The sequence below is a fragment of the Polypterus senegalus genome, chromosome 6 (genome assembly GCF_016835505.1).
Source record: "Polypterus senegalus isolate Bchr_013 chromosome 6, ASM1683550v1, whole genome shotgun sequence".
NCBI classification, from domain to species: domain Eukaryota; kingdom Metazoa; phylum Chordata; class Cladistia; order Polypteriformes; family Polypteridae; genus Polypterus; species Polypterus senegalus.
Window position 1 is genome coordinate 191,302,612 of NC_053159.1, and position 117,953 is coordinate 191,420,564.

Below are 117,953 nucleotides of genomic sequence, written 5' to 3' on the forward strand. Positions count from 1 at the left end.
CTCTAAGCACTGTAGTGACCACATGGGGGTACCACGGAGCACGTTATTGGAATAAAATAAAAGATATTTATTTCTGCAAAGCACCTCGTCACAATCACCTCCCCAAACAGAAGCCACAATTACACAAAATCAAACAGTTCTTCTTCCTTTCATCTTCTGCTGAGTGTTGCCCGCTGCCACCCAACTCAGACTCCTTGATGTGACGCAGCAGACTCCCCTTTAAACCGGACCTGGGGATGCTTCTGGTGGGATGTCTTTGGGTCTTTAAGGAAAACGCTTCTGGGCCATAAAGAAAGTAGGGAGGTCCTCTTCCAACAGTGTCCTCTGTCAGTTCCCGGGGACCCCAACAGGATTGCACTTCTGGACACCAACTCCCAAGCTCTTCTGCAGGTGTCTCGACTGGGTTGCTATATGAGGACCACTGGCACCTGGAATATGGGGGACGGGACAACTCTCAATTCTTGGCTTCTATTAATCTGTCGGCTATATCATACTAGCTGGGTGTCCTGCCGGCCAACTTGTCTGACAATTTGCTGTGGCCTCCTATCTGGGTAATAAATCTTCTTCCTTCCCAGCCGGAATGCCTGCTCTCTTCCTATTATATATATGAATGCACGCTAAAGACAGAGCAGCTGCTGCCTTGCTGCGTGATCTGCATGTCGCGCTGCGTGATGATCATTTAAAAGCCTCTACTGCAGCTGTCCTTTTCTCTCACTTCCTTGTCTCGTGGGACATTAAAGTGTCTCCAAGAAATTGTTTGTAAGTGGGGAATGACATGCAAGTAGTCTCGCGTGACTTTCAAAGTGTCTCTCTGAGATGATCACTTCTCGACCCAAACTTTTTTTATATAATAGATATACACTCACCTAAAGGATTATTAGGAACACCTGTTCAATTTCTCATGAATGCAATTATCTAATCAACCAATCACATGGCAGTTGCTTCAATGCATTTAGGGGTGTGGTCCTGGTCAAGACAATCTCCTGAACTCCAAACTGAATGTCACAATGGCAAAGAAAGGTGATTTAAGCAATTCTGAGCGTGGCATGGTTGTTGGTGCCAGATGGGCCGGTCGGAGTATTTCACAATCTGCTCAGTTACTGGGATTTTCACGCACAACCATTTCTAGGGTTTACAAAGAATGGTGTGAAAAGGGAAAAACATCCAGTATGCGGCAGTCCTGTGGGCGAAAATGCCTTGTTGATGCTAGAGGTCAGAGGAGAATGGGCCGACTGATTCAAGCTGATAGAAGAGCAACTTTGACTGAAATAACCACTCGTTACAACCGAGGTACGCAGCAAAGCATTTGTGAAGCCACAACACGCACAACCTTGAGGCGGATGGGCTACAACAGCAGAAGACCCCACCGGGTACCACTCATCTCCACTACAAATAGGAAAAAGAGGCTACAATTTGCACGAGCTCACCAAAATTGGACAGTTGAAGACTGTCTGCCTGGTCTGATGAGTCTCGATTTCTGTTGAGACGTTCAAATGGTAGTCAGAATTTGGTGTAAACAGAATGAGAACATGGATCCATCATGCCTTGTTACCACTGTGCAGGCTGGTGGTGGTGGTGTAATGGTGTGGGGGATGTTTTCTTGGCACACTTTAGGCCCCTTAGTGCCAATTGGGCATCGTTTAAATGCCACGGGCTACCTGAGCATTGTTTCTGACCATGTCCATCCTCTGATGGCTACTTCCAGCAGGATAATGCACCATGTCACAAAGCTCAAATCATTTCAAATTGGTTTCTTGAACATGACAATGAGTTCACTGTACTAAAATGGCCCCCACAGTCACCAGATCTCAACCCAATAGAGCATCTTTGGGATGTGGTGGAACGGGAGCTTCGTGCCCTGGATGTGCATCTCACAAATCTCCATCAACTGCAAGATGCTATCCTATCAATATGGGCCAACATTTGTAAAGAATGCTTTCAGCACCTTGTTGAATCAATGCCACGTAGAATTAAGGCAGTTCTGAAGGCGAAAGGGGGTCAAACACCGGATTAGTATGGTGTTCCTTTAGGTGAGTGTATATATATATATATATATATATATATATATATATATATATATATATATACTAGGGGGCTCATCTCTGCCGCTCGCATTGTGAAGGGGTGGTGGAGGGGGGTGCCAAATGCACACTTTGGAGATGCGGACGGATCAGCTGCTGTCTTTCTGCTCCTGCTGCTGAGCTCCATGTTCTGCTTGTCATGCTACGTGTCGATCATTTCAAAGCCTGTACAGCAGCTGTCCTTTGGTCTCACTGCTTTGTCTTGCGGGATGTTAAAGTGTCTCTTGAGGGACGTCCAAGCATAGATTACAGTAATCCCTCCTCGATCGCGGGGGTTGCGTTCCAGATCCCCCCACGATAGATGAAAATCCGCGAAGTAGAAACCATATGTTTGTATGGTTATTTTTATATATTTTAAGCCCTTATAAACTCGCCCACACTGTTAACATTATTAGAGCCCTCTAGACATGAAATAACACCCTTTAGTCAAAAGTTTAAACTGTGCTCCATGACAAGAGAGAGATTACAGTTCTTTCTCACAATTAAAAGAATGCAAACGTATGTTCTCTTCAAACGAGCACCATCAGGAGCTGAGAATGTCAGAGAGATAGAGAGAGCGTAACAGAAAAACAAAAAATCAAAAAATCAATACGTGCTGTTGGGCTTTTAAGTATGAGCACCGCGATAAAGCAGCCGCAAAGAAGGGAGCAATTTGAAGGTTGTCTTTCAGCATTTTTTAAGAGTAGCCTCCGTATCTTCTAGGCAAGCAGCCCCTCTGCTCACACCCCCTCCGTCAGGCACAGAGAATGTCAGAGAAAAGACCGAGAAAAGCAAACAATCCACTCAGGGGAAGCACATCGTATATCATTGAGGAGTTTTAGTTAATATGTAATACGTGCTCTGATTGGGTAGCTTCTAAGCCATCCGCCAATAGCGTCCCTTGTATGAAATCAACTAGGCAAACAAACTGAGGAAGCATGTACTTTAAATTAAAAGACCCATTGTCCGCAGAAATCCGCGAACCAGCGAAAAATCTGTGATGTATATTTAGATATGCTTACATTTAAAATGGATGGATGGAGTGAAGCCGCGAAAGTCGAAGCGCGATATAGCGAGGGATTACTGTATTAATACAAGATTATTATTGTTCTCTCGTGCATCCTTTTTTGACTTCCTTTCTTTCCAACGGTTCCGTGTCTCTTTTAGACATGCTGCTTTCTGCTTCGCTTTGTAGTTCACACCTTCTAAAACATATAACATTTTTAAGAGATGAGAGCACATGAAGTGTGTCTGTCAAAAGCATTCCAGCAACTGCGAGGTTAGATGTCCGTGAACTTCTTTTAAATTGGTTGCAAGAAGTGCGTGACATGCAAAAGTATACAGTATACTGTATATATCATACACTCTTCAGTCAGTTGAAACAAGTGCACACAGCCAATTAAGCAACCAGGGTGATGTCCTGGAATGATGCCTGGCACCTTATTAGTACCTCAGACCTGGTGTGAACAGAGGAAACGAAACGCCTTACCTACTTCTTACAGCAGATCATCCAAGCTAACTGCAAACATTAAGCAGGGCGTGAACAAAGGCCTGAAGCAATTCTGTGTGGAATGCCACTTCCTCCAAACTATGAGTACAGCACCTCCACGTGTTAAGGAGAACAGTCATCTAGGCTGAGTGAGTTTGGTGGTATATTTCTCAGCCGGAAGACTGTTTTGGCTGATGGGCAGAGGGAGATCCTCCTGGACCCAGATGTTCCCCCAGTATGTTGGGCGTCAGCATTCCTCTGGTATGGCCCCCATTTGGACAAGATAACAACCAAAAAAAAAAAAGAGAAAATAACTCAAAATATACAGTGTGACAGATAAGGAGCGCTGTTGTCCCCTTGAACCTTCAGACCAGACTCCAGATAAAAGTCCAATAATAATTTTTATTCGGACCAAAATGTGCACAAAGCACCCTCCACTCCACTTACTCATACAATAAACAATAATAAATCAATAATCAATACAATCCTCCACTCCCAGACGCGTTGTCCCTCTGCCACTCGACTCAGCTCAACCCTGGGATCTCCCACAGTCCTTTCTATAGTCCTTGACCCGGAACTGTTTCTGATCCCTCAGGTCAGGTGAAAACTCCTTTTCTTCATCCCGGAAGTACGTCATTTCCTCTGTTGCTGTGAGTAAGACGTACTTCCGGGTTATAGGGCAAATAGCAGTCCCTGGGCCTCACTGCAGCAACCCCTGACGGCCCCCATGGTATCCAGCAGGGCTGTGCATTAGAACTCCAATGTCCATGATGCCCTGCTGGAATTCTCCATGTTGCACAGAGGGCTCCATCTGGCGGCCTGGGGGTATTGGCCGGGATGAATGGCCGGCCATATTCAACAACAGCCATGTGAAAAAGTAAGTGTGACCCTGTGGAAATTCCTAACTTCTTCAACATATTTGGACAGGTAAATAGCAGACCTTCATGCAAACAATGCCTACAGATTAGGGTGATAGACTTAAACAAAACACAAGGAAAATGTGCCTTTTCATCATTTATTCAACACTAATATCAATAGATGTGATGGTCTACTGGGGAAAAAGTGAATCCACCCTTGCCCTCAGAAGTTGGCATTACCTCCTTTAGCAGCAATGACTTCCAATGGTGTTTGCGGTTTTGCAACTGCCCACCAGTCTCTGATACTGATTCAATGACATTTTTGACCAGTCTTCCTTGAAAACTCCTTCACTTGCAAGATGTTTGTGTGTTTTCTTGCATGTCCTGCCAGTTTCAGGATTTCAATGGGTTTAAATCTGGACTTTAACTAGGCCAGTCCATGACCCTCCATTTTGTTCTCTTTGAGCCTTTTGAGGGGATTTGGTGATGCTAAACTTACTCTACTAGTGTGTGGGTGTGTGTGCTTGCATTCACCCTGTGATGAGCTTGCTGGGACTGGCGTGACCCTGAGTGAACGGATGGATGGAATAATTAAACATGTATAAAAAAGATTTTTCAAAGTTCCGTAAAAGTTTTGAAGAATCAGCATTCTTAACTTACTGCTAGTTTTACATGTATTACAGATGCTTATTGTGTGGCAATTAGTTACGTGGAGACTGAAAATGGAAGGACAGGAATTGAGAGTTGGTACTTTTGACAGACACAGGACTTCTCCCAGTATGTGGATTGTAACACCCGGGGAAACAGGACTATCGACCTACTGTATGCCAACGTTAAAGACGCATACAGCGCCACCCCGCTGCCTGCGCTTGGGAAAGCAGATCATAACCTGGTTCTGCTTCAGCCTCAATACAAACCAAGAGTGAAGACGCTACCTACAACCACACGCTCATTCAGGAAGTGGTCCCCTGAGGCAGAGCAGGCTCTGAGAGACTGGAACTACCGACTGGGATATCCTGAGGGGTCACATAGTGAGAACATTGAGGAGGTTGTTGACTGCACTACTGATTACATCAACTTCTGTATGGACATTGTAGTTCAAGTAAGAACAGTACGCTGCTATGCTAACAGCAAGCCATGGATTACAAGTGACATCAAGGGCCTTTTGAACCAGAAGAAAAGGGCTTTTAAAGGTGGTGATAAGCATGAGCTCAAGTGCGTGCAGAAGGAACTCCGAGTCCAGCTCAGGGCGGCGAAAGAGCAGTACAAGAGAAACCTGGAGCAGAAGTTGCAGAACAACAGTATGAAGGAAGTGTGGGATGGGATGAAGATTATCACTGGCTGCAGCTCGAAGCGGGGTACCATCATTGAGAGAGACGTGGAGAGAGCAAACCAAATGAACAACTTCTTTAACAGGTTTGACCACCATGACTCACTCTCACCTCGGGGTACTGCACCCTCCACCCATCCTTCTGCTGATACCAGCATAGCAGAGACATCCCCACCTACAATTACAGCAGCCCAGGTAAGCAGAGAGCTGAGGAGACTTTGTGCCATGAAAGCAGCGGGTCCAGATGGAGTATCGCCATGAACTGGGGAGTCCTCTACATCGCATCTTCAACCTGAGCCTGGAACAGGGGAGAGTCCTGAGGCTTTGGAAAACATCTTGTATCACCCCAGTCCTAAATATCTGTTCTCAACGCCTGATTAAACACATGAGGTGAATGTCTGAACCCTTGTGGCATTCTGGTGTAGGTATACTGCCTCCCTTTGTACGTAAAGGCAAACAGAGGCTGACAAGCCTCCACCAATGGAATACTAAAAAGGCTGAACACAAATCAATGACAGTGAAGTATTCTGCTTCTTCAGGTACATTAATCAAGAGTGTATGTGGTTTGAGGACCTCGGCAGGCCAATCCTCAGTTATGGCATTCACGGCCCTTAAATCATGAACAAGCCTCCATTTTGATTTATCTGCTTTTAGGACTGGTAAGAGGGGGGTGTTACAAACACTCCTTGTCTCTTTTAACACAGTAGTCCAGCAGTTGTTCCCTGAATGCCTTCCTCTGCTTCTGGCTTGAGTGGGTACTGCAGCCTCCAAGGTGGGCAGTGTCCAGGCTTGACTTTCTGACTTAACTAATTCTACATCAGTGTCACGGCGCGCCATAGCTCGGCTGGGACTGCACGTTCCATTTCCTGCTTAAGTTCAGCTTGTGTGGTGTCAAGTTTCAATGCCTGTCTACAGGCAGTCAGCACCATGACTTTGCGAATCCCCTTTTAGGCAAGCTGGGCGTGAGATTTTTAAGTAATCATTTTCTCTGGAACGCTGGAGTAAAGGATTTGCCATCTCCTCCCAGTCTACCTCTTCTGCTCTTTTTACCATGGGACTCAAATCTTTACTTTCAAAACCTTCTGCTACAAGTAGTGTCACATGTGGAACTGCGTCGGGAACCCAAAACCATTTGTATGGGAACTGATTGTGTTCTACTCGTGTTTGCCAATTATAAAATATCGGGAGTAGAGCGAGATGGGCATGGAGCCGGCCTCGGAGAGCCATTTTTTTTTAGTATCATAAATCATAGTGCAGTGATACCCTAGCCTGAGTTTTCTGGCCTGCGGCAGTCGGGATGACACAAATTGTCCCCACTTTTCCCATAACTGGTTTATTGATCGAGTGAATGAGTCTGAAGCTGAAGGGATGTCACCAAGCACAACAGTAACAGTGGCTACAGACATTTGAACAGTCATCTGGGGTGGAAAGCAACCTTGCGTCTAAATGCACTCCAGCCGGGGGAACAAAATCGTGAGGTTCATTTTGCACAGTGCATCCCTTCCCAAAAGATTTATTGGCAATTGATCTGAGACAAGTATCGGAATTTTTGCTACTTTGCCCTGCAAGCAAAGCTGTACTGGAGTCATTAGCAGAATAAGATGATCTTGTCCCGAGAATCCTACCGTCTTAACATGTTTTCCAGACAAGGGAAGATGTGTCGTGTCTTTCCTTTGGACACAGGTGTACGTGGCTCTGGTGTCTATCATTGCTGAAATGGATTTACCTTCTACTTCTACATTAGTAATTGGTTCACCATCAGCAACCCCAGATAGAATTGGGTACTGTTCTTTCCAAGTAGGATCTCTGGGCCTCCCTAAAAGTCTTGAACGAACCCCATCCAAGGATTGGTGAGTTCTGACAAAGCCTGTTGGTGACCCCCATTAAACTGGCTTTGAGCTTGGGATCCATTATAATTCATCTAGTTCTGGAGCTGGGGAGCATTGTAATTTGTCTGGTTTTGAGCCGGGGCACATTAAACTGGAAATTTGGAATGTTCTGGGCTGGCTGACAGCTGTCTTGTTGCCATGATATAACTTGGCAGTTGCTTTTGATATGACCTGGTTGGCCACATCCCCAGCACATTCCGGGGGTCCCACTAGTGTTCTAATATTTCCACCCCTGAGAGCTTGCTGTCGTCCTCTTCCACCAACTACTGTTAGGTCCATAAATATTTGGACAGAGACAACGTTTTTATGATTTTGGTTCTGTACATCACCACAATGAATTTTAAATGAAACAACTCAGATGCAGTTGAAGTGCAGACTTTCAGCTTTAATTCAGTGGGTTGAACAAAACGAATGCATAAAAATGTGAGGCAACTAAAGTATTTATGAACACAATCCCTTCGTTTCAGGGGTTCAAAAGTAATTGGACAATTGACTCAAAGGCTATTTCATGGGCAGGTGTGTTCAAGTCCCAATTAAGCAGATAAAAGGCCTGGAGTTGATCTGAGGTGCGGTGCTTGCATGTGGAAGATTTTGCTGTGAACAGACAACATGCGGTCAAAGGAGCTCTCCATGCAGGTGACAGAAGCCATCCTTAAGCTGCGAAAACAGAAAAAACCATCTGAGAAATTACTACAATATTACGAGTGGCAAAATCTCCAGTTTGGTACATCCTGAGAAAGAAAGCAAGCACTGGTGAACTCAGCAAAGCCAAAAGACCAGGACGTCTACGGAAGACAAGAGTGGTGGATAATCGCAGAATCATTTCCATGGTGAAGAGAAACCCCAAGTGAACAACACTCTCCAGGGCTTGGTCGGCGTATCGATATCCACGTCTACCATAAAGAGAAGACTGCATGAAAGTAAATCCAGAGGGTGCACTGCAAGGTGCCAGCCACTCATAAGCCTCAAGAATAGAAAGGCTAGATTGGACTTTGCTAAAGAACATCTAAAAAAGCCAGCAGAGTTCTGGAAAACATTCTTTGGACAGATGAAACCAAGATCAACCTCTACCAGAATGATGGCAAGAAAAAGTATGGAGAAGGCGTGGAACAGCTCATTATCCAAAGCATAGCACATCATCTGTAAAGCACGGTGGAGTCAGGCAGTGTGATGGCTGCCAGTGGCACTGGGACACTCGTGTTTATTGATGAGGTGACACAGGACAGAAGCAGCCGAATGAATTCTGAGGTGTTCAGAGACATCCCGTCTGCTCAAATCCAGCTAAATGACATCAAATTGATTAGGTGGCGTTTCATGATACAGAAGGACAATGACCTAAAACATACAGCCAAAGCAACCCAGGAGTTTATTAAAGCAAAGAAGTGGAAACTTCTTGAATGGCCAAGTCAGTCACCTGATCTTAACCCCATCGAGCAGGCATTTCACTTGTTGAAGACTAAACTTCGGACAGAAAGGCCCACAAACAAACAGCAACTGAAAGTAAAGGCCTGGCAGAGCATTAAAAAGGAGGAAGCCCAGCATCTGGTGATGTCCAGGAGTTCAAGACTTCAGGCTGGCATTGCCAGCAAAGGGTTTTCAACCAAGTATTAGAAATGAACATTTAATTTCCATTTTTTTAATTTGTCCAATTACTTTTGAGCCTCTGACCAAAATTAGAAAAGAGGTTGTCTCTGTCCAAATATTTATGGACCTAACTGTAGCTGCTGGTATGGAGGGGGATACATATACATGGGGGCTGGCCTGCCAGTGGCTGGACATAGGCAGGCTGCTGGGACACCTGTACAGGAGCTGGCATCACTACAGGTTGTCCTGCTTGTGGCTGAACAGGGGGAGTCAGCAGGACCTGATTCCAGGGTGTAGATCACTGCCTGGACCTTCTTTTTATTTTTCTGTGTCAGTTCCCCCAACTGAAGCTGAGCTAGCTTTCTCAACACCTCCCTTTCCTGCTTACTCAGCCTTTTTTCTTCCCTATAGGACACATGATCACAGAACTCTCTATATCTCTATATCCTATATCCTATAGCCTATCTCTCACCGGTCTAGGCAAAGGCCTCGAGCACTGCCCTTTGGAACGGTACAGTCGTTAACGGATCCTTCTCGTCTCCAACCTCCTTTTTCTCAATTGTCTGTCCACAAAATGATTTTCCAAGTTACCAATGGGGTCCCCCTTCAATATTTTTGGGTCTATTGTTGTTGGGTACTCTTCCCGTAGGACCCTGCAGAATGCCACCCTATGAGGGTTAAAAAGATTTGCATCATACACAGCGGCATCCAGCACATCTGGTATATTGGCTCACTCGAGCAAATTTGACATTGTACTGCGGCCCCCTGATCTTGCTTGCAATGCTTTGATGTCTCCCACAGCCAGCGATTTCCCTGTCGTTCTTTCCTCAAATGCTCTGATCCATTTGGCCCCTCCTTCATATATGCTGGGAAGTGCCGCCACCAGGCTCTCCAAATCCTGTGTCATCCATGGCGTATACTGCGCTCTGTCTCCCTTAATCAACACAGGGTATTGCCCTCCTCCTAGTCTAGCAGGCAGTTTCAGTGTTTTTCTGTTTCTCAATCTGTTTGTGTATTCTTCCTGTCTGGCACTAAGCACTTGATCTAACCTTTCCAGGCTCAAATCAATAACTTGCCTTTGTAGGCCCCTTACTTCATCATTTGGCTCTTTTTCTCTTGGGGTTTCCCTCAGTGACGGGGTCCCCCTTGAGGCCTGTTCTCTTCCCATGCTCCCCTCCTATTTCGCCCATTTTCATTCCTTACAGTTTTATCTGACATGCCCTCATGCCAATCCTCATCGTCTTCAGATTCATCTCCTAATTTATTATGCATTTGTTTCCAATTTCCACGATTTTTACTTTCAGCCTTATCCCTTATAGCTGTCATATCACTTCATGATCTTTCAATGGAGCACCCTCTGCTAGTTGGAGTGTGTGTGTCAGTTCCTGATTCTCGGGGTGTGGAAAAACTGACTTCTCGTGTCTTATGTCCACTCTTGCTAGTTTTTTCTAGTCTCTCCTTCTGTTTGTCCCATTCTTCTGAAAATCCCAATCCTGGATTCTCACGTTCCTTCCTTATGGTCCTATAATAAGTCTGTCCACAGTCTCTCAGTCATTCCCCTGTGTTCTGATATTCTCGTAAGACTTTCCTATAACCTGCGCTCTTTATATTCTTGGCTTGCCGCTTCTCTTGAGAAGCAGCATTTGTTTCCTCCCACCACATAAGACTTTCATTTATGTTACTACTTTGTGCCTGGCGCTGTTCCTGAGCCGACCTGTGCTCTCGCTCTTCCAGCTCATCTTGTGCTTGCTCCTCCCTTTCTTCCCCTTCTGATTCTTCCTCCTCATCTCGTACATCTTTCTGTCCTTTAAACTCAACTTTTCCTTCTATCAGCGGGAATTCATATGACGCATTCAACGGCGGTGTGCATGGGGTCCACTGGTCCCTTCTCTCTGCCTCTCCATTGCTAAAGCACTGACTCATCTTTTCTAACGTTGTGCTTCTCTTCATTGCTTCGCCCACAAACATCTGCATTATGTTCAGTTCTGCCTTTCTTTTGCCTCCCATATTCTCACTAACATCTTTTGTCTTAAAATTCTTTATGTGCTTTATCATTTCCTCGCACAGACCCAGATTAAATGAGCCTTTTTTGGGCCAGCAGGTCTTAAGACCTTTTGTTCTCTTATGCTTGAGAGAATTTTTCAATGAGTTCCTTGTGGAGGGGACCTTTACACCCCAATATGTCTATGGGCAACTGTCGTCCATCCATTTCAACTCCCTGCAGTCTTGGGCTTCCCACCGCCAATCTTAAATTGGGATCTCTATTTAAATTAAATTTAAATTGCACTGGACTTTTCTCACCGTAACCGCTGGCAGCATGTATCGCCCTACAGCGTTTTTTGGACACCAATTTACACTTCTCGCTATTATACTGAGTTCAACGCCAGGATCTATCAGCACCTCTCCTGTTACTCCTTGCCCTCTTTCAAAGTCACAATTTATTCCCTCCTGCAAATATGGCTCAAAGTGTCCCTCAAAAAGAATCACAATAAAGTGAAGTCTGTTTGATTCTCATCTGCAGCGAGATGTTCTTGCAGGTCTTTGAGGTGATCTGTGGTTGTCTGTCACCATTCTCACAATCCTGCCTCTTCATATGTCGCTCCTGTATTTTTCTTGGCCTGCCAGACCTGCTGTGTTGGTTTAACAGTAACTGTGCCTGTGGCCTTCCATTTCCTGATTCCATTCCTTACACTTGAAACTGACAGTTTAAACCTCTGAGATGGCTTTTTGTAGCCTTCCTCTAAACCAGGAGACTTAACAATCTTTGTTTTCAGATCTTTGGAGAGTTGCTTTGAGGATCTCATGCTGTCTGTCACTCTTCAGAGGAGAGTCAAAGGGAAGGAAGCACAACTTGTGATTGACCACCTTAAATACCTTTGACCACTCGTGATTGGACACTCCTGTCTGTGAAGTTCAAGGCTTGACGAGCTCATCATAACAAGTAATCAGCACTGAGCAGTGACAGCCATTCAAATCAGCACAATGACAAGGGGACCCACATTTGTGCACAGCCAGTTTTTCACATTTGATTTAATTTCATAAACTAAATACTGCGTCACTAAAAATCTTTGTTCGGAAAACACCGCAGTGCTCAGATGTTCCTAGGAAATGAAAGACACACCACTGTTATCTTTGTGTTGAAAGGAGAGTCGATTATTATGCAGGCTGAGAGGGGGGTCACAAATGACTGTATTTTCTTGTGTGTTCCCATTGAGTTATTAATGTATTATTCACTGTATTGTCCATTTGATTCACATGTATGTGTTCCTTTCTTTAACTCTTTATAAACCCTGCATCTGATCAGAGTGGGGCTTATGTTTCATTAGGAGTTTTAAGCAAGCTACAAAATGGCGGCAATACAAACAACCTGCCATATTAATTGGCCCTTTCCCAAGCTATTTTGGGGTGGGGTAGTCATTAAATTCTTTATAACGGGAGCTATAATGGGTGCGAGGTGAAGATAATTTCTTTAATGATAAGGAATTGTCTCATCACTTAAGGCTGTGTCACATTACGCGACTTTTTTAATGACTTTTAGTCATAGCGTTCATTTACATAATTTTAGTGAGTCGGAGGCAGTAGAATTGCCAAAAAGGTGGGTGTGGATAGGTGATTGCCCACCTACTTTTAGTCCCTGTCCACCCAATCAATTTTCAAATTAAAATTTATATATAATATATATTTTATGTAAAACAGTTTTGATATTTGTCAGTATTGCTTCTCATCCTTTATAGCAGGTAAATATATCAATATTTCATTTGGTATTTTTTAACCTCACCCCATCCAATCATCTTATCGAGTCCGTTAAATGCTTCTTGTTTGTTTGTTTTTTGCGTCATCATAAGGCCATACGTTTAGTTTTCTTCTTATAATAGCCAAGAAGGGTAGATTTTTATTTGCAATGGCTGGGTCATTGAATTTGTTTGAGTGCATCTTCCAACGTTCTGTGCATTACTGAGCATAGTTTTACTAGAGGATCCCCTTCATTCGGCTGCTGATGGTCAAGTTCTTTAAACCGTCTTAACTGGGTGAAATTTTATTCACCCACCTAGTTTCATTTATGCCCACCCACCAATAACTTTCTGGCTATGCTACAGGTCCGCAGCAGTCGGGTAGTCTGACATACTCAGTGACTCGTCCCCCAAACTTTGTCTTTAGTTGTACTGGCGGTTGGGTGTGAATGAGAACTGACAACCACTGAATGCTCACTTGCAGAGGTGGGTAGAGTAGCCAAAAATTGTACTCAAGTAAGAGTAGCGTTAATTCAAAATAATATTATTCAAGTAGAAGTAAAAAGTTGTCCACCAAAAACTTAATCAAGTAAGAGTAAAAAAGTATTTGGTGAAAAGACTACTCAAGTACTGAGTGAATGTTTCAACATAATACATGATTTATTTTTTTGAAATGTTGTAATAAGACAGACACAAATATAAAATAAAGTGCAAATTCTATTTCCAAATAACAAAATAAAAAAATGAGTAAAAATAAATCACATCTTTACAAAAGAAAGATGCACAAATAACACAAAGTTCCAAATCTCAGTTTTTCGCAACAAAGCTTTTGAAGCCGATACCTCCAGTAGGTGACGTATGTTTGAACAGTGCAGACTACTTACAGTGACAAGATATCCTGTGCACTGACGGTATAATACTGCATATTCACTTTGTGGTTTAGCGGGTCCGCGGCTTCAAAAAAAAAAAGGCCAGTTTCAAATCCATAAAGTTGTGTCACTCTCTGTGGGCACAATTGCACGACCGTGTGGAGTTAACCCTGCATGTGCGGGTGCGATCATTCTCAATTGATTTATTGGCTTCCTGCGGTGTGTGAATAAGGCCCACGGAGACGGGAGTATATATATACGGGTCAGCACAAAAAAAGAAGGGGGAATCAAAGAAAAGGAGAAAAGACATGAGGTTAAAAGACATGAAAGGCAGGCATAGGAACGATGATCTGGTTCTTGCAGTAAAGCTGTGAACACTTAGCAGCAAGCAGGAGCACCGCATGACTAAAAAGTCTCTAACAGGCTGCAAGACACAGGAAGCTTGTGTGTGGTCATGTGACTGCATGGCTACGTCTGACTGGTGAAACAGTCGTGCGGTAGATCCACTGGCAACTTCTCTCTTGCAAAAATATACTTTAATGTATAAATGGGAAAAAAAGTAACAAGTCGAGTGTTGCCCAATGTAGATAGATAGATAGATAGATAGATAGATAGATAGATAGATAGATAGATAGATAGGAAAGGCACTATATAATGATAGATAGATAGATATGAAAGGCACTATATAATGATAGATAGATAGATAGATAGATAGATAGATAGATAGATAGATAGATAGATAGATAGATAGATAGATAGATATGAAAGGCACTATATAATGATAGATAGATAGATAGATAGATAGATAGATAGATAGATAGATAGATAGATAGATAGATAGATATGAAAGGCACTATATAATGATAGATAGATAGATAGATAGATAGATAGATAGATAGATAGATAGATATGAAAGGCACTATATAATGATAGATAGATAGATATGAAAGGCACTATATAATGATAGATAGATAGATCGATAGATAGATAGATAGATAGATAGATAGATAGATAGATCGATAGATCGATAGATAGATAGATAGATAGATAGATAGATAGATAGATAGATATGAAAGGCACTATATAATGATAGATAGATAGATAGATAGATAGATAGATAGATAGATAGATAGATAGATATGAAAGGCACTATATAATGATAGATAGATAGATCGATAGATAGATAGATAGATAGATAGATAGATAGATAGATAGATAGATAGATAGATAGATAGATAGATAGATAGATAGATAGATAGATAGATAGATAGATAGATAGATAGATAGATAGATAGATAGATAGATACTTTATTAATCCCAAGTGGAAATTCACACAATGTAGCAGAGTAAGATTAGCGTTTCTTCTTCACAAATGTACTTAAGTAAAAGTAAAAAGTATGGTGCCGTAAAACAACTCGTAGAAATAAAATTTTTTTAAAAAAGTTACTCAAGTAAATGTAACTTGTTAATACCCACCTCTGCTCACTTGGATGTACAATACATAAAATGTGTCATCGAGAGATACGTAACGTGGGTGATTTTGGACACCACAAACAAAAGAGAAGCTCATCATGTCTGATATTGTGTGCTTTATGTATCACAACAGAATTGGAAAAAAGGGAACCAAAAGGACAGAGCCTGTGGCTGAACTTGCGATTCAGGTAAATTGGAATTTTTATGTTTTTATTTGATTTGATACACTTTATTAATGCCTGTGGTGAAACTGTCTTTTTGCATGACCTTTGGGAGTCAGAGTGCAGAGTCAGCCACTATACAGCTCACCTGCAGCAACTTTCAGGTTCAGGGCCTTGCTCAAGGGCCCAACAGAGAAGAAATCCTTCCGGTAGTTATGGGGTTTGAAGCAGCAAGATATCCTGTGCACTGACGGTATAATACTGCATATTCACTTTGTGGTTTAGCGGGTCCGCGGCTTCAAAAAAAAAAAGGCCAGTTTCAAATCCATAAAGTTGTGTCACTCTCTGTGGGCACAATTGCACGACCGTGTGGAGTTAACCCTGCATGTGCGGGTGCGATCATTCTCAATTGATTTATTGGCTTCCTGCGGTGTGTGAATAAGGCCCACGGAGACGGGAGTATATATATACGGGTCAGCACAAAAAAAGAAGGGGGAATCAAAGAAAAGGAGAAAAGACATGAGGTTAAAAGACATGAAAGGCAGGCATAGGAACGATGATCTGGTTCTTGCAGTAAAGCTGTGAACACTTAGCAGCAAGCAGGAGCACCGCATGACTAAAAAGTCTCTAACAGGCTGCAAGACACAGGAAGCTTGTGTGTGGTCATGTGGCTGCATGGCTACGTCTGACTGGTGAAACAGTCGTGCGGTAGATCCACTGGCAACTTCTCTCTTGCAAAAATATACTTTAATGTATAAATGGGAAAAAAAGTAACAAGTCGAGTGTTGCCCAATGTAGATAGATAGATAGATAGATAGATAGATAGATAGATAGATAGATAGATAGATAGATAGATAGATAGATAGATAGGAAAGGCACTATATAGATAGATAGATAGATAGATATGAAAGGCACTATATAATGATAGATAGATAGATAGATAGATAGATAGATAGATAGATAGATATGAAAGGCACTATATAATGATAGATAGATAGATAGATAGATAGATAGATAGATAGATATGAAAGGCACTATATAATGATAGATAGATAGATAGATAGATAGATAGATAGATAGATAGATAGATAGATAGATAGATATGAAAGGCACTATATAATGATAGATAGATAGATAGATAGATAGATAGATAGATAGATAGATAGATAGATAGATAGATAGATAGATAGATAGATAGATACTTTATTAATCCCAAGTGGAAATTCACACAATGTAGCGGAGTAAGATTAGCGTTTCTTCTTCACAAATGTACTTAAGTAAAAGTAAAAGTATGGTGCCGTAAAACAACTTCGTAGAAATACAATTTTTTTTAAAAAGTCACTCAAGTAAATGTAACTTGTTAATACCCACCTCTGCTCACTTGGATGTACAATACATAAAATGTGTCATCGAGAGATACGTAACGTGGGTGATTTTGGACACCACAAACAAAAGAGAAGCTCATCATGTCTGATATTGTGTGCTTTATGTATCACAACAGAATTGGAAAAAAGGGAACCAAAAGGACAGAGCCTGTGGCTGAACTTGCGATTCAGGTAAATTGGAATTTTTATGTTTTTATTTGATTTGATACACTTTATTAATGCCTGTGGTGAAACTGTCTTTTTGCATGACCTTTGGGAGTCAGAGTGCAGAGTCAGCCACTATACAGCTCACCTGCAGCAACTTTCAGGTTCAGGGCCTTGCTCAAGGGCCCAACAGAGAAGAAATCCTTCCGGTAGTTATGGGGTTTGAAGCAGCAAGATATCCTGTGCACTGACGGTATAATACTGCATATTCACTTTGTGGTTTAGCGGGTCCATGCTTCAAAAAAAAAGGCCAGTTTCAAATCCATAAAGTTGTGTCACTCTCTGTGGGCACAATTGCACGACCGTGTGGAGTTAACCCTGCATGTGCGGGTGCGATCATTCTCAATTGATTTATTGGCTTCCTGCGGTGTGTGAATAAGGCCCACGGAGACGGGAGTATATATATACGGGTCAGCACAAAAAAAGAAGGGGGAATCAAAGAAAAGGAGAAAAGACATGAGGTTAAAAGACATGAAAGGCAGGCATAGGAACGATGATCTGGTTCTTGCAGTAAAGCTGTGAACACTTAGCAGCAAGCAGGAGCACCGCATGACTAAAAAGTCTCTAACAGGCTGCAAGACACAGGAAGCTTGTGTGTGGTCATGTGACTGCATGGCTACGTCTGACTGGTGAAACAGTCGTGCGGTAGATCCACTGGCAACTTCTCTCTTGCAAAAATATACTTTAATGTATAAATGGGAAAAAAAGTAACAAGTCGAGTGTTGCCCAATGTAGATAGATAGATAGATAGATAGATAGATAGATAGATAGATAGATAGATAGATAGATAGATAGATAGATAGGAAAGGCACTATATAATAGATAGATAGATAGATAGATAGATAGATAGATAGATAGATAGATAGATAGATAGATAGATAGATAGATAGATATGAAAGGCACTATATAATGATAGATAGATAGATAGATAGATAGATAGATAGATAGATAGATAGATAGATAGATAGGCACTATATAATAGATAGATAGATAGATATGAAAGGCACTATATAATGATAGATAGATAGATAGATAGATAGATAGATAGATAGATAGATAGATATGAAAGGCACTATATAATAGATAGATAGATAGATAGATAGATAGATAGATAGATAGATAGATAGATAGATAGATAGATAGAAAGGCACTATATAATGATAGATAGATAGATAGATAGATAGATAGATAGATAGATAGATAGATAGATAGCACTATATAATGATAGATATGAAAGGCACATGATAGATAGATAGATAGATAGATAGATAGATAGATAGATAGATAGATAGATAGATAGATAGATAGATAGATAGATAGATAGATATGAAAGGCACTATATAGATAGATAGATAGATATTTTCATAGATAGATATGAAAGGCATGATAGATAGATAGATAGATAGGATAGATAGATAGATAGATAGATAGATAGATAGATAGATAGATAGATAGATAGATAGATAGATAGATAGATAGATAGATAGATAAGAAAGGCACTATATAATGATAGATAGATAGATATGAAAGGCACTATATAATGATAGATAGATAGATAGATAGATAGATAGATAGATAGATATGAAAGGCACTATATAATGATAGATAGATAGATATGAAAGGCACTATATAATGATAGATAGATAGATAGATAGATAGATAGATAGATAGATAGATAGATAGATAGATAGATAAAGGCACTATATAATGATAGATAGATAGATAGATAGATAGATAGATAGATAGATAGATAGATAGATAGATAGATAGATAGATAGATATGAAAGGCACTATATAATGATAGATAGATAGATATGAAAGGCACTATATAATGATAGATAGATAGATAGATAGATAGATAGATAGATAGATAGATACTTTATTAATCCCAAGTGGAAATTCACACAATGTAGCGGAGTAAGATTAGCGTTTCTTCTTCACAAATGTACTTAAGTAAAAGTAAAAAGTATGGTGCCGTAAAACAACTCGTAGAAATACAATTTTTTTTAAAAAGTCACTCAAGTAAATGTAACTTGTTAATACCCACCTCTGCTCACTTGGATGTACAATACATAAAATGTGTCATCGAGAGATACGTAACGTGGGTGATTTTGGACACCACAAACAAAAGAGAAGCTCATCATGTCTGATATTGTGTGCTTTATGTATCACAACAGAATTGGAAAAAAGGGAACCAAAAGGACAGAGCCTGTGGCTGAACTTGCGATTCAGGTAAATTGGAATTTTTATGTTTTTATTTGATTTGATACACTTTATTAATGCCTGTGGTGAAACTGTCTTTTTGCATGACCTTTGGGAGTCAGAGTGCAGAGTCAGCCACTATACAGCTCACCTGCAGCAACTTTCAGGTTCAGGGCCTTGCTCAAGGGCCCAACAGAGAAGAAATCCTTCCGGTAGTTATGGGGTTTGAAGCAGCAAGATATCCTGTGCACTGACGGTATAATACTGCATATTCACTTTGTGGTTTAGCGGGTCCGCGGCTTCAAAAAAGGCCAGTTTCAAATCCATAAAGTTGTGTCACTCTCTGTGGGCACAATTGCACGACCGTGTGGAGTTAACCCTGCATGTGCGGGTGCGATCATTCTCAATTGATTTATTGGCTTCCTGCGGTGTGTGAATAAGGCCCACGGAGACGGGAGTATATATATACGGGTCAGCACAAAAAAAGAAGGGGGAATCAAAGAAAAGGAGAAAAGACATGAGGTTAAAAGACATGAAAGGCAGGCATAGGAACGATGATCTGGTTCTTGCAGTAAAGCTGTGAACACTTAGCAGCAAGCAGGAGCACCGCATGACTAAAAAGTCTCTAACAGGCTGCAAGACACAGGAAGCTTGTGTGTGGTCATGTGGCTGCATGGCTACGTCTGACTGGTGAAACAGTCGTGCGGTAGATCCACTGGCAACTTCTCTCTTGCAAAAATATACTTTAATGTATAAATGGGAAAAAAAGTAACAAGTCGAGTGTTGCCCAATGTAGATAGATAGATAGATAGATAGATAGATAGATAGATAGATAGATAGATAGATAGATAGATAGATAGATAGGAAAGGCACTATATAATAGATAGATAGATAGATAGATAGATAGATAGATATGAAAGGCACTATATAATGATAGATAGATAGATATGATAAAGGCTATATAATGATAGATAGATACTATATAATGATAGATAGATAGATAGATAGATAGATAGATAGATAGATAGATAGATAGAAAGGCACTATATAATGATAGATAGATAGATAGATAGATAGATAGATAGATAGATAGATAGATAGATAGATAGATATGAAAGGCACTATATAATGATAGATAGATAGATAGATAGATAGATAGATAGATAGATAGATAGATAGATAGATAGATAGATAGATAAGAAAGGCACTATATAATGATAGATAGATAGATATGAAAGGCACTATATAGATAGATAGATAGATAGATAGATAGATATGAAAGGCACTATAAAATGATAGATAGATAGATATGAAAGGCACTATATAATGATAGATAGATAGATAGATAGATAGATAGATAGATAGATAGATAGATATGAAAGGCACTATATAATGATAGATACAGTATGATAGATAGATAGATAGATAGATAGATAGATAGATAGATAGATAGATAGATAGATAGATAGATAGATAGATAGATAGATAGATACTTTATTAATCCCAAGTGGAAATTCACACAATGTAGCGGAGTAAGATTAGCGTTTCTTCTTCACAAATGTACTTAAGTAAAAGTAAAAAGTATGGTGCCGTAAAACAACTCGTAGAAATACAATTTTTTTTAAAAAGTCACTCAAGTAAATGTAACTTGTTAATACCCACCTCTGCTCACTTGGATGTACAATACATAAAATGTGTCATCGAGAGATACGTAACGTGGGTGATTTTGGACACCACAAACAAAAGAGAAGCTCATCATGTCTGATATTGTGGGCTTTATGTATCACAACAGAATTGGAAAAAAGGGAACCAAAAGGACAGAGCCTGTGGCTGAACTTGCGATTCAGGTAAATTGGAATTTTTATGTTTTTATTTGATTTGATACACTTTATTAATGCCTGTGGTGAAACTGTCTTTTTGCATGACCTTTGGGAGTCAGAGTGCAGAGTCAGCCACTATACAGCTCACCTGCAGCAACTTTCAGGTTCAGGGCCTTGCTCAAGGGCCCAACAGAGAAGAAATCCTTCCGGTAGTTATGGGGTTTGAACCAGCAGATAACGCTGCAGATCCTTAGCCTCAGAGCCACCCCTCCGCCCCAGTCCTCCAAACAGCATTGACTTCACCATGTAGGAAAAGGGCCGAGCAGGACTCTGCTAGAAAGTCAGCATAAGTTGCTGAATTTGACACTTGAGTGGTCCAGCGGTGAGGTCAGCGAGTCTGACATACTCCATGAGTACAAGCTGCATAACATGACATTGGCTTTTAGTCCCTTAAACTTCACTTATGGTGCTGGAGAGTAGCAACGTGTTGTATGGTTTTCCTCACAGTTGTATTTAGTTGAGTGAAATGAATTAATACAGTCTGCTTTGCTTGCCTTAAACACTTAATAATATTTTCAAATGACCTCCGCCATTAACAATACTACGTGTAAATGAGTTTACAGATTGTTCAGCATATCCTGGTTTTCATTTCACAATTCGGTAAAACTGAGTTTAAAAGTTGAGTCACGTATGTGAGATGTTGGAGAGGACACTTGGTTGGCCCCAGTGATGTTTGCCAGTTAACACATTTTACATTACACTACCAAGAGGTTGAGTGGAGCAGTAAACAGAAAACCAGCTGTACTCCATCCATGCTGTAAACCTGCTTAAACTGAGCAGTGCTGCGGGAGATGCTAGGGCCTATCCCAGCAAGCATCAGGCGCAAGGCAGGAACTCGTCTCACATGGCCAGGTACTTTCCTTGAAAGGCAAGACATGTCTGGGGACAACTCACTATAAAGGGTTTGGAGTGAATAGCATGTAATCTGCCTCTGGAAAGGCTCAGCCCACCAGGTTTCTTCTTAGAAACTGGCACCCAATTTCCTCCAGTCCATGCACCTTAAACATTTGGGGTTGTAGGGACTCATTTGTATTGATGTGTTAAAAAATAAATATAAAAAGACAGGGAGAGAGAAAGACAAAACTGAATTGAAGACTTGATGTTGAGGAAAAATGGAAAGAATGGTTGTTACAATCAATTCAAGAGCTCAGTAGCACAAGGGAACTGAAACTTAATGAGTAATTTGTACATAGTGATGAGTGTGGGACACGTAGACCACTGCAGCGTCAGAGATGGCTGGGGTGGCGACCCAGCCGGGACACCCAGCAGGACCAGAGGAGTGCCTGCGCCTTCCCCAGACCATGGGGCGACCACCCTGGTACCTTTGGGGGCCACAGGTACAGAGCGTAGTCACCACCAGGGGGCGCCTCAATTCCTTTGGAGACCCTGGACCTCAGCACTTCTGCCACACCCGGAAATGCTGGGAGCTGGGAGCTGGGAGCTCGGAGTGGGAGGTTGCCAGAACACACCTGGAGCACATCCGGGTGTTTATGAAAGGGGCCGCCTCCCTTCAGACAATGGCAAGAGTTGGGAGTGGAGTAGGGCGGAGCTCTGGAGGAGAGAAGGAGGCGGCCTGAAGAGAAAGGCTTTGAGTTGTGGCCAGGACTTTGGGGTTTGTGTGCACTGTAAATGATGTATAATAAACGTGTTGTGGGTGACGTGAACGTGTCCGCCTGTCTGTGTCTGGGCCAGTCTCCACAGCAGCTACTTGGTGTCAGGCAATTGAGTAGCACCTCTGTCTGCCACTATATTGTTCTGACATCTGTGTGTTGCATCACCATATGACATAACAACAGCAAATCAAGTTTAGATGAGTCGACATTACGGAGACCATCACGCAGAAATCATGTGATCCCTGATCCGTTACCAGTTTAGAAAATAGGTAGAAGGACATCAGAATGTGACTGACGTATCATTGAAATGAGATTTTCTATTCACCTCATTGTCCTGCCATCTGGAGTCACTAAAATGCCAACACCAAAAATAAAAAGTCTGCGCCGGACTTACGGAGGGTCAAAAACGTTCCTGAACTTTAAGGCAATAAGTTTGTGTTTTATAATATTGACTTCTGTGTAGGAAATGCTTATGTACGTTTCTGAGCAAAATCAAGCTGTATATTTGAGGCCCTTGGTATTTCAAACATTCTTCCATTATTAAGACTTCTCAGCCAGGATGCCAGTCCATCCTTCTCGTTTGTGACACAACTTATCCAGGGCGGGCTGCATGGCAGCTGGGGCCTCTCTGAGCAAGTATCGGGCGCAAGGCAGGAACAATCACTGGATGGGGGGGTCAGTCCAGCACAGGGTGAATACACACACACCCACACACATCAGGGCCAACTTAGCATCACCACTTCTCCTTTTCTACATGTTTTTAGAATATGGCAGGAAACTGGAGCACCAGGAAGAAACCCACATGGATATGAATAAAACATGCAGAACTCTACGCAGGGCACAAACCCTGGTCTCCAAATTTAATCCAGTTATTTGCCATAGATGTTTTAAAACCATGTGATCTGGTGGCTCAGGGGCTAATGTTCATACCCCATATCTTTGGGGGCTTGGTTTGGGGATGGCTATGATGCAGGTCAAAAATGCTTTTTGTTAATTAAGAATTATTCTGAAATATTTGCTGTATTCTGTAAAACAGGTAATTATCCTTGTAAGCACATTCACTGTTAGCCAATCAGTCCAGAAATGCACAGGGAGAACCTGGAGCTGTGAGTCAGGCAGGAATGACAGCTCTGTGCTGCCACTCTGCTGAAACATCTGAACCTAACTTGGTAAATTGTATCCTGACTAAAACTACATTCATGCCTACAGCAGGTTGAGAGGATGTCTCATATTTAGTGTATATAAAGTGCATTATATCCATTCATCTTTCAATCCCATTTATTGAGAGCAGGGTCATGAGAGCCCATCAGAGCAAGTATTGGACACAGGGCAGGAACGATCCCTGGATTATCATTGGGTGAACACAGATACAAACATGCCTCCTAACATGAATAATTTTGGGAGGAAACAAGACCAAATATAGGAAAACCACACAGTTATGGGGAGAACATGAAAACTCCAAGCAGGGAGCACTCAGGGCATGAACCCAGCTGGTTTCCTTACTGCGAGGTGGCAGCACTACTACTGTGCCAGTTGTTCGAAGGAGACATGCAAGTGTGACTTTCACAGTAATGAACAATGAAGCTGCATTTAATATACAACACTACCATGGATCTATACAGAACATGCGCACCAATATTCATTCTTTGAACGTGTTAAGTATGGCAGGCCATTTTAACTTGCCATACAGTAGTTAACAGCCTCCGACCTCCATTTGCCTTACCATCTAATCTGTCTCACTGTTTCACTTTCGGGTCTCTGAAGTTGCTTATGTCAGGTTGATTAATTTAACTGAAAAGGTACGCATACTGTTAATGACATACCCACCTACAAAATCTCCCAAATTTGGACACTGACTTCAAGTGATGGGGCTAGTGGGCATTACTTTCTTATTTGTAAATGCTTAAGTATACGTGCCAGACCTGCCGCAACAGTGACTGAGACATGTTGGCTGGATGAGAGACTCTTCAAACACAACATAAGGAAAAAAATATCACCTTACGTAATAATAATAATAATAATAATAATAATAATAATAATAATAATGCATTTTATTTATATAGTGCCTTTCCCATGCTCAAGGTGCTTTACAGAGTTTAAGAAAGAATGGCAGGGGAAACAGTATATAGCATTTTACTGAACCAGAAAAATAAATTAAGAAGATAGTAAATTCGGAGAAAAACCTAGCAGACAATATAATTGATGGTCTAGCACATGATATATGCTAAGCAATGTAAGCCAGTGGTTCTCAACCTCAGGGCTAGGCCCTAGGCGAAGTAACAAAAAGGGAGGCGCGAAGATGTGAAAAAAAGAGAGCAAGAATCAAAAATATGAAAAAAACATCTGTTGAAACCAAAACAAATGAACTTAAACTCCATTCTGATACTAGAACAATAAATATAGAGTTAGATAAATGTCGATAAAAGTTAAGTAGGTATAATAAAATACGCATCTACATTTCAAAAAAATGTTAGGGGGGTGCGATTAAAACTGTTATGAAAACTCGGGTCACAGATACTTAAAGGTTGAGAAACGCTGGTGTAAGCAATGATATGTGAAATAAAAAAAAAATCATTGTGTTATTTTGAAAAAAATTGCTAGCTGCTGTTGGTGCAATTTCATGCAAGTGTGCAAACTGGTTGTCTAGTGACAGGTAGTGAGGAAGGGGTTAATCACATTGATAGTGCGTAGTCAACTGAAAAAGAATTCAAAGGAACACGCATGCTGAGGGGTACATTATACCACCTCTATAGCTGTCACAAGGGGTGTGGTCTTCTCCATAGAAGGGCCCATGGTGGGTGACCTGGCTTTCTGAAATGGTATTTATTATTCTGTAGAATGTCATGGTCCTGTCTAAGTGGAGTGCAGACTTGAAATACTCAGGTGTCATCGTGAGTTTTGCCTCACTTTAAACACCAGACTGAAAAGGTTGTGACAGTGCTTTAAAAGGTTATCTCAAATAAGTTGTGACCACCTCCAGAAAGATGTGGCCTTCTGCTCAGATACGTCCTTACCATCAGAGAGGAGTTTATGTGCCATCTTCACCACCGCCATTTTTAAAAGGACGTGGTCTTTCAAAGTAAGTTTAATGGACGGTGGCTTTGTTTTATTTGGAGATCTGGGGGGTGGGTGTGTGGTTTCAACAGGGGTGCTGTTGTTATAACCACAGTATAAGTGAGGGAATGAACTCATTTAAGGCCTTTCAAGGAGACTTACCAGCTACTGAAGAACAGTAAGGTGTGGTTATTTTAATTTTTGCACTCTCTCCTTTTATTTCTTTTTATATTCTGTCAGCAACTCAGGTAAAGTTGAACTCGTGTGATTTGAGGTCCTGGGGCCTCATGTATAAATGGTGCGTACGCACAGAAATGTTGTGTAAGAACGTTTCCGCATTCTAATCGCGATGTATAAAACCTACACTTGGCGTAAAGACTTTTCCACGGTTCCTCATACCTTGTCGTACGCAAGTTCTCCGCTCGGTTTTGCAGACTGGCGGCACCCAGCGTCAAAGCAGTCCTACTGTTCCTGTGTGATTACCCTTTCTTTTCCTGATGTGGCTTTATAAATACATTGAAATTAACCTCATATTGTTTATTAGTTTAATGCATTTGATTGTAATTAACCAGTAACAATATAATGGTCCACAGAATGGTCAAACTATTCTAAATACCATAACTGCTTTAACGTTGTTACTCTCACTGCACCTTCTTCTTCTTTCAGCTGCTCCCGTTAGCTGTTGCCACAGCGGATCATCTTTTTCCAGATTACTCTCACTGCACCACTCGGAGCAGCTAATCGGAAAGAGAATTATCGGTATACAGCATCAAGCACACGCTGCCTCGGCCATGCTTCCTATTTGAACTGCTTCTCATATGACAAACGCTTCAAACCTTTCCTGTACGGATGTCGCAGTTCAGAAAGAGTTTCATCCCAAGAACTATAAATGCACTCAATCAATTGCTCCTTGTAGAACTATTTGTACTTATAGATACAATCACCTCACTGTAAACTTGCATTATAGTTATAATATTACACAACCTGCGCCACTTTATAAAGCGCGTATTTACATATGATGACGAGATCATTTTTAAGATGAAATGCAGCAAAATATGGTTATTATATTATACAGATAAAACTTTAACTTCATTTAAATAATCAATATTGTTAATAATTAAAGGTTGTTCCTGCCTCACACTGTATGCTTCACTGGGACTGGCATGAAGGATAGAGTAATTAAACATGTACTACAAAGATATTTTAATGTTCCTTAAACGTTTTGAAGAATCAGCGCTCTAAGCTTACAGATGGCTTAAAGTCTATTACTGAGCTGATTGTGTGGCGATCGGTTACTTGGAGAAAGAAAACCAAGGACAGGAATTGGCAGTTAGTACGTTTGAAAGAGACAGGACTGCAGGGGCAGCCATGCCAATATATATTGAATATAAAACAGAAAGAGAAAATAACGACACAGCTAAAAACACAGCGGCAAATTTTGACAAAATAGATAGAGCACATAGAAGATCAAATACAAAACAAAGCATTTAACGTGTTATACTTTAATTACGATGTGATTTGAGAAACTGGTTAATTAAACAATTTTAAGATGAAGTTTATGATGTTCTACTAAATGACAAAATAAACTATGTGATTAAAGTGGAAATGTCGAGATTGAAGTTGACATTTCGTGCTTTTTCCTACTGTGTGCCTTTTTTTCTCTGTACCCTAATAAACTTTCATTTGACACTCAGACGGTGGGCTACAACTCGCCTTTTCATGGTGACTTTGATATGTGACGTCTTTTTTATTTCCGGCACTGTGTGACTTTGAGCTTTCAAGTTTCTCCAACACGCTATGTCACTCGATCAACTTCCTTTTGTTGATTATACCACGGTTTATTTGAACAAATAGTACTTGGTATTCGCTGAAATTCTTCCATTTTCCCTCTTGCTTTTCCCATTGTCTTTTCACAGAAGGCTGAGCTTAAGGGCGATTTATATTGATTTGCATATTCAAAGAGGCATAATTCTTGGAGGAGTTGGGGCGTTACATAAAGCGCGTGCACGAGCGTTAGTTTTCACGCTGATCAGGATTTATGTAGCGGAAGAACGTGGAAGTTTGCATACACACAGATTTATGCATCTGGATTTTTTTGTGTGTACACACATTCCCGCTTTCGTACTTATGCCATGTTATAAGTAAACCAAGTGAGCACAGTCACTGCCTATAAGCCCAACGTCATTTACCAGCCTGTGCAGTAAAATCGAATGGTCAATGGTGTCAAACACTGCACTTAAGTCTAACAACATTATGACAGTTTCTTTCATCAGAGGATATCAGAATGTAGTTTACAACCCGCGTTAGTGCCGTTTCACAATACTGGATAGTATTGTCACAGAATCATTGCAATCAAGTGCCTTAAATTTGTAAACGATATGCACTTAATTACAATGTATTTGAGAAGGCCTGCATCATTAATGTGATTCTAAAAAAGAAAAGCAGACCACAGAAACATTAACACTGCTTTTATGCTGTGTGCCGACATTTAGAAAAACCAAGCAGAAAAGGGGGGACCCTGCCATGAAAATGTGTGTGGCTTTATGCCAAGTTTAGTTTTTGTACATCTTAAAGTGAGCGTAGGAAACGGGCGTACGCAATATTTTTTTATACATGAGGCTCCTGATTTAGGAGTCGTAGTGAAGTCCACATTATCGACTGCCAGACAGTGTGCAGAAGCCATTATGAAGACTAACAGAATATCAGGTTATATTGTGCCTTGATGTGTGGAGTTCAAATCCGACCTGGTCATCTTTTGGAAAGCCCCACCCACATGGCAGGGACGATGATGCCAGCCACCTCCTTCTCCTGCAATGGCACCATTTAATAATAAAATTCAAAAAAATAATAAATAAAGGGAACGTAGAGAAATATATCCCTGGGCTTTTAGTAGCCATTACAATCTAATGAAAATTTAAAAAAAGAAATAAAAAAAGAAAACTATATACGCTGTGTGGTCTATGGCTGGCTTGTCATCCCGGCCAATACCCCCAGGCTGCCAGGTGGAGCTCTCCCTGCAGCATGGAGGTGCCCCGAATACCAGCAGGGAATCATGGACGATGGAGTTTTCCTCTACAGCCCTGCTGGATACCACAGGGGCCAACAGAGGACACTGCAGGGAGGCCCAGAGAGTCATATGTGCCCTATAACCCGGAAGTATGTTGTAGGCAAAGCGACAGTGGAAATGACGTACTTCAGGGATGAAAAAGAGGACTTTTTATCTGACCCGGAAGTGATAGGAAGTCACATGGCCTGAAGGATGGGAAACACTTCCGGGTCAGGGACTATAAAAGGACGATGGGAAATCTTAGACGTCGAGCTGAGCTGAGTGGAAGGGTGGCAACACATCTGAGAGTGGTGGAGTGTTATTGATTATTGTATTGTGGAGAGGAGGGTGCTTTGTGCACTTTTAATTAATAAAAAGTCAACTTATTGGACTTTTACCTGGTGCTGACGTATTGTCCAAGGGTTCAAGAGGATGATAGCACCCTCTGTCTGTCACAGCTGGATGAATGTAAATGGAATGCTATTTAACGCCAGTTGCACATGCACTTTTAGTGAGCCGGTTATTCACAGTCACCTGGTTTAAAAATGCCATATAAACCCTGTTATGTATCTTGCCTTTGTTAATTAGCAATGTTAATAACTTAATTTACATAAAGAAATGTTGTGTGCTTAGCCTTGTGGGAAAAAGGAAGTGTTGTTGACACACCTTCGAAACTGAGTAAAGAGCACGTTGAGTTACTTGTGTCTCTGTAGTTATTATTTGTTGGAGTTGGAAGGAACACAACAAAAAGTGGCGACGAGGAAGTCTGAATTCACAAGGTGCGTGGTAATAATTGTAAAGGAGCAACGAGTAATACTCCATTAAGAAACGGTGATGATAAATAGAAAAAAAAAAAAGACGCTGTTGTGTGCCGCGAAGGAAGCATGGCAGGAGCAGAGAAGAAACCGTGAGTACTGATAATTGTAAAAGAAGTTTCTTCGGAAGTTAAATCGCCTTATTGTGAAGTAAGAGTGAATGTGATTCGATTGCAAGTTCGAGATGGCTGGCGTTATCGGATTAATTGGACCTTTCGATGAGAACGTGGAGCAGTGGAATTCATATACAGAGCGCTTTGAGTGCTTTGTTAAAGCAAACAATATCACCGATGAAAAATTATGGGAGCAAAAGCATTCAACTTACTGCGTAGTCTTGTGCAACCAGATAAGCCTGGAGAGAAATCATATCCTCAGATTGTTAGAATTTTGAGTGCTCATTTTTCACTAAAGCCATTAGTAATTGCTGAACGGTTTAGATTCCACAAGAGAAATCAAGAGGAAGGGGAATCAGTAACTAAGGAAGTTATCTGAACATTGTGAATTCAATGAAGTACTCAATGACACAATCCATGATAGGCTGGTATGTGGACTGAGAAGTGACGCCAGACACAAACGGCTTCTGACAGAAAGTGCCCCAAACCCTTGCAAAGGCAATTGAAATAAGTGTGTCTGTGGAAATGGCAGCTAAAGAGGCTCAGCAGTTAACTGGGCAAATTCATAAAATAAATATAAAGAGCAAGGATGCTGGTAGAGGGCCGTACTATCGTTGTGGAAGACAAGGTCATTTAGCTTCAGAGTGCAGGTTTAAAGACCTAGACTGCAGGAGTTGTGGAAAAAAAGGTCACATCGAGCGAGCATGTAAATCCAAGAAAGTTACAGAGAGATATTATAGACATGAAAGTAAAAAGGCAGCATTTAGTCAAAAGAACAAAGTTCATTTGCTGCAACCGCAAGAATCAGAAACAACATTAGGAAGTGACACATCTGAAGATGAAGTGTTTTTAAATATTTTGAGTCTTGAAGGCGGCTCACAGGGATGCCAGGTATCTCCATTGTTGGAAGGACAAAAAGTATGCATGGAAGTGGACACATGGGCGGCTGTTTCTCTTGTATCAGATAAAACGTACTACACGTTCCTGAGGCACCTTAAACTAAAGGAAACTAATATAGTGTTAAAAACATATACAGGTGAACCGGTGAATGTGAGAGGCCTGATAAAGGTGACTGTTCAATTGAATGGGCAGAAAGCCACTTTATGTACTGGGAGGAGATTACCCATCATTATTGGGAAGATCCTGGTTAAAAAAAATCACATTGGATTGGCCAAATGTTTGTATGCTGCTCAGAGGAGAAACAAAGTTGGATGCAGTACTTGACAGACATGCCGAGTTGTTTTCTGGTGAGCTAGGGAGCATGAAGGATATCACTGCCAGACTGGCCACAAAACTTAACAGTCAACCAAAATTTCTGAAGGCCCGACCAATTCCTTATGCTATTCGACCAAGTGTTGAAGCTGAACTGGATTTCTTAGTTACATTTGGTGTTCTGGAACCTGTGAGTGTAAGCGAATGGGCTACTCCTATTATAGCCGTGATTAAAAAAGATGGATCGGTATGTATATGCAGGGACTTTAAGGTGACCATCAATCCTGTGTTGTCCGTAGAACAGTATCCACTTCCACATATTGATGATCTGTTTGCAGGCCTTGCTGGAGGACAGAAATTCAGCAAAATAGACCTGTCCCAGGCATATCTCCAAATGCATGTTGAACTAAAGTCGAGAGAATTGCTAAATACTGTGACCCCTAAGGGCCTCTTCCGTTACTGCCGCCTACCCTTTGGAATCACCTCGGCTCCAGCTCTATTCCAAAGGGCAATGGACCAAATCTTAAGTGGGCTTCCAGGGGTCCAATTTTATTTGGATGACATCCTTGTGACGGGAAGAAATGAAGAAGAGCACCTTCAACACCTGGATGCCACTCTTCAGCGCTTAAAAGAATATGGCCTGAGGGTTCGCAAGCATAAATGTGAATTTTTCAAGTCCTCTAGGGCAGCAGTAGCTCAGTCAGTAGAGCGGGTGGTCCAGCAATCGGAGGGTCGCAGGTTCGATCCTGGCTCCCGGCATGAGAATGCAGCTGTTGTGTCCTTGGGCAAGACACTTAACCTACTTTGCCTGCTGGCGTCCCCAAAGCTCCGTTTCCTGAGGCAGACACTGAGGCGATCACATTATTCCTTCTCCTGGCTGAAATCGTCTCAATGGTTCAGAAATTGCTAAAGCTACAGTATGTTGATGAGCTGAGCATACAGTAACAAATTGAGCAGCACAATCTCGGGAGCCATGTTGGGGCTAACACGTTAACTGTGATCTGCATCACGTAGTCCAATTACTCTTTAAAGTGACAAATAACCTAGCGCAATGCATATTTTATCGAAGTAAAAACCATGAGTTATTTTTATCCCAGGAGCGCTGTGTCTAAGACAAGAAGCACACATACCAGTATGTTAATCCTTCGGAGGGCTCGATCGCAGTGGCAAGCAGGAAAGAATGAGTGCACTGTGATAACAGAAACCTATAAATAAAGTGTCAGTTTGGGTTTCATCCAGCTTGTTCTAGGAGGAATGTTGAAAGGGTGGTCCAGCGTCCATACCACAAATTATCGGTGCCTAAGGCTGAAGTTGTAAACAGAGGATGAATGTGATTCACTTCAGAGTACATGAAGGATTAAATGTATTTATAGAAATACAAGAAAATCATCACAGGCTTCATTCTTGCTTTCAGACTCACGGTGGCAGATTTCTGTGCAGTTTAATGACATCAAAGCGTTTTTCACAAAGGAGAACTCCAGACGATTACTTTCACATGTAAATGTGGATTTAAAAAAAAAAAAAACAGGTTTCTGCCTTAACCGGGTTACTCACCTTATCCTGGTTTTGTGTGTGCATGCAAACACACTCAGCATGTTGCAGCCATAATAATTTGGCCCTTAACTTTCACAAAACTCAGGAGATGATCATAGATTCCAGGAAAAAGCCCCCTGCTCACCCATCACTGTCTAGAAATGTCTCAGCCATTGGGACAGCAGAGTCAGTTTGTGGACACTGTGCAGTCACAAAACCTTAAGTGGGACAGTAGCATCTTATGCATTATTAAGAAAGGCCATCAGATAATGTTCTTTTTGTGTCAGCTGATGAAATTCAATTTTCCTCAAGCAATGTTGGTCCAGTTCTGCACAGCCACCGTGGAGACCATTCTGACCTCATCTGTAACTGTCTGGTTTGGTGCTGCTTCTGCTCAGGCTAAGGCCAATCTGCAGCGCATCATCTGAACCTGCGAGAAGATTTTAGGCTGTGACTGACCTTCCATTCAAGTCCTGTATGAGTCCAGGGTAAGGAAGCAGGCTGCAGAGATCCTATCTGATCCGATTCACCCAGGGCTTCACCACTTCCAAAGACTTCTTTCTCTCCAGCAAACGCCATAGTGTAGTGACAGCCACAACAACACGCCACCGGAATATATGACATTAATCTGACCAGTCAGGTCTGAGCTTCTACTCTGTATGTCTGTGTACCTGAACACTGGACCACCTGGACATTTTAAATCCTATTATATCTCTTTATATTTTGTGTTAGCTATTTATGCTGTACCACATTTTAAATTTAATTTTTTTATATTTATCTTTTTGCATTTTGTGTTGCATCAACACTACCAAGACAAATTCCTAAAGTGAATTCTGATTCTGATTATACAACACTAGTACCTTGAGATTTTTTTCTTTGATGTTTTGATGTTGTTTGCTCTTGTGCAGCAGCACTACTTAAATGGCCTACAAATCCCATCAGCCCCAGTAGGGAAGTGACACCGAGCAACTGTACGTGTCACGTTTGGTGAGATGAGTGAGTACACAAATAGTCTCCTTCTTTCTATGCCACTTCCACAGCGGCATGAAGAGAAATGGAAGAAGGAGTGACAGATTGCTCAGCTGGCAGACACCTTGGCATGCCCATACAGGAAGAATGTGCACTGTAGTTAAGATCATGTGCACATTCCAGATATCCACTTTTCCCATTTCCTATTTAAATTGTGCGCTAGTGCTTCGTGTATTTGCGGGAGAAGAGTTACTTCTCTAGCCAATGTGTTGCAGGGGTGGGGCTTACTTTAGAGCGAGTGGGCGATTCTTTCTTTGAACCCAGCCACGGGGGATGCCCAAACCAGTGTGTTTCTTCATGCCAGTCCCAAGCCTGGATAAATGGGAAGGGTTATGTCAGGAAGGGTATCCAGTGTAAAAGTTTACCAGATCAACATGCAGTCAACGATACAAATTTCCATACCAGATCGGTCGAACCCCGAGTTAACAACGACTGCCACCAGTACTGTTAGTCAACAGGGTGCTGGCGGAAATTGAGTTACTGTTGGCCAAAGAAGGAGAAGATGAGGCGGGAGACGTGTCCAGAGGCAGGAGGAGATGAGGAAGGTAAAGAGAGTGGCACACTGGGTAGGGACTTTGAATGTTGGCAGTATGACTGGTAAGGGGAGAGAGTTGGCAGATATGATGAAGAGAAAGACAGTTGATATATTGTGTGTGAAGAGACTAAATGGAAGGGGAGTAATGCCAGGAAGATCAGAGGGGGATTCAAATTGTTCTATCATGGTGTGAATGGGAGGAGAAATGGAGTAGGAGTTATTCTGAAGGAACAACACGTCAAGAGTGTTTGGAGGTGAAAAGAGTGTCAGGCAGAGTGATGATGATGAAGCTGGAAATTGGAGGTGTGATGATGAATGTTATCAGTGCATATGCACCACAAGTTGGGCGTGCAATGGAGGAGAAAGAAGATTTCTGGAGCGAGTTGGAGGAAGTGATGAACAGAGAGTGGGGATTGGAGCAGATTTTAATGAACATGTTGGTGAACAGTGGAGATGAGGAGGTGATGGGTAGGTATGGTGTCAAGGAGAGGAATGAAGAAGGTCAGATGATTGTGGATTTTGCAAAAAGGATGGACATGGCTGTGGTGAATATGTATTTTAAGAAGAGGGAAGAACACAGGGTGACGTACAAGAGTGGAGGAAGATGTACACAGGTAGATGACATCCTATGCAGAAGAGTCAATCTGAAAAGGGATTGAAGACTGCAAAGTGGTGGCAGGGGAAAGTGTAGTTGAGCATCATAGGATGGTGGTCTGTAGGATGACGTTGGAGATCAAGAAGAGGAAGAGAGTGAGGGCAGAGCCGAGGATCAAATGGTAGAAGTTGAAAAAGGAAGACTGCAAGGTTGAGTTTAGGAAGAAGGTGAGACTGGCACTGGGTGGCAGTGAAGAGTCACCAGGCAGCTGTACAGCTGTAGTAAAGGTGACAGCAAGAAGGGTGATTGGGATGACATCTGGACAGAGGAAGGAGGAAAAGGAAACCTGGTGGTGGAATGAGAAAATACAGGAGAGTATACAGAGGAAGAGGACGGCAAAGAAGAAGTGGGATAGTCAGAGAGATGCAGAAAGAAGACAAGAGTACAAGGAGATAAGGCACAAGGTGAAGAGAGAGGTGACGAAGGCAAAGAAAAGGCGTATGATGAGTTGTATGAGAGTTTGGACACTAAGAAGGGAGAAAAGGACCGGTGGGCTACAGAGAGGGGCCAAGCTGGGAAAGATGTGCATCAGGTTAGGGTGATGAAGGATAAAGATGGAAACGTACTCACAAGAGAGGAGAGTGTGTTGAGCAGATGGAAAAAGGACTGTGAGAGGCTGATGAATGAAGAGAATGAGAGAAAGAAGAGGTGGGATGATGTGGAGATAGTGAATCAGGAAATGCAACGGATTAGCAAGGAGGAAGTAAGGACAGCAATGAAGAGGATGAAAAATTGAAAGGCCGTTGGTCCAGATGACATACCTGTGGAATCATGGAGGTGTTTAGGAGAGATGGCAGTGGAGTTTTTAACCAGATTGTTTAATGGAATCTTGGAAAGTGAGAGGATGATGAGGAGTGGAGAAGAAGTATACTGGTGGGCCGATATTTAAGAATAAGGTGGACGTGCAGGACTGCAGTAACTACAGGGGCATAAAACTGATGAGCCGCAGCATGAAGTTATGGGAAAGAGTAGTGGAGGCTCAGTTAAGAAGTGAGGTGATGATTAGTGAGCAGCAGGATGGTGTCATGACAAGGAAGAGCACCACAGATGAGATGTTTGCTCTGAGGGTATTGATGGAGAAGTAGAGAGAAGACCAGAAGGAGTTGCATTGCATCTTTGTGGACCTGGAGAAAGCAAATAACTGGGGGCCTCGAGAGGAGCTGTGGTATTGTATGAGGCAGTCGGGAGTGGCAGAGAAGTACGCAAGAGTTGTATAGGATATGTACGAGGGGAGTGTGACTGTGGTGAGGTCTGCTGTAGGAGTGATGGAGGTGGGATTACATCAGGGATCAACTCTGAGCCCTTTCTTATTGTCAATGGTGATTCACAGATGGACTGACGAGATTAGACAGGAGTCCCCGTGGACTGTGATGTTTGCTGATGACATTGTGATCTGTAGCGAGAGTAGGGAGCAGTTTGAGGAGACCCTGGAGAGGTGGAGATATGAGAGGAGAGGAGAGGAATGAAGGTCAGCAGGACCACCAAGACAGAATACATGTGTGTAAATCAGAGGAAGGTCAGAGGAATGGTAAGGATGAGGGGAGTAAAGTTGGTGAAGGTGGATGAGTTTAAATACTTGGGATCAACAGTCCAGAGTAACGGGGATTGTGGAAGAGAAGTGAAGAAGAGAGTGCAGGGAAGGTGGAATGGGTGGAGAAGAGTGTCAGGAGTGATTTGTGACAGACGGGTATCAGCAAGAGTAACAGGGAAGGTCTACAGGACGGTAGTGAGAGCAGCTGTGTTATGTGGACTGGAGACGGTGGCACAGGAGACAGAGCTGGAGGTGGCAGAGTTAAAGATGCTAAGATTTGCATTGGGTGTGATGAGGATGGACAGTTTTAGAAGTGAGGACATTAGAGGGTCAGATCAGGTTGGATGATTTGGAGATAAAGTCAGAGAGGCGAGATTGTGTTGGTTTGGACATGTGCAGAGGAGAGATGAGGGGTATATTGAGAGAAGGGTGCTAAGGATAGAGCTGCCAGGGAAAAGGAGAAGAGGAAGGCCTAAGAGAAGGTTTATGGATGTGCTGAGAGAGGACATGCAGGTGACGGGTGTGACAGAACAAGATGACGAGGACAGGAAGATATGGAAGAAGATGATCTGCTGTGGCGACCCCTAACGGGAGCAGCCAAAAGAAGAAATAAGGGCGATTCTTTCTTTGAAAGTACAGGAGCCACTTTGATTATGACAGGTCGACTGGATGAGAGGCTCTTCTTGCACAACATAAGGTAAAAAGCACCTCACTTCACATGCGGTTATTTCAGTTTTTGAACTCTTTGTCCTTTATTTTTAAATTCCGCCAGCAACTCGGGTACTTTATTACAGTTTGCTTGTGATGGATCATACCTTGCTGTTAATAACACTCTACAATATAAAGATGAATCGAGTTAAGTAGCCAATATATGATAGTCCTCAGTGTTGTATCACAGAGAGGATGAGCAGAAGTGTTTCTAATGGCACTCAGTTTTGTTATCATTTTCTGCTCCACCACAACCTCCAGCAGGTCCAGAGTGTGTCCCATAACTGAGCCTGCCCTTTTAATTAGCTTGAGCAGATAACTTACCTGGGAACCAGAAGTGAACGCTGCCGTTTCTGTCTGCCGCTGCTTGCCGGTGCTCTGTTTCTGTACTTTTACTAGTTGTTTTTTTTTACTCGTTTTTCACCTTTTGCATTGGATTCTCCTTCGCCTTTGCACTGGATTAATAACTGATAACATGAATTTGCGTCCCCTGCCTCCTTCAACCTTAACATGAACCCCCGTAGAACTGTTCTTTGCTGGCTGCAAACTGTGTGCGTAAATGGAAACTTTCTCACTGATTCTCTGCTCAAGTAACTAGCTTTGATGAATAGGTGGTTGAAACTGCCCGTTGTCAATTGCTGAGTACTTGTGGAAACCCAGTGGTGACAGTCTACTGGCTAACGTGTTATTTTAATTGGGCCGAGTAGGTAAACAAGGGGTACATTGCTTTGCTTCCAATCTGGAATTTGCTTGGGTAATTTCTGGAAATCTACTGTGATAAACATCAATTGGTTGTCATGGATTACTATGTCTACTTTGCTATCTAATGAAGTCACATCTACAAAACTAAAATATTCACCGGATGAATTGTATCGATTTCGAACAAACTATGAATTGCCTGCTGATCTCCTGACCGGCACCGGAAATGCTCTCAGGTCATGGATAAAACAGGCCACTCCATCTTATCCAGGCAAGTTGGAGTCAGGAGAAGAGTTGGACAACACTAGTCACCTGGGAGGAGTTGAGAAGAAAGAAGAGAAAGAGTTTACTTTGCTGTGCTGTACTGCATTTTGATCAGAAGACGCCTGGTAAAGGTACCTTGCTGAATAAAAATATGTATTTGAACTGGGACTGTGTCAGTGAGGTTATGTTCGGGGTTTGAACATTAGAACATTAGGACACTCTGGACGAGAACAGGCCATTCAGCCCAACACAGCTCGCCAGTACTGTCCACTTATTTCTTCCAAGAAAACATCCAGTCGAGTTTTGAAAGTCCCTGACGTCTTACTGTCTACCACACTACTTGGTCGCTTATTCCAAGTGTCTATCGTTCTTTGTGTAAAGAAAAATTTACCCTTAACAAGATTCCAGCTGTGTCCCCGTGTTCTTGATGAACTCATTTTAAAATACAAGTCTCGATCCACTGCACTAATTCCCTTCATCATTTTAAACACTTCAGTCATGTCTCCTCTTAATCTTCTTTTGCTTAAACTGTAAAGGCTCAGCTCTTTATATCTTCACTCATAACTCAACCCATGTAGTCCTGACTCAGCCTACTCGCTCTTCTCTGGACCTTCTCTTGTGCTGTTATGTCCTTTTTGTAGCCTGGAGACCCAAACTGTACCCAGGACTCCAGATGAGGCCTCACCAGTGTGTTATAAAGACTTGAGCAGAACCTCCTGTGACTTGTACTCCACACATCAAGGCGCTATATAACCTGACACTCTGTGAGCCTTCTTAATGGCTGCTGATCACTGTCAGGATAGCTTAGAGTCCACTGTGACTCCTAAATCCTTCTCATAAGGTGGACTCTCGATTTTCAGACCCCCATTGTGTATTCAAACCTCACATTTTTACTTCCTATGTGTAATTCTTTACATTTACTGACATTAAATTTCATCTGCCACAAATCTGCCCAAGCCTGTCTGCTGTCCAAGTCCTTATGTGATGATATAACGGATTCCAAATTATCTGCTAATCCACCTATCTTGGTATCATCTGCAAACTTAACCAGCTTGTTACTTATATTCCTGTCTAAATGATTTATAAATATTAAAAATAGCAGCGGCCCTAGCACTGCCCCCTGCTGGTCACCACTCTTAACATCACCTAATTCTGATGAGGTTCCTCTCACCATCACCCTCTGCTTCCTGTGTTTGAGCCAATTCTGCACCCATCTAAAAACATCACCCTGAACTGCCACTTCTTTTAACTTGATGCCCAACCTCTCATGTGGCACCTTATCAAATGCTTTCTGAAAGTCCAGATAAATAATCTCATAAATTCCACTTTGATCGCCTAACCTTTGTTGCCTCCTCATAGAATTCCAGCATGTTAGTAAAACACGGCCTCCCTCTTCTGAGCCCATGCTGACTGTCCTAATAACTCCTGTCCTTGTCATGTGTTGCTCAATCTTATCCTTAATAATTCCTTCCATTAATTTTCCTGTGATGCTTGTTAAGTTTACTGGCTTCTTGGATCTCCCCTGTCACCCTTTTTATATAATGGGATGACATTTTCCATTTTCCAGTCCTTCAGAATCTCTCCAGTGCACAGTGACTTCCTAAAAGTATACTGCTCAAAAGAATTAAAGGACCACTTTTTAATCAGAGTATAGCATAAAGTCAATGAAACTTCTGGGATATTAATCTGGTCAGTTAAGTAGCAGAGGGGGTTGTTAATCAGTTTCAGCTGCTGTGGTGTTAATGAAATTACCAACAGATGCACTAGAGGGGCAACAATGAGATGACCCCCAAAACAGGAATGGTTTAACAGGTGGAGGCCACTGACATTTTTCCCTCCTCATCTTTTCTGACTGTTTCTTCACTAGTTTTGCATTTGGCTACAGTCAGTGTCTCTACTGGTAGCATGAGGCGATACCTGGACCCTACAGAGGTTGCACAGGTAGTCCAACTTCTCCAGGATGGCACATCAATACGTGTCATTGCCAGAAGGTTTGCTGTGTCTCCCTGCACAGTCTCAAGGGCATGTAGGAGATTCTAGGAGACAAGCAGTTACTCTAGGAGAGCTGGAGAGGGCCATAGAAGGTCCATAACCCATCAGCAGGACCAGTATCTGCTCCTTTGGGCAAGGAGGAACAGGATGAGCACTGCCAGAGCCCTACAAAATGACCTCCAGCAGGCCACTGGTGTGAATGTCTCTGACCAAACAACCAGAAAGACTTCATGAGGGTGAGCCAAGGGCCCCATGTCCTCTAATGGGCCCTGAGCTCACTGCCCAGCAGCATGCAGCTCGATTGGCATTCGCCATAGAGTACCAGAATTGGCAGATGCACCACTGGTGCCCTGTGCTTTTTACAGATGAGAGCAGGTTCACCCTGAGCACGTGACAGAAGTGAAAGGGTCTGGAGAAGCCATGGAGAACATTATGCTGCCTGTAACATCATTCAGCATGAGCAGTTTGGTGGTGGGTTAATGATTGTCTGGGGAGGCATATCCATGGAGGGTCACACAGACCGCTACAGGCTTGACAAAGGCACCTTGGCTGCCATTAGGTATCAGGATGAAATCCTTGGACCCATTGTCAGACCCTATGCTGGTACAGTGGCTCCTGGTGCACGACAATTCCTGGCCTCATGTGGTGAGAGTATGCAGGCAGTTCCTGGAGGATGAAGGAATTGATACCATTGATGGCCACCACACTTTCCTGGCCTAAATCCAATAGAACACCTCTGGGACATTATGTTTTGGTCCATCCAATGCCACCAGTTTGCACCTCAGACTGTCCAGGAGCTCAGTGATGCCCTGGTCCAGATCTGGGAGGAGATCCCCCACAACACCATCTGTCATCTCATTAGAAGCATGCACCGATGTTGTCAGGCATGTATACAAGAACACAGGGGCCATACAAAGTGCTGCGTACAATTTGGAGTTGCTGCAATTCAATTTGGGCAAAATGGACTAGCCTGCCACATAAGTTTTTCACTGTGATTTTTGGGGCATCTTTGAATTCAGGGCTCTGTAGGTTGATCATTTTCATTTCCATCAAACGATGTGGCATCCTTTCGTTCCTAACACATTACCCAGTCTATATCAGTATAGATATCCAGGAGGATTTCTTTTTCCCATTGAGATCTGATGTGTTTTCAAAGTGTTCCTTTAATTTTTTGAGCAGTTTATGTGTCAAGGGTTTCTATCTGTACTCACTAGCCTCCTTAAAAACACGAGGATAAATATTATCTGGTCCTGGTGATTTGTTTGATTTCATCTTATCTGAGCAGCTCTTCTCTCTCTACAATCCCTCAGTACCTCCTTAGTAGTCCCTGTTACTGCTCTGAGGTTATCCACTTGCTCACTTGTGAACATCTCAGAAAAATGTAAGTTTAGCTCATCTGCTATTTCATTGTCTGTATCTTTTAATTCCCTTTACTATTCCTGATGAACTTGACCTCCTCCTTGACTGTTCTTTTACTACTAAAATACTGAAAGAATCTCTTGGGGTCTTCTTTCTCCTTATCTGCTCTATTCCTCTCCAACTGTCTTTTAGCCTCCCTGATCTCCTTCTTAATGGTTGCCCTCATGTTCTCATACGCGCTACGATTCTCTTTGCAGTCATTAGTCTTATATGCCTTATAAAGCAGTTTTTTTCTTTGCAACTTCTTATTTAAATCTTTATTAATACACCATGGAGTATTTTTAGTTTCCTATTAATTCCACATTTAGGTCTGTGTCTGTCCTGCATTACATTTTTAAACCTGTTCCGCTGCTCCTCGACGGTCTCCACAATTAAAAGCTCATTCCAGTCTACCCTACTTAGACTTTGTCACATCTGCTCACAATTAGCCTACCAAAGTTCAACTTCACAATTTTAGTCTTTGCGTCTGCACTCTTATAAACACTGAGAATTGTACTGAAGGGTCTGTTACACCACCTACTGGTCACACAGTGCACCACCTGTACATCCAATCCCTGAATTGTGAGCGGACACAGAGGCTCTTTGGTGCGGTGAAAGTCAATAAGGAGTTCCTTTGGTTCTGCTGACGTTAAGTTGCAGACAATTCTCAAAGTTCTCCTCCTCCTCCTCCTCTCCTTTGTCTCGTCCCCCTTGTCAATACATCCCATGAGTGCTGAATCATCTGAGAATTTCTGCAGGTGACCTGACCTGCTGTTCTATTTTCTAGTCTGAGGCGTACGGAGTGACGAGATATTTAGACAGGCCTGCTACTTGTGGTGGTCCAGTGTTGTTCACACAGTCCTTGAGTCTCACAAACCGCGGCCTGCTTGACACATAGGCCATCATCAGGACCCCACAGGCTCATCCACCTTCAAACCTCTGAGCTGACTCCTTAAAAATCAGGCTGAATGATATTGAAGAGGTTGGAGAAATCAAAACACATCAACCTCACAGAGCAGCCAGCTTTATAGATAATGAATGGTATCCTCCACTCCAATCTTTGTTTAATAGGCAAACTGCAGAGGGTCCAGGTGGTCTACCACAAGAGAACTCATGTAGTTCAGGACCAGCCTCTCAAAGGTCTTCATGATATGAGACATCACTGCCACTGGCCTGTAGTCATTAGGTGAAGATGTGTCCACCTTACAGTCCAGGATGTTCTCCACAGCAGTGAAACTTTCTGGAACCTCAGGAACAAACTCAAGAGGTGACAGAGGACGTCACAAAGCTGGTCAATATGGGCCTTCAGAACTTGAGGACTGACTCCATCTGGTCCTGCGGCTTTTCCGGTGTGTAGCCTCCTCCATTGCCTTCTAACCTGGTGTTCTGTATGGAAGCCCTGAGAAAACTTGTCTCTGTTGTACTGCAATGCGCTTTTTATTTAAATGTCAGCAGTCAACACTTTAATGAAGTGAAAAGAAAACACAAAGGTGTCTGTTTGAATATATGAAATAAAACAGAAAACTTGTGAAAACTGTGTCATTAATAATTAAGCTTCGTATTTTTGAGATTACTTTACTCAATCTAAACTGCACTTAATTCAACAGAATTACAAATAAATCCAGTCGGGCCTGAAGCACGCAAAAGACTGGAAGCATTTACATACAAAGCATGGAAAGCATGGAAAGACTTCAGAGTCAGGTGGCTGGAAACATCCAACAGAGAATAAAATAAAGTCGTTTAAAAACACGGGAGTTTATATTAGTAGCACGTTAGATTACCCAATAAAGTGTAATTGAGAGCTTGGGCGCCACCTGGTGTTCCTTCCCTGTCACTGCCCCTCGCTTTCGTTGATTTTCTATTTGCGAATCGTTTTGTGACCGTGCACTCCATACAAGGCACTATATAATGACCGGTGAGCCACAGAGTGTAACGAGTGCATCTCGGGAGACGCGCGCATCGTCACCGGGAAAGTGCAGTTGGTGACGTTCGCTTACCGGCGTCCCGTCCGACTCCTGACGTCGCCTTTTGCCCAATGTTACCTGGACAGACCGCACCCTCCCGTCACGCGGACTTGCGTTAACTGGTTTGACGCGGGGTGGACTGAATTTGCAAACGCATCTTCATGAAGTTTGATGGGCGCTTCTTTTTTCATTATAAGGTCATTTTAAGGAAGGCGCTGGACGCTCCTGCTTTAGCCTGCTGCACGCCATACTTCTGTTTGACCTAATGTCGTTTTTTACCTAAAAGGATCGCACAATTTATTTTAAAATGCACATTTTTAAGAAGAAATTTACGGCACGAAGCGTAGTCCGATATTTAGCGTCGTGACGCCCTGGCGCGCCCCGCTATGTGCACGTGCGCGCGCCCCCGACGGCTGGTTCAGCAAAGTTGCCGCTCCGTGAAGTGCCGCAGTTCGGAGGGGTCCTGCGTGAGAAGTGGTCGTCTCTGCCGCTCTCGGGTGGGGAAGTTTAGCCGCAGTCTTATCTGATAATCACGGACTAACTCGCCTTCTTATTTAATTCTTTCAGGTAACCTTCGCGGGGCAGCAAGATCACCTGTTAGAAGAAGATGCGGCTGCGCCTGTTCTTCATAATCATCGTCCACTTCACCCGAAGCTGCGCCCAGGACTCCGTGGAAGGACTTTGGACTCCTGGACTCCGAACACCCGGTGCGTCTGCGGTTGTCCGCCATCCACAAAACGGGCTTGGGTTGGGGTCAACATAGGTTGCAGTCGGGTGGGCTATGGATTTAGGTTATATGGTGTGGTGCAACGTGCGAATGGCAGGTAGATACAGAGAAGTGGACAGACGGGCAAGAATCAGCCTTGGCAACAGACACATATCATAATGGTGGGTGGGGATCTTAAATATAGGGGTGGGCAAGAAATGATAAAGTTCAAAATTTTTAACAAATGACAGACAGCTTGAATGGGATGGCATGGCATGAAACTTGGGGGGAGGTTGGGGGCTTAACTTGATGACCTCCTGGACCCTGGCCAACTAGGGATGCGCACCTTTGAGATGAAGGACACTGAAACGAGAAAGAATTTCAGGGGAGATGCGCGTTGTCGTTTTTTTTTTGCTTCGTGTTAAGCTGCAGGGGGCGCCCACTTCTCACCTACGCACACAATTGGGGACTTTCCTCTCGGACTATCCAGCCCGCCACTTTATGAACCCGTTAGGGCGACATCGGATCCGATCAGATGAGGGTCTGGACGGGACAAATCAAATGTTCAGCATTAGGGGGGTTCGTAAAGGTGGACTATTCTAAGACCAGTCTGGAGCGCGCCCGTTGCTAACTCTGCCAGTGGGCCCCGCGAGGGCCAGAGAGCAGTCTGGGGACAGAAAGGCGGTACACGAGCTGGCACGGATACGAGAAGCCGAGCCAGTCCACCTGAATCCGCTCTGAATCGCTCGACCGGGCACAAGCTCGTGCTTCGGATGGCCCGGATGCGCGTGCACGCGCCATTGATCTCTATATAGCGCCTCTGCCTCCTCTCGCTCGGCTCTCTGGTGCTCCTGATTTATTTCCCACAAGATTAGCGCGTGTAATCCCACTAAGTGCTGCTGTTCATCGACGGCCCCTCGCGTAATGTTTGACTGGGCACTTTTTTTACCGTTTTTTCATAAGGGATTTAGATTAACGCTGTTTGGATTTGTGCCCGCGGCCAATTAAGCGAATCAGGCTGCCCATCGTGTCGACTCATCTGAAAAGCCGGAGCCGCGGATCTCTACGCATCTCGCGCTGCCAAGTGAGGGCCTGAGGGGTGCAAAGAGAGTTCCGCGATGCTGCTGCCTCATTTTTGTATTTTTTCATTTTTACTCAGAAGTCCACGTTTATTGCTTACCTCAAACCAGTGAGGAGGTCGCCGCAAGTTCCAGCAGCAGAATGGGACGCACCTCAACGTGGGAACAGTTAAACATTGAACTCCGCCCGTAACTCATAGACGTCACGCATTTCTTGCGCTCATTATTTGACTCCTCCCACAACCCTAATCTTAGCCACAGTGCAACTCATAGACACCTCATGACCAGCAGCATCGTACGTCAACGTCGCCGCCATATTGCGAGTGGCACTGAGATAGATAGATAGATAGATATGAAAGGCACTATATAATGATAGATAGATAGATACTTTATTAATCCCAAGGGGAAATTCACAAATTCTCCACTGCTGTGGAGTGAAGTAATGGATAACGTGCTGCTTGGGATTACAAAACGCTGTACGCTCCAAACCAGATCACAGGGATGACATTTCATAGGTAAGACTGAACACTTGTTTTAGTTATATTTGGCCATTAGAAAATCCCGTTTTATAATCTTAGCAACTCAAGGTCACCTTATAATAAAATTAAACAACATTAGTAAAATTAAAACAAGAAAATGATAAATCAAAAAGCAATAATGAGCAAACAAACAAAGAGAACTGGCAGTAACAGCGCAAAATTCACAATTGGTATGCCAGTTTGAAAAGAGAAGTTTTGAGGGCAGTTTTAAAATGTGTTATTGAATCGAGCTGACGAATATGAGAGGGAAGAGAATTCCCGAGTTAGGAGCAGCAGGAGAGACACTCGAGCTCCCATAGCACCGAGTCTGACGTGTGGCATAGAAAGTCGAGCTGCAGATGAGGATCTGAGTGAGCGAGAGGAGTGCCAGTCTGGAGGAGATCAGCGAGGTGTGGAGAGCTTTAAATGTTCAGAGGGATTGTGTGTCGTATTCTGTAGTGAAGTCGAGAGAGAATCGGTGTGACATGTTCAGTGGATTTAGAACAGCAGGTTGATATCCTGGCAGCAGAATTTGAAGAAGTTGTGTTTATGGATACGCTTTGTGTGGGATGGCAGACAGAATAGCATTACAGTAATCTATAGGTGAGGTGACTCGGGCATTAACTGATACTTCAGTACTGTGTTGGGTAAGAACAGGACGAGGTCTAGAAATGTGTCGGAGATGAAAGAAGGCAGTCCGAGAAACGTTACTTATATGGGAGGAATTATTTAATAATAATAATAATAATAATCTGCGGTGGGTTGGCACCCTGCCCAGGATTGGTTCCTGCCTTGTGCCCTGTGTTGGCTGGGATTGGCTCCGGCAGACCCCCGTGACCCTGTATTCGGATTCAGCGGGTTAGAAAATGGATGGATGGATGGATAATAATAATGATAATAATAATAATTATTATTATTATTTAATAATTGCCATTATTAGTGTATAAATGGATATAAATAATTGCATTTAAACGATTCACCAAAATCTGCTGTATGTAAACGATACTGTTTTAAACGTTATTGTTTTATCATCAGAAAACCCTTTTTCCACGTCTACCTCTATTGGTTTCAATGGCAGTTTTGCCACTCGCAATATGGCGGATGTGCTGAGGCATCGTGTTGACTGGGCAACACAGTGAATGCGCGTCTACCTATACATGTCTATGGGTCATATGGCGCAGACGTCCATGCAAGTTTTGCGTGAGATGTTTCTGGTTAAGCTGATCTCCCTGCTGATGTCAGGTGGCCTTCATGTTTGCCTGATCTCATTCTGTGCCATTTCTTCTTGTCTCAAGTCGAAAGTACAGTAGTACCTTGAGATACGAGTGCCCCAACATATGAGTTTTTTGAGATTCGAGCCACAATATGGTGGATGCGCTGACGTATCGTGTGGACTGGGCATCACAGTGAATGAGATGTCTACCTGTATATGTCTATGGTGTAACTGACCGTATTGCGCTTTACTGTCACTGTAGCCTGACAACTGTCACCAGCAGAGTGCTGAATGGCGCCTGTGCACTGAGGACGGGATTGGGGACCTCTTTATGAAGTTACATTAAAAAAGTCCCCCAGCACATACCCCCTAACTCCACCAGTGTTACACGATGCTGATCCTCGCTGATTTGTGGCTTTGGATTTCTGGATTTTGATTTCCAGTTTTATTTTTTTTCCACTACATTATTTCAACTACTTTCTGTTTTTCTTTGTTTATTTTGTTATTTACCGTTTTGTGGGCTCATTCTTTGTTTTGGGCCTTGGTAATTTGTTACGCTCAGGGGCAGACTGGTCATTAGGGCATTTGGGTAATGCCCGGTGGGCCGCGGGGACTCTGGTCTGGTCATGGGATGACTGTTTCATGAAATACATTTTATGTACTGGTTACTGTTTGACATTAAAAATAATTTTCTAAACTACTAAATGTTACCTGTCCGGTACTGAGATTTATATAATTTACTGTATCACATCATCAAGTTGTTTTAGTTGTCAGTACACGACGTTGCAGCAAAAAATTTGGTCCAAACTGCCTTTTGCCGATTTCTGTTTCGATATGCTTCATTTTGGTTAGCTTATACATTATTGCAATTTATTTTATCTCATATCTAGTATTTAAATTCTTTGGTACTAATAATTAGTTTAGATTATGGATTATGCATTCTCTGCGGTGGGCTGGCGCCCTGCCCGTTGTTTGTTTCCTGCCTTGTGCCCTGTGTTGGCTGGGATTGGCTTAAGCAGACCCCCGTGACCCTGTAGTTAGGATATAGCGGGTTGGATGATGGATGGATGGATATTTAACATGGGGTGGCAGAGTGGCACGGTGGGTAGCGCTGCTGGGTAGAACTGGGTAGAACTTCCTGTTCTCTGTTCACTTCCGGTTCTCCCCGTGTCTGCGTGGGTTTCCTCCCACAGTCCAAAGACTTGCAAGTTAGGTGGATTGGCGGTCCTTAATTGTCCCTGGTGTGTGTGTGTGTGTCCTGCCTGGGGTTTGTCTCCTGCCTTGCGCCCTGTGTTGCCTGGGATTGGCTCCAGCAGACCCCAGTGACCCTGTAGTTACGATATAGCAGGTTGGATAATGGATGGATGGATTATGCATTTTATTGTTCTCTGGTCGTCAGTGTGAGTGATAATTAGTGGTTTTCAGCTGTGATTATTAATATGATGAAATAAAGTTATAAAGCACACGATAGGAATTTTTCATATTACGATGGGACATTCCAGTGATGTGAGGTTTTCATTATGACCTCGGTAATCATTTATTCCATTGTTATCGAGTAGAGTTCATATCATAGGCTCATAGTGAGTAGCGAGCTGCGTACTCCTCACTAATTTTAAGAAAATCACAATGAAAAACGGGGCGAGTGGGCCGACCTCGTCACCTGACTCGTTGAAGGAGACCCAATCCGCTCCTGGTTACGTTTGAAAGTTTTGAGCTCTTCTGGGTATTCTTCTTTAGTTAAATAATTCAAATTCATTATTAAATTATAATTTTAGGTTTTGGTTATCTGGGCCAGTGGTTTGGACTTCTCCCCTCTCCTTTTCATGACAGTTTAGGCTGCTGGCCTCTTTTGAGCTGTGAGGCCTTTTAGGCCTGACCCCTAACAGCCCGGGGGTCACTGCTTCATCATTCCTGTCCCCTTCTGTCCTTCCCTCACCATCTTCTTATAATTTCTCAAGGAAAATAAATAATTACTACTAGGTTCACCAAAGTGACTGCACGGATGTCCCTTACGGTCTGCTATGTCTGTTTGTCTTTCCAGGGGTCTCGGCTTACAGCTGCCACCAGCACTCCTGGGCACTGCCACCTCCCCTGCCGCCACCTCTCTTCCCGCCGGTGATACTGGCTTCAATGTTCACGGTAACGTCACCAGTTCATTGCTTTTAAATTGTGCTGTTCATGTAACAGAAACGGGACAAAAAAAAATGTGTGAAAATAAAGACACAGAAGTGACAGTAGTGACACCAGCAGGGGACACCAAGCAGGGGAAAAGCAATAGCAACACACAAGTGTATACTGAGCACACATAAAAAGAGAACACTAAGGTGAGGACAGGCCAGTGAGTGACAGGACTGGATGACCAGAGTTCAGTGAAAGCCATGATGATGAAGATGATGATGGGGATGTGCTGACCCCCCCCAACAAGCTGATGTCTCCCAAGGCCTGATCTAGATAGATAAGCACTGGTCATGGAAGATCTGCAGCTCTTACTGACCCCACGTGAAGAGCTGTGGCCAAGAAAACACAATAATCAGACGTCACTCAGGGTCTGCCTGTCCTCGTAGTGTGATGCTGCAGCCAGGGCTTTACACCCGGCTCATGTTTCTTTCTTTTTATTGTTTGTCAATATTGTTTTCTTTATAACATCTCTTATATATAGACACATAAATAAGAAAGGCATTATATAAAAGGTAGGAAAGAAAAGGCACTATATAAACACAACATAATGGACAGATGAAAGGCACTATATGATAGATAACTGGCTAGCTAGATATATAGGAAAGGCACTATATAGTAGAGAGATAGATAGACATGAAAGGCACTGTATAAAAGATAGATATGAAACATACTACATAATAGACAGATGAGAGGCACTATTTGATAGCTAGCTAGCTGCACATATAGAAAAGACACCATATAATAGAGGGATAGACAGATATGAAAGGCACTATAAGATAGATAGATAGATAGATAGATAGGGAAGGAAAGGCACTATAAAATAGTGTGGAAGCCAGCCCCGGACACAGACAGACAGACACCTGAATGTCCACACAGCACACGGTGGCCCTGCACCACACACCCTCGTCAAGGGGCCTCTTCGGTCCTTCACCGCTTCCACTCCTCTCCACCAAGCTCTGTCTTCTTCCTCCCGACTGGAGGGAGGCGACCCCTTTTATGACCACCCGGACGTGCTCCAGGTGTCCTCGGTATTCCTTCTCCCAGCACCTCAGAGTGCTGACATCCAAGGGCGCACAATTGTCCTGGCGGTGACCACGGGCCCTGATAGGGTTGTACATCTATGCTCGAACCCCGTGGCCCCCATACCAGGCAGGGCGGCTGTCCTCTCGTGGTCCTGGGAAGGCACAGTCCCTCTCCTGGTCTGTCCAGGCTTGGCGACCGGGCACAACCCCTAGCTGACCACCACAATAGATAATGTAGATGTGAAAGGCACTATAAGATAGATCAATATAGAAGGAAATGCACTATATAATAGGCAGATATGAAAGGAAAGACACTATATAATAAATGGATAGGAAAGGACAGGCACGATATAATAAATAGGAATGGCACCATATAGGGTGGTCCGGATCGAATTATACAATTTTCATTACGCTATAACTTATTAAGTTTATTACATAGAACATCACCCAAAAAATCCCAGACCATCGAGAAGTGTGCGAACTGACGACATGAAGAATCGTCTTTGTGCCGAACTGGAATCGTCCCTGCATAAATCAAAGTCATCCAGATGATCTGGACCACCCTGTATAATACATGGATAGATAGGCGCTATATAACAGATAGATATAAAAGGCACTATGCAATAAATGGATAGGAAAGGAAAGGCACTATATAACAGAAATGGCACTATATAATAGATAGATAATTCTTTGTCAATAACAACATCAAACTCATTGTTCCCCGTGAATCCTTCACACATCAAAGCTTTCCTCCGTATGGTTTACCACACCACGTATTAAAGAGAGGGGATGAGGTGAGTGGAGTTATGGAGATGAAGAACTCTAACATTTACTTCCGATACTGAAAATACAGAATTGCTGTGACCGGACTGTTTAAAAAAGGGGGTCTTCTGGTCCTTTTCCAGGACCAGTACACCACGCAGTCCTAGACTGGACAGCAGGCTGGTTGTTGATTCTGGCCGATTCTCTTTCTCCAGGGGCCTACTGACGTGCGTCTCATCCCGAGAGACCCCTTCACTCCGATGACCAAATGCAAAGGCACTGCAAGCCCAACGATGTTCCCGGTAAGCAGCCGCACTCCAGTGGTCTTTGATGGCAGTTGTCTTATACAGCCAGAGGGTGGCGACTTTGCTCCGTCTCACAGTGCTTGTGTGGACCTTGGTGGACGCTGCAGTAGAAGCCTCATCCTCAGGCCTGACAGCAGTTGTGACTTGAGAGTGGCCTCCATATCCTCCTCCTATGCCTGTGCACACGATGGGGTCAAATCCCTGTAAACTAATTACCCACAATGCCCAGAGCTGATTTCCTCTTCTTTCTGACCAGTGCTGTCTTTTCAGGATGTCTCCTCGATGCCTGGGACCCCAGGACAGAAAGGTGATAAGGTAACACACACCATCTTTCATGTTGTCCCATTTGATCACTCTGCTTATGTAAATCACATTCAGGCCCCACCCTTTAACTGTTCACTGACCAGTCTGACATCCTCATGGGTCACGCCCACTCCCTCTCTAAATTCAAGTCTTTCATAAGCTCCACCTCCCCTATGGGGGTGTCTGACTCTTGTGTTGGCTGCACTGGTGACCTTCCTCGCTCTAAGATGTGTTTTTGTTCAATTCACAGGGCAACCGAGGCCTCCGTGGAAGCACAGTAAGTCGAGGAGTCCCAACCCTAACCATATAGATGTTTTTCCTGTGGTTCTCAGCTTTATTGTCTCCTCTGCAGGGTCCCCCGGGACGAATTGGAGCTCCAGGTGCAAGAGGCCCACCTGGTCTACCAGGACCCACTGGAGAAAAGGTCCTCTCTGGTTCTGAAACCAAGACAAGTCACACATTGAGCTTTCATGCAAATGCGTCCCTCAAGCCCCACCCCCACCTCATTTCTTTGGATGTCCCTGGCTCCATAATCCCCCCCTAAATCTCACCAGAGTCACTCTGTTAACCTCAGCCACATTCAGCCACCACCCTCTCATGACCCTCTGCCCAGTTTCTGTTCATCACAGGTCTACTTGGGACAGCTTAGCTATTAGCTAAACAGACAGACAGACATGATGGACAGAATGATCTCCTCTCGTTTGTCAAATTTCTTATGTTCTTCTTATGTTCTAAACCCCCCCTCGTCCTTATCCCTTCCTAACTCCTTATCCCCCTTTCCCTTCAAATCCCCTTTCTCCTTAAGCCCCACCCCTTCAAGACTCACTGATCAGTCTCCACTCACCTTCTCCCCTCACCCCCTTTCTCCAGCATACAGTATTTAAGCTCCACCCCTTTACGACTTGCCGATCGGTTGGCTACTAGCAGTATCGGTAGACGGTAACCAAGAAAACAAACTGAGGATCGAAACCAGGAAGTCGAGAATCACATCCAAGTTAAAACATAATTAAAAGTCCCCATTGAAATACAAACTTGTAGACATGGAGAGCTTTTACGTCAGTATTGAAACCAGCGTGTTATTGTTGAGTTTATCCGCAATCTTGGATGGAGATGGCCTGACTGCAATGACCTTTTATCTTGTTGTATCTAAAGGCTTTGTCCACTTACACAACTTTTCCAGTTATACCCTTCATTTACATAATCTTAGCGAGTCAGAGGCGGTCGGTGGCGGGCTCCAGGGTGCACATCTGGATGGCGGTGCATGCTGGTAAACCAAAAACCAACATCATAAATAGAATAAGGGAGAGAAAAGACTGCAGAAAGACCAGAATAATTTTTTTATGAAACATCAATCTGACACCCCCACCTAAACTCCGCCCCTTTTGACCAGTCCTCTCAGATCCCACCTTCACTCCACCCCTTATTTTACAATTGGCCATCTCTAACCTTCACCACTCTTTAAGCCCCACCCCATTACTGCTCACTGATCCAATGCCACACCACTCAGACTCCACTCCCACCTTCTCAAGCCCACTTGATCCAATGGGGTGCCAGACTCAATACTGGCAGCATAAGGTCCGGCTTACTTGTCTGAACTTATGACTTACAAACCCGAGCGCACATTAAGATCTCAAGATGCTGGTCTGCTTATGAATCCAAGGATTAATAAAATAACAGTGGGAGGTCGAGCTTTTAGTTACAGGACCTCCTAAACTGTGGAGTGGTCTGCCTGCTACTATTAGAGATGCCCCTTCACTCTCAGGCGGAAGACTCACGACTTCAGTTTAGCACACCCTGACTAGAGCTGCTGATTAACTGTACAGACTGCATCTCTGTTGTCAGTCATTAGCACTAAAACAGAAGTAACACAATAGTTAGAATTTGATACTCACACTCACCTATTCTGCTTCTCTTCTCGGTAACCGAAATGTGGCACTTGGTGCCACGGCCCACCGGAAGTAAAGTCATCCTTGATGGAGGATCGCAGGAATCGTGGGGTAGAGGGGTCCTTTCATCGGATTGGCTGTCTCAGCTGTGGAATGGCCAAATGGGGGAGGCAGCTTGATGACTGAGGTCTCCAGAACTCTGAACAAATCCAAATCGTATTATGGGATATCATCTACTGTTAAATTCTACTCCATACTTGTACATTTTTTATTTTTATACTGTATTGTGGATTACTTGTGTTCTGTTCTGTGTATTGTATTGTATTGACCCCTCTTTTCTTTTTGGCACCCACTGCACGTCCAGCCTACCTGTAAAGGGGTCTCTCTTTGAATTGCCTTTCCCGAGGTTTCTTCCATTTTTTCCCTACAAGGGTTTTTTTGGGAGTTGTTTCTTGTCTTCTTAGAGAGTCGAGGCAGGGGGGCTGTCAAGAGGCAGGGTCTGTTAAAGCCCATTGCGGCGCTCCTTGTGTGATTTTGGGCTATGCAAAAATAAATTGTATTGTATTGTATAAGCTACAAGACAGGAACGAGTGCCAGGGAGCAGACCAGTCCATCACAGATCCCAGTCACACTCACACATAACACACTCTCGTCCTCCTAATGCTCACCAGCAGTTAATCCCCACCCTTTCATAACCCACTTATCAGTCATCATTGGCCACACCCATCCACCGCTCCTTCTTTAATTTCCACCCATCTCATCATAATTAGAGGCCCTTACAGTCTACACCCCGCCCCTTTATTTAAATGAGCTCAACATAGCCATTTGCCTTCACACCAGCCTTAGTTGAGATAACAATGGCGCCCTCTCCTGGGAAGCCCCATTTAGATTATTTTTCCAATTTAGCCTTTTTTTGCTCTGTACAGGGTGACAAAGGATCAAGAGGCTGGGTGGGCTTTTCAGGCCCAAGAGGTCTACCAGGAAAGGTGAGTACAGGCCCCACTCAATGTTCTTGCACCTTGTTTGTGGAACACCTGACATTTCAACATCTTTACCATTCAGAGTGACCGTGGACTCAAGGGCGTTGAGGGGGAAGTTGGAGACCGTGGTGTGCTGGGACAGCAAGGCGATAAGGTAAAGCCATCCATCAACACCACCGCTCAGCATGCGGGCATTGAGGACAGAGCTTGACGTGAGGTTATGTTCTTTACAGGGCTCTCCAGGACCTTTGGGACCAGAAGGCTTGAAGGTCAGTATCAGTGTCCTACAGGTGGTGTGAGGCCAGCTTTTGTTTGTGGCACTTCACTAGGGATGTTACGGTAACCGAATCCAATACCCTCATGAAAGTGTGGACAAACAGCAAAACAGATGGCTTCATCCAGCTGACCTTTGCACAGATGACCACCATCCATCCAGGCCACAAGTGACCTGCAGATAACAGCCACACTTCAGGTGGCCCAACAGACTGACACCACCGATGACATTATAGGCAGCCTAATGTGTGACCAGTCAGCCAGCCACTTAGATGACCACACATGTGCCCTTACCGTCATTGTGAGGTCCAGATGGCACATTCACAAAGGATGCTCACTCCATTTCTGTGCCCACAGGGTGACCCGGGAGAAAAAGGCAATGTGGGCAGCGTGGGAGCCAATGGACTGCGAGGCCACCCTGGGCTGAGAGGATTCCAGGTAAATGACCAATGGGTGGAAACTGGGGTTCTGGGAGTTTGCTACACAAGGTTAAGGACACCAACACAACCCAGTGCCAGTGGTGGGCATTACACACCACTTCTCACTCGCTGGTGTGCCACTTTAATATGACAGATATCAAAAGATAAAAGACAGACGGATTGACTGATGGGTGGTGGTGCAGAGGTGCAGCTCTCGGACCCCCACTTTGTTTCTCTCTGGTAGGGTTGGCATGTTCTCCTTTGGCATGTTCTGGTGACTTTAAATTGACCACCGTGGTTGTGTGTATGCAACTGGTGTCCCACCCAGGGGTTGGCTCCTGTCTCCTAATGTTGTTGGAGGGGTGGCCCATTCATGCCACATGGGGTCCTGACTGCCAGGACCCTACAAGTCTACAGTTGTGGTGAAAAGTTCTCAACCCCTCCTTTGATGGCCATGTATGTCACGGCACTGTTGGGCTTTCATTGATTTCCACATCTGGTCTTCTTCAGTGGCGGAATGATTGGAAAACGTCCACCTCGATTACAGAACAATTTTTAAAAATCTGAAACGTAGCGCATCGTTTTTAATTTATTGTGGGTTTTCTGAAACTATCCTGGGGTCACGAATATCTGTATACTAGCCATTCACCCCAGCTCTGCCCGCGTAGTACTGAAAGGAGACAAACTTTAAAAATCAATAAACAAAAAGGCATCGCTAGCTGAGTGGAGGGAAGTTACGCTCCAAAACGCAGACGTTAGACTGGCTCCCCACTCCTGACGTCACGCTCCCCGTCCCCGCGGCCCGCAGCCTCAGATTAGCGTGAATACATCGCTCCTGCAAGCAAACTCTGATACTTAGCGCGATGAGAGAAGTTACAAAATTACCGGGGACGTTCAAGCAAATTATAGAAAAAAAACGTTAAATCCGGTAAGTAGTTCTCTCGTGAAAAGCGGACGGACATACAGACAGACAGACGTTGGATTTTATTATATACCGTATATACTCGCGTATAAGTCGGGTCTTGAAACCTGAAAAACTGATCATAAAATCAGACCCCAACTTATACGCCCGTTCAAAAGTACGACACTTAATTTTAATTTTTTTTTTCACATCTTCATGCCTCCTCTAACCTCACATCAGTTTCTCAGACGCATCAAATTTTGTCGCAGCAGCGCAGTTACCGATTTCTTTTGACCACTTCAATGACTTTTAATTTAAAACCAGCTTCATGTTTTCTTCTGATCGAACACTCAATCGTAGATAAGAGACGCTCTTACGATAAAAGTGTATGAAGATGTGAGATACAAAAAACACAAAACAGTGCAAACGTCGCTTCAGAATAGTGCGGGTATTACCGTGTGGTCCGTGGAGACTCTCTCAGGAGGGCATTAGCATATCGTAATCCCTAGGACCAATAGCATGAGTTTTCCACATTCGACTTATACGACCAACATTATAAAATATAAAATCAATACGTGGGAAAACTTAAATGTGAGCATATACGGTATATAGAGATGAGGTCAAAACTCTCCATACGCCTACCTAAGTTCTTAATGAAGAGGAGATGAAAGTTCCAGAACTCGATGCCACTTCACTGCCTTGAGATCGACTCCCGCTGGTAGCTTCTCCATGTTGCTCTTTTCGTGGCACTCATTGGATTAACCCGACACACAATAAAATCGAAAAGTGCAAAGGAGCTCAGTGTAGACGGGACAAAGAGCATCATAGACTTTGACAAATCGGAAACGTCTCTCGCACTCGATTCCAAGACCATCAGTTCATAGAGTTGTCCGTAAGTCCAAACTCTTTGGATCTGCCAAAGTTTGGAAGAGGACCCAAACCGTCACCCTCAGATGAGAGGAAATGGCTGTGGATGGTCAGCCATAAACTGGAAGCTGCTGGAACGCCAGTGTCATTGTCCCCAGTCAATTGAGGTTCACGTCCAAAATGGCCACCTTGAAGCTTGACTAATGTTTGTGGCTGATCACATGGACAATAAAAAGGCCTTCTGGAGAAAAGTTAAAATGGTCAGATGAGACAAAGCCCGAGATGTTTGGCCGCAATGGCTGGAGGTTTGTTTGAAGGAGAAAAGCTGAGGCAATCATCCCCAAGGACACTGCGCCAACTGCTCATCATGGTGGTAGCAGCATCATACTCTGAGGCTTGCACAAGGTGGATGGGATAAAGGAGGAGGAGGGTTGACTCAGAATTCTTCAGCATCACCTCAAACCTTTAGCTAAGAGATTGAAACTCTGTCCCAATTATGTGCTCCAACAGGACATGTTTGGAATGGTCGTCCCACAGTCCTGAACTCAACCCAATTGAAAATGCGTGGGCCATCCTGAAAGGTCACGTCTGTGCCAGGAAACCAAGATATGTGGTTGAACTCTTTATATAAATATCTCAAATATATTCTTTCTCAAATATCCAACGAGAACTTTGCCACAAGCTTGCTGATGGCTACCAGAAATGTTGCCAAGAACATTTAATCAAATATTAGGTGTGGCGTTGGGATATTTTTAACACTGTGACGGTTTCGGAGAAAACACAATAAATTCATTCATCCATCCATCCATCCATTTTTCAACCCACTATATCCTAACTACAGAGTCACGGGGGTCTGCTGGAGCCAATCACAGCCAACACAGGGCGTAAGGCAGGAAACAAACCCCCGGCAGGGCGCCAGCCCACCGCAGGCAATAAATTCAGACTTGTCAAATTTTTGCCACCGTACGTGACCACAGTGTACCGGAAAGTGCTAGAAAGACGTGACCTCGAGGCCACACTCCACGCCCACCATAAACAAGCTGGCAGCAAGGCATCCTGGTGAGGTGGAACCTTCGGCGTAATTGTTGGGAAAAGAAAAATAAAGGGTGAGGAAAGATGAACCTCACGGAGACCAGAAGTGCAGGAGTCACTGAGGACGAGGTCAAGGCTGTCCCTTCCTCCTCCTCCTCATAACCTCCATTTTCAAACCAGATGCCGCTCTTTTCCATTCTTCTTTCTTGGTGTCTACAGGGACAGAAAGGTGATCCAGGCATAGCAGGGTCTCATGGACCGGTGGGATCAGCAGGTGACCATGGCCCACAGGGACCCACAGGACCTCCAGGAAAAGGTGAGCGCTAATGTGCTTCAGTTGGGATGTCTATGAAGCAGTGGAGTGGATCAAGGAAATCTAATTAACAGTAACCACGAGATGGCCCCACTCAGTACCCCTGAACCAACCAAGTCCTGCCTAGAAATGCCAAGCTGGTGCCAGGCTCTGACTGGCATAACAGTAAGACGCTTAGCAGGCGTGACCCGGCCCCTTATTATGTCTTGCAGTGCATGTCGTCCCCGGGGAAAAAGGTGAGAAGGGCAGAGTCGGCACGAGTGATCCTTGCCCCTGCCCCCTGGAACGGGCATCATACCCAAATGCACAGATTCCTGCGGTGAGTGACCTGTGGTTTGTAAGACCCCAGCTGGTGGCAGTGTAAGGGAGTCAAAATGATGCCGATTGAGAAGGGGTGCTCACTGGCTGAGCTGGGCATCAGCTGCCCCTCTCCTGTTGCTGTGTGGCCAGAAGGTGGCAGGGCTGCTAATGGTCAATCCTGAAGAGGGCGATTATAGACCACTTTTTTTTTTTTCCTTTTTAGATATTTATAGTCAACAATGAAGAGGAACTATGGGCACTGCCCAGGGGGAACATGATGGTCCTCAGAAAGGACACCCGCACACTCTACTTCTACGAGAAGAGTGGCTGGGCGACAGTACACGTAAGTCAACACACGAAAGGGGGCCACAAGTAAAATAGTGCCACTTCCTGAGCTCTGTGCCCTCTGCCAGGTGGTGCCACTCCTCTGTGCCACAGCTCAGTCTCCCTGGTACCCTCTATACTGGTCACGTGGCAGCCATCACTGTGGGAATGGGAAATGCAGGGCAGGATGGACACAATGGATGGCATCAATAACACCTCAGGTGTCATCAGAATGGGCTCGAGGACTCCTTTGTTAGATTAAGTGCTGGCATAGGTGGCATGTATATGGAGTGCTGGGCAGAGTGGAAAACATTAAATTGGTGCAGTGCCAGCTGAATCCACTGGGGCACAGACATGGGTGGTGCATCATGAGTCGAGTGTCCCACCCACACCTGCCTCGTCTTACCACTCCTGTGCATTCCCTTCTTAGTTGGTGTCTATTTTGCCCACCTAGGGCTGGCGGGGGAGCTGTGGAGATGGAGTACGCCAAGCAGAGATCGGCGAGCAGTGTGACGATGGCAACAGGGATGCTTCGGACAGCTGCATTGGTAAGAACCTCCAGGGGCGCTGCTGCTGTGGGTCCAGGATGGTTTTAGAATCCTCAGCTTTATTCTTGTCCTTGTTCAATTACTGCTTTTCCTTGCCAGGGTGACATACCACAGCGTCATCTCAATGTTCGTTACCACTCTCTCAGGGATTGGGCCATAATGTTTACAGTTGCTAGGCTTGTCGCCGGTCACATGACATATTTAGTCATCACTCGTAAGACGGTGGCCTGGCGGGGTCACTACCCTTGCCCTGGGGTCACCTCTAAATTCATTCGCTTTGGTACCCCGTACTCTTTTGGCCCCATTGTTACCTCGTTCCTCTCCTGCTCTTCTCTCTAAGCACCACAGAGCATTCGCCAGCCTCGGACAGTCAGCCACTCTTCTCACTTCCTGGCTGCCCAATTGGGATGAGAGTAAGAATACTGCATGAAAAAGAAAGGTGACCCCCTGAAAATGTATATCAGGAATAGGAGGAGAGCGATATATCGGTAAGGTGGGCCTCAAAGGCTTCCGATGACCCACCAGCTCAGAGGTCATTCCACTTCTCCTGGGGTGGACGCCACCAACACCCCATTCCCGAATGTTCCAGCACGAGCCCTCTGTCTCACTGATGTGCATCTCTGATTATCCATGGATGGGAAATCAGGGGGTCTGCAGTTTTTAGTGAGGCACTATATCAAATAACTCTTGGCATGAATGCCAATTGTGCCAACCTTCCAAATTCATGCCATACCCCGCCCACTACTGGCACATGTCACTTGCTCCTCTTTCAGAGTGTCGCAGAGCATTTTGCGGAGATGGCCATCGTCACCAGGCAACTGAGCAGTGTGACCAGCAGGACTTTGGCCTGGAGACATGCGCCACCTACCTCCCGGGGTAAGTCTGGACAGACTGTGGTCACTGGTGGGGTGTGGGGGTCTCCTAAGATGGTCTGCTTGTGCTTTACCAAACACCTTCGTTTGTATCACTTTGTTCACAGTTCACACGGTACACTGAAATGCGACCGCTTCTGTCACATCGACTCGACTGACTGCCGCTACTTCTGGGGCTAATGGCTCGTGTGCCCCTTCTGTCCCTTCCATTTGCGCACACCACAATGCTGCAAATCAACTTGAGACCACAAGGGGGCACTCTGGCTCAGTTCCCACTCCAGACCTCTCATGTCTACCGTGAAGATGAACGGCAGGATGCTGGGACAGGGATGAGGGTGACGTGGACAAGGCAGACTCAGCGGAGCCCAAAGCCATCAGTCGCCTTGAAGCATGGATGGCACTTACATGTGGTCAGCCTGCTGCTCTGATTTGACTTCATTATTTCTTGGACTGTCCTCCCCACCACCATCATCATCATCCTTAGACCTCCATCTTTATCTCACCATCATCCTAACGCTTGCACAGCTTGATGGTGTGTGACCTCAGCAAGTGTCCCCTCGGCAGCGAGGTGACCCCAAATGATCACAAAAATGTAATCACTGCTAGCATGACGTTTCTGTTATATAGTGCCTTTATTTGGCCAACTCGACAGAAGCAGTGCTTGGCCATCGAGTGGAGCGACGCTCCAGTGGTGAACTGCGAGCAGAGCTTGGATTAAGGAGTGGGTGTGGCTGGGATGGTGGGAGGGGCCACACTGACACCTTGTAATATTCTCAATCACATTTAATAAAAGCTTTCAGCGACCCACGTGACCCCAAAGTGCCCCTTTTCTGCTCATCCTTGAACAGCACTGGGCCGTATGGACCAAGAGGTTGCCAGGCCCAAAACAATACTGGCAGACATGTTCACACACACACACACACACACACACAAGTTGCTGTTTTTTACCTCTTGCTTAATGCTAGCAGAGAACACATTTTGCTTCTCCTCGAAGCTCAATTTAGTTTTTGGCTCACGAGTATTGAAATGGCTGCATTTAGAAACCTGTATCTGAAATTCACACCACGGCTCCAGATCTCAGGCTTTCCTGTCTTTGTTACTGGGTGATACTAGCCAGTTTGGATGGATGGTCTTTCGCACGTCTGCCTGCTCCATTTTCTCAACATGCTTTGAATAGCCGACACTCAGAATATCATAAATATCATAAGTCGTTACTGGAGGGAGTACAAGGTGTGAGCCACTTAACAGCCATGATACGTTCTGTGAAACTGGACTTACTGCGTGAACTCCATATTATATTTTGGGGGATTGTTATTATACAGGGTGAGCGAAAATGAAGTACCTCATTTCTCAAGGTCGATAAATAAAAGGAGCTCATATCACACCAGTATTGGCTTCCCTGCAATGGCTTCCAGTACAGTATCAGGTGAATTGTATGATTTTACTGTTTGTGTGTACTGCATGGGTCTGCTCCTTCATACACTGAGTGCACAATTATTAGGCAAGTGAGAATGTTGACCATATCATAATTTTTATGCATATATTCATCATCTCCAAGCTGTATAAACTTGAATGCTTATTTGATTTAAGCATATCGGGTGATGTGTATTTGTGTAATTTTGCCTAAGGAGATCCACGCCCTCTAACAAGGTGTGCAGAATTATTAGGCAGCTTCTTTTCCTCAGGAAAAATGGGCCAAAAAAGAGATTTAACTGACTCTGAAAAATCAAAAATTGTAAAACGTCTTTCAGAGGGATACAGCACTCTCCAAACTGCTAAGATACAGTATCTGGGCATGATCATAGAACCATCAAGCATTCTGTTGCAAATAGTCAACAGGGTTGCAAGAAACACGTTGAGAAACAAAGACGCAAATTAACTGCCACGGATTTGAGAAAAATCAAACGTGAAGCGACCAGGAACCCGTTATCCTCCGGTGCTGGCATATTCCAGAGCTGCAACCTGCCTGGAGTGCCAGAAGTACAAGGTGTTCAGTGCTCAGAGACACGGACAAGGTAAGGAGGGCTGAAACCAGACCACCACCGAACAAGATACATCAACTGAAACATCAAGACTGGGCCAAGGAGTATCTGAAGACAGATTTTTTCAAAGGTTTTATGGACTGATGAGATGAGAGTAGCACTTGATGGACCAGATGGATGGGCCCGTGGCTGGATCAGTAACGGGCACAGAGCTCCACTTCGACTCTGACGCCAGCAAGGTGGAGGTGGGGTACTGGTACGGGCTGGTATTATTAAAGATGAGCTAGTTGGACCTTTGCGGGTTGAAGATGGATTCATATTCAACTCCCAAACCTAGTGCCAGTTTTTAGAAGACACTTTCTTCAAGCAGTGGTACAGAAAAAAGTCTGCATCTTTCAAGAGGACCATAATTTTTATGCAGGACAATGCTCCATCACATGCATCGACGTACTCTACCTTAACATCCTTTTCTCACTATACCCAGCATCTCTCCTCTGCTCTGTCCAAACCAACAGAGTCTCACCTCTCTGACTGTGTCCCAACCATCCAACTTGAGCTGACCCTCTAATGTCCTCATTTCTAATCCTGTCCATCCTCATCCCACCCTATGCAAATCTTAGCATCTTTAACTCTGTCTTCTGTGCCACCATCTCCAGCCCATATAGCGCAGCTGGTCTCACTACCGTCCTGTAGACCTTCCCTTTCACTCTTGCTGATACCCGTCTCTCACAAATCACTCCTGACATTCTTCTCCACCCACTCCATCCTGCCTGCACTCTCTTTTTCACTTCTCTTCCACACTCCCTGTTACTCTGAACTGTTGATCCCAAGTATTTAAACTCATCCACCTTCACCAATGTTCAGAGAAATTTAAAAAAAAAACCCAAGAGCTCCATCTCAGACTCCACAGGCCTCAGTTAGCATATCAAATGTTAAAGATCAATTAGAAAAAGACTGAACTTGTTTGGAAGGGTTGCCAGGAGCAATAAATCTTCTCTCTAAAAAGAACGTGGCAGGACGGCTTACTTTTGGAAAGCTGCATCTCAACAATGTCCTTTGAACAGATGAGAGCAAAGTGGAAAGGTTTGGCCGTAGCGCACAAACCAAACCCAGCATATCAGCACAAACCCCCTCATGCCACCAGTCAAGCACAGGGGTGGAGGGCTGATGATTTGGGCTCGTTCTGCAGCCACAAGATGTGGGCACCTTGCAGTCACCGAGTTGACCAGGAACTCCTCTGTATACCAATTCTAGAATCAAATGTGAGGCCATCTGTCTGACAGCTACAGCTTGGCCAAAACTGGGTCATGGACAATTATCACAGGCACACCAGAAAATCTTCAACAGAATGATGAGTAAAGAAAAGAATCAAGGTGCTACAATGGCCGAGTCAAAGTCCAGACGTCAACCTGATTGAAATGCTGCGACATGACCATAAGAGAGTTGTGCAGAAACGAACATCCGCAAACCTCAACAAACTTAAGCAATGTGGCAAAGAGGAGTGGGCCAAAATTCCTCCATCACGATGGGAGAGGCTGGTAAAGGCTGACAGAAAACAAGGACTTCAAGTTATGGCTGCCAAATGTGCTTCTACAAGCTACTGAACCAAGTTTTTCACACAAGGCTTCTCGATTTACGCTTCATTTTTGTTAAATAAATAATGACAAGGTGGAATCTGTTGTTTTGGGTCTTACGTTTAAATAATTTTAGAACCTGCTAAAGACCCATTTTTTTTTTTTTATTAAGTCCTGATATATAAAACCATAAGAGGGTGCACTTTGTTTTGCACATGACTGCACAGACTGGAGATAACGCAAAAACCATCCAGGGACGAGCGAGACCGAGATGCTGCTGCCTATGAGTCGAAGCATACACTGTTAAGACGGTAAACCTTTTATGTGTATGTAGAGAAAGTCCACATTAAAGTAACGCGTCTCTCGTTATCAAGTAACAGGAATTCTGCTCACAAAGGGGGGTCAACTAAACAAACTGTATCATTTTTGCACAAACCCAGTTGTCGATGGTCGATGGTTTCTGCCTAAATAAATGAAAGAAGCCCACGCCACACCCATGGAGTGTTTATTGTTCAGTTTGCTGCATGAAACAACCAAACTACCTAGACACCGAAACAATGCGACTAACCACCTCCCAGTTTAACACAGTAGGAGTGTGAAAAGGCCTTTCCAGTCAGGATTCTCCATTGAAAGTTTCGGAATTGGACTGCCGCTGCAGCATCTTTTAAATTCAGATTAACAGACAAACACTCTGCTGCACTGGTTTACAAAAAAGAAAAATCACGTCAAAGATTTTAAGAAATTCGTGCACCCAAGAAGCTGAAAACAGCTTTAATCTTTAAGTTGTAAACTGGTAAATATTAATATTAAAAACGCATGGAACAAATTATTTTATTGCAACAAGGAAACGAAGAAGAAAAAAAAAAAAAATCACCTTTTCCAAATGAGAATGTGGTAAGGCCTCACTTAAAGTAACAAGAGTACACGTGTAAGATGAGCACTCTGGGACAAACAAACTCGGGGAAACGTCTACCAACAAACAAAACAACGCAAAGAAAAATAAAGTTGGCTTCACCTTGTTTGGCATAATTAATCACTAGAGTAAAAAAAAAAAACAACGAGGGACCAGGTGTGCTGTGCCCGCTCTCGTACAATCTTTTCGTTTTTGGTCTGCTTCTTAGTCCTTGGCACATTAACCAAGCCTCACCACCGGGGTTCCTTCATAGCTGGCAAGGTCTCACTGTACATTCTCGGTGGTATGACTCTCTCTCTCACATACACCCCCTGCCACTCTTTCACACTCTCTCTCACACACACACACGATTATCTGCCTCTCTTTCTCTCTCTCCCCGATACACACACACGACGCTCACAAAGTTTAACACCAATGTATAAATTCACATTTCAGCTCTCTCATATTAAACGGGCAGTTTCCTAGAAAGCAAAGCATCTGTCAAAGAACCACCACAACAAATAAAAATAGAGTAAAATAAATGCTTCAGTTTCCATATTGTTCTGTAAAGTGCAAAGAAATCCTTCTAGAAGAATGGGTACTTCCCGTTATGCAAGTAATGCAATGCCTGCAGTGATTGCATAGCAGTTCATGGGTCGACGCGGCCCCCGTTGCTTTCCATTTGGCTCACGACGACAAAGCCACGAGGGGACCTTCTGTCTCGCCGATGTGCCTGGGAGCAGAGCTGCTTTCTTCAAAGATGGTCATCGTTGCACAGTCACCATTGACACTGCTTTTGGGACACTGCATACTCCCTTCAGAAGGGATGGATTTGGAAGTGGAGAGAGAGAGAGAGACAGACAGAAAGAGAAGGGGAAAAAAAAATATGAGATTGTGTAGACAGTAAACTCAAGAAAGTTGAGTGTGGAAGGCTCATCAAAGTACTCAGCCTTGCCACCACCCCAGTAACAGGCACAGTCACAGTAAAATGTACAATGCAGTCCATGAATACTTGGACAGAGACGTCTCCGTTATTAGTGTGGTTCTCTACCCGAGCATTCTGGGATTGAAATGAAACATAAAGGGATGGCAGCTTTTATTCACAATTTTCAGCACTTCTTCCAGGTAGAACCTCCAATTTTAAGGAACCAAAAAGAATTTGGACAAATGAACGTTTTAAACCAAATTTTCATATTTATTATTTGGTTGCAAACCTTTTGGGTGGACTTCAGGCAGTCATGGATTGCACAGACAGCAGCAGGCACTGGGCTTCTTCCGACCTGGTGATGCTTTACCAGGCAGACAGACTATTGTGAAAGGCACTACAAATGTATACTGTGAGTGATTGTGCTGCGCCTTCCTTCTCTGAGATTTGTTCAGTCAGACAAGAAGCGCGCATTTCAAGAATTGCACACTCAAATGTCTGCGTTTACCGGTGCAGGATCAGCTACGGACAGTAGCACATAACGCCATTATTGTACAGGGTGAAGCAGAAATAACTCCCATATTTCGAAAAATTATTGTGGGGCCCCCAAAGCAGGTAGAGGGCTGCGGACCTTTCGGTTAGGCACGGTACATAATAAAGTTTTCAGTCGTCACCATGCCGTGGTCGGGTGAGTATCGAGGTTTTGTAGTGGAGGCTTTTTTCAAAAATGGCAAATCTGTAGCTGCGACACAGAAGGTGTTTCGCACGCGGTTCGGTTTACGTGCTAATGAAAGTGTTTCAGACCGGAAAACGATTTTGCTGTGGGTTCAAAGAGCAAGGACAACAGGAGGTTTTCAAACATCGTCCTCGGACTAACTAAAGGAGGCTATTCAAGAAGAAATTAAGGGAATTTCGCTTGACATGCTAGTGAGAGTGATGGAAAACTTCCAAGAACGGCTCCATTTGGACGATATAATTTTTAAAACTTAAAGTAAAAAAACTTTTTTATATCTACATTTGGGAAATAAAAAGTTTTTGATGATACCTCATAGCATTTTTTTTCAATCCCCCTTTGAAATGTGGGAGTTATTTCTGCCACACCCTGTATAATGCTTGAAGGAGTTAAAGGCAGCTTAATTATGTGCTGTTCCGTTCAGCTCTGTCTTGTCCAGACCACCTCCATATCCGTATATGGATGACGTGTTTGAGTTCCTTTAATCTGAAGGGAGATCGCTGAAGTAAGGCAGGCAACTAGGAAGTTGTTAAGTTTGCTGTGTGTTTAAATAAAAACTCCGATATTGAAGAAAGTCTCAATGTTGTTCCTTCAAGTGCCAAAATAAAGATCTCTTTGCCCAAACCTCTGCTGCCCTCCTTCTTCGTGCAACTCAAGGGCCTGAACCTAACAAGTGGTACCAATTAAGGTGTTGCACAAATGGATCCTAATTAGCAAGCAGCAGCCATCCAACAGCCCTAGGGCATTCCCTTTCCGCCTAACTAAAAGGATTGGGCCTTTCTGTTTTTATTTGTACCAAGCATTTGTTTCAGAAGGCGACACGTTCCAATGATCCCGCGTGCTTCCTCTTTTGCTCTGAATGGATGACTACAATGATACGCTAGGACAGAAGAGACTTTGTTGCCATCGCGACTCTTATGACTGGCAATGCTTAGCAAGCTATGTGAACTATCCCTCTCGGAAGGATCGATTACAAGTTTTGGAAGCAGCAAATTCTTCTTTGCACTGCTATGTGCTCCCTCTCCATGAGGTGTAAGTTTCAAGTCTGACAGATTGAGCCTAATCGCCATGTAACGGAGCAAACACAAGACGACGTGGACATCATCCAAAAGATGGCTGTGTGGTGACCCTGTGGAGTGTATTGCTATCAATGCCATGCTGAATGGGATGTCAAAACCCTGATGGACCTGGTCAGGAGACTTGAAGGAAGGTAGGTAGCTAGGTAGAAGAGAATTTGGGCAAAAAGACATTTTTTTTCTGGCACTTAAACGAACAGCGCTGAGGCTTCCGTCACTACTGGAGCCTTTACTCAAACACACAGTGAACTTGACAACTTCTGAGTGGTCTGCCTTACTCCAGCGATCACCCTTCAGAGTTAAAGTACTTGAAGATGTCTTTCCCTGGAGCACTAAGCTGAACTGAGACAGGAGCAGAAGAGAAGGTAGACTGGATAGGACCGAGCGACAAGAGAAAAACACACAAAATGTAAGCTGGTTTCAAAGCCTCCAAATATTGTGCGATAAACGCCTTACACTCTACCAGCTGCAGCTGATCCTGCTCCTGTAAACTTGTGTGTTTCTTTTGTATCAGAGTGCTGTTTGAAAGTGTGCTTTATCTGTGACCGAACAAACCCTAGAGAAGGAAAGTGTAGCTGGAATGGCTAGACAGACAGACAGACAGATGCATACAGTTGAGGCCTACAGCTTCCTTGGCTAGGACTTTCAAATCTCGATGTTTCCCAGCTACACACGTCGTGTCACCATACATTCCCTTTGTTAACGTAATAAAGATATCTACTTTACTGCCAAAAATGGTAAGGACAGAATAAGGGCTAAGAGACAAAGTGGTTTCAGCCTTTATTTAATAGATCAGATTTTGTACAGGCCAAAAGTTTCCAAGACAAGTTGAATTATCTGCTTAAACAACCTGGAATATTCCAGAAATTGATATGACTTTTAGAAGCCTTTGACTGACCGGGAGAGGATCTGTTGCTGTACACCACGTTCCAAATTATTATGCAAATTGTATTTAAGTGTCATAAAGATGAAATATTTTGTTTTTCAATTAAACTCATGGATGGTATTGTGTCTCAGGGCTCTTCTCGGACACCTGTGATGATTAGTTTGCCAGGTGACCCCAATTAAAGGAAAAACTACTAAAGAAGGATGTTCCACATTATTAAGCAGACCACCATTTTCAAGCAATATGGGAAAGAAAAAGGATCTCTCTGCTGCCGAAAAGCGTGAAATAGTTGAATGCCTTGGACAAGGTATGTAAACCTTAGATATTTCACGAAAACTTAAGCGTGATCATCGTACTGTTAAAAGATCTGTGGCTGACTCAGAGCACACACGGGTTCGTGCAGATAAAGGCAAAATGAGGAAGGTCTCTGCCAAATACATCAGATTAAGAGAGCAGCTGCTAAAATGCCATTACAAAGCAGCCAACAGGTATTTGAAGCTGCTGGTGCCTCTGGAGTCCCGCGAACATCAAGCAGCAGGATCCTCCAGAGGACGGCAGTCATGCATAAACCTTCTATTCGGCTGCCCTAACCAATGCTCACAGGCAGAAACGGCTGCAGTGGGCCCAGAACTACATGAAGACTCATTTTCAAACAGTCTTCTTTACAGATGAGTGCCGTGCAACCCTGGATGGTCCAGACGGATGAAGTGGTGGATGGTTGGTGGACAAGGCTGCGACGTCAGCAAGGAGGTGGCGGAGTCATGTTTTGGGCCGGAATCATAGGGAGAGAGCTGGTCGGCCCCTTTAGAGTCCCTGAAGATGTGAAAATGACCTCTGAAAAGTATGTGGAGTTTCTGACTGACCACTTTCTTCCATGGTACAAAAAGAAGAACTGTGCTTTCCGTAACAAAATCATCTTCATGCATGACAATGCACCATCTCATGCTGCAAGGAATACCTCTGCATCATTGGCTGCTATTGGCATAAAAGGAGAGAAACTCCTGGCGTGGCCGCCATCCTCCCCTGACCTCAATCCTATTGAGAACCTTTGGAGCATCCTCAAGCAAAAGATCTAGGAGATTGGGAGGCAGTTTACATCCAAACAGCAGCTCTGGGAGGCTGTTCTGATATTCTGCAAAGAAATTCAAGGAGAAACTCTCCAAAAACTCACAAGTTCAATGGATGCAAGAATTGTGAAGCTGCTATCAAATAAGGGGTCCTATGTTAATATGCGACTTGACCTGTTAAGATGTTCTTGATTGAAATAGCTTTTGATTTCAGTAAATATGACCTCCTAATGCTGGAAATTCAACAAATGACCATTTTCAGTTCTTTACAACCTATAAAATGTTTTGAAACTCTGCTGTGCGTAATAATTTGGTGCATTTTAATTTTTTTTATTTTTGAAAAACATACCGTTATCATTAGGAGGTTTGTTCAGTAACATTCGAATTATACTCTAATGGTTGATGACTTATTGGCGATTCTAAATTGTCCTTAGTGTGTGCTTGGTGTGTTGGTGTGGGTGGGTGTGTGTGTCCTGCGGTGGGTTGGCGCCCTGCCCAGGATTGGTTCCTGCCTTGTGCCCTGTGTTGGCTGGGATTGGCTCCAGTGGACCCCCATGACCCTATGATATACGCATACACATACATACACACACACACACACTCACCTAAAGGATTATTAGGAACACCTGATCAATTTCTCATTAATGCAATTATCTAATCAACCAATCACATGGCAGTTGCTTCAATGCATTTAGGGGTGTGGTCCTGGTCAAGACAATCTCCTGAACTCCAAACTGAATGTCAGAATGGCAAAGAAAGGTGATTTAAGCAATTTTGAGCGTGGCATGGTTGTTGGTGCCAGTCGGGCCGGTCTGAGTATTTCACAATCTGCTCAGTTACTGGGATTTTCACGCACAACCATTTCTAGGGTTTACAAAGAATGGTGTGAAAAGGGAAAAACATCCAGTATGTGGCAGTCCTGTGGGTGAAAATGCCTTGTTGATGCTAGAGGTCAGAGGAGAATGAATGGGCCGACTGATTCAAGCTGATAGAAGAGCAACTTTGACTGAAATAACCACTCGTTACAACCGAGGTATGCAGCAAAGCATTTGTGAAGCCACAACACGCACAACCTTGAGGCGGATGGGCTACAACAGCAGAAGACCCCACCAGGTACCACTCATCTCCACTACAAATAGGAAAAAGAGGCTACAATTTGCACGAGCTCACCAAAATTGGACAGTTGAAGACTGTCTGCCTGGTCTGATGAGTCTCAATTTCTGTTGAGTCATTCAAATGGTGGAGTCAGAATTTGGCGTAAACAGAACGAGAACATGGATCCATCATGCCTTGTTACCACTGTGCAGGCTGGTAATGGTGGTGTAATGGTGTGGGGGATGTTTTCTTGGCACACTTTAGGCCCCTTAGTACCAATTGGGCATCATTTAAATGCCACAGGCTACCTGAGCATTGTTTCTGACCATGTCCATCCCTTCATGACCACCATGTACCCATCCTCTGATGGCTACTACCAGCAGGATAATGCACCATGTCACAAAGCTCGAATCATTTCAAATTGGTTTCTTGAACATGACAATGAGTTCACTGTACTAAAATGGCCCCCACAGTCACCAGATCTCAACCCAATAGAGCATCTTTGGGATGTGGTGGAACGGGAGCTTCGTGCCCTGGATGTGCATCCCACAAATCTCCATCAACTGCAAGATGCCATCCTATCAATATGGGCCAACATTTCTAAAGAATGCTTTCAGCACCTTGTTGAATCAATGCCACGTAGAATTAAGGCAGTTCTGAAGGCGAAAGGGGGTCAAACACCGTATTAGTATGGCGTTCCTAATAATCCTTTAGGAGAGTGTATATACATACACACACACACACACACACACATATACATTAACACACGCAACGTAGTTGGGCGCACATGGCTAGTGTGTGTAAGTTGTCTGTGAAGGGCTCCCCGTTTAAACGCGGCTGCCAGTCGTGAACTGGGCCCTTCGTCACACAGCATTATGATTTTTTATAAGGGAAACAAATTTACAAAAGAAAACCCTTGGATATTGATTCGATAGGAACGGCCTACTCGGAATCACTGTCCAAATCGTAATTATGTGGTGGTGTAGGAGCATTTCTGTTCCTGTCCATTCACAGTCCATGTCGTTTTCACGACGCTGTCGTTTCCTCTCACAATCTCTTCTCAACCTTTCTCTAATCTCGTAGGTTGCTTTGTGGCAATCCAAAGAGTAAGGCAATATACACGGGGCAATGGTTATAAAAGGGGGACACACAGGTATCCAGACTCTTTAAAGCATAAATAAGGATCACTTCACTGACATGTGTGCAAGCCACGGTACAACTGTGAGACGCGCAGCACTCGCCTGGCTACAACGTAACAATAATAATTTCCCGAACGTGCTGTTACGTTGTCTTTCATTTTACTCACTATCTTTCTTTCATTCATATGTTACGTAGGCACGTACCTTTTATCTTCGGCAATCTCATTCTCTAACCAGGCCTCAGGAGCTAACCAGCGTAACATTGTCCACTACCCCTTTCATTATTCCGGCACATTGTTGACATCTGTGAGTAACAACGACGTACTAAACTGGAAGGTGGTCTGCGCATGCGTGGAAACACAGATCAAGATCTAAATGAAGATCTCTTTAGTTAATTTAAAGCATGACAATTTGTTTAGTTTGAATGTCTGTGAATTTCTATCTTAAGACCCCTTAAGATAGAAAGACATACAGCATAGTTCCATGCAAAAGTTTGGACACCCCTGGCCAAATTACTTATATTTTTGAGCCATTGAAGTAAAAAAAAAAAAAATAAATAAATTAATACAACTTCAGCAGCAAATAGACTAAATCAGTGCTTCCCAGACTCGGTCCTGGGGATCCACTGTGGCTGCAGGTTTTTGTTCTAATCAGATTGATAATCAGTAATCTTATTTAATTAGCTGATATTTTTTTCTGTTATTCTACATTCAGAAAAGCACAGCAGCATGATTTTTACATTTATAAGACATTTAGAAATATTTCTGCTTTTGCGATTTGATTTAAATGCTTAACTCTCTTTTGTTGATTTCATTCTTTTTTGCCTTTTCTTTGCGCAGTTTTCCCCCTTCGTCGTATCTTAATAATGACAATTAAAAACGAGCAGAGCAGACAGCCAGGCAAACAACACGGAATAATCAAAGGCTGCAACTACTTTAGCATCAGACCCACTAATTGGTAAATAACAGATTAATTAATCCATTAGAAGACCGGGAAAAGTAGAATGAAAAAGATGAAAATATTGTTAAAAAGAAAAAAAATACATTATTCCCATATAACTGTTTGGCACATTTTATATATATATATATATATATATATATATATATATATATATATATATATATATATTTTTACCAAACTTAGTTTTCTAATTTCTATATTGTTTCCAAAACACAGAACTTGGGAAATAACCATTTCCTTAATTAGTCCAATTATAAACAGAATTTGGTTGGAACAAACCTACGACAGAGTTTTGGAAGCACTGGACAAAAACAATGTCAATTTATAAAAATGTTACCGTACAGTTGTATGATTTTCTGATGAAGTAAAAAAAAAAAAAAAAAAACGAATAAAAGAGTAAATGTGGCATTTGAGAAGTCTGGGCACCCTCCTTTCAGGTCTCTGAACCCATCAGGTCGGCAGTCTGGTCCAACTACAGGCCGATATGGTGGAGCACTTTAAAAAAAACTGCTAAAAACACATTATTTTAACATGGCTTTCTCATAACTTCATTTTAGTTTAATCTCTGTATATTCAATTAATTATCATTAGTATTTGTGGTGGCTCCGCAATCTGCACTAACCCCTATTCTTTCTTCTGTTCCTTTTCCAGTTTTCCGTGGTGGCAACCTGTGCCACCACCACCTGATCAAAGCACCGTAATGTCGCTCCATTGATGGATTAAAGGCCAGAAGTCCACGTGACCGTCATCATCAAGTCCTTCCATGAGAACCCTGAATACAATGAGGACTGACTGGGTCATTTATGTTAAGTAGAATGCCTAGAGGGGGCTGGGTGGTCTTGTGGCCTCAGACCCCCTGCAGATTTTATTTCTTCTCCAGCCGTTTTTTTTTTTTTGTCCTCCCTGGCCATCGGACCTTACTTTTATTCTATGTTAGTGTTCTCTTATTTTAAATTCTTACTTTGTCTCTTTTCTCTTTCTTCATCATGTAAAGCACTCTGAGCTATATTATTTGAATGAAAATGTGCTATAGAAATAAAGGTTGTAGTTGTAGTAGTAAAAAGAAACAGCTGGGGAAAAAATTAGTCAGTGACCGATTTTAACGTTTTTGAGAATCAAATCTAATTGGCCTGGTTTCTTACGAGCACCACAGTCTGTGTGACGTGTTCCCAGCTCTGCTTTCACTTTGACTACAACACGCTGTAAGCACAGAAACAATCCCATTAAACGTGAAGGGTTGTGTTTTCAAGTGTCATTCGTTTGAGTTTTTACTTGTGTTGTTTAAGCAGCACTGGATAAATCAAAAGCACCTAATGCGTTAGAACCACATCACAAGAAAAAAGTAACAATATTATGATTATCAGTGTAAATCTATAAAAGCATGCAAAGCACAAACATATACGTAGCCTAGAATTACTAACCTATGTTTGAATAAGTATTTATATTTACTCTGAATATTCAAACCTCAATTTTTGGTTAATAGGACAGCCCTGGACATAAAACTGCTTTACTCCTCCCTCCAAATTCTGAAACCTGAAAAAAGGAGACCGAAAAAACAAAACGAAACAATTACACCCAAAGTCACTTACTCTCCACATCTTCTGTGCAGCTATCACCGTGAGATTCTGTGTCTGAATATGTTCTTGTTCGTCGCTGAGAGGAGCGCTGTAATGAAGAAGTTGAGTCCTTTGGCATGAGGCTGGTCCTTCAAGAAAGCAACAATAGAGAAAGGGAAATAAAGCAGCAGACGTGCTCATGACAGCACACACTTGATTAGCACGTTTATGTTACACATGACAACACAACTACTATAAAATTGCATTCATGCACCGACTGTGGGCTCTGTGGGTCTGGTGTGGGTCACTGGTGTGCATATTTTAATTACCAGTACAGAGTAGCACAAAGCGATCTTCAAGTCTTGGCAACCATGCACCAAATCTGGGTAAGGCAGTGTTTCTCAAATCACCGGTTGATCGCAGGTTGCGGTCATTGGTTCGTGAGTGGGTCACCAAAGCCAGTGTTTCTTAACCACTGGGTCGCAACACAGGTTGACGCTGATGAGTCATGGGTTGTCATCATTGGTTTGCGAGTGGGTGGCCTAATTAAAATCAGCAATGTTGCACAATACGCTTTTAAAGCAAACCTTCAAGTACCTTGAAAGAGTAAGAAAACACATGAGACACTGTGAAATAAGATAACAACAAAAAAAGATGTATTATTGTAACTGGTTTTGGCAATTTCTAGAAGACTATTACCCTCTTGTTTTTGAATGGTCCTTGGCCATAAGTACAAAATCACCTTAACTTGGTCAGCGGTAACATTTAGACACTGGAGAGTCACAAATACTATTAAGTTCATGGTTAGCCACTGTCCGACTCCTAACACTTCAGATGAATACGGGTCAAAGATATGCACATCCTAATGTCGAGGTATGGGCTCAGTACTGCTGTCCTGTGGTGTCTCAAGTCCCACAATTAGAGTGTGTCACAATATATTTCAAGTGGTGGGAGAAGGGTTTGATTCATGGGTCAAGGTTTACTCCTTGGATCTTCACTTCAAAAGATCAATATCAAGTGAAAGTGTCTCCGATTTGTACCCTGCATCGATTTTCCTGAATTGTTTTACAATATTTCAGGAAAAAATGCATGCGGCGTTTTACATGTTTTGAGCATATGACCGGACGACTTGACATGCGCATTATGCAACACAAGTAACAGGTATATTTTTTTCATGGATGTTTTTGATATTGTTTGCTGTTGTCCTGTGTTGGCCACTATAGGCTCCCTAATCTATCAAGAACTCTATTATGTCTGTTCTCCAAGATAAAATGAGATTTTTCTTGGTCATCAACACAAAACACAAGCTGTAACTAAAATAAGAAAAAAAAAAAAAAACTGTTCAGTAGAATATTCCTTTAAAACATTTCTTGTTTTTAATAAACTACTACAAAAATTAAAGGAACACTTTGAAAACACATCAGATCTCAATGAGAAACAGAAATCCTGCTGGATGTCACTACTGCCATGGACTGATATGGTAATGTGTTAGGAATGAAGGCATGGCAACCACATCATTTGATGGAAATGAAAATTATCAACCTACAAAGGGCTGAATTCAAAGACACTCCGATAATCAAAGTCAAAAAATGATGGAACAGGCAGGCAGGAGAGTCCATTTGGCCGAAAGTTCATTGCAGCAAGTCCAAATCGTACTCAGTAGTTTGTATGACCCACCAATATTCTTGTATGCATGCCTGACAATGTCCTCAATGAGACAACGGATGGTTTCTTGGGGGATCTCCTCCCAGATCTGGACCAGGGTATCACTGAGCTCCTGGACAGGCTGAGGCTTCGGATGGATCGAAACATAATGTCCCACCCAGAGGTGTTCTGTTGGATTGAGGTCAGGCGAGTGAGCGTGGTTGGGTTTTGGGGGGCCAGTCAATGGTATCAATTCCTTCATCCTCTTGCCACATGATGCCGGGCACTATTGTGCACCAGGAGGAACCCAGGACCCACTGGACCAGCACAGAGTCTGACAACGGGTCCAAGGATTTCATCCCAATACCCAATGGCAGTCAAGGTGCCGTTGTCTAGCCTATAGAGGTCTGTGTGCCCCTCCATGGATATGCCTCCCCAGACCATCACTGACCCACCACCAAACCGGCCATGCTACAAGATGTCACAGGCAGCATAACGTTCTCCACGGCTTCTCCAGACCCTTTCACATCTGCCACATGTGCTCAGGGTGAACCTGCTCTCTCTTTGTGAAAAGCACAGGGCACCAGCGGTGTACCTGTCAATTCTGGTATTCTATGGCAAATGCCAATCGAGCTCCATGGTGCTAGGCGTGCAGTGAGCACAGAGCCTACTAGAGTACTCCTCATGAAGTCTGTTTCTGATGGTTTGGTCAGGGACATTCACACCCGTGGCCTGCCTGCTGGAGATCATTTTGTAGGCTCTGCCAGTGCTCATCCTGTTGCCCAAAGGAGCAGATACTGGTGGGTCCTGCTGATGTGTTAAGGACCCTCTAAAAGGGGCCCTGTCCAGCTCTTCTAGAGTAACTGCCTGTCTGTCTCCTGGAGTCTCCTCCATGCCCTTGAGACTGGACTGTGCTGGGAGACACAGCAAACCTTCTGGCAATGGCACACGGTATTGATGTGCCATCCTGGAGACGTTGGACTACCAGTGCCAGCTCTTTAGGGTCCAGGTATCTCCTCATGCTACCAGTAGTGACACGGACAGTAGCCAAATGCAAAATGAGTGAAAAAAACAGATGGAGGGAAAAATGTCAGTGGCCTCCCTCCACCTGTTAAACCATTCATTCCTGTTTTGGGGGTCGTCTCATTGTTGCTGCCGCCCCCCAGTGCACCAAAGCAGCTGAAACTGATGAACAAGCCCCTCTGCTACTTAACTGACCAGATCAATAGCCCACAAGTGTCACTGATTTGATGCTATACTCTCATTAAAAAGTGTTCCTTTCATTTTTTGAGCAGTATACTTTTACACATTAACACTACTGTATAAAACAAACTGAAAAAAAACAAAAAAAGCAAAAAAGGTCCAAAGGGAAGACACCGGAGGGCATTTCAATTTTCTGTTTACTGAGAATTAAAGTAAACTGTACCTTTCAAAGCTGTAGGCACCAGGATGGCTGATGGAACGTTTCATCTAAAAAAACAAGAAATATAAAAATTACTGAAACAGGATGCAGTGGAGAGGAGAGCATCAGGGGAGGAACACAAGAAAGCACAGCATGACAGATTGAACCAAACAACGCCTCTGGCATGTTGTTCACACACTTCAGTGAATGCTGCTTACTTACAAAGTAAATTCACTATATTAAAAAAACAAAAAAAAAAAACAGCAGGAACTTGCAGCAACACTCAAAGCATTCACAAAAATATTTTTTAACTTCAGTCACATGGCAAATCCTTCTATATAAAAGTGGTCGGGATTGTCCTTCCGTCCCGCGAGTGCTACGCAGGTGCGGAGTTTCACACTCGCCCTGTCCATTTTGCAATGCACGATGGGATTTGTAATTTCGTTTTTCCAGGTAAAAGATGATTTTCTACTCCAGACTGTGCGAGATCTTCTTCTTCTTCTTCGTTCTTACTATTTAAAAGCGGTCGGGATTGTCCTGCCGTCCCGTGAGTGCAAAGCGTAGCGGGATTCCGCTTATCACAGACTTACTACTTGCAGCCTGCGGTACGAAGCGACATGATGTGAGCAGAGTTCTGGTGCTCCCATCGTTCCCTTGCTTTTGTGCGCGATGTGCTGGAAAAATAGACAAAATGATGTCTCTGGAAATAATTAATGTTGATGGAGTACAAATGCCTCACCGCGTAGTAAATATCAGGGGGGTTCAAAAGGGCGACCTCAATATAGAAAAAAAGTTTCAATTTCATCACAAAAACAACAGAAACTACGAGTATTAAAGTAATACCGCTCAAATGCAATATAACCAAATTAATGAGTTTTTATAAAATATTAAATTGATCTACATATTGAATTGCCTTAAGAAGTGGTCAACTTAAAAGTCGGTCGCCTAAAAAGGCGGGTCAGCCTAGTATATAACAAGTATAGATGTCAGAATCAATTATCCCATTTAAACATACAATAGAGATGTGGCCAAAAACATTGGTAACCTTTCACTTAATTAAAAAGCTCTATCTCCTGGTTTGTTTTTTGTCAGTGTCACCATCTCCAACCCATATAACACAGCAGGTCTCACTACCATCTTCAAGACCACCCTTTCACTCTTGCTGGTGCCCATCTGCCACAAGTCACTCCTGACACTTTAATCCACCCTCAACTCTTTTAATGCTTTGTCGTGTTCCCATTCCAAAGTCTTATACTTCATTTTTGACATAACACTAGTTATGGTCTGTTTATTGCCCTTTAAAAACAATAACGTAATTAATTTATTCACAAATTAACCATTTAATGTTGTCTAAGGACAAGATGTAAGTTTAAGTTCACTATGATCTTACAATTACTCTTTATACCATCGGTGAAGAAAAAAAAAAGATTGTAATTACCTAAAGTTTCAGTAACATTAGTCAATTTTTAAGAAGTCAATTTTTCGTACCCGAGCCATCTGTACAGGTGATGGAGAAACTGGGGACACAACAGGGTCAGGGTGGGATAACTGGAACATCTCAGGCTTGAATTTGGAATTGGCAATCTTCATGCACTCCTCAAGCGTCGTAATAAAAGTCTCACATGTGGCACTCAAGAGAGAAGAAGCTTCATTCATGTTCTGTAACAAAACAGATTCGGGCTGTTTGTTTTGGTGGTCCACTTTTCATTTACCGAAGACGCATGTATAACAATCAACAACAGAAATCATAAAGAAAACCCACAAGTTGCAACAAATAACCAGTAATGGGTGAAAATTGATCTGGAAGAAAGCTTGTGAGATTGATTTACAGCAGCGTTTCCCCAACCTGTGGGCTGCGATGGCACTGCAGGTGGACCTTGGCCAACCCTGGATGAACCGGGCCCCACCCCACCATCACTCTAAATCCACACCAGCAACATTGCACATAAGTGATGGCCAATTATGGGAAACCTTCCCAATCCCCACACTGACGACTGTGCTTAATTCAACAAGGAAAAAAAGCATTGGCAACTACTTGGTTCATCTAACATTCTTCCGAATTCTCTGGAGAAGCAAATCCCCATCAGCCCCCAAAGCTTTAAAAATCCTGCTCGATTCGACAAGGGGGACCACGCCACTCCCTCTGCTCAGACAATCAATCGCAAACACAATGGAATAGGAAACGATGGGTCAGAGGAAAGAAATTAATCAAGATTGTAAATGCTGGACATTTTAAGCCCCATACCAGGAAGGAACTCATGACAAGAGAAGGCAGGATTTTAAAGGGGTTATTACTGCAAACTAGGCCGACAGACAGAGAGGATGAGTGCGGGTGCGGCAACATGTTGCATGTTGACTAGCGCATGCAAGAAAGAATTTCATAGCACATGTGGCAATAAGGACCCTATAAATCGGAGGTCCTCAAGTTCAGTCTTGAAGGGCCACAATGTCTGAAAGTTTTTGTTCCAACCCAATTGCTTAATTAGAAGCCAACCACTGCAGATACCAGAACTGACAAGGCCTATAAAGAGCATTTACTCCTTTGAAAGTTTTCACATTTTATTATTAAACAACACTGAATCACAGTGGATTTAATTTGCCGTTTTATACTTTCATACACAGAAAAACTATTTATTTAATGGCAAAGTGGTCAACATTAAATTAGAAATATAAAACAAAAAATAATAGATTGCTTGATTATGACACCCCTCAGTCATCACTGGTGCACTCCATTGGTTTTAGAAGTTCCACCATTAGTGTAATGAAGATCACTTATCTGTAAGGTCCAACTTGTGGGGAGTCAGGATGGTATCCTAACCTACACAATGAAGCCAAAGAACACGTCAAGCAACTCCATGAAAAGCACAAGTCAGGGGTTAGAGTGAAGAAAACATCCAAATCACTGAACATCTGGTTAAGAGTGTGGCACAGCTGAAAATCTGTCTAGTGCAGGCCGGCCACAAAAACTGAAGATAAGTGCAGCAGGGAACAAGAGACCTCTGAGAACACCGAAGGAGTCACAAGCAACGGCAGGTAACACTGGAGAGACTGTGCAGAGAACAACTGTGCCTGGGTGCTTCACCAGTTGTGAGCCTTATAGGCGAGTGCAAAACACACATGACATTTCGGCAGAAGGCACACAAAGATGGTTCTATGGTATGATGAGACTAAAACTGAACTCCAGGCCATCAGAATAAATGTCATTTTAGAACACTGCACACTCGTCCCCACTGTGAAGCACAGCTATGGCAGGCATCAAGCTGTAGGAAGGCTTCTCTGCAGCAGGGTAAAATTAGAGCAGCAAAATACAAGGAGATCGTGGAAGGAAAACCTGATGCTGTCTTCAAGAAGCTTGGACCTTGGGAGAAGACCACAAGCCCAAGATTAAATTCAAAGCTACACGAGAATGGCATCAAAACAACAATGTGAATGTCGTGGAGTGGCCAGTCAGAGCCCAGGTCTCAATCCAATTGAGGATTTGTGGCTGTACTTGAAAAGGCTGTTCACTTTGTCACAGACGGCCGGGGTCCTTGCCTGGCTGGGACGCCTCTTCACTGAAAGGAATGGGGGAACAAGCATGGACAGCACCGTATCTCCCCCAGGATGTTAGATGGCAGCCCACCTGGGTTGCGGTGCTGCTTCGGATTCAGTAAAACATTGTATGCTGTTCGTGCCGATAATAAGTAAGTCTTGAAGTGCTGAGAGAGTGACAGGCTGTGTTATTCCTAAGGCACTTGTGTGGTTTAAAGTGCTGGCGTGTTTGTCATTCATGGGGCACTGTTGTGATTAGGGTCTGTGTGAATGCGTATAGCTATGTATGTGTGTGTTAATCTTAAAGTGCAATAGTAGACCAACCCGGTAACGAACTTGACAAGTGCACTTACCCTTGAAGAAAACAGGTAAAGGGTAAGTATAGGAATATATCAAGATAATACACCTTCTGAATCAACTGTATATCATGATCAGCCACACATGCACTGGGCAGTGCAGAAAAAATGGCCAGTGGAAAACTGGAACTCATTAAAGTCTACAGCTTTTAAATGTTAAGGTGGGAACAGGATGAGAGAAAAAAAGGCAGAAAGCCTTCTGAACGCTTCATACATTAAATGAAGAGTCAGATAAGAATAACCAGTGGAAGGACCCCCAGATTAGCCCTTGAACAAAGTTCATGAGAGGTTGCTCTTTGCACAAACTCTTCTAATTCAGGCGGCCTCAGGTTACAAAGTTACTTCAGACATTTCTGAATTTTTAATTGTGTGTTTACTAAGAAAAAAGACACTTTTGTGAAATGAGCATAACTGAAACTACGTAGGACAAAATAAGGTGAAGGGAAATTAAAAAAAAAACAAAACTCTAAACCAGCAAGGCCTTGCCAGTACCTCGATGCTAGGTGACGAGTGCTTTGTTTCTTGAAGGACCGATTCCTGGATCGTGTGAACTTGTTGCATTAGTAGATCACAGTAGAGCCGCAGTTCAGACATCTTCGTTTTCAGAGACTCTCTGGTCTCACTTATCTCTAAAAAGAGAGAGAAAAAAAGGAAAAAACAGCATGAAGGTTTTTACATTGTCATGGTAGGTACTTATACATCTTCAAAATGTGCAACAATGTTTTTTTTCCCCCCCCACCAACTTTAGAATGAATGTCACTTCTATTTTTAAAACTCTAATTGTACAGGAAGAATGTTTACAGACATAATCAAAGATGCAGAGCAGCACAGGGAAGGCAGGATCATCAATTCTTACAATTTCACACAAACAGTTAGGTAAAGGGAGGATGAAGATGGAGTAAAAAATCCATTTAGTTGTGTTCATTGTACATTCCTCGCCACAATTATTGGCACCCTGGAAAGGAGGAGTTTAAAAAAAAAAAAAATCTTCTTTTGGTGAATTACCTTAATTTTGCATAGAAAAAAAAAAAAGATTTATTGATTGGTTTCCTTTAATTCCATTTTGAGAAAAAAAATAATGATTTCTAACAAAACTACATATGCCACCATTACTGGCACCCCAATAATTAATACTTTGTACAACCTCCCTTTGCCAATAAAACAGCACTGAGTCTTCTCCTACGACATCTTATAATAATGGAGAACACAAAGCAGGGAATCTGAGACCTTTCTCCTTAAGAGTCTCTTAGAGATTCTAGGGCCCTCAGACCTCTCTTGTGCCCTCTCTCATCTTCAGCTCATCCCACAGGTTTTCAGTTGGGGTTTTTCGGAACTGAGATGGCCATGGCAGAAGCTTGATTTACTGTTTCTTTCATTATTTAGAGGTTGGATTTGGACATCTACTTTGCCACCTACAGTCGGCGCCTTCATTCCCAAGCATCATGCCTGGTTTAAGAAACCAAAGCCACAGCCACCTGAAATGAAGCTTGCTGTGTGACCCTGATATGAATTGTTGTGGTTCTATGTTTTCATACTGTCGTTGGGTAGTGGCGGGGCCATGGAGTCCGTTAGACTGTGCAGCCCTTTCAAAAGGTAACCATTGGGACATGAACGCCCAACAGGAGTAGCCGTTCCTGGCTTTTGCTTGGGTTTTCTGAAGTGTAGTCTTCTCAGGGGAAGTAATCCGATGACAGATCGACACATAAGTGGGATACCAGGCACAGATCCTTAGCCTCAGAGCCACCACTCCAGGTGCAATCATGTGCTCAACAAGCAACCAAATTCTGCACTGCACTATTTTAAAATGTATGCTCAGGTACCATACCTCATTAGACTGAGAGATGTCACCACTTCAGTTTTAAGAACAGACTACTTACAATAGTTAGAAAGGAACCAAACAAAGCATCCACCATACAAGAAGAACTCGGCACACACCATATCCAGTCATCATGTCACTCATTGCAGTACCTTTTTCTTTTTTTGCTCTCGTATCGGTGAGGCACGCCTTTGAGCTCCCAAGGGCCACTAACCACCTTTGTCTCTCCGCAGCGTTGACTGCCTTCACGTAGAAATGCTGCTCGCCTGGGATGATGAGCTCCATCCTGCTATTATCTGTAGGGTGAACTGGTTTTCAGAGTACATGAGGGAAAAGAAAAAAAAAACAAATCAGAACTACAGTTCAAAACACGTTTTCCAAGCTTATTTTTGTATAAAAATTTCATGTTTGAATACCATACCATACCACATTTATTTGTTGAGCGCTTAAAAACACAGCATTACAACTGACCAAAGCGCTGTACAGTTACAACAAGCAGGACTAAAAGCAAAATATTAAAAATAAACATTAAGAGAGAATTAAAACAGAGATACTAAAAACAGGTCAAGGGACCAAATAAAATAGAGAAAATAGCAAAAGGCAAGTGGAAAATGAAACAGGTTAAGAATTAAAAGCCAATGTGAAGAAGTGCGTTTGTAGGAGATTTGAATGTGGCGACTGAGGCGGCTTGCCTAACCACTAAGGGCAGGGAGTTCCAGAGCCTGGGTGCACAGACGGAGAAAGCCCTTTCACCACGAGCTTTAAAACGTGCCTTGGGAACGGTTAGGAGCAGCTGATCTGTGGATCTAAGAACACGAGGGGGATTGTAACAATGGAGCAAGACACTCAAAGTGTCGGGGGCTAGACCGTTTAATGCCTTATAGGTTAGGAGGAGAATCTTAAAATCGATTCTGAATCTAACCGGCAGCCAGTGAAGGGTTTTCAAAATCGGTGAAATGTGTTGGATTCTGCTACTTCCAGTTAGAAGCCTTGCAGCCGCATTTTGAGCCAGTTGGAGTCTAGAAAGCGTGGCTTTACTGATACCAAAAAGGCAGGAATTAAGAGTAGTCAAGCCGTGACGTAATGAATGCATGGATTACTGATTCCAGGAGGTGGTTAGAAAGAATAGGCTTGAGTTTGGAGATTCGCCTTAGATGGAAAAAGCAGGATTTTACTGTGCTGTTGACTTGAGCATCCATTTTCAGGAACGTATCCATTTTGATTCCAAGATTGGAGACAGACGAAGTTACTGGAATGGGAAGAGAAACGAGGCCAAGGGGTGGAGCCTGTTTGCAGTCGGGACTAAAACAATGACCTCGGTTTTGAATCGTTCAGGTGAAGGAAGTTTACAGCCAGCCAGTCCTTAATGTCAGATAGGCAGTCGAGGAGAGGTTTGGTGGAGTCAGTTGGCTTGAGGGAGAAATAAATTTGGCAGTCGTCAGCATATAGGTGATATGAAATTGCATGCTTTCTAAAAATTGCACCTAAAGGCAGGATGTAGATTGAAAAAGTAGTGGCCCTAAAATGGAACCCTGGGGGACCCCACATGGGAGTGGGACTGATTCAGATGAAAAATCGTCTAGCATGACTCTGAGAGTCCTGTTGCAGAAATATGACCTGAACCAGTCGAGGGCTAAGCCAGATACACCAGCCCAGGATTGAGTCGGAGATCATGATGTCGTGGTCGATTGTGTCAAAAGCAGCAGATAAGTCGAGAAGAACCATAACCACGTGGAATCCTGAGTCCAATGCCAAAAGGGCGTCATTTAGGACACGTAAATGCGCGGTTTCTGTGCTGTGTTGGGGCCTAAAGCCTGACTGAAAAAGATCCATTACCTGATGGTCCTGTAGGTGATGAGTTAATTGCTCATAAACTACTTTTTCTAGTATTTTTGACAAGAAAGGTAGTTTGGAGATTGGACGAAGATTGGAAAGAATGGCAGGGTCAAGATCAGGTTTTTTCACAATTGGATGTACAACTGCGTGTCTGAAAGCATGAGGAACTATAGCCGAGGATAGACTACTAGTTATGATCTTTAGGACATCATATCGAATCACAGGAAACACATCTTTCAGCAGTCTGGACGGCACCACATCGTCCGGAGAGCCCGAAGACTTCATTGAGGCAACAATTTTTTCCAGATGGGGGAGCGAAATAGGTTCAAAGCTGGTGAGGGAACCGTGCGCAGGAGCGGCTAAATCAACAGAGCCAGAAGAAGAAATGGAGATCTGGGATCTAATGTTCGTGACCTTATCCAGAAAAAACATGAGGATCTGATTACAAAGAGCAGTGGAGGCAGCAGAGAAAACAGTTACGGCTGGAGAGAGGACAGCATTTAGTGTTTTGTATAAGACACGTTGATTGCCAGAGTTTTTTGAGATGATGTCAGCGAAAAAACGGTTCCTTACACCTCTGACCGCTCTCTGGTATTGGGACCACGCGTCTGTCATGCAGTCGAAGGTAACAGTGAGACAATTCATGTGTTCAGCATCTTTCCACACTACAATATAAGTGGGCTGCGGTTATGTGCACTGAGAAGGCCAAGGATATTCGCGCCCAGAGTAAAGTATGGGCAGTTGGAGGTCCTCATCTTTAGACAAGATGGAAGGCAAGCTGAATGGATGGTCTAATGCAGGGCCACTCAACTTAACTGTTGGAATGTGAAACAAAATGAATCATGGAGTTGAAGAGGAAACCGTGACAACTTCTTAACAAAATCTCTCAATGACTTTTTTGGACAACCTGGCAAACCAAAGGGGGTGAATAGTGTCCTCTCATTTGCCAAACTTCTTGTAATCCAGGGTATTTAAAATAAATAATAATGTAGCTTAGGACCATGATGCGATTAGCAGGTGATCAAGGCAGGCAGATAAAAACATTGTAGGTTGTTCAAGCTGATAATTAGCAAGTCTCCTGAAGTGCTACTGTAAGAGTGTGACAAGTTGTGTTATTCTTATAGCACTTGTGTGGTTTAAACTGCTGTGTAGGAGTCACTCCTAGGGTACTGCTGTGGTTAGGGTCTGAGTGTGTTATTAGGGTGCGTGGAGTAGACCAATCCAATAACGAACCTGACAAGTGTAAGGGGCAGACCGACAATAACACACGCGTTACGTTTGTTGTGCTGTTTATACCCCAACCCAGCTGGAAGATGGTCTCTCTCTGAATCGCTTTTCCCAAGCTATCTTCCATTTTTTCTAGGACCAAGGATCTTTTATTGTCATTCCAACAAACATGTGCAGCAACAAAATTCAGTACTCCGGTCCAGGCATTTATAACAGTGCCCACAATAACCCCATTAACTTATAGAGTCGAGGATGGAGGGCTGTCAAAAACCAGGTCCTGTTAAAGCCCATTGTGGCATTCCATTTGTGATTTTGGGCTACACAAGAAATAAATTGTTGTTGATGTCACAGTTTCTAATGAGGGCTGTATAATATCATGTAAAGATGAATTAATGTATGCAGAATTTTAAAAATATATTAAAAAGATTCCTTTCTCTCTTACACTCTTCAAATACCTCCATGAACATATTTTTTTTCTGACATAACATGGAGATAGATATTTTGTGTGGGTTAAAGAGTTTTGTCAGGACAGAGATAGATGTGGCAGTGACTTTTTAAAAAATGCTGCAAATACGCTTACTGTTTTTTTTTTTATTTCTATCTACTAGCGTTTTATGAATGCTACGGTTAACTTCAATGGAATAATCGACGGGCTGAAACCACTTGAAAACTGCTGCAGACTGGAAATTTCTAAACTGCTCCCCGTGGAAATGTTTAGATGTTAAATAGTGTCATTGAAAATAATGGAAACCCACTTCACAAGCGGTTGAGGAGCATTCCGTTTTAGAGCTAAAATGTTAGAAAAAGTGTGAATGTGCCATAAATGAAAAGCACGCCAAGATGTACCTTGGGTGCTACACACTGGAATTCCTTACCTTTGATTTCACACACGGACATCTTAATGCTTCCTTTGCTGCCTTTACACACGTCATCCTCAGAATCATAGTAAGAAAGTATGCCGTTGTCCAATACGAACCAGCGGGGCTGCCAGCCTGAAGAAAAATGAAGAAAAGCAAAGTGAGCAAACATGGTGCCCGTCCTCTGGTGAACAGAAGTAACAGCTTCAGCTTATCGCCGTTTGACAATGGTCATCCAAATGAGGCACTTGTGCAGTTGGTTAAAGACTCAAGTTGAATTGTCCATTCATTTTCAGAAAAGGGCATAAGAGCTACACATAAAGATGGCAGGCCCAAGAGATCAACACCTTAGCAGTTTAAGTAGCAGCTGGCAAAAACTCATTCAGAATTTAGAAAGCTTCTCAATGAACTCTTGGATCCAACCAAATGCCACTAACTCCTAATTAAATAGTAATACTTCCTGACACTTATATAGCACTTTTGTCACTACTCAAAGCGCTTTACATAGTGAGTGGGGAGCCACTTCATCCACCACGAATGAGCAGCACTTAGATGACGAGACGGCAGCCATTTTTTAGCACCAGTACGCTCATCACACATTAGCGGTTAGGTGGTGAAGAGGCGAGATTGTAAGCCAGTTACACCCCGGGGATGATTAGGGGGCCGGAATGACTATGCCATGAAGAGCAATTTAGCCAGGACATTGGGGTACACCTAACAAAAGATGCCCAGGGATCTGCTATGACCACAGAGAGTCAGGCTCTCTGTTTTAAATCTCATCTGAAGGATAGCTCCATTTTTCCTGCACAGTGTCCCTGTCACTGCACTGGGCCATTGGGATCCACATTCAGACGACAGGGTAAGTGCCCCCTGCTGGCTTTATCAATATCTCTTCCAGCAACAACCCAAACTTTTCCTAGAAACTTTAATTTGTAAATTGAACATGGCTAAACGTGTGATGAGACAAAAAGACATACTACTCTTAAACTAATCCAGCAAGGAAAGAAATTGCTATCCAGATTAGACGAGAAGAACACACTCTAAGATCGTACTTTCCCAGATGAAAACTGTCTATGTTGATGACTGTGTCCACCGTCAGCTGTAGTTCACTCCTGCTGCCTTATGGGAATTGTAGTCCCTTTGTCAGCGCTGGTCTTTGAAATATAGCCCATACACTTTTAGTCACACCTCAATAGCAATGCAAAAGTTTGCGAAAAATCGGTTCAGCGATTTTTGCGTAAATAGCAATCAGCCAGACAGACGGCTTATGATTTCATAGAGACTGACGACACCTGAGACATCGACGGAAAATAAAAGCTTAAAAACTGAATATGTCCAAGACAGATATCGAGTACTGACCCGCATCTTGCAATTACACACATTGTAAAAGAAGTTATACATGTCATTCTTGAAGACGACCTGTACACCGGTTTGCACCCATCACAGCATTTGTCTTCTTCCACAATAATATTTTACGAAGCAGGGGAGCGCGATATCCTTTGGAAACTTTGATTTACTTCCATATTTGTACAAGAACCAACACAAGTGAATAGAAAACATATCCTTACCACGAGAAACACAGTACCAGGAATAAGCCATAAAAACGATGGTTTGCAGATCCTCTTTGTTGTCATAAACATGCATCAGAAACACAGAAGGGATGTTTTCTTATACTGAAACATTTGCTGCTTCATCTGTAAGTTTTTAGGCTTTTTTTCTCCCCCAGTGGTGCCCCATTAGCCTACTGTGAAGCGCAACTGAGGGTAAGATATTTTTTTAAATTTATACAAAATGCTTAACTTTAGAGCAAAAAATACCAAACAACGTGTCCTTTTACTGATCCACGTTTTGAGATCAAGGATGCCTGAACTGTTTCGGTTTCTATTAACCAGCATACCATACAATAAAGGGATGCAAAGCAAGCCAACAGGTGACCAGCTAACTCGGACGTCTCAAACTCGGGCAATTCTTGCTGTGAATGTCACATTCTTCCATCTAATTGCTTCTTAGTGTTCTCGTCTTTTGCAGACCAGGGGGAATTCCACAAAATGCTTAGCAATTTGCACTTGATTTAGAAAGTATTCAGACCCCTACACTAACTGTATATTTTACTGTGTTGCATATTTAATTCTAAATTGCTGTGCTACCCGACTAAGGCAGGTTGAACTCCAAGTAATCAACGCACACCTCAGTGTTAACATTTGTACTGCACCATGCAATACATTGATCTCGGTTATATACCTTTTGGTATGGGTGTGGGGATATGGGTCCACAGCTCTTCCAGCAAAGGCCGTTTTTGTTTTAAATAATCACCACGCTCGCGGCTTAGCGAGGGGGCATGGTGGCTGTAGCGTCTCAGGGCGATCTGCGGTGTGGGCGTTTGTCACCTGGGTGCACAGTTAAGAGACTGCCCACATCCCTGATTGATCCTGGGGCTAATGTGCTGCAGCTGCCATGTCCTCTCTGCATATATAGAGAAGCCCGAGATGGTTAGGGAGGAGGAATAAAAAGAGAACGAGGTGAAAGAAAGAAAGACGGAGGTTACGGAAGCAACAGAGCGAGCAAGTGAAAGAGAGAGCGTACGCCGATACGAGAGATTGAGCGAGCGAGAAAGCCTGGGTGTTAGGCCGATACCCAGGGCATAGTAGCTGTTGTCGCTCCTGCAGAAATTGCTGCAGGAAGTACAGGAGATGGGTGACTCCACATGGGGCCGCGGGAGTCAGGATTTGGGATGTGGTGTCGTCCATGTGGGAGCCTTGGCCTTTTGGAGGAATTCCCAAGTCGCCATTAGGGAGCGCCGACCGGAGCCAAGGATCAGAAAGGCGACTGAGAGTAGCAGAAGGAGTAGGCAGAAGGTCAGCTGCATTGAGAGCATCTCGTCTGTTGCAGGGCCTGTATGGGAGAAGCAGGTGAGACGCCAACGCTAATGTAAGAGAAGCACCAGGCTTGTCATTTGTTTTTAAAGACTGCTTCCTAAAGAACGTTTTAACCTCGTTTTAAAGGATTGTTTTTTTTTTGTGTATTTTTAACCTCCAATATTTCACAACTTTCATGGGTTGTTTATTGACGTTTTGAATGCACTGCACTTTGAACATTTTTTGTTTGTTGATTTGATTTTAAATAAAAGCACTTTTGCACATTTGTACCAGCCCCTTGTAGTGCTGGGCGATATGGAAAAATCATATATCACGATATGGATTATTTTATATCACAATAACGATATATATCACGATATACCACCCACAATAAAGTACGTTTTCAGTTATTCTCTGAAAAGTTTGACAAAAATATCATTGCATACTTTTTTTGCAACTTTATTTTCAAGTGACATTTAACTGAACTGTCACAAATGAGAAAAATACATTTTAGTTTAGCAATATAAATGTATCAACTGACAACAGATGTGGTGGAGGTAGAGCTACAGTAGCCTTCACATTTTTTTTATCCACATCATAGTTATTTAAATAGTATTATCAAAATAAACTTTATTAAAACAAAAAAAAAATTGAAGTGCACAACCATTTCAAGTTTCTGAGCAGAAAAGCACTCAATTATAAAAAATAAACACTAAACATTTTTCAACCTTGTAGTGCAAAGTTTGCAAACCAAAAAGTATCAAAAGTAAATATCAGAGTTGAACATAACACTGTTTAAGGCATTAGCCATGAATAAAAGTGCAAACATAAAAGGCTACTTTGTAAAAGTAGAAAAAATGTCTCTGTCAAATTTTTATTCTTGATTATCACTTATATAAAGGGTAGAGTATGCATTGCATAGTGACAAGACATTATCATTCATTTGTCATAGCCTATTTAATGCAATATTTTCTTTAGTAATTGATAAAATTAGGTTAGAAACGATAGAAACGATAGAAGAGAAATAGGACGATAGACACTTTTCTATCATCCCCACGATATATATCGTCATATCGCCCAGCACCAGCCCCTTGCTATGTTGTTGCCTCACTGTCTAGCTCATCGGTAGCATTACCGACGGTGTTGGGTTCAAGAACTCCCGAACAGCGGATGGGAGCATGGAGCAGAACCCGCATCGTCACAATGGGATTCATAAACACAGTATTAAACGTTTGTGATGCACCATCTGTTGGAATGAAAAATAACGCATTTCAGCACTACAAATGTTTGTGATGCGCCACACAGACACATCCTTTGATTTAGAAATTTGCCATTTTTTACTATCTAAACTCAATAACTCATGACAAAGACATGTTTTCCGGCACTGAAATTCATTTCAAACAGAGCAATGCTGCGAGATGCTGTTTAATTCGATGTATTTTATTTTTCTTTTAATGTCATCTTAGTGCAGAACTCAAATTAGAACATTAGAACAGAATAAGCAGACAGTCTACTCCCGTCTCACATTTGAGTTCTAAACAGAAGTGTTGACAGCATCATTCAGAAGAGGTTTCAAATGTTTTACACGTACTTTTGTGATCAAAGCCTCTGGAACAAGCGGTCCATCACCGATTATCTGAGTGTGGAGCCCACGTGGTTCTTTTGGAATAAAGAATGGCTCACTTGAGGGAGAGACACACCATTCTGTCTGATACAGTTACTCATTTCTACAGTATCTCAAAGACCATCCATGGACCAGCATGACTACTGAATCTAAACAAGCCTCCCAGGACGATGCCCTTCCTCTGACACGGACATTTCCTTGGTGGCCAATATTCATCTTTACTGGCTTTTACATTTCAATACTTTGGCAGCACATCCTGAGTGGCAGTGGTAATAAAACAGATAAAGGGTACCTGATGTGGGAAGGTTTCCACTTTCTTTTTCAAAGGGTTAACAGACTGAAGGGGGCACCCCCTAAAAAGGTTAGCAAGGTGGGAGTAACCCATCATTGTCTGCTAAATTGAACTGCCCGCGGTGTATCAGTTTGCATGTGTCTAGATCAGGGAGGTCCTGAAGGGCCAGAGTACCTGCCACTTTAATCAGTGACCAATTTTGACTGTTAATGGACTTCTTTTCTCTTTGTTTTGCTTGACTTTTTAAGACTCTTTTCTTTTTTCCTTAAATGGCAGCCAAACAGAAATAAGATATGAGATGAGCCAACAGATGACCAACTAAGTTGGGGTATCAAACTCAGCCAGTTTCTTAATGAGTAGCCCACAATTGCTGTTAATTAAAGCCGTTATTTAATTCTATGACTTTTGCTACATCAAGTGACATCAAGGGCCTTTTGAACCAGAAAAAAAAAGGGCTTTTAAAGGCGGTGATCAGCATGAGCTCAAGGAGATGGAGAAGGAACTCCGGGTCCAGCTCAGGGCGGCGAAGGAGCAGTACAGGAGAAAGCTAAAGCAGACGTTGCAGAATAACAGCGTGAAGGAAGTGTGGGATGGGATGAAGATCATCACTGGCTGCAGCTCAAAGCGGGGTGCCACCATCGAGAGAGATGCGAAGAGAGCAAACCAAATGAACAACTTCTTTAATAGGTTTGACCACCCTAACCCACTCTTGCCTCAGAGTATTGCACCCTCCACCCATCCTTCTGCTGATACCAGCATAGGAGAGACATCCCCACCTACAATTACAGCAGCCCAGGTGAGCAGAGAGCTGAGGAGACTTCGTGCCAGCAAAGCAGCAGGTCCAGATGGAGTATCGCCACGACTGCTGAAGGCCTGTGCGCTGGAACTGGGGAGTCCGCTACAGCGCATCTTCAACCTGAGCGTGGAACAGGGGAGAGTCCTGAGGCTTTGGAAAACATCTTGTATCACCCCAGACCCAAAGGTATCACGTTCTAGTGAGCTGAATGACTTCCGGCCTGTCGCTCTGAAGTCACATGTGATGAAGACCATGGAGCGGCTGCTGCTTCACCACTTGAGGCCACAGGTCAGCCACGCCCTTGACCATCAGTTCGTATATCAGGAGAAGGTGGTAGCAGAGGATGCCATCATCTATATGCTACACCGATCCCTCTCCCACTTGGACAGAGGCAGTGGTGCTGTAAGCGTTATGTTTCTGGACTTCTCTAGCGTCTTCAACACCATCCAACCTCTGCTCCTTAGGGACAAGCTGGCTGAGATAGGAGTAGATTCATACCTGGTGCCATGGATCGTGGACTATCATACAGACAGACCTCAGTATGTGCGTCTCGGGAACTGCAGGTCCGACATTGTGGTCAGCAGCACAGGAGCGCCACAGGGGACTGGACCTTCTCCGGTCCTGTTCAGCCAACATACATCAGACTTCCAATACAATTCAGAGTCCTGCCACGTGCAAAAGTTCTCTGAAGACACTGCTATGGTGGGCTGCATCAGGAGTGGGCAGGAGGAAGAGTACAGGAACATAATAAAGGACTTTGTAAAATGGTGCATTTCCATAGCTGCTGATTTTCTTTTTTCTAAGAGCATCATCATGCATCCACTGTGGACCTCCAGGGCTGTAACCGAGTGCCCCACGTCCAGGCTATATCCATGTGTTGCTCATCACAAACCTAGCGAGTCTCTATATGGAGGTCTGAGGAGTGACAGGCTGTGTAGGCATCATTTAAAAATCATTTTACTAAACATGCAGGAATTCTATGAGGAGGCAACAAAAGGATATGATCAAAGTGGAGAGTATGATATTATTTATCTTGACTTTCAAAGAATATTTGATAAGGTGCCACCTGAGAGTGTGGGCATCAAATAAAAAGTGGCAGTTCAGGGAGTGGTGGGTAGAGGGGTACAGAAATGGCTCAGACACAGGAAGCAGAGGGTGATGGTGTGAAGAACCTCATCAGAGTTGGGTGATGTTAAGAGTGGTGACCAGAAGGGGGCAGTGCTGGGGCTGCTGCTATTTTTAATGTATAGAAATGATTTAGACAGGAATATAAGTAACAAGCTGGTGAAGTTGGCAGATGATACCAAGATAGGTGGATTAGCAGATAATTTGGAATCCGTTATATCATCACAGAAGCACTTGGACAGCAGACAGGCTTGGGCAGATTTGTGGACGATGAAATTTAATGTCAGTAAATGTAAAGAATTACACATAGGAAGTAAAAATGTGAGGTCTGAATACACAATGGGGGTCAGAAAATCGAGAGTCCACCGTATGAGGAGGAGTTAGGAGTCGTAGTGGACTCTAAGCTATCGACTTCCTGATGGTGTTCAGAAGCCATTAAGAAGGTTAATAGAGTGTCAGGTTATATAGCGCCTTGATGTGTGGAGTACAAGTCACAGGATGGTCTGCTCAACCTTTATAATTTACTGGTGAGGCCTCATCTGAAGTCATGTGTGCAGTTTTGGTCTCCAGGCTACAAAAAGGACATAATAGCACAAGAGAAGGTCCAGAGAAGAGCGATGAGGTCGAGTCTGGGCTACAGCGGTTGAGTTATGAGGAAAGATTAAAAGATCTGAGCCTTTACAGTTTAAGATAAAGAAGATTAAGAGGAGACCTGACTGAAGTGTTTAAAATGATGAAGAGAATTAGTACAGTGGATCAAGACGGTGACTTTAAAATGAGTTCATCAAGAACACGGGGACTCAGTTGGAAACTTGTGAAGGGGAAGTGTCGCACAAACATTAGGAAGTTTTTCTTTACACAAAGAACGATAGACACTTGGAATAAGCGACCAAGTAGTGTGGTAGACAATAAGACTTTAGGGACTTTCAAAACTCGACTTGATGTTTTTGGAAAAAATAAGTGGATAGGACTGGCGAGTTTTGTTGGGCTGAATGGCCTATTCTCGTCTAGAGTGTTTTAATGTTCTAATAATCGGTGCCTAAATGGATAGGATCTGTGTGTGTGTGTGTGTGTGTGTATATGTGTGTGTGTGTGTATAAATGTGCGTTAAGCCTAAAATGCAACGATAGGCTAACCCATAATAAACCTGAGGAGTTCAACTGACCCCATAATAATATAAACCCCATCAAACATCTGTGGCAAAATCTCAAAATTGCTGTGAACTGCTGAACTAAACTGGCACACTTTTAGTTACTTTGCAAGAAGGAATGGAAAACTCCTGCATCACATTGTGCAAAATGAAGAGAGTCTTACAAAAAAGAGCAGAGCTGCAAGAGGTGAGCTAAATAAATATGAGGGGATAGTAATTAAAACCACTTTACATTTCAGTTTATGGAATGTAATTGGTTTTAAAATGGTTTATAATTCTCACTTCTTTAGGCAGCACTACAAAAAAGAGAGTTTGACTTACAAATAAAAAAAGGTGCAAGTGGTAATCATTTCCATGAAACAAGGGTTGGAGGCAAACAGCAATCTCATGCCATCAGGCCACTGCTCCTTGTGGTGAAACTAGGCCGCAGACCACTCTTCTTTTGGTTACACCGTGTTCACTCACGTCAGCAGAGACTTTAAATTTCAGTTTAAAATGGCCAGCAGCCAAACCACCTGCACTTCAGAACAGGTAATCCACCTGAAGGCAAGCGTGTTTGGGCCCTGCCAGTACTTGGATGGAAGATCATTTAAAAAAAAGCATGGGCTGCTGCTAGAAGAGGTGTTGGCAAGGCCAGTGAGTGGCACTTTCCCACTGGTCTGTACATGGGGCACATACTCCCTGGGACATGGCAGCTGTTACTAAACCAAATTTCCATATACAGTGGGTATAGAAAAGAATCCCCCCTTTGAAATATTCCCATTTTTTTGCTTTACAGCCTTAAATGAAAACACACAAACTAATATTTCTTACCAAGTTTACTTACTCAATGCCACCTCTAACATCCAAGTGAAAGATATCACAGCTACAGGTCAGAAAAATTATTAAAAAAAAATCAAAACCAAGACCTCCCGAGATTAATAAAGGACCACCCCCCCATGTAATATTGTTGACCCCCCTTTTGCTTTAATGCCAGCCTTGAGTCTGTTGATTCTTCTCTATCAGCTTTGCCCATCTAGACTGAGCCCACACAATATTTGCCCCCCACTCGTCTTTACAGTTTAACTGTTCAAGTTTGGTCACATTGGGTGGTGATGTTGGTGGTCTATCTTCAGATCTTTCCACAGATTTTCACAGTGATTTATGTCTGGGCTCTGACTGGCCACACCAGGACATTCACTTTTTTCTCCTTCAGCCACCGTGTGCTCAGTTTTGCTGTGTGCTTCGGGTTGTTGGCGTGTTGAAAGGTGAACATTCTGCCCATCTTCAACTTTCTGGTAGAGGGTAGCAGGTTTTCCTCCAGAATTTGACAGTATTTTGCCCCATCCATTTTTCCTTCTCCTTCAACGACAGCCCCAGGCCCCCCACAACAGGATGCTGCCCCCTCCATGCTTTACTGTAGGTATGGTGTGTTATGGATGGTGAGCTGCATTGGTGGACCGTTTGGTATTGAGGCCTAATAGTTTGATTTTGGTCTCATCTGACCAGAAGATTTTTTTCCACTTGGCATCAGAATTTTCAAGGTGCATTCTGGGAAAGTTCAAACGAGCCATAATGTGGCTTTTCTTGAGAAGTGTGACCCTCCTGAACAAGCCACAATGTTGGAGCGCTTGTGAAATTGTTGTCACCTGCAAACCATTAATGACCACTCTGTACCATCAAATCCTGTAACTCCTTAAAAGTGGCCATTGGCCGCTCAGTAGCCTCTCTTACCAGTTTCCTCCTTGCTCTTCCATCCAGTTTGGCGGGACGGGAGGATCCAAGGAGGGTCCTAGGAGTACTAAACTCTTCTTTATGATTGACTTTACTATAAAGCCTTTGAGATTTGTTTGTCTTCATCTCCTGCCTCATATCTGTCCACAACTCCATCCCTGAGATCTTCTGAAAGTGGCCTGCCACCCATAGTCAGTTGTTTGCTGTCAGTTGCTCTACCAAGCAAGGGAATGAATGGACCAGGAACAGCTTCACTAGTCACACTCATTAAAACGGAGCACAGGGGGAAGGAAACCAGTAACCGCAATGGAAATGGGGGGCACCGACACCTGACTGAGTTTAGGAGGGGGTGATCCTTCATTAATCTCAGGATTTCTTGTATTTTATTTATTATTCTTCAGAACTGTAGCTGCGATTTCTTTCACTTGGATGTCAGAGATTGCATTGAGTAAGTAAAGCTGGAAAAATATTGGTTTGTGCGTTTACATTTAAGGCTGTAAAGCAAAAAAAAAAAAAATGAGAATACAGTAGACCCCAGCAAAGTCGCGGTTCAGGGTTCGCGGACTCAGTCGTTCGTGGATTTTTCCTTAGAACCTAACTATTAATTGTTAGCGGAAAGTGCAAATATCCTTCGCAATTTTTATGGCTTTTTTCTTAGCAATACTGTGCTATAGAGAGAACAGGAAGCACGGTTTGGGATGGTGAAAGTAACCAATCCGAGAGCGTCATTCATTTCTCCTTGCTGCCGATTGACTGCCGACCTGTGACGCGTCTCCAGCTGAGTGTCCTTGTGTTTTCCATTTTGTTATTGTACTCATTTTTTTATTGTTAAATGCACAAGATGTCGCCGAAACGCCCTGCACCTTTGAAGGCTTCTGGAACTGAGCCTAAGCACCGGAAGAAGTTTAAAACACTCCAGGAGAAGGTTGAACTACTGGATTTGCTCTGAGAACTAAAAAGTTATGCTGCAGTAGCGTGCCACTATGGCATTAATGAAAGCACCGCACGCTACATAAAGAAGAACAAAGCAGTGATCTGGAGTACCGTATCTGTACATTTCTGTGATAGTGCCAAAAAGGTAACGACAGTAAGGAAAAAAATATCGTCAGGATGGAATCTGCCTTGGCATTGTGGATCACCGACTGCAGGAAGAAGAACATCCTCTTGTAACATCATCCATGAGAATATAAAGTATGGAAATGTAGCATATAGCATGGAAATTGAAATAGCATGGAAATTGTACCAGCAGTTCGCTACAGGAGACAAGGTAGCAACTTCCCATCAAAATGTTCCTGAAACCTATAAAGAAAAGCCGGCACGAAACCCCACCAGAAGAAGAGCCGTCCAAAGATACGAGGACTCCTGAAGCACCTGAACCAAAGAAAAACACGCTTGCATGAATTACAGTACGTATAGCGGTAACATCGGTATTTTACACTCTAGCACCACGGGAGACATAGCAGTACAGTACAGTAGACTGTAGGTAATGTATTAAGCGGAGTTTGCAACAGAATTAAAGTGCTTTGGGGGCATACTGTACTTAGGGTTTAAACTATAAAAACAGGCATTTAAAAGGCATTTTTTTAACCACATCCAAAAGTCGCGGTTTTTCACAATTCGCGGGTGCTCTAGGAACTTAACCCCTGCAAATTTTGGGGGTGTACTGTATTTCAAAGGGGGATTCTTTTCTATACCCATTGCACATATATTATAAAATAAAATATCTCCTTCCCTAATGGTGTGGCAGGAATTCTAAGATGAAGAAAGAAAAAGCTGCTGGTGAAAGTGTGACCCAGTCATGGAGTTCCTGCAGTAGGCCCCGGCCTGCTTGGACAGAGAGGGCGGGTGGCATGTGTCGCAGGTACAGGCAGGGGAGTAGGCGAGTGCCAATGTTCAGGCTAGTTGCTAGAGGCATTACACTTTCTTACAGTCCAGGGTTTCCAAATTAAGAGCATGCAGTTTCCAAACATGGATACATTCAATGGGACTCTCTAAAAAGCAGACAGTGGCCATATACTGATCAACACCAAACAAGAAAGCACTTTCTAATAGCCTGTCTGAGTTGTCTTCAACTTGTCTCTTTCCATCTCTCGGTCAGCTGTTTTGCATAGTTTAGATATCTTCAGCCATGTCAATTCATGGCCTTAAGAGTTTTACGTAAAATCGGGTACTATGGGATAAACCTCACAGATCCCAGTGCACACTTCAAACCAATGCCCCCAGTGCAGTAACAGGGACACTGTGCTGCTAAAATGGTGCAGTCGTTAGGACGAGACGTAAAACAGAGGTCCCGACTCTCTGTGGTCATCCTTCATAAATATAAATATAAATCTGTATGTTCAATTCTTCATAATAACTATTCACAGTGGCTCTAAAATCCGTACTGACCCCTACTCTCTCTTCCGTTTCCTTTTCCGGTCTCTTTGTGGTGGCGGCCTGCGCCACCTCCACCTACTCAAAGCATCCTGATGCACCAACATTGATGGACTGAAAGCCAGAAGTCTACGTAACCATCATCATCATCAGGTCCTTCCATGAAAACCCTAAATACAAAGAGGACTGTTTGATTTATGTTAGGTAGATTGCCCAGAGGGGACTGGGTGGTCTCTTGGTCTGGAACCCCTACAGATTTTATTTTATTTTTTTTTCTCCAACCTTTGGAGTTTTTTTTTTTTGTTTTTTCTGTCCACCCTGGCCATCGGACCTTACTTATTCTATGTTAATTAATGTTGACTTATGTTTATTTTTTATTGTGTTTTCTATTTTTCTATTCTTCATTTTGTAAAGCACTTTGAGCTACATTTTTTTTTGTATGAAAATGTGCTATATAAATAAATGTTGATTGATTGATTGATTGATTAAGAGAAAGGTGTTTCCAGATGTCCTGGCTAAATCGTCCATCACGGTCTATCTATACATATCCTTCTATATAAAACCGGCGGGGAAATATCCTTCCGTCCCGTGAGTGCTACGCAGGCGCGGAGTTTCACACACGCCCGTCCATTTTGCAATGCACGATGGGATTTGTAGTTTCGTTTTTCCAGGTAACAGATGATTTTCTACTCCAGACTGTGCGATATCTTCTTCTTCTTCTTTCTTACTATATAAAAGCGGTCGGGATTGTCCTTCCGTCCTGTGAGTGGAAAGCGTAGCGGTATTTCGCTTATCACAGACTTGCTACTTGCAGCTTGCGGTACGAAGCGACATGATGTGAGCAGAGTTCTGGTGCTCCCATCGTTCCCTTGCATTTGTGCGCGATGCGCTGGAAAAACAGACAAAATTATGTCTCTGGAAATAATTAATGTTGATGGAGTACAAATGTCTCACCGCGTAGTAAATATCAGGGGGGTTCAAAAGGGCGACCTCAATATAGAAAAAAAAGTTTCAATTTCATCACAAAAATAACAGAAACTACGAGTATTAAAGTAATACCGCTCAAATGCAATATAACCAAATTAATGAGTTTGTATAAAATATCAAATTGATCTACTTATTGAATTGCCTTAAGAAGTGGTCAACTTAAAAGTCGGTTGCTTTAAAAGGCGGGTCAGCCTAGTAATTCACTAAGGGTAAGCAAGACGCATGCAAGACAGAGAGCCCCGCTTGCCAACCAACTGTAAGACCATGGGATACACACGACAGGGCCAGGCCCACCAACTCACAGAGCCCCGCCCGCCAACTCTAACCCTCCTCCCGTGTCATGGGATACGCATGACAGAGCCCCGCTCGCCAACTCTAACTCTCCTTCCATGTCCATAAACCGGTCCCGCCCACACGCAGCCGACACAGCATTTCTTGCCAAGCATCTGCAGTACGCTTACAAAATAAAGGAAACTCTACATGCAGCAAAAATTTACTTCTCCAGCTAGATTCCATGTACCAAACCCTTCGCTAAATCATATAAACACATGCATGAAATCACTCAGTCCAATCCAACAGCATCTGTACGAATGCTTTTCGAGGAAAACCCAAGGCAGGATTTACGACGATACAACGCCCTGACACGACATACCAATGTTGCAGCGATTTTCGTCGGAGAAGATGGCGAACCGCCCTCCGAAAGGGACATTTGCATCTGTCCCATAGGCAACTCCTGTAAACAGATTTCCACGCTCAATACGAATTGCGATCCTATGGTTTACCCACTTTTATTCCCTTACGGAGACATTGGCTGGCACAAAGATTTACAACATGTTCCCGATAAAAGAACCGCCAAGCGAAGAAGGCTTACTCAATGCCAATTTTACACGTACAGATTAGCAATGAGGAATATATTTAGTATTTTGCACTCCGGCGGCAAACTATTCCAACAGTACCTCGTAGATGCGTATGTTAAAACAGAGGGCGCGCATCTTTTTCAGGTTGTTATTGATTATCTTTACGTAATCGAATTTCATAAGCGCGGCCTTCCTCATACCCACATGCTGTTTACTCTTCACAATAATTCTAACAACCAGTCTTCAGCCATGGTCAGTTGTGTGTGGCTTTTTCTAGGGTTAGATCTTGCAACTCATTATCTGTCTTCACCACCAAAACACCTATTCACACCTGCGTCTTTCAAGAAGTATTTCTTTCTTCTTGATTTCTGAATTCTTTTCTCACCATTTTCCATTCCTATTCTATGCTATGGCAGGCTTCAGCTAGTTCGTTATAACCCTCTAATCTCCCCCTGCTTCTACTTGGCCAACTCCCTCTCTCTTCCTTTACCACCTAATAACGAATGTGAAGTAAGGGCGCTGGGGCAAAATGGCTGCCGACACATCATCCAGGTGGGTGCTGCACATTCGCAGTGCCTGAAGTGGCTCCCCAGTCACTTATGTAAAATGCTTTCAGTGTGTTGAGAAGCACTATATAAAAGCAAAATCGTCTTCTTCCTCTTCTAAAATAGACACACAATTTGTCAAACACTTTATAATGAGGCAGTGGTGGATGGTTAATTCCAGGTGACCTCAGAAATTTGAAACTGTGAAAAATGGACTCCCTGTAGCTCAGAAGAAAGGGCCAAATTAAACTTGATTATTTGCCCCACATGCCCAACACCTTTGACATTTCTTAAACAACAAGCAGTTCATCCTGCACAATGGAATCCAACGGAGTTTTACAAAACTAACAAACCCTCTCCACGATTTCACCACATGTTAGAAAACACAACCAGTGCGCCTGCCTCTCTCTGTTAGACGCATGGAGGTCATTTCTCGAGACTGCTGGTTTTTGTTAACTAGGAACTCTAAGATGGGTGTGAAGTACCACAAGCTGTAAACGATACTAAAAAAAAAAGCTCCAGAGATAAGAAACTACTGAAATGAATCTTCAAAAGCGATACGCACAGTATGCATCTGCAGTAACATGATAATGTCACCTAAAAAAAGACGACACCCCTCCAGCCAGGATAAAGAAGTGTCACTTGAGTTACGGGTCTTGTTTAGTGGCTGACATACAAAAACCTTTAATGGAGGTTCTGACAATGGGAAACATCTTGGCTTCCTACCGTTTTTGTACTTCCACTCAAGGAGATGGTCCAGTGTTTCTATTCCAGCTTTTAAAACTATAATATTTTTGTAATAATCAGTTTTATTTTATAGAAATGTGTTTTGTAAATTTGCAATGCTAAAACATGTGCTCTCACGGTCTTTGCTATACAGTATGGAAATTTGGTTTATTTCTATGGTGCTGTGAAAACAATTTCCCCCTTTCTGCTTCTCTCAGCTTTTGTATATTTGTCACAATGAACAGCTTGAGATCTTTCAAGAAAATGTAATTTGAGACAAAAGGAATCAAAGTGAACAAACAGCAGCACTTCTTAATGGTTATCCAACACCTGTATTACCTGTGCGAAAAGGTAATTGAACCCTTCATTACTCGCTGTAATAGCTAACCAAAGCTCATTGTTAGATTGACTCCATTGACTGACCGGGAGCCAGCCCTGCTAATCTAAACCTCACCATATATTGAGCCTCACTAAGACCGTGAAGTCATCACCACAAGAAGAACACGAGGCCTCGATCAAAGACGGGTGCTGAAACTTCTCAATCAGAAAAATTGGCAAAGCCATTTCTAACTCTTTGGTACTCCAGTGCTTCAGTGCCCAGAGGGGACTGGGTGGTCTCATGGTCTGGAATCCCTACAGATTTTATTTCTTCTGTTGTTTTTTTGTTTTTTCTGTCCCCCCTGGCCATTGAACCTTTCTCTTATTCGATGTTAATTAATGTTGATTTATTTTGTTTTATAACTGTGTCTTTCATTTTTCTATTCTTTAATATGTAAAGCACTTTGAGCTACTGTTTGTATGAAAATGTGCTATAGAAATAAATGTTGTTGTTGTTGTTGTTCACAATAAGAGAGTGATTACCTGCAAATGGTGAACATTTGAAACACTGGGGACTCTTAACAGGAAGGGCAAAAAAAAATAACAAAGGCACACTGAAGAGTCATTTAAGGGGTCACACAGGACCACCGAAGAACATCCAAAGAACTGTAGGCCTCCTCAGCCTCTGCGAAGGTCAGTGTTCAAGACTCTACAATTAAAAAAAAAAAAAAAGAGACAGAGGAAAAACGGGATTCATGGGAGGATAGCAAAGTGGAAACCTCTGCTATCCAACAGTAACATCAGGGCAAACAAACACCTAGATCAGGGGTCCTCAATCACGGTCCTGAAGGTTTTTGCTCCAACCCAATTGCTTAATATGAAGCCTTTACTGCTCAAGTGACACTTCTCCTTCACTATAGTGGTCTCGCTCATTAAGATTTTGAACCCTTATTGCTTATTTTAGTCTTAAACAGCCATATTCTTGGTTTTTAAATCGCTCTTAATTAGCAATAACAAGCAAATGCCAAAAGAGACCCGCATTTCTCCATTTATACCTGTGTGATTTATTATGCACTGTTGGGTTTAATTAAACACTTGGAAGGAAAGTGAAGATAAAAAAGAAGGACTGAGAATTACAATGAAATCATTTTAGCCTTCAAATCATTTGAATGATCCCCTTAGAAAGGGGAAGAAAATTGAGGATATGAGAATGAGCTGACATGGCAGAGTTAAAGCACCAACAAGCCATGAAATTAAATTATTGGCAAGAATTTCTAATTAAGCAACCGGGTTAGAACAAATACCTGCAGCCACTACGGCCCTCCAGGACTGGGATTGAGGACCCCTGACCTAGATTATCACCAAGCCTTGAAAATAAAGTGCTATGGAAAGTCGATTCAAAAGTAGAAGTCTCTAGACAACACAGGACCCACTATGTCTGGCCTTCGACAGTAAGAACATCAGACCTACAATAAAAGATGGGGCTGCTGGTGTGATGAGGGTGGGGATGCTTCAGAAGACTTGCCATTATTTAAGGGACAAAGGAAGTTTGCACTTTCTTGCACACCAAGATTGAAAGATGAGATAAGACAGGAGACCCCGTGGACTGTGATGTCTGCTGATGACATTGTGATCTGTAGCAAAAGTAGGGAGCAGGTAGAGGAGACCCTGGACAGGTGGAGATATGAGAGGAGAGGAATGAAGGTCAGTAGGACCACTAAGACAGAATACATGTGTGTGAATGAGAGGGAGGTCAGTGGAATGGTGAGGATGAGGGGAGGAGAGTTGGTGAAGGTGAAGGAGTTTCAACACTTGGGATCAACAGTACAGACTAATGGGGACTGTGGAAGAGAAGTGAAGAAGAGAGTGCAGACAGGGTAGAGTGGGTGGAGAAGAGTGTCAGGAGTGATTTGTGACAGACGGGTATCAGTGAGAGTGAAAGGGAAGGTCTACAGGACGGTAGTGAGACCAGCTGTGTTATATGGGCTGGAGAAGGTGACAATGACCAGAAAGCAGGAGACAGCATCTTTAACTCTGCCACCTCCAGCTCTAAGATTTGCATTGGGTGCGACTAGGATGGACAGGATTATTGATATGCATTTAACTAATTTGCTGAATGAAATGAAATTCTAGGAAGTGTTCATTTCTAATTATTGCTGCTAAAGGTATTGTAACAAAGTACTGAAATGACAGCATTTACTAAATTGGATTCCTTGAATTAAGGCTGTAATGACTTGACAACTAGTCAAGTCACTCAGCTTCCTCTTCTCCTACATTGTATTTTGTCTGAGGATATTTATTGTGTAAAACGTGCAAAAAAAAGATATTAGGAAGGGGAAAATACCAGTGTACCTTACATAGTCTACTTCTATTTCAATTACAGTATTCATCGGTAGTGCTGTTCACATAGTGATGGCTCAGAGATCTTACTCATATATATTTACAGTTATAACCCAGGCTGGCACACGATAAAGGAGCCTGGCACCCGTTTTAAGCAGCGTCAAATGTATTCAGGTGAAGGTCACAGGAAGCACCCACGCACGTGTGGTTAGTTTCATTATCTGCGTGTTGCAGAGAAGTCACACCGCCGTAATGACTGGAGCTCATCGGCGCATCTGAATTAATTATCTGCATAAGAAAGGGACGTGTCCATGAGAGTCATGTGCCTCACCTAACAGGCACAAGTCTAGAACGGGACAAAAAAAAAAAAGGGACCGAAGAAGGCGACAGCAGGGAGAAACCTGAGGAGGGCAGATGTCCAGGACTGAGCTGGAGTTACAATTTTAACATTGCATTTTAGGACTGACCATTTAAAGTCTGCCTATTAAATAGAAAAATCAAATCCCTTCCCCATTTTAAATTTATTTTATGTCATAAATTATTGCCTTTCAAAGCTATTTCAGTAACTAGTCTGGGAAAGTAGTGCAGCTGCTTCCCCCGTACAGAGGGTAGTCTTTTATCCACGTTATTTATTATTATTTTGTGGTTCTCTGTCCTTTCCTAGTTTCACTTCAGTGTAGACATAAAGAACTTAAATGTGCTTTTATTTTTTTTTTTTAACCAAAGGTTATAAGACAGGGAATGACTGCAGGGATTTATTTATATTAATTAGCTGTAAGGGGTAATTATGGGTCTCTCTCTCTCTCTCTCTGGGATCCTTTAAATTTTATTTTAATAAAGACTAAGGGGCTTTGCCCCCTGCTCACGTCGCTCGCCAACCCCCCTGGGCCTGTGCTACACACCAGCCACTTCGCGTCTCTGCCACTCACATTGTGAAGAGGGGGGGCTGAACGCACCCCCAAGGAAACTCCCTCTTAAACGGGGATACCATGGGAAACAAATAGGAGGTTAAAAAAATAAAAACAAAAACTATTTGCTCGAACAGCTGCTGGTGTGATCGCCATCTCACTTGGCACTTCAAACATTTAAAAGCCTGTACAGCAGCTGTCCATTTGTCTCACTGCCTTGTCTCTCTTTCCCCCCCAGACACCCTCTGAATACTTCTGTCATATCACCTATATCCACATTTTTGCTCTCTCTTCGCCTTTACCTTATCGTCAATATCGCATTGAAATGTGATTCAGTTTGGAATTCCATCGTGACAACGCAACGTATAACTGCCCGTGAGTGAATATCGTTTCTCTCTACATGAACTGTGCCTGACAATAGCATTCGCACAAATGAGAAATGATTGAACCGTGTTTGTGTGTGTGTGGTTGTAAATGTTTTAGACGTGGGCAGGATTTTTCCAAATCTCTTTGCATAAAGTCTTGTAGGGCCTAAAATTTTCTCTTGCGGGATTTTGCTTTCACCAAACAACAAATCTTTTAATTCTCGCAGATAAGCCTCTTGATTGGGAAGAAACACTACTTTTTATTTCCCTGATGGCAACACGAATTAGACAACCTGCAAGTCTCCGACTTAAAGTTTCAATCTGAAAAATATACTCAATCTCTTTTCGCTGTTCTGTTATTTCACCGAGTAAGAATTTCCATTTGTTTGCACTAATGTGATCTTTACTATCCTTTTTTGAGACTTTTGGATTTTCGTACTTCCTTTATCTCTAACCTGCCCTGCATGTGTACAGCACCAATGTTTTTGAATTCTTTACAACGTTCTACTTTGTCATCTACTCTTTGTCTTTTATTTGCAGCCCCGGGCCTGGTTAAATCTCTTGGCACAAAGACTCGTCTCGCTGGACGTGAAAGTGTCTCTCTGAGAAAAATCAAATATCGACTCCTTCCAAGATTTTTTTTTTTTTAATAATAGAGAGAAATAAATAAAGTGCTTTCTACTGGCAACGTGCTATCATTACATGCTCCAAACCTACTTATAAAATTACTTCCGTCTCTTCAATAATTTCTCGAACAGGAAACGGCTGGCTGCTTAGCCACTCGAAAATCTGCACATAAACCTCAACATAAAGCATTAATCTGGGGGTGTTCTTTGAAGAGTGACGGCAAAATTGAATCACTTTGCTTCTTCCTATAAATGCAATATGAATTCACTTGTGTCGTACAAGTTTATAAATACAACATATAATGGCTAAGAAAAAAAGAGTAGCACAGCGTTTTGTTAGCACTGCAACCTTACAGTTTCAAGAGGCCGGGTTCAAACCTCGGTCCGCTGAACATACGTCACTCGTATGAAGTCTTACACTCGTATCCAAAGGAACAGAAGTTATGTCAACTAGCAAATAACTTGGTTTCATATGAGTGACCCTGGCCTGGAATCAGGTTCAAGGCTTCCTCCTGCCTCGCGCAGAAAATTTCCCCCATGGATTCTGCCTCCTTGTACGATAGCTAATTACGAGGGGCGTTTAATTATAAGCAGAAATTTTCATGCTCTGTTCTTATAAAGAGTGCAAGATAGACATGACTTATTGGACAAACGCATACATATTTGAACTTGTCGTTAGTAGTGATAGCTGCTCTTTCTCCCCTTTAACTGGAGGTACAAAGTAGTGTTGCGCAGAAAATTATTATTACATTTTTGACAAATGAAGGAGTCATTCCATCTCAAGATTTATTCTTATGACTTAAAAATCAATTTGGGAAGGAGTGTCACTCTCTCCCAGTCTACAGTGTATGACTGGTACAAGTCATTCAGAGAGGGACTATCATGTCTTCGGTCCACTGAAGGAATTGTTTAGGGTTAGGGAAGAAATTCAATTTGAATGAGGAGGTTAACAGCGCCATGCAAGAACGGGTCAACATGCAGTCAAAAGACTTCAACTCTTCTGGGATTAAGAAGCTTCTTGAGCGCTGGAACAAGTGGATTGCATTGGCAGGAAGACTACATAGAAAAATAGTGTGCAAGTCGATTCATTGTGTTCAATAAATAAAGCATAGCTCGTACATTCCTGTTTATAATTCCGTAAAATGCAGGCATGGAATTAACTCAATGAATGAATGGCCTAAATTTTTTAATTTGCCAAGGCGTGGTGGACTGGATGGTACTGCAGCCTCAATCCTTCAATACATCCATTGGGGTTGCACAGTGTACCAGTAATGGAAAGGTACCAGAAAACCCAAAATTTAAAATGGGACGGTACCACCATTTTGGGATTTTCGGTAGTGCAAGTAAACCTCCTTTCAATCCCCTGTCCACCCACAACACTCTACAACCCACTACTGCAGTTGTGGAAAAACATTTGTATTTGAAGGCATCAGGAAATGAAACTACATGCTTTAATGCGAGCTGTACTTCATTAAGCACCCCACCATACCCCCTGTACTTCATTAAGCACCCCACCATACCCCTGTCGCCTTATTGTCATCTGGACTTCACAGCTATCTATAGGGAAGCGGTTCATAGTGCTGTGCGATGGCCCAGCAAACCACGCAAGAAAGCAGTAATGTGTGGGTTTTGGACTAATTCGTTACAGGTACCGGAACTGAGATCCAAAAGCAGGTATCAGATTTTTAGTACCGATCTAACACGACTACCGCCAAGAACCAAACCCCAGACTGCCCACGCAATTGGAATGTCTTTACTTATAGCAAAGGCTAAGGAAAAATCCACCTCTCATCTCCCGTGCTCACCGCCTTCTACAGAGGGACTAATGAAAGCATCCTGTGTGGCTACATCACTGCCTGGTTTCTGAGTTGCACTGTCAGGGATCACAAGACTCTGCAGAAGATAGTGAGGCCAGATCATCGAAATCTCTCTTCCTTCCATCACATACTGTATGTGTACACTACATTTTCTTTTTTTAACATTACCATATATACTCTTGTATAAGTCGGGTCTTGAAACCCCCAAAAAAAAACTCGATCATAAAATCAGACCCCGACTCATACACCCATTTTTTTTTTTTTCATCTTCTTGCCTCCTCCACTCTCGCCCCAGTTTCTCAGACACATTGAATTTTGTTGTAGCAGCACAGTTACCAATTTCTTTCGCTACTTCAGCGACGTTTAATTTAAAACCAGCTTCAGATTTTCTTCCGATCAAGCGCTCCATCGTAGATAAGGGATGCTCTTACGATGAAGGTGTATGAGGGTGTGAGCTACAAAAAAAAAAAAAACGCAAAACAGTGCAAATGTCGCTACAGAATAGTTCGGGTATTACTGTGTGGTCACGTAGGCACAATACTGAGAAAAAAAAAACGGCAGTGCGCCCCGTGGTTACTCTCTCAGGTGGGCATTAGCATATCGTAATGTCTTGGACCAATAGCGCAAGTCTTCTGCATTCGACTTATACGACCGAGATTATAAAATACTGGAAATTATACGGGACTTATCCGCGGGAGAACTTAAAAGCGAGTATATACGGAATTCTGTAGGAAATTGCCCAGGACACAAAAAATGTTAAAATGGAGTTTGTGCTGATTGCATTTTTTTGTTCACCTTAAAAAGCCTGTTGAATGTATGTTAACTGTATATTGTATTTATTTGTTATTGAAACTAATAAAGATTACCGTAAATGTATATTTGTGCAGAATCGATACTCTTCCTTCTATTTGCCCATTGATATTTCCTCAGATGTACAATCTATTCATATGCACTGAGCTAAGAGAACTCACATTCAACTTCTTAAGAATACTGACACAATACGTCAGTGCTGGGGGGCTCGACGGGATTGCATGGGTGTGGTTTCTTAGGTCAGCATTGGGGGGCCCATTTTGTACTGGGTGGGTGGGCTCAATGGGACTGCATGGTTGTTGTTTCAGAAGTGCTTGAATGGAAGCTTACTGCTGTTATCACTCCCACAAATGCTTAAATGCTTGACATGTCTCATTGATGCTCATTTTTCTATTGATTTGAATTCAACATCACATGAGCAGCACGGCCCATCAACTTCCAGTTACGTCACTGCAAGTGGATAAGCTAAATAAACTAAAGCTGACTGACCCCCTACATCTGTTGACCACAGGGGGTACAGTCTGTTACAGAAAGCACCAGGCCTCAGGCAGTCACAGCTATTACTGTGCGTCTTTGTTGCATGACTTGCTTCTACGTGTCAGAAGTGCCGCTCACAGGGCATAGCCCATTGGCACGGTTAGTTTTTACTTCTCAGTTTTCACAATTTGATATTACCACCAACAGAACCCCAAACCCAGTCTAGCTCCCAACCAACCCTTTTTCCCAGGAGACAAAATTCCCAAAAGGTGGCAAGAGCACTCATATATGACTAGAACACGTTTTAGAGAGCCAACACCTTCCTGTCTTCAGTGCTACTAACAAAGACTTAGGATAGTGAGGCCAGACCATCGGAATCTCTCTTCCTTCCATCACGTACTGTATGTGTACACTACACGCTGCATCTGCAAAGCTTCCAGCTTTGTGGAGGACCCGACGCACCCCTCAGGTACCGAAGTATTCAGGCCTTTACTACCAGAATGTGTCAAAGTCTTCCCTCAAGCCAGAAGACTCCTAAACACTCAGGGACTAGACTGATAACATACACACCTTCCCACTCAACTAGATCATTTCTTTATATTTATTATCACTGTTACGTTCTTCATTCTTCCAGTTTTTATATTTGCATCTGTTCCTTCTATTAAAATATCATCACAACCTGCTAAAATATGTACTGGTTGGCGCTGCACTGTCTTCATTTGTACCACGGTCTGTCTTTGCACTGTCCTGCAATGTTTTCTACTTGCTTATTCTTTATTCCAAAATGGATTAAATTCATTTTTTTCCCTCAGAATTCTACACAAAACACCCCATAATGACAACATGAAAAAAGTTTACATGATATTTTTGCTAATTTATTAAAAATAAAAAAACTGAGAAAGCACATGTACATAAGTATTCACAGCCTTTGCCACGAAGCTCCAAATTGAGCTCCGGTGCATCCTGTGTCCCCTGATCATCCTTGAGATGTTTCATTGGAGTCCACCTGTGGTCAATTCAGTTGATGTGACCTGATTTGGAAAGGCACACACCTGTCTATAGAAGGTCCCACAGTTGACAGTTCATGTCAGAACACAAACCAAGCATGAAGTCAAAGGAATTGTCTGTAGACCTCCGAGACAGGATTGTCTCGAGGCACAAATCTGGGGAAGGTTACAGAAAAACTTGTGCTGCTTTGAAGGTCCCAATGAGCCTAGTGGCCTCCATCATCTGTAAGTGGAAGAAGTTCGAAACCACCAGGACTCTTCCTAGTGCTGGCAGACCATCTAAACTGAGCGATCAGGGGAGAAGGGCCTTAGTCAAGGAGGTGACCAAGAACTCGATGGTCACTCTGTCAGAGCTCCAGAGGTCCTCTGTGGAGAGAGGAGAACCTTCCAGAAGGACCACCATCTCTGCAGCAATCCACCAATCAGGCCTGTATGGTAGAGTGGCCAGATGGAAGTCACTCCTTAGTAAAAGGCACATGGCAGCCCGCCTGGAGTTTATAAAAGGCACCTGAAGGACTCTCAGACCATGAGAAACAAAATTCTCTGGTCTGATGAGACAAAGATTGAACTCTTTGGTGTGAATGCCAGGCGTCACGTTTGAAGGAAACCAGGCACCGCTCATCACCAGGCCGATACCATCCCTATAGTGAAGCATGGTGGTGGCGGCATCAGGAACTGGGAGACTAGTCAGGATAAAGGGAAAGATGACTGCAGCAACGTACAGAGACATCCTGGATGAAAACCTGCTCCAGAGCGCTCTTGACCTCAGACTGGGGCGACGGTTCATCTTTCAGCAGGACAACGACCCTAAGCACACAGCCAAGATATCAAAGGAGTGGCTTCAGGACAACTCTGGGAATGTCCTTGAGTGGCCCAGACTTGAATCCGATTGAACATCTCTGGAGAGATTTTAAAATGGCTGTGCACCGACACTTCCCATCCAACCTGATGGAGCTTGAGAGGTGCTGCAAAGAGGAATAGGCGAAACTGGCCAAGGATAGGTGTGCCAAGCTTGTGGCATCACATTCAAAAAGACTTGAGGCTGGAATTGCTGCCAAAGGTGCATCGACAAAGTATTGAGCAAAGGCTGTGAATACTTATGGACATGGGATTTCTACATTTTTTTATTTTTAATAAATTTGAAAAAATCTCTCAAGTAAACTTTTTTCACGTTGCCATTATGGGGTGTTGTGTGTAGAATTCTGAGGAAAAAAATGAATTGAATCCATTTTGGAATAAGGCTGTAACATAACAAAATGTGGAAAAAGTGATGCGCTGTGAATACTTTCTGGATGCTCTGTATATGCACTTTATGCTAAAATGGGAAGTTTCTCTGTAGTCCTGTGTTCTATGTAGCATTGAGGCCCGGGAGGAACGTGGTTTCATTTTGCGGTGTTCTGTACTAACTGTATATGGCTGAATTGACAATAAAAAGCTATTTCTACTACTTGATAGACTGGATGAAAGAGCTATTAAAAGCATGTGTGATATACAGGGGATTCAGAAAGTCTTCAGACCCCATCACTTTCTGTACACTTTGTATTGTTCATTTAATTTTAAATGGATAAATATGCCACACTCTGAATTCAATAACCCATAGCGACAAAGTGAGAACTTGTTTTCAGAAAGGTTTGCAAATGAATGAATGAATGAATAAATCAATCTAACCGCTCCTTCATCTAAATACAGTATTCAGACCCTTTACTGTGGCACTCCAAATTGTGCTCAGGTGCATCCTGCTTGATTTATTGCTCCTTGAGATGCGACTTGAACTTGAATGGAGCCCACCAGAGGCTTAGTGAATTGACAGGACGTCATTTAGAAATACACGCGTGTGCCCGGGTATGGAAGGTTCCACAATTTACACTGCATAGGAACTAACTAGAAAAAGAAAATCCGAACACATCTCTCCAGTTCTGATGTCACTACATTGGTTACCTGTGTCAATTAGAATTTACATTAAAATATGGCTTATGGTTTACAAAGCCTTATCTGCTCCATCCTATATGTTAGAATGTCTCTCACCTTACATTCCAAATTGTAACCTTAGATTTTCAAATGAGTGTCTGCTTAGAATTCCAAGAGCTAAAGTTAAAAGAAGTGGTGAGGCGGGCGAGCGGCCTTCTGCTGCTATGCACCTCAAATCTGGACTAGCCTGTCAATAGGAATTTGCCAGGCTGATACGGTGGAGCTCTTTAAAAAAAAACTGCTGAAAACACATTACTTCAACATGGCTTTCTCATAGCTCAATTTCTGTTTAATCCTGATGCTCTGTATACACATTGAATTCTCATTATCATTCCTGGTGGCTCCACAATCTGTACTCACCCCTACTTTCTCTGCTGTTCTTTTTCTGGTTTTCTGCGCCACCACCACCTGATCAAAGCACCGTGATGTCCCTACACTGATGGATTGAAGTCCACATGACCAGCATCATCAAGTTTTTCCATGTGAATCCTGAAGTCATTGATGTTAGGTAGAATGCCTGGAGGGGGCTGGTCAGGTGGTCTCATGGCCTCGGAGCCCCTGCAGATTTTTTTTTTCTCCAGCCGTCTGCCGTTTTTTTTTTTGCTGTTGTAGTTTCTGTCCTCCCTGGCCATCTGACCTTACTTTTATTCTATGTTAATTAGTATTGCCCAATTTTATTTTTAGATTTTTTCTTTATCCTGTAAAGCAGGGGTGTCGAACTCCAGGCCTGGTGGGCCGCAGGTTTTCATTCTTTTCCTAATCAGTTTTCACTGCTAATTAACTCCTTTTCCCTTCATTTTAATAGCAGTGTTTTCAAGGATTCTGTCCTCTAAATTGATTCCTTTCTTCATTAAAATGGTAGCCAAACAGAAATGAGACGTGAAACGAGCCAACAGTTGAGCAGCTAAACTGGGCTTTCAAACCCCAAACCAGTCTGTTAATGAGAAGCCAATTCTCGGTGTTAATTAAACTCGTTATTTAATTCCGCAGCTTGTTGCTGCTCTCATTCTGCCACAGCAGTCGGCCTGAGAGATCAACCTGAATGAGACCTTCACCTTTCTTTATTTTCAGATATTGCGAGATGGGCACAGGTGAGCTGGTCACGTGGCGGCTCGATTTGTGTCTCATTTTTTTATTTGGCTGCTAATTAAAGTAAAAGAGACAACCAAGAGGCATGAGTCTAGTTAATTCAAATTAAAGCAAAAAAAGAAGTTCATTGGCAGCTAAAAACGGGTCACTAATGAAGAAGATGTTTAGAATGAAAACCTGCAGCTACTGCGGCCCTCCAGGACTGGAGTTCGACACCCGTGCTCTAGCGCAGGGGTTTCAAACTCTGGTCCTGGAGGGCCGCAGTTGCTGAAGGTTTTCATTCTGACCCTTTTCCTAATCAGTGACCAGGTTTCACTGCCAATTGACTTCTTTTCCCTTCATTTTAATAGCCCTGTTTTTGAGGATTCAGTGCTCTGAATTCATTTTTTTTCTTCATTAAATGACAGCCAAACAGAAATGAGACATGAAACGAGTTGACAGACAACCAGCTGAATTGGGGCTTCAAACTCCGACCAGTTTCTTAATGAGAAGCCAATTCTTGCTGTTAAACTCGTTGTTTAATTCCATGGCTTCTTGCTGTTCTCATTCTGCCACAGCAGACATTTCCAAAACTGTTGATTTTCTAAGAAGACCATCAAAATGTTTCGATGTCCTGAGAGATTGACCTTTCTGAGGCCGTCCCTTTTCTTTAAATTTTCAGATATTGCGTGATGGGCACAGGTGAGCTGGTCACGTGGCAGCTTGTTTTGCGTCTCCTTATTGTTTAGCTGAGTCAAGTTAATTAAAACTAAGGCAAAAAGTTAATTAGTAGGAGAAACGGGTCACTAATTAAGAAGATGGTTACAATGAAAACCTGCAGCCACTGCGGCCCTCCAGGACTGGAGTTCGACACCCGTGCTGTAAAGCACTTTGAGCTCCATCATTTGTATGAAAACGTGCTGTAGAAATAAATATTGTTGTTGTAATAGGTTACGGAGTGTAGACTGATGGCAGCTGTATCCATCTACAACAAAATTAAAAAAATAATTCCAACCACATCACACAGTAAACACCTACACGTTCATTTACTTATGGATAACTTGCCATATTTTGTAAATTTTTTTGTCTGCTGCAATTACACATTAATAAAGTTTCTATACAATCTTATCAATAAACTGCAGAAAGGCCAATACTTTCTGAATCCTTCCGGCTGCTCCCATTAGGGGTTATATTCTATAAAACAATTACTGAAGTGTTCTCACACTGCACTGACCCACTGATTATAAATTTTAGGATTTCACAGATATCTTCACCCCATGGGCTGAGCTGCTGTCCAAAAGCTTACACATATACTTCACAAATGGACCACAAGTCAAATAAAGTATTAAGACAAGGTTAGCCTGGCGAGTCGGAGACAGTGATTAATGCTTTGTGGAGTACACTCCATTAGAAGTTCTCAATAAACGTTCAAGAGGGTCCCACAGAAGAAGTGATCCATCGCGTGCATCCACCTTGTCCAGGTCAAGATCACCAGATACACACTCTTATCCGACAACAACGTGTATCAAGGAAAACAAAAAGGACAAAAGCAGAAACAGGAGACACCAAAACCGCAAGATGTGACACAAGCTAAAAGGTGCAGAAAGACCACTGGAAAGTGTGAAACTGAATCTAAAATGCAACAGCACTTCTATCAGCCAAGAAAACGGGGATCACCCTGATCACTACACATCTCAAGCTGTATCCCGAGCCTGACAAACCAGTACGAGGACAGACACTTTAACCACCTGTTATGGCCCGAACGTGGCAAGACACATGGGGGCCGAAAATCGATCCATTTAATTAGTACAATGCACAACCTAAAACTGAGTGCGTGGTGCGAGAGTCAGACCGGGCATAAACCGAAGCAAAAACCCAAGAGTACGGAGCGAACCGGGGTTCAGCCGTCACTCCTTCCCGAGGCTCCAGAACAGATGCGGCTGCCCGGCCGCGGGAGCTCGTAGTCCCATTCTGTATCCCGGGCGGTGGAGAGAGAGATGACTCGGACCCGGCCGGCTTCTCCTCCCGCTGCACGCCGCTCTCCCGGCTCCGATTTTTTTCGCGGGCTGAAAGTTTTCCCGTGCGGCCGTCTTCGGGTACCTCGCGTACCGCCCCCACCACTTCAACCCCACCGCCCGCGAGCTAAACCCGAGGAGACCGTGAAATCCCCAATCCCTAAGCACTTACCAGCGATGTAGTTGGTCCATTTGTGCAGCACTCCTTCCATAGTTCACTGAGCCGCTTTAAAGAAGAGCTTCGACCCCCGCCGGCCAGAGGCGACCTATCAGATGACGATCGCTTTGTTACTCAATAAAGTCGGGCTGAGCGCCGGGCCCAGGGTCGTCTCTCGCATCTTCGCCTTATTCTTGCGAGGCCCCTTTCTGATAATTATAACAATTCTTCTGTCCCAGTGCCCACTAATAATTGGGTTCTGTTTTGCTGCTGCCGTTGCCTTTTTTCTTCTTTCTCTCTCGAATTGACCCCAAGCCGCAGATCACTTCCTGGAGTAGAGCTAACGGGAAAAAGAAGGGCGGGAGGAAGAGCCCAGATTGACATCGTCCACAGCCAATCAAACACAATCAACCCCTGCACGTTTCTTTTTAAAGAGTCCTCCACGCCTACACGTTCCTGTTTCGATTTTATTATATTTGATTCATTGAATAATGAGAGTGTCTTTACAGCCTGTTTACATTTGATGACGAGTATTGTAATCGTTCAGTAGGTATTTATTTCTAAAATAAAAAGGGATGTATTTCGTGATTTTTATGTCCATATTTGATACTTGATTGTCGCCAGGCACCCGGTTGTCGTGTATTTTTGACTAACTGTTCCCATATAAGTGAGCGCTGCGATTGACTGGCTTGATGCTGGTGAGATATAATAGCCCAATGTTTAAAACCACTGACTCTGATTTAAATTAAGCTAAATCTGTGGTTTTGTTTTTGAGAGCATGGTGGCGCAGTGTTCAGAACTGCTGCCTTCCATCGTCACAATCCTCTGTTCATTTTTGTTGAAAAGACTAGCGTCACATCCAGGGAAGGTTGCTGCCTGGCACAGACTGACTCTGGCCAGGAGCAGCCCTGCAATGGGATAAGAAGATATGGAAAAGTAATATATATATACAGTATATAAGGATTTACTATAATTACCGTTGTCTGTCCCTTTCTTCTACAGAACACACTGCTTGATCCTAATCATTCAGGGCATCAGGAATGGCCATTGCACAGAAACAACTCTGCTTACCATTGACAACACACTACAGCCGGCTAGAGCTACGATAATACAGACAGATCTCTTCTCTGTCTTCAACATGGTCCACCCCTCCTTGCCACCCTCTCTGACCTTGGCATCTCCTTGGCATCACAGGAACTGCCCTCAGGTGGTTTGAATTCTACCTCTTGGGCAGATTCTACCCTGTGTGTCCTGGCATAGAGGACTGTCAAGGATGCACCAGGCATTGGTGCTGGCCCTCTTCTCTTCTCTCTATTCACCTCCTCATTACACCCCATCATCAAGTCCCATGGTGCCACTTATCAATGCTATACCTGTCATTCTCTTTAGAGGACCTCACGGTATCAGGTAGAATCTCTGAATGCCTTACTGATACTGTAACCTGGATGAAGGATCACAATCTGGCAAAGTAAGACCATCTTGTTATCTCAGCTCGACTATCCATTCGGCACTCCATCTCTGCTCAGCCCAGCTCATGATTATCAATGCCTGCCAAATCAGTATGCAACCTTGGGGTGGTGATTAGATAGATAGATAGATAGATAGATAGATAGATAGATAGATAGAAAGGCACTATATAGATAGATAGATAGATAGATAGATAGATAGATAGATAGATAGATAGATAGATAGATAGATAGATATGAAAGGATATAATAGATAGATAGATAGATAAAGGCACTATATATAGATAGATAGATAGATAGATAGATAGATAGATAGATAGATAGATATGAAAGGCACTATATTATAAATAGATAGATAGATAGATAGATAGATAGATACTGTAATAATCCCAAGGGGAAATTCCCATACTCCAGCAGCAGCATACTGATAAAGAACAAAATTAAATTAAAGAGTGATAACAATTAAGGTATAACAAACAGACAATAATTTTGTAAAATATTAACGTTTAACACCCGGGATTAGATAATCATTTTAATCCAAAGGAGAAATTCAGACGCATACAGCAGCAGGAACATTAAAACAAGGACACAGGCATTTTACAGATGTGTCACAATGGTATTTCAAAATAAACTTAACGAATGCATTGAAATGCCTGATAGCAAGCAGGCCGGCAGAAAAGACCCCCAGAGCTATTTCTTTGCACAAAGGAGTGGAATAAGCAGGGACGTACGGTCAGGGGATGTCCTTGTGAAAAGTAAAGAAACGAATAATCCACCCATCCATCCATTATCCAACCCGCTATATCCTAACTACAGGGTCACGGGGGTCTGTTAATAATGATAACATAATATGTGCAAAGCATACAATTATTCAACTCAAAATGATATATCGAGCACATCTGTCTCGCCTGAAACTCACCAAAATGTTTCCCAGGCAG

At 43.1% G+C, this 117,953-nt stretch overlaps 2 protein-coding genes across 6 annotated transcripts; one reads left to right on the forward strand and one right to left on the reverse strand.

Moving 5' to 3' along the window:
- The first annotated feature begins 43,208 nt into the window (after nt 1-43,208).
- LOC120531914 (acetylcholinesterase collagenic tail peptide-like) lies at nt 43,209-61,177 on the forward strand. 5 transcript variants are annotated; one of them, XM_039757775.1, is made up of 17 exons: nt 43,209-43,226; nt 43,843-43,982; nt 48,833-48,930; nt 50,969-51,055; nt 51,329-51,373; nt 51,612-51,638; nt 51,714-51,785; nt 54,174-54,233; nt 54,310-54,381; nt 54,461-54,496; nt 54,858-54,938; nt 57,939-58,035; nt 58,245-58,351; nt 58,556-58,675; nt 59,111-59,204; nt 59,978-60,080; nt 60,184-61,177. In XM_039757775.1, the coding sequence occupies exons 2-17, from the start codon at nt 43,883-43,885 to the stop codon at nt 60,254-60,256; spliced, it is 1,272 nt and encodes a 423-aa protein (XP_039613709.1). In that variant the 5' UTR covers nt 43,209-43,226; nt 43,843-43,882; the 3' UTR covers nt 60,257-61,177. The 5 variants fall into 5 exon arrangements, with proteins under 5 accessions (XP_039613709.1, XP_039613707.1, XP_039613705.1 ...); XM_039757773.1 differs by lacking the exon at nt 43,209-43,226 and adding an exon at nt 43,415-43,472; XM_039757771.1 differs by lacking the exon at nt 43,209-43,226 and adding an exon at nt 43,684-43,742.
- Nucleotides 61,178-64,120: 2,943 nt separating this feature from the next.
- On the reverse strand, nt 64,121-115,906 carry plekha3 (pleckstrin homology domain containing, family A (phosphoinositide binding specific) member 3). The gene is made up of 8 exons (XM_039757776.1): nt 115,565-115,906; nt 86,649-86,765; nt 82,863-83,018; nt 81,387-81,523; nt 78,496-78,666; nt 77,032-77,075; nt 73,995-74,110; nt 64,121-65,339 (listed from the first exon to the last, which is right to left on the reverse strand). The coding sequence occupies exons 1-8, from the start codon at nt 115,602-115,604 to the stop codon at nt 65,212-65,214; spliced, it is 909 nt and encodes a 302-aa protein (XP_039613710.1). The 5' UTR covers nt 115,605-115,906; the 3' UTR covers nt 64,121-65,211.
- Between the last annotated feature and the right edge of the window lie 2,047 nt (nt 115,907-117,953).

What these genes read in the sequence shown, in the direction of transcription:
- LOC120531914 (XM_039757775.1), top strand. Translation starts at nt 43,883, where the DNA reads ATGCGGCTGCGCCTGTTCTTCATAATCATCGTCCACTTCACCCGAAGC. An exon ending in CAAGCCCAACGATGTTCCCG is followed by an intron (nt 51,056 to 51,328) that starts GTAAGCAGCCGC and finishes CTGTCTTTTCAG; the next exon opens with GATGTCTCCTCGATGCCTGG. An exon ending in TGCTTCGGACAGCTGCATTG is followed by an intron (nt 59,205 to 59,977) that starts GTAAGAACCTCC and finishes CTCCTCTTTCAG; the next exon opens with AGTGTCGCAGAGCATTTTGC.
- plekha3 (XM_039757776.1), bottom strand. Translation starts at nt 115,604, where the DNA reads ATGGAAGGAGTGCTGCACAAATGGACCAACTACATCGCTG. An exon ending in GTCCGTGTGTGAAATCAAAG is followed by an intron (nt 83,019 to 86,648) that starts GTAAGGAATTCC and finishes TCTGAAAACCAG; the next exon opens with TTCACCCTACAGATAATAGC. An exon ending in CTGCACAGAAGATGTGGAGA is followed by an intron (nt 65,340 to 73,994) that starts GTAAGTGACTTT and finishes TCCCTTCTGAAG; the next exon opens with GGAGTATGCAGTGTCCCAAA.